General features: G+C 34.6%; 1 protein-coding gene across 2 annotated transcripts; it reads left to right on the top strand.

Moving 5' to 3' along the window:
* The first annotated feature begins 37963 nt into the window (after window positions 1-37963).
* LOC145286181 (rab-like protein 3) lies at window positions 37964-79645 on the top strand. 2 transcript variants are annotated; one of them, XR_013869118.1, is made up of 8 exons: window positions 37964-38063; window positions 43033-43124; window positions 55525-55642; window positions 56981-57083; window positions 57388-57538; window positions 58725-58796; window positions 60300-60467; window positions 77959-79645. XR_013869118.1 is itself a non-coding variant. In XM_080134970.1 (8 exons), the coding sequence occupies exons 1-8, from the start codon at window positions 38018-38020 to the stop codon at window positions 78016-78018; spliced, it is 684 nt and encodes a 227-aa protein (XP_079991096.1). In that variant the 5' UTR covers window positions 37964-38017; the 3' UTR covers window positions 78019-79645. The 2 variants fall into 2 exon arrangements, 1 of the variants encoding a protein (XP_079991096.1); XM_080134970.1 differs by having other exon boundaries at window positions 60300-60341.
* The last annotated feature ends 47855 nt before the right edge of the window (window positions 79646-127500 follow it).

The raw sequence follows: 127500 nt of genomic DNA, 5'->3' as shown, positions 1-127500 counted from the left end.
TTTTGCTTTGGTTTTGATACCCTCAAATTCGAAGCTATCTCTTTATAACCCTTCCTTTTCATAACCTATCATACTTTCATAAATCAGAGTCCATTTTCTGTAGGCTGTTTTTGAACCTCCCCCCCCCCAAAAAAAAAATGGAAAAATTGTATATTCGAAAATTGTGCGAAAATTCTTTGGGAATTATGCAATAAAATAGTATAAAAATAGTAAAGTATCATAAGTATGACAGACTAGCTAAACTTAAGCATGGCATACTGACAAAAATACTAGTTTAAATTACATCACAGAGCAAAAATGTAATTTCATGTATGACAGACCGACAAAGTGTTATTTTAAATTAAGCGTGGCGGGTGGAGGTAAATACTATTTCCAAATTATACATGACAGATATGATATTATACGCTTACATGTGACAGACCAAAATGTTGTTTCAAACGTTAACATGATTGACCAACTGACATACAGTATCTCTCATAAATGTGATGTCAGTTTTACGGCATGTCAACCCCCGACGATTGTGCAATATAGTTAACAAACAAAAAAGGATGACAAAATAACTGAGGTGTAGTCCGTGGGTTTGGTAAGGGCCATATTTTGAGGATCCTAGCATCTTTAACTAGAGCCAAGGACCACACTGATATTTTATATGAATTGGAGTATAAAAGTTGTTTTAGCGAAGGAAGAAATTGAAGGACATTTATTAAGTTGAGAACAAAGTTCTTGCGGAATTTTTAATTTTGATTTCAAATGATGTATTTTCAAATGAGTTTTCGTTATAATACCTTTACTTTATATATAATTTTAAAGCACGTTTTTTCGCTCGATTTAATCGTTTAAATTACAATCGTTTTAAAACAATTATGTTTTCTTTTTAGAACGTTGAATACAAGATGGAAAAAAAGCAAATTCGCACAATTTTCTTATTTCAATTCAAGCTAAGTCGAAAAGCTGTTGAAACAGCTCACGATATCAACGAAGCGTTTGATCCAGGAACCACTACTGAACGCACATTTCCAACCACTTGAGAGAGATTGGAAAGATAAAAAAAAACTTGATAAATTTATGCCTCACAAATTGAACCATAACCAAAAGGAACGCTGTTAAGTGTCATCTTCCCTTCTTTTATGCAACAAGAACGACCTGTTTCTCGGCCGGGTTGTGACTTGTGATGAAAAGTGGGTTCTTTACGACAACCGGCGACACTCAGCTCAGTGGCGCTAGATGCCGACGAAACTCCACGACAGTTCCTGAAGCCAGAGTTTCACCAAAAAAAGGTCATGCAAACTATTTGGTGGTTTGCGACCGGTTTCATCCATTAAATTTTTTTAATTCAGGCGAAACTATTGCAGTGGAAAAGTACTGACAACAAATGGATGAAATGCATCTGAAACTTCCACAACAACACCCAGCATTAGTTAACAGAAAAGTCCCAATTCTGCTTCACGACAATGCCCAACAGCACATTGCTAAACCGACCCTGCAGAAGTTGGACGAATTGGGCTACGAAACTCTGCCCCATCCACCATATTCTCCAGATCTTTCACCTACCGACTACTACCTTTTCAAGCATCTAGACAACTTCTTGCATGAGAAATGTTTCAAAAACTTAAGCGATCTCAAAAATGCTTTCAGTGACATCATCTCCACCAGAACACAAGATTTTTACGTTACTGGAATAAATACACTTGTTTTGCATTGGCAAAAGTGTGTTAATTCTGATAGTGCTTATTTCTGTTAATAAGTTTTTGTTTGAGCCGAGATAGGTTCATCTGAATTTAAAAGTTAAAAACCGCAAAAACTTTCTTGTCGACGTGATATATGGAGCAGGTATTCATATAAAATGGAAAATAAATGAAACTTGAAATAATAGATGAGTCACTAGATAGTAAGTGCTACGTAAAACATAAACATGGTTTTGTAGTAGTGGAATTAAGAAAAACGGAATTTGACAACAGAATATTTTTATACAAAATATAAGAATATGAAAGTTATTTTTATTTTTATAAATGTTCGTAGTACAACACTTGTTGTATTACGAGCATTTACAAAGAAGTTGAGTGAATAGTTGTTCCAAGTCATTTACAAAGAAGTTGAGTGAATAGTTGTTCCAAGTCATTTACAAAGAAGTTGAGTGAATAGTTGTTCCAAGTCATTTACAAAGAAGTTGAGTGAATAGTTGTTCCAAGTCATTTACAAAGAAGTTGAGTGAATAGTTGTTCCAAGTCATTTACAAAGAAGTTGAGTGAATAGTTGTTCCAAGTCATTTACAAAGAAGTTGAGTGAATAGTTGTTCCAAGTCATTTACAAAGAGGTTGAGTGAATAGTGGTTCCAAGTCATTTACAAAGAGGTTGAGTGAATAGTTGTTCCAAGTCATTTACAAAGAAGTTGAGTGAATAGTTGTTCCAAGTCATTTACAAAGAAGTTGAGTGAATAGTTGTTCCAAGTCATTTACAAAGAAGTTAAGTGAATAGTTGTTCCAAGTCATTTACAAAGAGGTTGAGTGAATAGTGGTTCCAAGTCATTTACAAAGAAGTTGAGTGAACAGTTGTTCCAAGTCATTTACAAAGAAGTTGTGTGAATAATTGTTCCAAATCATTTACAAAGAAGTTGAGTGAATAGTTGTTCCAAGTCAATATGTTCATGGAGTAAATATGCGTATGTAAGTATTTGGCAGCGTGGCATTGTGTATGTGTTTGTTTTCTTTGTTTTTATTAATGCCTGTATAGATGTGCGTAAGTTGAAGCTGGCATGTGAGTCACTGGGTGTTTCGTCTTGCCAAAGTGCATGGGGTGGCTTGTAGAGATCACGTTTTGAGGTCTTCCGTGCAAGTGCTGCTGATAATTTTATTTTTAGCTTTATGGGAGCTTCCAATTTCGTACAGGTTTAATACTTTCATATGGACATGTTACTTGTGTGTGTTCTGGAAAGATTTTCATCGGTTGAAAAAAAAAACCTTTAAGTTCACGCATTTATGTTAAAACTTCCTCGCTTTTTGGAGTGAGGGGGAAAATGAATTCAAACGAAGCAAAGAAGGAAGAATGTAAGCAATTATATCCAATTGCTTTTTAGTGTTCATAGAAATCACTTGACGATTAAATCGCCGCATAAAAAAGAACAAAAATTAACTGCAACAAAAATTTACTTTTCTGCATATCTAGATAATTTTCACGTGTGTTCACTGATTGTAAGATTTATTATCTATGCATTTGTTATTGTTGTTTAAAATTAGCAGAAGGAAGGGAGAAGAAGAAAGGATAAAAACAGATAAAACAAACAAAAATCTTACCGTGTGTGTGTCGGGCGAGGTTGGGCGAAAGAGAGAGAGAAATCAAGATGGCGCCCATAGTTTTAAAAGGTGTGCTCTGGTAGAAGTCGCACAAAATCACACGAAATCACGCAGGAGACATGTATAAAAGGAGTTGACAGGTTACGTCGGGGCGAGACAGACAGACGATGGTTGGTGACAGTGGTGATCTCGAACCCGGCGGTTGTTGGCTTGCAAAGATGAATTCTTTTTCTTTTCTTTTTTATTTCTTTAATTTTGTTGTTCTAAACCAGGAACACTTCAGTTATCGTCACTTTTACTTAGCCAAACAAGTGTTTGGTTACTTGGTTTTGAAGTTAGGTTGAACCCCTGTCAAAGCAGTAAAGGGTACCTCAAGAACATCCTCCCCATATATGGTAACACTACTCCATGGCTGCCAATTTTGATCAGGTTTGGTTGCAAATTTTAGGCCTCCTTAAGATGGACCTAGTGCTGCATGTGTCTTGATAGTCTTGCTTTCTGTTGCTTGCTGTACGCTCTTATCGTTTGTTTGTGGCCCGATCAATCAACAATATTGTTTTTAACGTTTATGTTTCTGAACTTTTTAGAGGAGGATTGATAATTCGTAGTACTTGGATTATTCGGACTTCAGTGGCATTACTCCACAGATGTAGTATGCTATTATTCTATTAACCAATGATTTATTATCTATGCCTTTAATAGCGTCACTTTTACTTAGTCGACTCTTATATAGCCATATCAACCCTTTATGGCATTACAACCAACGACATGTTATATAGCCATCAATGCCGTGTGTTTACGCGTTTGTGTAAAATTGTGCAATTGTCATAGTTATATTTATATAATCGTCTATTTATAAACCCATCAATGTTCGTGTCTTGGAAAGAGTGACGCATCAATTTTTGTTACAGTTTTATTTCTATTTCATGAAACAGTGGTGATCAAAGTTGCTATGTCAAGTTCTTGCTCTTCTTTACATCATCAATTCATAAACATCCCTTAGCTCCGCAGACGTAAATGTGCCGATCTAATCGTCAAGCTAACAACTCTGTGTGTAAAAGTTAACCTCTCTCTCTCTCTCTCTCTCTCTCTCTCTCTCTCTCTCTCTCTCTCTCTCTCTATCTATCTATCTATCTATCTCTCTCTCTCTCTCTATCTCTCTCTCTCTCTATCTCTCTCGATCGGTCAGTTAACTTAAATTGCTCTTCTGAAACATCAATTGTGTCATCTTTGACGTTTGCAAATGAGACCAATGTTATTGTTTATTGTTTTAAATTTCTCTTGTCATATATTTATCCTTTTGTTTCCAAAGCTCGTTTACTAATATTTCTTTTTGCTTAGCATATTTAATCTAGCTAACATACTCGATTTTCCAATACCGCAGGGCCCCAATCTGTTCCATGACAACCGTACGCTCTCTAACCTATTGGAAATGTTACAATTAAGGAATACATGATTATACACGGTGCTAGAAAATGCGTTCTATTAAATCAACCATTGAGCTTGGGTCAGTATTTTAATCTATGAATAATGATTTTGCAAAGCGAATTAAATAAAAAATTAAAAGACAAAATCCAGTTTGTACTCGAGCATAGAAGAGAGATTTTCAGTTGAACGATAAACGTTACCCCAAGAGGATTGAAATCAGTGGATGGAATGGACAAAAGATTACTTAAGAGGAATTAATTATCCAAGAGAATGGCTCAGCAAGTATTTGTTTAAATTGGACTTGAAGACGACTATGTTCTAGTTGGTTGTGAAGCAGATTTGTGGTATCTTGTTCCATCGTTGAGATGTTCTAGGATAAAAACTTTGCTGGTGGAAGTTCTGTTTGGTTTTTGGTCAATAGAGAGATGGGTGTATATATATATATATATATATATATATATATAGAGAGAGAGAGAGAGAGAGAGAGAGAGAGAGAGAGAGAGACAGAGTGAGAGAGACAGACAGACAGACAGACAGAGACAGAGACACAGAGAGACAGAGACAGAGAGAGAGAGACAGAGAGAGAGAGAGAGACAGACAGACAGACAGATAGAGAGAGAAAGGAAAGTTATTTGTTATGATTGTAGCTAGATGAGTTCTGGCTGTGAATGTCTTACCGGGAAGAGATCATGAATTGGAGCTCAGTTGTATCCTCATAATTAATAATACCATAAAATCTATTTTGTAATAAGCCGATAATACGTCTTACAAAATGTTGAAATTAAAACTGATTTTTAATATCTACGTTTTAAAGCGAATCAACAGATAGATGATACTGGGATTGCTAAGTTGATTATATACGATGAATAAGATGTTAATTTTATTTATGTTTTGTTGCTAGCTTTCAATTGATAATAAGTCATGTAATAAATGAATTAAAACGTTTTTAAAACCAGGATGTGATGAAAACGAGAATGGGGCTGGGTTGATGGATGGCCATTGCTGCATAACTGAAGTAATGGAAGTTGATATTTATTCTCTCCGACCTACCACAGATTCTATTTAATAATACAACCCCATCACTTTCCAACATCACCTCTTCTGAATTCCACTAACTATTTTTTTTTTTTTTATCCCCGAAGTCTGGTCCTCTTGTCCCTCTGTCTCCCCACCCCCCATCCTCTGTATGTTTTTGTTTTTTCTCTTATCTAAGAAGTATCAGGAAGGCGAATATTTTGCCAGGATTTCATCGAGTCAAATTTATTCTGCGACAGTGAGTAATGATCACATGTGCAATCATTATTGTGGTAATAGCACACACATATGCACACACATACATGCACACACACATACACATACATATGCACACACACATACACATGCATATACACGCGTGTACGCAAATATGCTGACGATTTTCGCTCTCACTCTTCTTCGTTTCCAGGCATTTGTGCATTTTAGGTTTAAAGGATATTTTTTGTCCTAAATTTTAAGAATTCCAAGAGGAGACAATTCAAGGAGTTCTCAAAATGCATAACTTTTAATGGTTGTTTCGATTTATGACAAAAGTTCGAGAAATTTCGTTTTGTCAGTCTTACATTTTAATATAATGACTACCTTCATAAATTTTAGAATTTTCTTTTTTATATACTGTTACTTGAAATGTTCGCTTTAAAAAAGTAGTACATTTTATATATAAAAAAAAGGTCGTTTTTTTGAAGTCATACATTTTCACATGAATATGAAAAAAAAAGAATGCCTGTTGTAATTTACTTGAAAATTCTAATTGGTCCACCAACTTTATCGGATTTGGACCTTAGAATTCACCCTTTTCCATTCGTCTGTTCGTTCCAAAAATTCTCAATAACTACTCATTGCATTTTTCTGAAATTGTGCATGAAGTTACAACTTGGCAAGGGAGGAAATGTAACATTCTTGTATTTTGATAAAATTTTGGTTGTGTTCCCAAGGGGTCACAACGGACCAAAATGTACGTCCAAGGATGGAATGCTGTTGCCACATCTGGACAGGAGCTGCTAGAAAGGACTTATCCTGCCTTGATAGGGTTCAAAATAGACTCCGTGGCCTCGTGGGAGATGTCCTTTTCTCTTTGCTGCAATCTCTATCTCACAAGAGATGTTGCGAGTTTGTCTCTGCTTTATCATTATTTTCATGGAAAATGTTGGACTGAGCTTCAATCTATGCCCTTCTTGCCAAACTTTTACAAGAAACACTCGTCTAGCTGAAAACACTATCAATAATTCCCCCCATTCTTTAACTGTGCCTAAACATAGATTCCATGATCAAAGATTCTTTCTTAGAACTACACGCCTGTGGAATTGTCTTCCATTTTCCTGATTTCCAGCTGTCTATAATATGGTTGTCTTCAAGTCCAACGTAAACAAGTTTTTGATGAGCCATTATACTTAAGTTAACAAATTTACCGAACTTCCATTACTATTGATTACTATATTGTCCTTTTGACTACTGTACACTCTTTAACCTTTATCCTTGAGTGGCCTATCAGCTTTGATAAGTGGTGATGCCTATGTAAAAAAAAAAAAAGAAAAAAAAGATGGCCAAAAATAGCACTTTTCGGGACATAAAATAATTTCTGACAATTAGATTTTGCTGAAAATTACCCAAAAGTAAGACCATATGGATATACATTTGGAAACATAATATTTGACCCTGGGAAAATTCAGGTTGCATCCGCAAGGGGTTAAAAGGGGTCAAATGGCCAAAAATAGCCCTTTTCGGAACATAGAATATTTTCCAACCATTAGATTTTACTGAAAGCAAGATCAAATGGATCTACATCTGGAAACATAATAATTTATCCTGGGAAAATTTTGGTTTCGTCCCCAGGGGGTCAAAAGGGGTAAAAATTGTGATTTTTAGCTCAAAATTGACAAAAATAGCACTTTTCAGAACATAGAATCTTTTCCGCCCATTAGATTTTACTAAAAATTACCCAAAAGCAAGACCACATAGATATACATCTGGAAACATAATATTTTACGATAGGAAAATTCTGATTGCGAACCCAGGGGGTCAAAAGTGGTAAAAATCGCCAAAAATAGCACTTTTTGATACATAGAATATTTCCGACCATTAGCTGTAATGTGCATCCAGAAGACAAGCGCCCGCGTGTTTGTGTGTTGTGTGGGTGCATAAGAGAGACGGACGAAAAGGAAAGACTTACCTCGGGGCCGGCTCGGCGTCGCCGACCGAAAATAGAAAAAGAAAGATCAAGATGGCGGCTGCCGTCTTTTGTAAAGGATGATATCTCGCAAAGTCACATGAATTCTCGCAATATGCAAATTTAGCCGGCCTGCAACGGCCATAAAAGCGGGTGATTGAAAGACGTTGGGAGAGCGATGATTGACTTGGTCGGGAATCGTGTTGCTGTTGCTTCTCGTGCCGTGTGGGTGTGAGCTAATCTTACCGTTGTTGGGACCGTTCTGAGTTACCGATTGTTGGGTCCGTTCTGAGTAACCGTTCGTGTCCATCTAGGTACCTTGCTAGTTGGATTCCGTGCAGAACCGGTGTTTACTGGTTGTTGAATTGCTTTACGTTGCTGCAACATTACACATCTACAGAGGGTGCAGTAATTTTAAAGGACTTTCCTTACACATTTTCTACATTAGCTTTTGCTGAAAACTACCCAAAAGCAAGACCACATGGATATTCATCTGGAAAAGTAATATTTGACCCTGGAAAAACTCTGGTTTCGTCCTTAGGGTGTAAAAAGGAGTAGAAAAATGTGGATTTTATGAAATCAAAATGAAACATTCTGGTTTATTTGTTTCTGTCTTAGATAAAAATTAAGTTATTTCCCTTTGATTGTTAAGTTTTTTTTTGTTTTTTTTTAATATTGTCCCTATTTACTTGCCTCCCCATAGGAGCAAAGTTAGACACAAGGTCGGTTATTAATGTGGGGAAAATCTAGCTCCCAAAGAGGGGCACTCTGGATAGGAACAAAAATAAAAATTGCCTCAATCTAGAAGGATATTAATTTCTACGTTGAATTTGAATGAAAATTGTTTTGTTTTTTTTGGCACTTATGCATTATACGGACGGCGCCATTGCTAGGGGCGATAACTTCAATTTCTTCTTGGAATAGTTACAAAACATCCCTCTCCCATGTAATATAATATGTTTCTAAATAATAACGTTAAAAAAGAGCATCACGCTTAAACTTTACATTTACCGAAAAAAATATCATTGAATTGTTTTCTTCCCTAAATTTAATAAAACATAATTTCTTCTCGGTTAAATAACACACAAAATAAATTTTAAAAAAGATTAAATAATACCAGTATACGTGTAAACCAAAAGTTATTGTATAAAAATGTATGAAAATATAATTGTAAGAACATTTATTGAAAAATACATTTTTGGAATCAAAGCAACATTACTTGGTCTTTTGGCTAGGAGCAAAGTGTAGTATCAGTTTTGATACTACACATCCTCTTTTCTGTCCTCAGTCAGTGGAGGAGAAATCCTTCTAGACTGAGGCAACTTTAATATTTGTTCCTTTCCCTACATTAAAAACCGACCTCGTGTCTAACTCTGTCCTCGCGAGGAGGCAAGTAAATAGGAACATTGGATTTTTTTTTTCAAACAAAATAGAATTTTAATTAAAAATTAAAGCAACATTGGATTTTTTTTTCAAACAATTTAATGGAAACTCATCGTAAGAAAATAGAATTTTAATTAAAAATTAAAGCAACATTGGATTTTTTTTTCAAACAATTTAATGGAAACTCATCGTAAGAAAATAGAATTTTAATTAAAAATTAAAGCAACATTGGATTTTTTTTTCAAACAATTTAATGGAAACTCATCGTAAGAAAATAGAATTTTAATTAAAAATCTTTCTTTATAATTCAACACTAGCAGAAATTTTGGGTGTACCTTATTTAAAAAGATTACAAGCATATTTTGCCTAATTTGAACCAAAGTCACCTCAGGTTACGGTATGTAATAATAAAAAAAAAACAATATGTTTAGCTTTGTGACCTATTTGGGTAAAAAAAATTAATAACAAAACATTTAATAATAGTTATAATAGATTAAAATACGCACAAAGAGTTTTAAATTTTGACGTGATGTGTAGAAATAACAGGACACATGAATGAACTGAGGTCAAAGCTCTCTCTGTCTTTCTCCCTATCTCTCTCTCTCTCTCTCTCTCTCTCTCTCTCTCTCTCTATCTATCTATCTATCTATCTATCTATCTATCTGCAGGATTGCCAACCCTATATCGAGCAAAAGGGAATAAAGTGGGTGACACCGCTATCAGTGAACAGAACGTAAACAGAACATTTTTACAATTAAACAAATGAATAAGGTAAGATTTTGTAATAGAAACAAATTAGAGTTTGAAATAAAAATAATTTCACTGACGTGCACGAGTGAGCCCCCACCCCATAACAAAGGGAAAAAAATCCGGAAAAAAATTAAAATTAAAGGTTTAATAAAATTTCAAGATGCGTTTTTAATGGTTAAAAATGCTGGTGAGAGGGGGGGACAATTTAATTGTTTTGTTTTTTTTTCCTGGAACATAGAATTTTCAAATTTTCAAAAAGTAACGCACCGCCGCAGGCGCCGCAGTCCGCACCGGCACCGACATTTACCAATTAGAACACCATTTAACATTTTTCGGTGCGTTACTTACGGAAAAACGGTTAACTAAACTACAGAAGCAAGCACCTATTAAGCCACATAAGTTCTATAATTGAATCCCCCTCCCGCAAAAAAAAAAAGAACGAAAAACATAAAGATGTTTGGTGCTTATGTTTTTGTAAACCGCATTAAAAACTACGTGAGACAAAAAAAAAAAAAGGAAAAAAAGGTCCCCCAATTTGTTGTACTTTTCTTTACTTGAAAGTCATTAAAAAATGTCAGTCCGTAATATTTTGATTGATATGCCATGTGAGAAAGCAATTTGCTAGGTGAAGCAAGCCGTCATTTATGCTGCATTGTTGCACTGCTGCAGTGACGTGCATGCGCGTAGCGTAAACGGAAGCTGCAAAATGGTGGAAAGTAGTTCGTGGGTTCATGGGTTAATATCATGCAAACGGTAAATTTGCCCCTAGTTTGACTATCAGATTCGTTGTCAGCGACCTCAATTATCTATAAAAAAAAAAAAAAATTAGAGTGGTTGGTGTTCTGGATATTTACCAAAAAGTAATTTATTTCAAATTACTTTTATTATTCATTTGTTTACCTGGAAGAACGTGGTATATACGAATTAGGTTTAGGCCTTCAAAATAACGCTCTCTCTCTCTCTCTCTCTCTCTCTCTCTCTCTCTCTCTCTCTCTCTCTCTCTCTCTCGCTCTCTCTCTCTGTGCACGTGTTTTTGTGTGTGCGTTTATGTATAACTAAGTGTCTTGGTGTGCCAAATAAGGAGGAAAAAACAACGCCTCTGGTTCAGTGGTTCAGTGGTTCTGGTTCACGTTGTAAGGATGTTTATTTCAAACTCTTAACTTATATTATTCATTTGTTTACTTGCACTAACTTTCTATACACGTTCGGACCTTCGAAATAACAGTCTCTGTCTTTCTCTCTATATCTATCAATGCGTATCTCTCTCTCTCTCTCTCTCTCTCTCTCTCTCTCTCTCTCTCTCTCTCTCTCTCTGTGGATGTGTGCGTGCGTGCGTGTGTTTGTGTGCATGTGTGTTTAACTAAGTGTGCTGGTGTGCCGAAGAATGGAGAAAAAACAATGGATCTGTTTCACGTAGTAAGGATTGCAAGCTGAGTAGTGTGCGAACATGTTAGTAGAAAAAGTAATGTGTGTTCGTTTATTTACGAGTAGTCGTATTCCGGAATTAGGGATTTGTTTACTCTCAGCCAATGAGATTCGCCGGATGTCTTTAAGGGAGAAATTATTATTTTTCTAGCGGGGGGGGGGGAAGGTAGAGGTGTGTGTATGAGTTCGCAAGGCAGTTATGTATTCAGACTGTATGGTATATGTGTAGTGTGAATAATATTTCCCAGTGTTGTGTGGGGTTGGTGGGAGTCCTTTTTTTAATGAGGGAAATTACGAACTACTTCCTCTATAGATCTTGACGATAGTGATGATGGCGCTCTTAGGATGGATCATAACATTTTGATATAACGAATAAATATGCATGAAACGGCGTTCTGCAGTTACATAAGATGGTGGATAATAGTTTAGACATATTTAATTTGTATGTGACATCTATTTTTGCAAACCGATGCTAATGTGGTACAGAGGGGAATTTCTGCAATCAAATTATATATATATATATATATATATATATATATATATATATATACGAGCAAACAGTTAATAAGACATGTTAAAAAACACTTTGAAATGAGTTAACAACATATTTAATCTGAAAAGGAAACACTAGATAAGTGGACAGTCCTTAATCTGCAGAGTTTCGAAGAAATACTTTCCTTCTCATCAGAGGGTAGGAATTAGCAAAATGCGGGATCGGATTTTGCATGCAAAAGTATTTGATGAAACAACAAGTAAGTCAAAGATCTTACTTGAAAACAAAAACGTGAAGCAGAGGGAATATGGTGAAGAAAAAGGTGATTACACATGAATGAATAGTCTGGTGGAAGATAAATAATCCAGTGATGGTAAAATCCAAATATATAACTTCAAAAAAGTTAATTGAATTTCCATTTGCACAAGTAAAATCCAAGGAAATCCCGTAATTGGAAGAAGATGGTCCATAATAATCCAAAGGCAGAAATTGATGGAAAAATTCACAAAAATGTGTACAAGGAAAAAAAGGAAAAAATTCCAATACTATTAATAAAAGAAAAATAAGATATGCTTTTCACTCTACTGCCGAGATATAAATTTATTTTATATATATATATATATATATATATATATATATATATATATATATATATATATATATATATATATGAGATTATTATTATTGATATAGCAGTGCCAGCCGATGTGAATGTGAAAGGAAAAGAAAAGGAGAAGGTAAAAAAATGTTAAGACTTGAAAAGGGAGATTAAGAGATTGTGGAATAAAGAAAGCAGAAGTTGTAACTGTTGTGATGGGAGCCCTGAGAAGTGTGACAAAAGGATTTGACAAGTGGACTGAGAAAATTGGGATCTATTGCAATGTTGGAGTACTTTAAAAACTGCCTTGTTGAGAACCACTAAAATCTTACAGAAAGTACTGGAGGTCTGAGAAAAGAAGATACTGATAGCCTATGGTCATTTGTTATTTGTTATATCAGCATAAATTCAGCAATGACAATAGTCAGGCACAAAATGTGACAACTGAAATAATGATAATAGTAATAATTTTGTATGGCACTGATCAATGCCAATACCACCATATTTATTGGGGAGGGGCATAGTTAATTTACAATTTTGTGGTTTCAGTTTTCTTGGTTCTATTTGGTTTATACAAACTAGTAACTTTTCACCTCCCTACAAACCTATTGAAACGTTCTTGTTTTACTTCTGTTGCAGTTTCCATATGGCCGGTTAGCATTTGTAGGTCATGTGGGTTAGTTTCTGCATTCCAGGATTTTCCTTAAGATTTCAGCTGTTTTCAGTATTACTGTCTGTTGAATAGTCTCAGTCATCCCCTTGATTCCAATGGAAAGACCATGGAAGGAAGTCACTAACCAGACCTCGACTAGATTAGTGCGGAGAGGACTGAGACCTTAGGGAGGCTTCTTGCTGCCAAAATTCTAGTGAAGACTAATGGTTGTTGCAAACGGGACGTCAATGGCAAGCGGCTGTTGCAATAACACAAATTCATTTGCAAAGGTTATCAAAAGAGGTGATGATACTGGAAACCTGGGTAGACTTGTCACCTAGACTTCAAGGAACGCCACTGGTTGTTGTCAGCGAGTAATCTCTTATTATAACCTGTGTGAGAACTCCAAGTGAGTACAAATAACGATGGATATTCATTCAGCTGCACATTTAGCAATGAAAATGCTATTTCAAAATTGAGCGTGACATATCAACGAAGATTCTTTAAAAAAACAAAAAAAAAAAAACAAAGAAAATGCTATTATTTCAAACTCAGTCCTGACAAACCAATCATAATCCTATTATTTTAAACTCAGTTGTGACAGATCAACAAAAATGCTATTATTTCATATTCATCCTGACATACCAATGAAAACGTTATTATTTCAACTTATGCCTAAAAAACAAAAGGAAATGCTTTTCTTTCGAACATAAACATGACAGACCAACCAAAATACTAATAATTCAAAATCAAATGTGACAGACCAACGAAAATGCTACTATTTCAAACTTATTTTTGACAGACCAACGAATATCCTACATCAAAATGTAGTGTGACAGATGCACGAAAATGCTACCATTCAAACGAAATAAGCCTATCTTCAAGGTGCACATTACACGTCCACCATATCATTCTCATGCAATTTCTTTCCATGCAACGCATCTATTTTCAATCTTTCCTTTTCTTCCTTCCTTTTTACGTTCTAAAAAGTGTTACAATTGAGATCATATTTGTCACAACTTCTACGAGAAAAGTAAGATGTATGCAGATGAACAGAGACATGCTTCTACCTTTTCCTCGCCCTTCTTTTTCTTCATCTCTCTCCCTTGGAGCTCGAGGCGACAGATAATCGGATGTAGATTTACTTTCTTTGCCCACTTAAATCAAAAGGTGCAACCAGGGAATGGATACCGTGAAACAATAAGCGAAAAATATACAAGTGGTCATCTGATAGATTATCCTGATTCTCGAGCCAAAAAGATTTTGTCTCGAGAAAGATATTTCTTCTTTTTTTTTTTTTTTTTACATAGGTATCACCAATTATCAAGGCCAAGAGGTCACTCGAGGATATGGGTTAAAGAGCGTACAGTAGAAATTGGACAATATAGTAATCGTTAAAAATGGAAATTCGGTAAATTTGTTAACTTATATGGAACGGTTAATCAAAAACTTGTTTACGTTAGACTTCAAGGCAACCACATTGTAGTCAGCTGGAAAGCAGGGAAACGCAAGATAATTCCACAGGCGTGCAGTTCTAAGAAAGAAGCTTTGCTAATGGAATCTACGTTTAGGTTTAGGCACAGATAAAGGGTGGGGGGAAACATACTACACTTTAATTTCTTATACGTAATTTGCACACTGAGATCTTGTTAGAATAGTATTTCCAAAAACATGTAGCTTCCCAATTAAGGAGCTTATAATTCGTCCCTATCTACTAACCATAAATGGAGTAAACATTCCCCATTGCAAGGTAATTTCCAGACCCGCACATATAAATAATAAAGAACAGTACTCAATGATGCATCATCCCTGTTGGTACTAAAGTAATTCAATTCTATAACCTTAGTTACACAGCCCTGCTCTTCTCATCTCCCTTTTTTTTTATTTTTTTTTTATTACATTTTCACCCTACACAAGGCACATTGCCACTTTAGTGTAGGGGACTACTATCAGGGGCAGCAATTACTGGGGCACTATGTTGGGATTTGGGCAGCAAGATGTCGGTTCACGTTGCACTTGAACTTCTGCATGTCAGTACAGTTAGGGAAGCAGGAACCTGGAATGGAATTCCAGAGTCTAGCGGTTCTGGGGAAGAAACTACTTGAGTAGAAAGATCTTTTACATCTAGGGATCTCTACTGTGTGGGGGTGGGATTTAGCTGCCTGTCGGGTTTGTCGAGGGTGTTCTTTTTTTTTTTTTTTTATTACATTTTCACCACAAACAAGGCACATTGCCACTTTGGTGTAGGGGGCTACTATCAGGGGAAACATCTACTGGGGTACTACGTAGGGATTAGGGCAGCGAGATGTTGGTTCACGTTGCACTTGAACTTATGCATGTCAGTACAGTTGGGGAAGCAGTGACCTGGAATGGAATTCCAAAGTCTAGCAGTTCTGGGGAAGAAACTACTGGAGTAGAAAGATCTTTTACATCTAGGGATCTCTACAGTGTGGGGGTGGGATTTTGCAGCTTGTCGGGTCTGTCGAGGGTGTTCACGTCGTGGGGGCACAAGTGCTTGCAGTTCTTCAGAGCATTCACCATTATAATACTTGTAGAACAGGCAGAGGGATGCACGTTTCGACGATGGGACAGAGGCTGAAGTTTAGATGCCAGTTCAGGGCCTATCAGATTGGCGACTCTCTATTGAACCCTGTCAAGGAGCGAGAGACTAGTAGCCGATGCACCGGCCCAAATATGACAGCAATACTCCATACATGGGCGAATAGTGGCCTTATAGAGGTACAGGATACTTTCGGGTGTTAGAAGTTTTCTAGCACGGTAGAGAGAGCCCACCTTCCTTGCAGCGGCCCTGGCAATGCCCTCGATGTAATTGTTCCAACTCATGTTTCCTGTGAACGTTAGGCCAAGGAGCTTGAGAGACGTACTCTCAGATAAAGACTCGTTGGCCATTGCTATAGGTGGTAGAGAAGGTTTCTTGTAATTATTGAATGAAACCAGTTTTGTCTTGGTGGCATTGAACGTTACCATCGATTTTTGTCCCCATTCCACTACTGATTGGAGGTCATCCTCTAGTGTTTCTGCCATTACTTTAGATATATGTTCATTTGTTTTCCTGTCGTGCCTGCTATAGAGTGTGGTGTCATCAGCATATATACCCATCTCAGAGGCAATTTTGTCGGGGAGGTCATTTATGAATATCAGGAACAGCAGAGGTCCAAGGATAGATCCCTGGGGCACTCCCGCATTTATATCATATTGTTTAGATGTACGACCGTCGAGGACAACCTGGATTTTTCTCTTATCTAAGAAGGATTTAATTATGTTAAGTATTCTACCAGTGATACCGTAAGATCTAATCTTCCTGAGGATACCCTCATGCCATACCCTGTCAAAAGCCTTAGATATATCTAGAGCTACCGCTCTGCCCTCTCCCGCTTTGTCCAGTGAATGGTATATGCGTTCAGAGATTACAGTGAGGATGTCTGCCGTGGAACGGGCTTGTCTAAATCCATATTGATGGTCGGTCAGAAGTTTAGCATCTGTAAGGTGCTGGACTAGAGCATGATTAATTAAGGTCTCAAATATTTTGGCAAAAAGTGGGAGGAGGCTAATAGGGCGATAATTTAATGGGTCAGTTCTTTCGCCAGAATTCTTGAATACTGGTACTACAGAAGCAGTTTTCCAACAGCTCGGAAAGCAAGATTCATTAAGGCATTTGTTGTAGAGTTTGGAGAGAACTGGAGCTACTTCGGCTGAGCACTTTTTTAATAGCACAGCTGGGATGAGGTCGGGTCCACATGCTTTGGAAGTGTCAAGGTTTTTTATGATAGCATGCACCTGAGCAGGGGTGATTTTCAGATCGTCTAGCGTGGCGTCTGTTCGCATAGGAAATTGAGGTAGGGGGTGGTTTAGAGGGTCCAGTGTGGAGTTTGAGGCAAACCGACTGGCAAGCATGTTAGCCTTCTCGGTTGCTGAACAAAGAACCTCGTGATTGTTGGTTAGTGGGGGAATTGTTGATTGCCCATTATTTACTACACTGTTGTAGATTTTCCAGAAGTCACGAGTTCCTAGTTTTTGTGCTTCGATGCGTTTTTTAGTGGTTTCCGTAAATTCCCTCTTAGCTGTCGCTATTTCTTTCTTAACGTTACTTCTAGCTTCTATGTACTTCTGTCTGTTTGAACTGGACTTATGTCGGTTAAACCTGTGGAATGCATGCTGCCTTTGAGCAATGGCAGTTGCGCAAGTCGAAGTAAACCATTGGGGAGAGTGGGGCTTGCTATAGAATTTCCGCATGGGAACATGCGCTTCGATTGCAGTTTTGAACCATTCAGTGGTCTCGGTTGCACACTGTTCAGCAGGAAGAGAAAAAATATTTCCCCATGGGGCGTCTCTGATAAGATCTCTGATAGCTTCCCAGTCAGCCTTTTTATAATATCTCGTTGTTTTGAGCACTGGCTCTTCAGTTTTGGCTCTAGAGTTTAGGGCGATTTCAACCATTATCACCGCATGATCAGCGTTCTCAAGTGGGCTGTCGGCTTTCGTTACACAATCATCAGGAACTGTGGTCAAAAACAGATCTAATAGTGATGCGTGTTGTTCTTCCTGATCAGGGAAGCGGGTTGGAAAAGTAACAATTTGCGATAGGGAGTGAGATACAGAGAAGCTATGAGTTGCGCTGCCTGCTGCATCTGTGTAAGTAGAGAATCCAAGCCAGTTTTTGTGATGGACATTAAAGTCGCCAAATACATGAACTTGGGCGCTAGTGTCGAAGGAGAGTGCTGTGTCTATGCTGTCAGATACTTTGTTTAATATGGTGCAGTCTTGGGTCGAGGGAGAGCGGTAGAGGAAGTAAAAGTAGCTAATGTTGTGTTGCATGATTAGTCTAAAGCACATAAAGGCTTGATCATCCGTTTCTAGGTTTGTTTCTCTAGTCAAGGGAAGGGTATTACGAATGTAAACTCCAAGTCCGTGCATATGTCTGTCAGAGTCCTTACGGCAGAGTGGGAGATATCCAGGCATGTTAAAGTAGTTAGAGTGTCTACGTCGTGGGGGCACAAGTGTCTGCAGTTCGTCAGAGCATTCACCATTAAAATACTTGTAGAACAGGCAGAGGGATGCAACGTTTCGCCAATGGGACAGAGGCTGAAGCTTAGATGCCAGTTCAGGGCCTATCAGATTGGCAACTCTTTTTTGAACCTTGTCTAGGAACGAGAGACTAGTAGCAGATGCACCAGTCCAAATGTGACAACAATACTCCATACATGGGCGAATGGTGGCCTTATAGAGGTACAGGATACTTTCAGGTGTCAGTAGTTTTCTAGCACGGTAGAGAGAGCCTACCTTTTTCGCAGCGGCCCTGGCAATGTTTTCAATATAATTGTTCCAACTCATGTTTCCTGTGAACGTTAGGCCAAGCAGTTTGAAAGATGTACTCTCAGACAGGGAGTCACTGGCCATTGCTATTGGTGGCAGAGAAGGTTTCTTGTAATTATTGAAGGAAACCAGTTTAGTCTTGGCAGCATTGAATGTGACCATCCATTTATGTCCCCATTCCACTACAGATTGGAGGTCATCCTCTAGTGTTTTTGCCATTTCTTTAGATATGTGTTCATTTGTTTTCCTGTCATGCCTGTTATAGAGTGTGATATCATCAGCATATATACCCATCTTAGAGGCAGTTTTGTCGGGGAGGTCATTAATAAATATTAGGAACAATAGAGGTCCAAGGATAGACCCCTGAGGCACTCCCGCATTTATATCACACTGTTTAGATGTACGACCGTCGAGGACAATCTGGATTTTTCTCTTATCTAAGAAGGGTTTAATTATGTTAAGTATTCTACCAGTGATACCGTATGATTTAATTTTCCTGAGGAGACCCTTGTGCCATACCCTGTCAAAAGCTTAATGTTAATTAGCAGTGTAGGGGCTAAAATTGGTTTTCTTTTTATGATAATTGTAGTTATGTTATCTACACTGATTATTATTATAATTAATAGTATTATAATTAATAGTATGACTATTCGTATACTTTTTTATATCTAAATCTATACATTTGTATATATGAGTGTGCATGTAGATATATATGGATGTGTATGTATGGATATATTGTGTATGTGCGTGTGTACTTGTGTGTATAGGTATGTGTACAGATATATATGTCTGTATGCGTGCATGTATATGTACATGTGCATATATATGTACATATGTATATATGTATGTATGTGTGTATATGAATACATGTGTAGAAAACCTTTTCCCAGTTAAATATTATAATTGTATTTGATATTACCGATCTTTAGACACTTTTCAGTTAGGTATTATTATTTTTTTTATTTAACAGTGAAGTATTACCGTTGGGATTCTAAAATAAAACTTTCTATTAATACGCTTGGTCTTGGTTTTACAATTCACTCATAAACATTAGTATGTTCTAAACCTTTATTTCAATTCTCCCTTTTAAGGGACACTATCAATGCGTATAAAATTAACAAGAATGGCACCTTATGGAATAAAATATATATGATTTGTGTTGACTGGACTAATTCGATTTAAACTGACAAAGGAAATTAAGATGAAACTAGTATATATATATATATATATATATATGTGTGTGTGTGTGTGTATGTATGTATGTATATATTTGTGTCAGGTCATGTCATGTGCTACTGGTACCATGTAACCCAGTACTACCTGCCTCATGGTCGGGTCACCGGCGACTAAACTGGTTCCCCCACCAGACTTGTTTGGTAAGGATGGCGGCTAGTCTCCCTGAAGGATTAAAAACAAGACCTTCCAAAGGGCGAATGAACTCTTTTTCTGGGTCAACGGCCAACTAGCACCGTCTATATTTGTGTGTGTGTATATGTGTATTGGGGTGGAGAGGGCTCCCGTAAGCCGTGGTGAAGGCAGCCTTTCTAGGAGAAGCAAATCTCTGATTTAAAAAACCATAAAGCGGAAGACCATTACCCGCATTAAGCTAGTCTGCAGTTTAATTTGTTGCTGGCTATCTTGCTCTTGCTTGTTGCTGGATCTCAACATTTTGAACCGAGAGAGAGACTTAGCTGTCGTACAAAGCTAAGACTCTGTAACATCATATTTGTATAGATACTCCCTCAGGCATTTGGGCTCATAGATTTTAAATGTCTGAGGGAGTGGCACTCGTCTGACAAGACGTTGCAATCATCATGTGTGTGTATATATATACATAAACGCATGTGTTCACCCCACTTCTAACCTTTCACCATTACCTCCTCTCCTTACAACTAACACCTCACCCCACTAATAATAATATAGTCTTCTAATGATGAGGCTTCCACCAGACTTTAAAATATTTTCGCTGGACCCATAAGGAAATTTATACAAGAACATGCCCGACCCGGATATCTACTCAGCTATGCAGATTACCCAATATACAACTTGGATCTTATTACCCAACTGCTTTAAAGAACGTCCCCCATGGATTTTACCACGCAATCTGGATCTACAATTTTCATATCCTTTTCTTCAAATCCTCTTGCTACATAACTTCTGATTAATTAATTATTTTCACTTTGACTTTCCATGTCTCACTGACTTTAGCAAATAGGGTACATACCTTTATAAATATTTGCTAATATTTTTTCTCCTCTGATGAGATGGTAGACATCGAAACTCTATAGGTTAAGGAGATTAAATTTCTAAAGTATTCTTTGTCATGCTTAGAATAATAAAAATCTTTGATATGAAACTCAAACACTTCATTTCAATAAGGGTTTTTTGAAATTCATTGAATCACTACAATTAATTTATTTGCTCTATCTTGCATATCGAGAAATTCTTATTTAGATGGGATAATACTTATAGAATATTACTGCCAGTAATATTTTGTAAATCTTATAATCACAGGTTTCCATACCAACTGATTGTTAAATAAAATTATTCTGAAGTATATATATACAGGGTGACCCCCAAAAAACAAAAGCTAAATGGAGGCCATCTAGAACACATATGCTGTAGGACGGAGAAAAAAGGTCAAAGACCCTAGTGTTTTGATGTGATGCTTTGAATATAATAGTTATGACCAAAGTTTCATTTCATTCGGACAAAACACTAAGAAACGGGGCCTAATTAGAGTTGGGCCCGTTTTTTTTTTTTTTTTTTTTTTTTTTTTTGGTCACCCTGTGTCTACTACCACAAACACAAATATTTATTACAGCTGTTTATCAGCATTGATATCGAGTTATCCCAAAAATAAATAAAGGCACCTCTCTCTCTCTCTCTCTCTCTCTCTCTCTCTCTCTCTCTCTCTCTCTCTCTCTCTCTCTCTCTCTCTCTCTCTCTCTCTCTATCTATCTATCTTTCGCTCTATTTCCACATATTAGTCGAAGAACAGTTTCCTTTTCATAACACCCATCGCATTATATCCTCTCACCTCTCCATAACATGTCTGTCTTCTCTCGCCTTCTTTCTTAATGTCCCTTTTCATGAAATAAATGTTTCTTCGCGTTTTATACATCTTTCTTAAGGCTTCCGTCACTGTGCATGGTGTTTCAAGTTTTTAATGAATTCCCACCAATAGCATTCAGAAATGTTACTTGCGATACCAACAGTACTTTCAGCGGTCAGACTTTGGAAAGCGTGCGCTAGGCAGACAAAATAAACTCGAATTAATTCTACATAAACAACACATTTTTTTTAGGATGATTTATTAACTAGGTAAAAAAATATGAAACAAAATTAAAAAAATAAAAGGAATTAGAAAAAATTAAAAAAATAAATTCTGTGTGGGCGAGAGGAGAAAAGAGAAGAGAAAGGGGAGAAGAAATAAGTCTATGAGGAGTCAAAAAAAAAAAAAGAGAGAAAAAGAGAAAATTAGCTACGAGTACAATTCCTAAAAATTGAAAGCAGAAAATACACACTGTTTTCACACATGCATGATAAGGTTAAAAAACAAGTGGAGAAGAATATATTAACGTACCTAATGACTGCATAGCGGGGGGGGGGCTTGCTGAAGTGGAAAGAAAGGACAGTCTTCTCGGCTCAAATTCAGCAGTAAGAAGCAACTGGGCAGAGGCTACAATGAGGTGACATGACGATGTGAAGTCTCGAGCAAGAAGTCTAAAATGCTACTAAAGGCAAAATAAGATGCTCTTTTTTAAGAACATAAAAATTTGTACAAACTTGTTTGTTTGCAGTCTGTAGAGTTCCGTGTAGACAAAAAGAATGAAGAAAAATTTTTTAAACATGAAGGCCTTTTACCTTTATATGCTTAGGATATTGTCACATAACATGCAAATGAGATGCTTCCGGTTAGATATAAAAAGCCTGATTTTTCAGAGACAGGGTTGATTTTGGATTTTTGGATGTCAGAGTAGCAAGTGTTTTCAACAGTGCGTCATATTCTAGAGTTGAGTGCTGAGATTTGGAGTTGAGTTTTTGATAGCAGAGCGTCGAGATTGGAGTTGAGTATTGACAGCAGAGTGTCGAGATTTGGAGTAGCAAGTTTTTGACAACAGTGTGTCAAATTTAACATTTTTTTAGCCACAAGCTATTTCGGCTCGAAAAAAATCATGGAGTCAGGACAACTGAGATTGAAAAAGGATGTGATACTGCCTTTTAGTGGAGAAGGTGATTTTGCTGCATGGATCAAAAAAGTACAATTAGTAGCTAAGCTAAAAAAAGTGCAAGATCTTGCGAGTTTTATTCCCCTCTTTCTCCATGAAGATGTGCTGCCGCTCTACCTTGAGATGAGCAAAAAAGACCAATTAGATGTGAAACAGATAGAAATGAGACTAGTGACAGCATTTGCCGAAAGACCTTTTGAAGCATATTGTTACAAATATGTGAAAAAATATATAATTTGAGACAATAATTACTTTTAATATTATAAAAAAAAAACAAAGGTCGAGAGAGAAAATTCTTTATATTGTCGTCTGCTCTCAGTGAATTTGTAAACATCCAGAAAAAGAAAAAGAGAGAGAGAGAGAACATACAAAAATACAGCGAGGGGACGCCTATAAACTGTAAAGAAAGAGAGAGGGGGAGAGAGAAGATATGAAACTAGAGAGAGGGAAAGCTGCAGGCATCCGCCTCGCGTGTTATTGAGCGAGTGACACGAGAGAGATGCAGGTACATACAGTGAGAGAGGGGGCGCCAAAGAGAGAGAGAAAGGTATACCATTAGAGAGAGGGAAAGGAGCGGCGCAGGGTGGCGAGACAGTTATGATATAGCAGCCGAGGAGGAGGGTCAGGGAAGCGACATTGTTGGCGATGGTGACGACGTTTGTGGTGCTGACGACGGCGAAGAAATGAACGATATATTTTGACGACAAAAAAAACAAAAAAAAGGCGATAATGAGGAATGACGATGTATCCAATGGACGAAGGAATGAAATTGTTTCAAAAGAAAGGAATGCGACAGAAATATTTAAAACCCGGCGCTTAGTGAGTCGATTGTTTATTTTTCTCTCTCTATATCTCTCTCTCATATATGAAAGCAACTACAAAACAAAAACACAAAAAGGATATCCTTCCATTTTGGAGTTAAAAGCAGACGACAGGGTGTGGACTGTTTATTTCTTTTGCGCGGAAATTCTCTCTCGAATCTATTTCAAGTTTGTTTGTTCATCCAGTTACACATTCTCTTTTACTTTCGTTACAATATATTTTTATATATGTAAATAAAATTGTGTTAATTTTTCCATTGGCCTCGGTATTGTTACTTGGATGTGTTTTTCCTGTCTTGTGTTTATAAATGTCTTTCGAGAAAATGGATATATCCCTCCCGTACCTAAAACCCGGGAAAACTGATTTCTTTTAAATAATTTTTTTTATATTTTGTGTTACGACTTTTACCCCTAGACATTCCGGGTCGTAACATAAATGGGTCTCTCGTCCGGGAATATCCTTCTCCAAAGACACTAGACAGTGGACACATTTAAAGTAACAAGAGGTGTTTAAAAAAAAAAAAAGATGGCACTGGTTCAAGCATTCCTAGAGTCACCGTCATTTGAAGAACTGTGCAAGATGAAAAAAGATGACATATTATCGATAGCGAGAGAGTATGAGTTAGACTACAGACCGGGTATGCGGAAAGCCAAACTAATTGAGATAGTGACGGAACATTTGGTCGATAATGACCTAGTGGACGAGTCCGTGTTGCGGATTTTGAGAGAGAGCAGACCTGAACCCCGTCAGGAAAGAAGGGAAGAATTCAACATCCCCAGAAATATCCGGCTCGTGCCGACGTTCCATGAAGAAAATGTGGACGGGTATTTCCTACATTTTGAGAAGATAGCTTTGAGCGCTAAATGGCCCAGGGATGCATGGCCGATGCTGCTACAGACAGCGCTGAAAGGAAAATCACAGGAAGTATATACCTCCCTATCTTTAGCAGATTGCATCGACTACGACCGCCTGAAACGTGCCATCCTCCATAATTACGAGTTAGTGCCTGAGGCATATCGGCAATGATTTCGGTCATGCCAAAAGGAAGAAGACCATACGTATGTCGAATTCTTCCGTCAGAAAGAAACTCATTTCAATAGGTGGACCTCGGCTAAAGATGCCACCTTTGATTACGAAAAACTCCGTCAAATGATCTTGATGGAGGAGTTGAAGAGCTGCCTCCCTAGTGAACTAAAATTATTCCTGGACGAGAGGCGGATTGACACAACATACAAAATGGCGATCCTTGCCGACGAGTACGCCCTGACGCATGCATGCGAGGAAAATAAACCCCTAAAATTATCCAAGACCCGCTCGAACTCCCGGAAAACAAGTAGCGTTACCCACAGCTTAGGGCATAGTCCAGACAGTAAGATATATCGACCCCCTGACATCAGAAACAGATCCCCAAACAACTCGATCCGACCACCCACCTATCAAATGACAAAGACACATAGGCCTGTAACGTGCTATTATTGCAGGAAGGTTGGACATATTGCAATGAACTGCCCTGCAAGGGAAAATGTGAACTCGATGAAAAGACCACTTGGTAAACCGCAAGGCTTTATTACCACCTACCAACCCCCTGCAGAGAACGACGGCGATAAAATCAGGGAGGAGTTCCAACCATTTGTGTCGGATGGTCTGATATATCCGATAACTGACCACACGAATTGGCGGAAAGTAAAAATCCTTCGCGACACTGGAGCAACCCAATCGCTGTTTTTAAAACAGAGTATGCCATGCGAGTCACAGACGGCGACAGGAGAATCCGTCATAATTCGCGGGATTGGGGGAAGGTATATTAATGTACCGATCCACCGAATCTCTCTTGATTCGAATATAGTACGTGGTCTGGTGGAAGTAGGCGTAGTCGATAGCCTACCCATGAAGGGTATCTCGATGTTACTTGGGAATGATCTAGCCGGCGAAAGAGTTGTTCCCCACCCGAGAGTGATGGTGGAGCCAAACACTTCAGAAAACACTGAGATGATAGAGGAACAACACCCCGGCATCTTCCCAGCGTGTGCAGTAACCCGTGCCCAGTCCGCAAAAAGAACAGCAGAGGAAAGGTTAGAGGCAAAAGATCAGTCCAGGGAAGATGAGGAAATCGACCTATCGAAATCATTCATGAATCTTGACGGGAAGCTCAACTCGCCACCCACAGATCCAAATAATACCCATACCAACGAAACCTCCCTACAAGTTCCCGCTTCGTGGCAACTGATCATACAAGAACAGTGGAAGGATGATGGGGTTTCCCCCCTCTTCGAAGAAGCACTGCCCAAAGAAGAACTGGAAAAAATACCCTCTGGATATTTTATAAAAAATGGTGTACTGATGAGGAAATGGAGGCCCCCGCAATCCCCAGCTCACGAAGACTGGGCGGTGATATACCAACTAGTGTTACCAAAGGCACGTAGGGCCGAAGTGTTGGAAATAGCACACGAAGCCCCTTGGGAGGCCACTTAGGTGTCCGTAAAACCTATGATAGGATCACCAAACACTTTTACTGGCCTGGAGTCTGCAAAGATGTATCTAACTTTTGCCAAACTTGCCACACCTGCCAGATGGCAGGCAAGCCGAATCAGAAGATACCAATCGCCCCCCTACATCCTATACCCGCTTTTGAAGAACCATTTTGCCACATTTTAATCGACTGCGTGGGTCCACTTCCTAAGACCAAACGAGGAAATCAGTATATATTCACTATCCTCTGCGCATCTACCAGATTTCCAGAAGCAGTCCCGCTCAGGAACATATCTGCTGAGAAAATCACAAGGGCTCTTCTCAACTTCTTCTCCATGGTCGGACTACCGAGGGTAATACAGTCTGATCAAGGATCGAATTTCATGTCCAGGATGTTTCGACAGTCTATGAGTGTACTGGGCATACAAACCGTAAAGTCAAGCGCATACCATCCCCAGTCTCAAGGTGCCCTAGAGAGATTTCACTCTACACTGAAAACCATGATCCGGACCTATTGCCTTAGTCACCAGAAAGATTGGGATGAGGGTATTCTCTTTTTGATGTTTGCAGCGCGAGACGCCACACAGGAGTCTCTAGGATTCAGCCCGTTCGAACTAATATTTGGCCACTCAGTACGTGGACCCTTAGCATTGTTAAAAGAAAAATGGCTGCAGGAAGGAGTCACCTGTGAACCCATACTGGAGTATGTGTCAAGGTTCAGAAACCGACTATATGAAACCAGCTGACTGGCACGTGAAAGATTACGAACAGCTCAAGCCAGAATGAAACAACATTATGACCGAAATACTACCCCCAGGACTTTCAAAGTCGGAGACAATGTGCTTGTTTTGTTACCATTATCTGGTCATCCACTTAAGGCTCGGTTCCACGGCCCCTACACCATTGCTCGGAAGGTCAGTGAACTAAACTATATAATAAATACTCCTGATCGTAGAAAGGCGACACAGATGTGCCATATCAATATGCTCAAACCGTATTTTGAAAGGGATAAAATAAACCTTATTGTAGTCACAACTCCGTCCGCTTCCATAAAAGGACCCGAGGAGGACAGTGAAAGGATCCCGGGGAAAGACAACCACCCTCCGAGGCTATCAAACTCAGAGATATTAGCCAATCTTACACCCATACTATCTCATTTAACAAATAGCGAAAGAAACGATATGACCGTCCTCATTCGGAGCTATAGCGATCTCTTTCCCGACGTTCCTAAACAAACAAACATCGTGCAACATGATGTGGAAATCGAAAAGGTCACCCCCATTAAGCAACACCCATATCGTGTAAGCCCACATAAAGCAGAAATAATTAGACAAGAAGTCAGATACATGCTCGAGCATGGCATCATTGAACCTAGCCAGAGCAGCTGGTCATCTCCTTGTGTGTTAGTTGGAAAACCAGACGGATCCGTTCGCTTTTGCACAGATTACCGCAAAGTGAACGCTATCACAAAGTCAGACTCTCACCCCATACCCAGGATGGATGACTGCATCGACAAAATTGGCAAGGCCACATACATTTCTAAGCTAGACCTACTCAAAGGATATTGGTGTGTACCCTTGACTGAGCGTGCTAAAGAGATATCGGCTTTCGTTACACGCCATGGTTTGTACCAATACAGAGTCATGCCCTTCGGGATGAAGAACTCCCAAGCCACCTTTCAGAGAATGATGAATTCATGTTTGCGAGATCTATCCGGTGTTGAAATCTATATCGACGACATCGTCGTATATAATGAGAGCTGGGCTGAACACATAACGTCCTTGAGAGCCGTATTGGATAGACTTCGGCAGGCAAACCTCACGGTTCATTTAGCTAAAAGCGACTTTGGCAAGGCTGAAGTTATATACCTAGGACATACAGTCGGCTACGGGAAGGTATCCCAGGTTGAGGCAAAAATTCAAGGCATCGTGGATTACCCTGCCCCTGCTAATTTGAAGAGTCTGAGGCGATTCCTTGGCATGGCCAGATATTACAGGAAATTCTGTCGAAACTTTTCTGACATAGCATTACCACTCACCCAGATGCTGTCCAAGAAGGTGAAATTCTCCTGGACCCCAACTTGTCAAAAAGCATTTGAGCAAATCAAATCTTTACTATGTTCTCAACCTGTTTTGAAAGCCCCTGACTTCTCACAGCCATTCCGTTTAGCCATCGATGCCAGTGATTCTGGTCTTGGTTCCGTATTACTCCAGACAGATTCAGCCGGTATTGAACATCCAGTTAGCTACTTTTCCAGGAAGTTTAATGTGTATCAAAGGGGATATTCGACTGTTGAAAAGGAGACGTTAGCCCTCGTCCTCAGCTTAAGGCATTTCGACGTGTATGTTTCTTCCTCGTGTACGCAAATACTCGTTTATACTGACCACAACCCCCTTACTTTCTTATACAAGATGAAGAATCAAAATCGACGATTATTAAACTGGAGTTTGATTCTACAAGAATATAACTTGAAAATCCAGCATATCAGAGGAGTGAACAACGTTTGTGCTGATGCTTTATCCCGTGTATAATATGGATAACCTAGAACACTTCTTGTTTCTTTTAGAAGATCGTAAGATAATTCCAAGAGACTTCAATATCACACGAAAACGTGTGGGACTGGACAAAATAAGTATGAAAAAAAAAAAAAAAAATCTTTGGAAAAGATTTTCTTTTTTTAATATGGGGGGGGGTTAAAAATATGTGAAAAAATATATAATTTGAGACAATAATTACTTTTAATATTATAAAAAAAAAAAAGGTCAAGAGAGAAAATTCTGTTTTATCGCGCTTTATATTGTCGTCTGCTCTCAGTGAATTTGTAAACATCCAGAAAAGAAAAAGAGAGAGAGAGAGAACATACGAAAATACAGTGAGGGGACGCCTATAAACTGTAAAGAAAGAGAGAGGGGGAGAGAGAAGATATGAAACTAGAGAGAGGGAAAGCTGCAGGCATCCGCCTCGCGTGTTATTGAGGGAGTGACGCGAGAGAGATGCAGGTACATACAGTGAGAGAGGGGGCGCCAAAGAGAGAGAGAAAGGTATACCATTAGAGAGAGAGAAAGGTATACCATTAGAGAGAGGGAAAGGAGCGGCGCAGGGTGGCGAGACAGTTACGATATAGCAGCCGAGGAGGAGGGTCAGGGAAGCGACATTGTTGGCGATGGTGATGGCGTTTGTGGTGCTGACGATGGCGAAGAAATGAACGATATATTTTGACAACAAAGAAAACGAAAAAAAGGCGATAATGAGGAATGACGATGTATCCAATGGAAGAAGGAATGAAATTGTTTCAAAAGAAAGGAATGCGACAGAAATATTTAAAACCCGGCGCTGAGTGAGTCGATTGTTTATTTTTCTCTCTCTATATCTCTCTCTCATATATGAAAGCAACTACAAAACAAAAACACAAAAAGGATATCCTTCCATTTTGGAGTTAAAAGCAGACGACAGGGTGTGGACTGTTTATTTCTTTTGCGTGGAAATTCTCTCTCGAATCTATTTCAAGTTTGTTTGTTCATCCAGTTACACATTCTCTTTTACTTTCGTTACAATATATTTTTATATATGTAAATAAAATTGTGTTAATTTTTCCATTGGCCTCGGTATTGTTACTTGGATGTGTTTTTCCTGTCTTGTGTTTATAAATGTCTTTCGAGAAAATAGATATATCCCTCCCGTACCTAAAAACCTGGAAAAACTAATTTCTTTTAAATAATTTTTTTTTATATTTTGTGTTACGACTTTTACCCCTAGACATTCCGGGTCGTAACAATATGAAAGGCTAAAGCAATTCAAGTGGACAGGAGAGTCAGTTGATGTTTACACCAATACAATCAAAAGATTAGCTGGACTAGTAGGATACTAGGGATAGGGCTGCATCATACAGCTAAACTTGCTTTCATTACAAGATTTTCAGACGATGTATCTGTAGCACTACAACAATTACCTCACATAGAGAGAATGAACATTAGTAAGCTAATACCAACTGCACGGCTTTTGGTCAGCAAAAGAATTTAAGAGACTTGAACAGTGATAGTGAGTGCACAAAGCAATACTCAAAGAAATAAGGAATCAACAAGCATTCAGTGTTTCAGATGTCGAGGACCGCATTTTATAAAAAAGATTGTAAGGATTTACTTAGAGTAAGGTGATACAACTGTAGAAAATTTGACCACATTGCAAGATATTGTTTCAGAGTCAAGGAAACAGGCAAGGGAAGCTTCTGCACTAGTAGCTACTCCAGCAACAGAATAAAGGTGCAGTACTGGCATCTTTCAATAATAGATGTGGTGGTCAACTATATGACAATGACTACACTTGTCGATACTGAGTGCACCACTACTTTAATCGTCTAGACTTTTGAGTGGATGCAGTAGGTGTGGCATCATGAAAGCAGTTGATGGAAGGACCATAAAATGTAAAGGATCCCAGAAAGTAAAAACAAATGGAGAAGAATATATATATTACATGGAGTAAAAGTGGAGGCGATATTAATGACGGTATTGACGTCATAATTGGAACGGATGCAATCAATGAGATAGGTGTAACTATAAACAACACTGAACTAAAATTTGGAGATATACATTATACCGTATCTGCCCATCAGCCAGATGTTTATGAAATTGAGGATAAAGACTTTGAGCCAAATTTCGATGCAGAGAAATGGACAGTAAAATGGAAATAGAAGGGAGAGCCTTTAGTGTTACAGAATAGTGTGACATATTATAAGAATTCACTGGAAAGTGAGAAAACCTCAGAGTTTGAGAAAGAGGTGAAAAGGTGGATAGCAATGTATTCTTTTATCATGGAAGGGAGATGGAAAAGGTGTGGTACCATTGATGGTAATGTTCCAGGCCACAAAAGGGAAAGTCAAGCCAGTGAATTGGACCGTTTTGTGGCGTGTCATACACGGAGCAATATAATAGATGTGTGTTGATGAAAAGATAAGACGGTTGGAGGGAGCAACTGTGATTGTGGACCTTAAGTCTGCCTACTTGCAGCTGCAAGTAGAAGAGGAACTATGGCAGTACCAGCTGGTCTGCTATAAAGGGAAAACTTATTGCTTAACATGACTTGGATTTGGACTGAATGTTGCGCCAAAAATTATGGCTGCTGTTTTAAGAACGATGTTGAAGAAAGGAAGCAAAATTAAAAAAGTGAAATGAAAAGAAAGATGGGAGAGCTCATATGCAGACGAGGCAATGAGACCCCAGAGATAGGAGGAGAAATTAGTAGACGGGAGTTATTTTCTATCTGTGGCAAATTGTTGGGGCATTATCCAGTAGCATGTGGTTATGTTAAAAGAAGAGCAAGTGGAGTAGACTGGGAGGGCAGAGTTGATGGCAAAACTGTCAAAGTAATACAAGAAATTCTGAATAATAAATAAATAAGTAATAAATAAATAAATAAATAATATATAAATAAATAATAAATAAATAATAAATAATAGATAAATAATAAATAAATAATAAATAAATAAATAATGAATAAATTATAAATAAATAATAAATAATAAATAAATAATATATAAATAATAAATAAATGAATAATAAATAAATAATAAATAAATAAATAATAAATAAATGATATATAAATAATAAATAAATGAATAATAAATAATAAATAAATAAATAAATAAATAATAAATAAATAAATAATAAATAAATAATAAATAAATAAATAATAAATAAATAAATAATAAATGCATAATGAATAAATAAATAATAAATAAATAATACATAAATAAATAATGAATAAATAAATAATAAATAAATAATAAATAAATAAATAATAAATAAATAAATAATAAATAAATAAATAATAAATAAATAATAAATAATAGGTAAATGATAAATAAATAATAAATAAATAAATAAATAATAAATAATAAATAAATAATAAATAATAGATAAATAATAAATAAATAATAAATAAATAAATAATGAATAAATTATAAATAAATAATAAATAAATAATAAATAAATAATAAATAAATGAATAATAAATAAATAATAAATAATAAATAAATAATAAATAAATAATATATAAATAATAAATAAATGAATAATAAATAAATAATAAATAATAAATAAATAATAAATAAATAATATATAAATAATAAATAAATAATATATAAATAATAAATAAATGAATAATAAATAAATAATAAATTATAAATAAATAATAAATAAATAATATATAAATAATAAATAAATGAATAATAAATAAATAATAAATAATAAATAAATAATAAATAAATAATATATAAATAATAAATAAATGAATAATAAATAAATAAATAATGAATTAATTATAAATAAATAATAAATAATAAATAAATAATAAATAAATAATATATAAATAATAAATAAATGAATAATAAATAAATAATAAATAAATAATAAATAAATGAATAATAAATAAATAATAAATAATAAATAAATAATAAATAAATAATATATAAATAATAAATAAATAATAAATAAATAAATAATGAATAAATAAATAATGAATAAATAAATAATAAATAAATAATAAATAAATAATAAATAAATAAATAATAAATAAATAAATAAATAAATAATAAATAAATAATAAATAAATAAATAAATAATAAATTAATAATAAATAAATAAAAGTAAATAAATAATGAATAAATAAATAAATAAATAAATAGCTGATGTAGAAAAAATGATCCTCTTACTGGAACTTAGCGCATATCTGAAACAGAAATAGGAGTGGTGTAGTGTGATGCAAGCAATATTGCAACCAGCGTGGTCATGGAAATTGGCAATTTGGTGGTGGAAGATGCAGCGTGGTTGAGAAAAAAAATGACTATAATCATATTAACATGGCCGAATTAGACACTGTTGTAAAAGGCATCAATTTAGCTATGAAGTGGGGGTTGACAAAAATCGGAATAAGAACCGATTCAGCCATGGTACTAAATTGGGTGAACTCTGCAGTGGAAGAAAGTGGAAGAATACAAACAAAGGGTGCTGGAGAAATGATTGTAAAGCGAAGATTAGAGATGCTTGGAGAGTTAGTATCTGAATTTGAATTGCAAATAAAGGCAGTTTTTGTGCCTTTAGAGAGAAACAAAGCAGATGCCTTAACACAAATAAAAAAACAGGTATTAGTTTGAGAATGTATGAGTATGCATTAGTATGAGGAAGAAGCTGCCTAGGAATTAATGAACTAGGTGGCATGCATTAAATGACGGTGGAAAGAACATTATATTTGGTACAGAAAGTTAATTTTTATATAAATGGGAAGAAGTTCAGAAAATGGTTAAGAATTGTGTTTGATACCAATCGATTGATCCTGCCCCAAATATACATAACCCTGGGGAAATTGGGACTTCTAAGAATTGGGAAAGATTAGCTATAGATATAACACACTATTGTGGAGGAGCATACTTGTCAATGATTGATTGTGGACCTGGTAAACTGGCAATATGGAGGGAGTTACATGCAGAATCAGCATCTGCAGTTGCAGAGGAATTGGAAAAGGTGATGCTTCAATGAGATGCAGTAAAGAAGGTGATAAAGGACAATGGCATTGTTTTTTTGTTCAGAAGTTTTCCAGACGATGTTATGAAATGGAAAATAAAAAGTTATTACAGGGCAGCCTATAGGCCCAGAGGAAATGGAATAGTGGAGCGATACCATTGGATGATAATAGCGATAGCTGAAAGAGGAAGGATATCACCTGAAGATGCCACATTCTAGTACAACATGACTCCCAAGGTCGGACAGAGAGAGAACACAGTGCAACATAGATCAATTTTTAATTATGAATGGAATCACTCAAGAGATACATCCTCAGAAAGCAATGAGCAAGAACCCTCAAGAATCCAAATAGGAGAAGACGTCTGGATGAAACCACCAAATGCACAATGTACAATGCAATGGGAAAGAGGAGTGATTACGGGGTTGCAATCCCCTAACAACTTGAGTGTAGATAGAATGCTATGGTGTATTTTAGATTTATGGCGCATAGTCCATGTAAACGGTGGAGATGTAAATGCTGGGCCAGAGGGCAATGAAGGCGGACTAGTGGTAATGCACAGACTACAGAGAGATCATACTCAGCCAATCTGGCCACAGGATTATGCAATATAAAATGATCTCCAATGATCGAGAGAAGGGGGGGGGTCCCAAAGGAGGGGGGGGTCCCAATACAATTACCGATTCCGATTCTTTTAAAACCTCTAAATATTTAGTTATAGAGTTGTTGAGTTTTACTTTTTATTTTAGTATAACTTTAAAAGCGCATGCAATATATGCATATATATTCACAAATGTATAACAGTACACTTGTGGGGAGTGATCTATGGATTTTAGTTTCACTGGTATTAAAAAGTAAGATATTTATTATTAATACCAACAGTGGAAAATTATGTTTTAAACAAACAAAAATAAGGGCAAAGTATTGTCTTTTGTATCGGAAAATGGGCACAATTTTTTTAAATTCTGATGCCAATTCCAATATCCTTAACAGTTCCGATATTTCCGATTTCCATTAATTGTCCCAACATTAAACGCTACTAGCTGTAGTAAAGAAAAACATCAGATGTCTGCAGTGTTCTGCTTCCATTTCAAGGCCTAAAACATAGAAGCAAAACTGTAAGAATTCCTCTGCTCAGGGCCTTATTTCATACTTATATCAACATACCCACAACACCAAATAAACGGTTTGAAGAATAGGAATATAAAACGATCTTTTGTAAGCTGGAATGATGATTTTCAAATAACCAATGCCCTTTTTGGTTAATCCAATGAAATGAGCCAGGATAGTCATACCAGGATGTTCATAAATTTCCTGCAACTTCAATTTCTTGCTAAATATGCTCCACTGTACACATAAGAGTGTATCAGGTAGGATGTTTTTTTAGGAGGGGGGTGATATATGATGTCATACATTCTAATTCCATTCCTCATCTGTCGATCTTGCTGGTTTTATTTTTCCTTTGAATCGAATCAGAGGAGGGACCCTTCTCTAATTCGATCCGGACTCGACTCTGGACTCCGTCTCTCTCTGTTTAACTCATCTTCGACTCTAGCTCCTATATTGAGAATTCATTTCAGCCACGATGTCATACATGTGTCCAAAAACGTGATCGACCCACATGGCCTGAACATGCGTGGTTCGCACATGTTTCCAAACCATTTCTGCAGGCAAAGAATACTTACTATACTAACTATTTTTCGACCTAACTTATTTTTCAATATGTTTTTAATTTGCTATTGTTCGTTATTTCCTAGATGACCTTATTTTAATTTAGTTTTCATAAAAAGAATTGAACAATCAAAATTCCTTTTACTACAACATATCTAAACTATTTTATGTGAACTGAACAATGCTAAATTCCATTTCTGACCCTATTTCTGAACCTTGCTTACAAGGTTCGAATCTCGGTCTATCCTAATCTCATTTTTACTTATCTAATGCTTTTCTTACTTACAAGAAAAGAGCTCTTTTCTTGTAGCATAATTTCACATTGAATTCTTATTTTAGGAGTTTGAAATGATTTTTATTGGTTTAAAAATATTTTGAGTTTATGCATTCCTGTGAAAACCGATGTGATAGTAAAGGTGTGGAGAGAGCAAATCTTAACAAAGTGGAGAAAGAAATAGAGTAGCAATTAAAGTCATTTGCTTTTTAGCATTTATTTGAATTGCATCTCCAATGTAAAAATTTGATGACAAAAGAAGTGAAAAGAAAAGAAGAAAGAGTAAGCCGAACAAACAAAGAAAATGGGTAGCTTATTATGCCCATCTCGTCTTGCACATTAATTATATATCTCCCCAAAGGAGCCCAGTGAAAGGTTATGTCCCCATCTGCGGTCAAGCAAAAAATAGTGAGTATATTTACCTCTCCACTCCCATCGTAGTAAGGTTAGACATGATATCAATATATAATGTGGAATCCAATTTGGATGGGTGCAAACTTTGGTCATGGTTTAAACCATTTGTATGTATCCCCCTGAAGAAGCCCCTCAGGCGATTGGCTATAAACAAATCACTCCTCCAGAAAGAAGATGTAATTCCTGGGAGGATAGTCTTCTAATACCTAACAAAACCATACTTTACTCTGACATAATCCTGAGTTATTTACCATCTTCTCATTGCATCAAGGTTAAACATGAAATCAGTTTAAAATCGGAGAAAGGAGTTAATTCAGCTCACATCGAAGAGGTACTGGAAGTTTATACAACTAACTATGATCGGATCCATCAGCATTCTCAGTAGGGACACTCAACAATAAATCAAAACGTGGAGGAAGTAATGCCTACAAAGATGACCATCTAATAGGAAACCAAGCTATGCCTCATCTTTGAAGGATCCCATCCCTAAGCAAGCCGTACAGTAGTGGCAGGTTTTATTTCGGTGTCTTTATTCATTTACCTTCCCACAAGGGCAGAGTTAGATACAAGTTTGGTTTATAATGTAGGAGAAATTCAGTTCTCCTAAAAGGAGAGTTATTGATTGGGGGGGGGGGATTGCCTCAGTTCAGAAAGATTTCTCTTTATTTTTTATTTAACTTCAGTTTGCTCTTAAAAATCAAGCCCCCCCCCCCACACCTGTGGTTAACATTTGAACTCTGTATGAAATACATAGATATCCAAGTTTTCAATCAGGATTCTCTATCTCTTAAATTTTGAGTTAATAAAGTAGTGACGAACACCAATTTTCATTTTTCTAATTGGCCATTTATCTATGTTATAGTTTATCTTTATTGTGATCTCTTCGTTTTATCAGGTTCCAGAACTAGACTTCATCTGGTCTGGTGGAGTATCCAGCTAAGTGTTGTGACTTGAGGTAACATTACTAGAAAAAGAGACAATATTGCTCGTATGAACCAGTTTATAGACGTGCTAAGGGGATCTTATTTGAGCTTTGAATACTATGTTATTTTGAAGATTTAATCAGGTTTTACTTGTGATGTGAAGTATGCTTATGGCATTGTCTTGGCAAAACCCTGTACTGAGAGACTGAAGACACTCGAGAATGGTTTCTAGCAAGCATTCGAATTCTTCACAAAGTAAGAATTCAAAATTCTCCCCAGTAGGCATTCAAATTCTCCCTTAAGTAGGCAGTCAAATTCTCCTGAAAGTAAGCATTCAAGTTCTCTCCAAGGTAGGTATTTAAATTTTTCCCTAAATAGGTATTAAAATTCTTATCCAAATATTAATTTAAATTCTCTCAAAACAGACATTAAAATTTTCCCAAAATAGTCATTCAAATTCTCCCAAAGTAAGACATTCAAATTCTCCCCAAATTGGCATTCAAATTTTCCCTGAAATAAGCATTCAAATTCTCTCCAAAATAAGCATTCAAATTATCCTCAAAGTATGCATTTAAATTTTCCTCAAGGTAAGCATTCAAAATCTCTTCTTTTTTCATAATTTTCTTATCATTTTTTTTTTTTGTACTTGAGGGTTAGCATTCTGTAGGATGCCAGACATATCTCATCGAGAGATCTTTTAAAAAAAATTGTAACCGTCCTTTTAAGTGCAATTTTTATTATATCTCTCTCGCACTTAGTTCATCGGGTATATTGCTATGTATTTTTTTATTTTTATGAGTCTGGTTGTACCTATAATTACTGGAAATCTTCATAAGATTCCAGTTTCTTTTCATGCCGTGCATAAGACCTCGATATCTCGTTATATTTTCCCTCTTGGCTCTGATTAAGCCAGCATCATTAGGAACACTAAAATTCTACTAGGATTGTTTGTTTGTCCTTCTTGTCCCATATCACTATGTCAGGATTAATAGCTTCGTTTCCTAAGTATGTAACTGTCAGAGGTTGTGTCATGTAAAGTGTGACAATATTGGATGAATCTAAGGGGGATAACTCTATAACAAAGTGTAACTCTTTAGTTCTTAAGAGTTGTGTTGTTTTTTTAATTTTTTTTTTAGAATAAAATAATGGCAGCAATATATAAAGTACGAATCCTTGTACTTGGAGACTCAGGTAAATTTATTGAATGCGTTTTTCCCCCTGTTTTATTTAATGCAAAAGCTAAATTACCGGAAGCTTTATTTCCCCTCTTTTGAGTGCCGATATTTCGGAAAGAATTAAACTAAATAACTAACATCAAAGAGTAAAAACATGTTCATATAAAAATGTATCTTGTGTAAATAGAGGCGTGTCTTTCGTTTTTCATTTACTACCATTTAGTTCATTTAGTTTCTTTCTCTGTTATAATTTTATTTTTAAAAGTAAATTCTAGAATAGGTTTTGATACTTATACAGAGTACAGACCGCGCAGCGGCGCAGCTTAGGTAAACCGGCGGAAAGTGCCGAACAAAAACTTCGTGTTTTTCTTTATTATTATTATTATGATTATTATTATTATTTTATTTTATTTTTACTGAAAACAATGGTCAGTGTTAATTAAAAAGAAAAATATATAATTATAATTGAAAACAGCCATCGTATGGTAATTTCAATGAAAAAGTACTTGTGCAGTTTACGGATCCTGCCGAAATAATGTAATAGAGGAATGAGAGGGCTTTTTAACTATTCTGTAGGTACTTCCAACGCGCGCCAGCGCGCCACAGTTTTACCCCCCCCTCCTATGTAACACGATGTCACTAATTTAATTTGATATTATCATACTAACTTTTTTTTTTACCATTTAAAAGAAGCTTCAAATAAACTGCTAATATTTTGAAAAATATTTTTACAGCACACAAAAATAATGAAAACGCGAGACAAAAATCGTGTTTACATTATCGACGCTTTAAAACAACGTTCCTATGTAGTGACGTTTTGTATTTTGTGTTTGTATAATAATACCCGTTTTTTAAGCCGTTCAGTTCACACACCCATGTTTTAAAAATCTAGCAAAAATACAATGATAGTCATATTTTCCTGAAATTTTCGATATTTATTCATTATCAAATAAACTTACATAATAAAAGTAGGTTTCGCTAAATATATTAGAAGAAATATATTGCTTTTAGGTGTTCACCCCCCCCCCCATATTTCATGTTACGAAAACTTAAAAAATAAATGTAGATCGATAAAAATTAACATTTTTTAATGCTGGAAAGATCAAATAATTAGAAAATAGTTATTTATATATATATATATATATATATATATATATATATATATATATATATATATATATATATATATATATATATATGAAAAAATGATGGAATTTTATGTATATATATATATATATATATATATATATATATAATTCCATCATTTTTTCACTTACCTTAAGGTTGTAAATAAAAATGGCCATAAAATCAATATTATTATGTTTTAAAAAATAAAATAATTATTTGAATTACAACAAAAAAAAACAGAATTCTAAAAAATAATTATTTTTTAAAAAGCTTTAAATGATATTAAATTCAATTATTACGCGATATGAAGTCAAACAGCTTTTTTTATGTAATAGGTTTCCAATAATAATACAAATATATTCATATAATAGAATGTATGACTCTTGAGATAATAAAAATCACAAAAGCAAAATCGACTAAAAAAATTCGTTTGGATTTGATTATTTAAAATGACAATCGGTGATATTCAAATTTTGCGCCGTTTTTCCAAAAAAGTATGGACGCCTGTAAGCACAGCATCTTTAGATACATGTATCAACAGAACAGGTTAAAATTAATTTAATCGTCTGTGTAGTTCGTTATTAAAAGCCTATTTGTTTTATAAAAGGTAAGTCATATTGCTTTTTATCCATTTTTTTATTGTACATTTTATTTCTTCATAAATTTCTGCATAAATGATCTTCCATAGAAATTGACCCAAACACACGAAATGATGACGTCACAACTTATTGTGTATAATAATGACGTTCTACACAACGGGTTGGATGTACCTACTATTCTGTTTTGACTTTCCAGCGGTTTATGTAACCTGTTCGGAATATGCCGACGATAACGCAGTCTGTATTCTGCATAAGTATCTATGTCCACATAAAAAAATAAGTTCTCTAATTTGTAAGTTAAATATTTGACTGATTTTTGTGCACAACAACGTGGTTTTGATCTCTGGTAAAATCCTTAAATTATCGACTGGCCGCCAGCGATTAAGACATCGGATTAATGTTCGATTTTCAAGAGTTGCAAAAGTAAATAAGAATTTTATTTCTGGACAATTTAAGGCTAATGATCAAAAATATGATTTTGAACTAACTAGTTACCCCAACACGCACCCATACATGTGAAAACAAGCATGACAACCAGTGGAAACAATATGGAAATACATTTGGATAGTAAAGGTATTTATCTCATGAAAACTACGTACCTGCAAAAATTTTCAATGTGATATGTGTTCAAAACAAGCCCGAGTAGCCCTAAAAGTCAACTTTTTTAAGTTAAGTCTTTGGTTGAGACTCTAGCGCACATTGACCAATGTCAGTATCAAATGACTGTTCAGTGACTGCCAAGCCATTTTCAGTCTGTTCTGTAAAGCATAATCAGAAACATTCGAGTCGATATGGATCCCCTTCCAATAGAGTACTTAAATTGTTAAGTGATTTTTGGTTTTCTGTTTCTTGAGTGTGTCGTTGCTTTTCAAGTGTTGTAACTCATTACCGAAATTTACTGAGCCAATATTGTCTGCCATGGAACCCGATCTGTACAAACACCTTTCTTTTTTTTTACAATGTTGCATTTGCAAGTTACTTTTTTTTCTCTTTATTCATTAATATTCTCGCATTCAATTTCCCAGTGTATTGTTAAAAACGAGACTGCAAGCACAAACTAAATGTCAACACTGGTATATTTATTGATTGTGGAAATTTTCATTTATTTTTTGTGTGTGTATGTTTTGTGAACAAAATAATTGTCATAGAAAAAAAAAAAAATGAAATATCTTGATATTTAATGGTTTCAGGCTTAATGGTTCTTGTCCCAAATTACTCCAATATTAAAAAAACAACAATAAAGAAAAATCAGCGCTTGTGCGGGTTAATGTGCACTGGTTGCCCAACCTCCAAAGGGTGTTTATTCTGAAAGCCGTTCTTAACATGGGGAGGTTGGGAGTGTTTATTCCAAAAGGCATTTTCTTATTTTCAACATCCTTGTAATCAGCTTCATAATGGACTTTCACCCTTGTGTGTTTTGGTTATTTTGGAGGGTTTTTTTTATCTATTTTTTATTGTTTTATTTTTGGAGAACTCTTTTCTGAACAGGGGAAGTCAATTCAAGAAGACTCCATCCGAAAATGTTAAAGTTTCGTGTAACTTTTAGTTAAAAAAAAACAAAACCAAATGCATTGAAGTCATCATCATATTGTATATATCCGAGATTCTATTGTTGGCATTGGTTTCCTCGATATTTTTCTAGCTAGAATTCTTTCTAGAAAGACATCAAGGATTATAGGAGGGGCCACGTGAAGGTTGCAAAACATTCTAATTGAAAGTGATTTTTATGAAACGAACTAGGTGTCCCAACACACAGGTCATCAGTCCGTATCTTTAATGACTAGACCATCGTCATATCCTATACAATAACACAAAATATAGCATTATCTAAACATAGGCAAGTGCCAAAAAAGCTGTATAATGGACATACTCATGACAGAACGAAGACATCATATTCCAAAAATTACATAAATTGATCAAATAGTTTTAAAAGTAGTTTATAAAGGAAATAATTTTTAAGTGATTAATAAGAATTCGTAGGCATTACATGAATTTTGCAAGTTGTTGAGTTATCTCTCTTTGACTTTGTTTTCAAAGTGGTAGGCAAGACAATCTTTCTGGTTAGTCATGAAATTTAATTTTCTTTAAAAATAAAATTACTTGGTCAATTTATGTGACTTTTGGAATATGACGTTTTTGTTTTGTCATGGGCATGTATATCATGCATATTTTTCTTTGTTTTTGGTACTTGTATAGTTTAATTAAGACATTAAAAAATGAAAATATCGAAAAAGTTTATATTGTACATATCCGTTATGGAATGAATTTCTCCGAAAAAAAATTTCACTTAATTTCAACAAATATTTATTTATTTTTTTTTTTTTTTTTTTTTACAGCAAAAAAACGATTTTTAGGAAGAAAAGCTAGTATTAAAGATGGGGAGGGAGTGTTGGAGTTTTAAACTGAGTTATCTCCACATGGTGTGTTCTAAAAATTCAAATATGGCTACCTTCAACATGGGGGCATAAAAACGTGTTTTCCGCTGTAAAAAAAAACTACTTGATCAAATTCAGTGAAATTTTTTTTCAGAGATCTTCAGTCCAAAACGGATACATACAATATAACCTTTTTTTTTTGATATTTTAATTTTTTAATAGCTTGATTAAACTGTATAAGTACCTTGTTTTTTTAATATAGGAGAAATTTTGAACAGAAACTTAGTTGCTTTAATGCGAGATAAATTCCAAACCTCAAAAAGGGAAACACTGCAAACTCAATGTATTTATACTTTGGACTAAACATTACTATTGGCAACATAAATAATTTCTAAAGGAAATGTATGAAGGACATTCCAAAAGTAAAGCCTCCTATTTTTATTCCGTCCATACATTTGCTTGCTCTCAAAACAGAGAAAGAAAAGAAAAAAGGGTCGGAATTTTTCTTAACTCTCAGTGTTGTACTTAAGAGACTTTTTCTTTTCCACCACTCATTCGCTTCTTCCCCAATCAGCTGTCATATTTTTCTTTTCGTTCTCTTCCCAACTAACAGCAACCTCATGTACACAAAATAAATGTCACTCACATGGTACAAAATAAACGTCTTTTTATACTGTCACTTTAAACCACGATAGTGCCTAAATTTGCATTTATTTTATTTTTCATATCATTTCTTGTATCTTAACGGGTACTGAGTTCGAATGCCAGCACTTATCCACGAAAGGCATACGCCATCCGTCGGTGCCTACCGCTGTATCTCTCCACACCGTCATTACAATTTTCCTATTTCCGTTTTAATAATAAATGTTATTAATTCCTTTAGGTGTTGGAAAGACATCTCTTGTTCAGCTTCTGTGCCATGATGAAGCCACCAACAACCCAGCCTACACAATTGGATGTTCCGTTGAAGTAACTGTGAGTAATATCATTCAAACGTTGTCGTTGATTTTCCGTTAAAAATGCTTACAAAAATGTAATTTATGATTTGATTCTTATATAACCACAGCTTTATCTTAACACTAGAGAATATAGAAAATGCACCTTGGATTTATGTTTGGCAACCTCATAACTCTCACTTCCCTAACTTAGTCCTTTACTCCTCATATTCTTGTTTTTTTTTTTCTTATTTTTTACAAATGAGTCCCAACTTATCAAGGCCCTGAGGCCACTCGAAGATACTTTGTACTCTGTCAAGGCAGGATAAGCTGCTTCTAGCAGATCCTGCCCAGATGTAGCAACGATACTCTATCCCTGGACGTACTTGGCTTTTATATAGATAAAGAATTGCATCAGCAATGAGATATCTACTGAATCAATAGAAGAATCCCACCATTCTTCCAGCGAACGTGGCAACAGATTCAATGTATGTGTTCCATTTCAGGTCAGGAGTAAAGGTCAAGCCCAGAAGCTTGTCAAAACATGAAGCTTCTCCAAGACGAGAGCCCTCCATTTCAATTGATGTCAGATGGGGATGGGGATCAGAGCATTGATAATGTAAAGATAGAAGCTTGGTTTTAGATGCATTAAAAGTAACCAGCCACCTCTTCCCCCATTGTATCATGAACTCAAGATCCGAGGAGAGAGAATCAGAGAGAACTTGGTTATTTATAGCCTTTGATGTGTTACCATAGATGGTAGTGTCATCAGCATAGATGTCAACAAATGATCTAAGTATGTGTTTTGGGAGATCATTGATGTAGATCAGGAAGAGAGTTGGGCCCAGGATGGACCCCTAAGGGACTCCAGTATTGTGAGTTTCTGATTTCTGCCCATCAACCACTACTCTTATGAGCCTATCAGAGAGAAATTATTTAATAATTGAGAAGACATTTCCAGCTATACTGTAGCTGGAAATCTTGTGAAGTAGGCCTTTATGCCATAACCTATCAAAGGCATTTGATATGTCAAGAGCAATTGCTCTAGAAAGGAAGCCTTTGTTGAGAGATTCACTAATCCTATGAGATAAAACCGTTAGCACATCTGCTGTAGATCTAGCAGAACGGAAACCATATTGCATGTCACTAAGGAGGTTATTTCTGCTGAGGTGGTTGACTACTTCCTTATTTAATATGGACTCTAGTAACTTATTCATGACACACAGGAGACTTATTGGTCTGTACTGAGGGAGATGATCTATCACCTGAATTCTTAAATACAGGGCATACTGGAGGTTTTCCTGGGTGTTTGAAAGCAATTCTCCTTAAGACAACGCTTAAACAGTTTTGTAAGTATTGGAGCAAGTTCTGGTTGAAGCTTTTTCAACACTATAATTGGAATGCCGTCAGGGTCAGTTGCTTTACTGGAATCAAGGTTCTTGATTAACTTGGTGACATCATGCACAGATATTTGTATGTGGCATAGCGTGTTGTCTGTTCTATGAGCAATGTTCTGACAAAGGAGGAAGAATTGCTGTTTTCTGGGTCAGAATCTATTTATTGACTATTATAATTTCATTTATTGAACATTTGAATATTTTATTCAAATATTTATTAAATATTTTTTTCGTGTATAAAAGTTATCCATGGACACGTGTTTCTGGGTATCGTCTTCAGCATGGCTAAACTTTTGACAAGGATTTAATAAATATTTGAATAAAATATTCCAATGTTTAATAAATAAAATTAAAAATAATAACAAAAAATATGTCCCAAATAAAAGAGGCAACATAAATATAAAACCAAGGGCAGGTAATCCCCTCAAACGCTCTGGCAAGATAGCAATTAAATACCACAGAATCGCAAATAAAAATAAAAAATAAATCAACAATAGATATTATCATTGGCTAGTTTTTTTTTTGGGGGGGGGGGGGTTAAAAAAAAATTTTTACCTCAAAGTGGTATTTTTTCTTTTATTTAGCCCCTTACATCAATTGGCTTCATGTCTTGTCTGGAGTGATTTCCATAAAAAAAAAACACATTTGAACCAACTGTAATTTAAGCACCCACAATTATCCTAACAGCTGAAAGGAATGGGGTTTAGCATGATTTTTTTTTTCCTTGTTATTGTTATTTTCTTCAGCAATGAACAAATGCAGTTTTTTTATTCATCCCCCTTTGCCTTCTTCGTGTAGACTCAAGTAATCTGTCATGCCTCAATGTAGTTGTATGTATGCACAGCAAGCCTTTCTTATATGAACTGTCCTGTTCTTCAAACCGCTTGCTTTTATGTAACCCAAAACCATCAAACTTGCATACAAACTTTGAAGATAAAATCAATTGTATGTCGCCATTTTGGATTTCCTATTGTTAAGTAACTGGACTTTACAAAACACACAGATACGTGGCCATTTCTGAAGCGAATCACTTTTGCATTCACTATAATTTTTTTCTACAGTTATAATAAGTCATTACTTATCAAGGCCAAAAGCTATCTGAAGATAAGGATTAAAGAAATATATGGATTGTCAGTTGTAATGATGAAAAATATTATGAGAGGGTTTAAACTGATGGATGGAATGATGAAAATTGGATTAAGGACTGTTTCTGACAAGTATTTGTTGATATTGAGAGTGAAGACAACCATGTTGTAGTTTGCAGTGATGACAAATGCTTGAAAAGAAACTATGTTCATGGAAATTGTGTTTGATTTGAAAGTAGAAAATAAAATCTTATATTGCTGTGGTAGGAAGACAAATTTTTGCCGTGAATCACTTATAAGAAGGAACCAAAGAGTGGAACTCAATTGAACACCTACAGAAATAAGAATAGAGCAGGGAAAGAATACCAATATCTCGTTAGTGAGATAGAGGCTGCAATAAACAGAAGTGACTATCCCCACTAGATTTCAAAGTCAATTTTATACTCTGTCAAAGTAATAAAGAAGCATTACTTCCATCTTTAGGCATATTTAACTCCCCATTTGTCAAATATGTTGCCACACTACTGCTTCTCTGCAGACTACAACATAGTATTCTTTAAATTCAATGTCAACAAAATCTTGTCAACTCCCCTCCCCCATAAGTTGTCAAATTTAATTCCATTCATCAGTTTAAATCCTCTGATAATGTTCTCTATCGATCAACAGGCTATCTATACATCTCATTCTTTCTTATCCTCGAGTGGCTTTAAATCGGGTTTCTTCATCACTTGAAAATTCAGATGATAGTTTAATGATATCTTAAAGGGTGAGCATACCCTTATGAATTTTTGTTATTTTGGGTATTTGTTTTTCTATGAATGCAACATACTTGGTGATACTGGATCTTGGTCTCTTAATTTTTAATCCTGCATCGAGAGTCATTCGTATAGAATTTCAATGTAATTCATTCCATTTTTTAAATGCTTGTTTTATTATTTATTATGTAGTAGCAGTACTTCCTATGAGAACATATCTGACTCTTAAATAGACTGAATGCGACTCAAACCAAATCTATTAAGTGAGTTGCATCTCAGAAAATAGGGGTATATTTTGGGCCAGATAGAGGATTTACAAAATTGAAAATTGGACTAGTCCCAAAATGCATAAGTTCTGGTAGACTATGGGAATTTCCATCTTTTACAGAAATCCAAAATCTATATGAAAAATTTCCTTCGATTTATTTCTGAGATTAATTCATATCTACTCAAATTTTTTTTTTATTTGAGCGGAGTAGTAAATAGTGGCCATGGATTCTCTTTAGGCATTCAATGGCTACACCCAGATTAAGCTCTCCTTTGGTGAGGAGGCAGGAAAATGCCTGCTCTCAATAAAGCTATATTTAAATACTACTATAATACTTAGTTTTGTTCATGAATAGACACCCACTATATGATACCATGCGCCAGTTTAAAAACAATTTTAATTTGTACATCTTAATTTATAATTCATGGCTTGTGGTAAAGAAATATATCAGATTGGACTGCATAATCAGAAAGAGTACACAATTATACATAAGAGTACCAAGTTTCATGAGAATAGCTTGAGAAATAAATAAATGGTGGCGAAATTACCGAATTTCTTGAAATGTTGAGGTCCATAATTTAACCCACTTTTTCTAAAGAAAAATGTCCATGGAAAAGAAAAATTTTAGCACTTAAAATTCTTATAACTTTTGAACTACTGATGGTATTTACATAATTCAAACGGTTTTAAGCATCTTTTACATAGGTCTTTTTATGCAAGTTGATAACAATTATCTAAAAAGAAAAAATCTAGTCAAATCTAATGCATCTCTGTACCATAAGCCATGAATTATAAATTCAGATGTACAAATTTAAATTTTTTTAAAACTGGCGCATACAGTGGGTGTCTATTTATGAACAAAGCTAAGTATTATAGTGGTATAGCTTTATTGTGAATAGGCATTTTCCTGCCTCCTCACCAAAGGAGAGCTTAATCTTGGGTGTAGCCATTGAATGCCTAAAGAGCATTCATGGCCGGTATTTACTACTCCCTTCAAAGAAAAAAAATGGAGTAGATATGAATTAATCTCAGAAATATATCAAAGAAAAATTTTCATATAGATTTTGGATTTCTGTAAAAGATGGAAATTCCCATAGTTGACCAGAATTTATGCATTTTGGGACCAGTCCAATTGTTAATTTTGTTAATTCTCTCTATCTGGTACAAAATATACCCCTATTTTCTGCGATGCAACCCTAAATCGTACTTTACATGAATCCTTGATGTAACTTTCATAGTGCCAGGATACCAGGAATCCTGATAAGCAACAACTATATATTCACCAGTTGATGGTATTTTTTGTCATTTCTATTCTGTTGTTTTACTGAAAATTCAATTATTTAAACAAAGAAATAAAACGGTAATTTTTTTTACCTTGTTTCTACTTTAACATTTAAAATTACTTGTATAGGTTTTAAGGTATGCTGAAAACGAATATCGCATTTAAATTTCTGCAAATAAATAAGGATATTAAGCAATGTCATTTCTTATGTTATCGCTGGTGGCCATCTTGATACGCGCAAATGCGCATACCAAGATGGCCACCAGCAACAACGTAAGAAATGACATTACTTAATATCCGGAAAGCTACTTATTTGCAGAAAATTTAAATGCGATATTCGTTTGTAGTATACTCAAAAACCTATAAAGAAAAATGTTAAGGTGGAAACAAGGTAAAAATTTACAAAATGCATCACAATGAAATTCTTTATCGAACCACCCAATTATTCGTATTATTATTATTATTATTTAGATATCCTCAGTTAAAAAAAAAAACTGGTTTGTTTTACAGATTCGAAAAAATAGTCTTGACAATGAATTAAGAATAAATTCAAGTTTCACAATATCTTTTTTTATTTAATTGTTAAGTAAAAGTACAGAATAGTTAACAAAAAACACCCTTCCTTCCCCATGTTAAGAATAGGTTTCTAAATAATAACGTTATTATTTCAGCATGGTAGCATAAGTGCATAAGTACCTTTTATTTGTTATGCTTTTTTGTTTTTTTGATCACTAAAAAACACAGTTCTACCTCAAGTACAAATAAGTAGTTAAACGCATGTACTTAGTACATTGTGTTGTTTTTTTTTTTTTTTTTTTTTTTACAAAGGCATCACCACATTATCAAGGCCCAGAGGCCACTCAAGGATAAGGGTTAAAGAGTGTACAGTAGAAATTGGTCAATATAGTAATCATTAGTAATGAAAATTTGGTAAATTTAATAACTTATATGGAACGGCTCATCAAGAACTTATTTACTTTAGACTTGAACACAACCATATTGTAGTCAGCCGGAAAGCAGGAAAACGGAACACAATTCCACAGGCGTGCAGTTCTAAGAAAGAAGCTTTGTTCATGGAATCTACGTTTAGGTTTAGGCACAGATAAAGAGTGGGGGAAATTATTGATAGTGTTTACAGCTAGACGAGTGTTTCTTGTGAAAGTTTGGTGAGGGGGGTACCATAGATTGAAGCTCAGTTGAACACTTTCCATGAAAATAACGATACATCAGAGACAAACTCGCAACATCTCTTCTGTGAGATAGAGGTTGCAAGGAAGTGAAAAGGACATCTCCTACGAGGCTACGAAGTCTATTTTGAATTATATCAAGGCAGGACAAGTCCTTTCTAGCAGCTCCTGCCCAGATGTGGCAACAGTATTCTATCCTTGGACGTACCTGGCTCTTATATAGATAGAGAATAGCATCAGCAGTGAGATATCTACTGGATCGATAGAAAGATCCCACCATTTTTCCAGCGGCCTTGGCAACAGATTTGATATACGTGTTCCATTTAAGATCAGGAGTAATGGTCAAGCCCAGAAGCTTGTCAAAACTTGAGGCCTCCTGAAGACGAGAGCCATTCATTTCAATTGAAGACAAATGTGAATTAGAATGTTGATGATGTAAAGAGAGAAGCTTGGTTTTAGATGCATTAAAAGTAACCAGCCACTCCTTTCCCCATTGTACTACGTGCTCAAGATCAGAGGAGAGAGAATTGGAGAGAACTTGGTCGTTTACTGTCTTAGATGTGGTACCATAAATGGTAGTGTCGTCAGCATAAATGTCAACAAATGATGTAAGGATATGATTTGGAAGATCATTAATGTAGATCAGGAAAAGAGTTGGGCCCAGGATGGATCCCTGAGGGACACCGGCATTAATACTGTGAGCTTCTGATTTTTTGCCCCTCAACTACTACTCTTATGAACCTATCAGAAAGAAATGATTTAATAATTGAGAAGACTTTTCCAGCTATACCATAGCTAGCGATCTTATGAAGTAAACCTTTATGCCATACCCTATCAAAGGCTTTAGATATGTCAAGAGCAATTGCCCTAGAAAGATTGCCACCGTCGAGAGATTTGCTAATCCTATGCGATATAACTGTAAGGACATCTGCTGTAGATCTAGCAGAACGGAAACCATATTGAGTGTCACTAAGAAGGTTATTTTTGTTGAGATGTTTGATTACTTCTGTATTTAACACAGATTCTAGCAACTTACTCATGACGCACAGGAGACTTATTGGCCTGTACTGAGAGGGGGATGAGCGATCACCTGAATTCTTAAATACAGGGCATACTGATGAGATTTTCCAGGGAGATGGGAAACTATTCTCCTTAAGACAACGTTTAAACAGTTTTGTAAGTATGGGCGCTAATTCAGGTTGAAGTTTTTTGAGTACTATAATTGGAATACCATCAGGGCCAGTTGCTTTACTCGAATCAAGGTTTTTGATTAGCTTCGCAACATCACGTACAGATATACGTATATCACATAGCGTGTTTTCTGATACAGGAGGAAATATTGGGGGTTGGCGGTCTTGGTCGCAAAGGGTAGAATTAGCTTCAAAGTTCTTGACAAAGAGTTTGGCTTTGTCTGATGCTGACGAGATTACCTCAGGTCCGTTGATAATAGTTGGGATGGAGCGCACGCTTCTGTTCAGGATTCTGTTTGCTATTTGCCAAAACTGGTGGGAACCAAGCCGCTGCTCAGCTACTTTGGACTTAACAGATTGAGCATACAACACTCTTGCGTTCCTTATTACTTTCTTACAATGGTTGCTGGCAGTCCTGAAAACGGCTTTAGTTTCCATACATCTATTACGTTTGAAGCAGTGGAAAAAGTGATTTCTGTGCGCAATGGCAGCAGCACATTCTGGAGAGAACCATGGCTGGCTGTTAGGTTTTTGCTGAAACTTTTTAGAGGGTATGAAATGGTCAATACCTACAATTAACCATTCAGTTAGGTCTAATACTATAGAGGACACATCCTTTTTAAACATGGAATGCAGAGGTAGATCAGATATAAATGTACGGAAGCTATCCCAGTCAGCCTTAGTGTATCGATATACTGTACGATGAAGAGGTACGTCTGGGGACTTATTACATTTCATTTTTATCTTAATTGATACAACAGAGTGGTCGGAAGATCCAAGAGGCGACAGAACAGAAACTGAACATAGTTCAGGGCAAGTTGTGAGAAAAAGGTCTAGTAGGCTCGCATACTGGCCGTCATTATCGGGCACACGGGTAGGTTCCTGAACAATCTGAGTGAGGTCATAGGCAATGGAGAAATCATGACAGAACCTCCCCTCATCATCGGTCTTGTTTGAGTGAGTCAACCATTCGACGTTGTGAACATTGAAGTCTCCACATATGTGAATGTTAGCTGAAGGATAAGTAGAAAGGACTTGGTCAATTTTCTCAGATATGCTTTGAAAGATAGTAACTCCGCTGTTGTGGGGGCGATAGAGAGTAAATATAAATGCAGTAGTGTGAGCTAAAGCAACCCGGAAGCACATATAGGGTAAGTTAGGATCTTCCCTGGAGATGTCCCTCCCACATGGAAAGCTATCTTTAATATAGGCACATATTCCATGCCCATGGCGATCTTGGGGGTCAGATTTAGAAGTTAAGTTAGAGTATCCTGAAATTGCAAACTCATCTAGGGAAATAGCCTGTCCAATGCCAGTTTCACTTAAAAATAAAAGGTCTGGTTTAGTCTCCTGTAATTGGGTTTCAACCTCTGGAAGGTTAGAACGAAGACCCCTGATGTTGGAGAAGGAGACATGGGGTCTACGTTGGAAGTTGGAGAACCGGGTTTAATCGTGTATTTTTTCTTGAAACTTGTCATGATGAAATTTTGGAATTTGTGGACTAGGTCGACAGATTTACTTAGAGCAGGACAGAGAGGGGAAATTAAGAGAGAAAAAGAAACGAAGAATTTTTTTTTTTTTATTTGTAGCTAATGATAAGGTAAAGCCGTAACAATTACCCACTAGTATGGCATCGAGAGGCCCCACCAGAAGCTACTGCATGGTCCAGAATCCATTCACCAAATGGCAATACAGCAGCCCCAGTACTTTGCACCTGCTGATAGGACAGTCTCCTTAGTGGTTAATCCAAGGTTCGGGTCCCTGACTATCAGGCGGATAACGTCAGCCCAGACAAAACGTTTACCTCCAGCACCCTTACTAGTGACATGGCTACAAGGATAGACATAGAAACAGAAAATTTCCGCCATCTCAGCCAACTGTTCACAAAAATACTGCCAACCTAGAAAACAGCTTTTTCTTCTCCCTTTGTCCGAAAAATCACTCATTTAAAAAATGAGGACTGAGGGACAAATAAGAAGAAGCGAGAGTAACAGGAGCTGCCGATAACGCATCCACAATGCGTTTTCTACTCTCCATTAAAAAAAAAAAAAAAAAAAAAAAACTATTAAGTATTGTACTTAATAAAAGTCCAACGGACGTGTTTAAGGGAAAGTATGGTGATAGATTCCCCTCACACGAACTATAAATGAGTATAATTCGTAATTTTTGCTATCAACTCGGTAGATAAATAAACATGTACGAGGAAAAAAAAAAAAAAAAAAAAGCTAGCATTTAATAAAACAGAAATACACAAATTAAATACTGAAATAAAATGGAGTTGTTAATATTTTAAATCTAAAATAAAAAGTATGATTGAAATCACTTATCTCAACAAAAACAATTCCGTCTCCAAATTGCAAACTGTATTGAAAGAAATTCAGTTAGTAGCGTTCAAAACATTTTTTTTTTAAATTAGCCGTTAAAAGAAAATCGTGATTTTATTCTGAACTTAAGCTAGTAACGTTTTAAGAAGCTTACGATATAAAAGAAAAGGCTGATGGGGGGGGGGTTCTTCCGAAAGTAAGTTGGTGCCGTTATAAGTAATTTCGAGATAAGATGGAAGCCGGTATTGGACTAGAAAAAAGCTAGCATTTAATAAAACAGAAATACACAAATTAAATACTGAAATAAAATGGAGTTGTTAATATTTTAAATCTAAAATAAAAAGTATGATTGAAATCACTTATCTCAACAAAAACAATTCAGTCTCCAAATTGCAAACTGTATTGAAAGAAATTCAGTTAGTAGCGTTCAAAACATTTTTTTTTTTAAATTAGCCGTTAAAAGAAAATCGTGATTTTATTCTGAACTTAAGCTAGTAACGTTTTAAGAAGCTTACGATATAAAAGAAAAGGCTGATAGGGGGGGGGGGGTCTTCCGAAAGTAAGTTGGTGCCGTTATAAGTAATTTCGAGATAAGATGGAAGCCGGTATTGGACTAGAAAAAAGCTAGCATTTAATAAAACAGAAATACACAAATTAAATACTGAAATAAAATGGAGTTGTTAATATTTTAAATCTAAAATAAAAAGTATGATTGAAATCACTTATCTCAACAAAAACAATTCAGTCTCCAAATTGCAAACTGTATTGAAAGAAATTCAGTTAGTAGCGTTCAAAACATTTTTTTTTTTAAATTAGCCGTTAAAAGAAAATCGTGATTTTATTCTGAACTTAAGCTAGTAACGTTTTAAGAAGCTTACGATATAAAAGAAAAGGCTGATAGGGGGGGGGGGTCTTCCGAAAGTAAGTTGGTGCCGTTATAAGTAATTTCGAGATAAGATGGAAGCCGGTATTGGACTAGAAAAAAGCTAGCATTTAATAAAACAGAAATACACAAATTAAATACTGAAATAAAATGGAGTTGTTAATATTTTAAATCTAAAATAAAAAGTATGATTGAAATCACTTATCTCAACAAAAACAATTCCGTCTCCAAATTGCAAACTGTATTGAAAGAAATTTTTTAACGCTTTTAGTACATGTGTACTGAAAGTGTTAAAAACAACAAAATAGTATTGTTTGGAAATCAAATTTGAAAAACTTGAAAATAATTTTTTTAAATTGATGAACTCAGAATAAAAAATGACTAGTCTAGTAAGACGAAAGCAGAAACGGTTTTCTATTTTTAAGAGAATGCTTTAGTCAGCTCAGCGCATGATGCGCTTAGCGACCGTTTTTCTGTAAGCGAATTTGATTTCTATAAAAGATAACATTTGAAATAAAATTCCGCGCAATTAATAATTATCAAATATTTACATATTATACATGAAAATAATTCTGAAACTATTATTTATATGAAAATGGATGATATATGCAGATTTATCTTATCAATTTTGAAATATTCTTCGTCAACTTTGCTCGTTCGTAACTTTGCTTCCTATCGTTGTAAAAATCAAAATCAAACACCAGTAGAGATGGACTTCTTTGTTTATATAGCTTGTAAAATTTCAGCCATATCCAATCAAATTTAACCCCGTGCATGTGTCTCCAAACGTAACGTATAAAAATGAAAACATTGAAAAAAAGTGTTTCTCTTTTTGTCGTCATTTTTTTTACCAATTTTTCATTTTTAACTTGTAGCATAAAAACATTGAACGCATAAAAGAAAAATAAATTAACATCATTGGAATGCTTATTTTATTCTCTTTCCATCAACATAATTCCTTTAAAAACTGACCAACAAATAAAAAAGATATGACTTGTTGAAGCACATTAGGTATGTAATATTGCCGATGTCCACGAAAATACAGCATATGCTTGTAATGCTACTTATAGAGGTACAAGACACTTTCAGGTACTAGTAGTTTTCTAGCATGGTAGAGAGAGCTTACCTTTATCGCATTGGTCTTAGCAATGTTCTCAATGTAGTTGTTTCAACTGCTGTTCCCTGTGAACGTTAGGCCAAGGATTTTAAAAGAAGTACTTTCAGGTAATGTGTCTTTGGCCATTGCTATTGGTGGTAGAGAAAGTTTCTCGTAATTATTGAAGGAAACAAGCTTAGTCTTGGCAGCATTGAATGCGACCATCCATTTGTGACCAGTTATGTTTTCGATTCCATATGACCATGTTTTCTCATTTGGCCAACCTTCAGCTGTGTGTATTACAGACACATAGTATTACTTAGATGTTCTGGAAGTCTTATTTGTGCTTTCAGTATTCGGTGGCCATTGTCTATTGCATGCATGGTTCTTATGCAAAAATCCTGCTCTATTCGATCCAATTTTATTTTTTATTTAATGTTTTTTTTTTACATTCTGTTTTTAATTAATAAAAAAATGGTGGTGGGTCCTAATAGATACCATCAAAGAACTATAGAAGCATTTTTGCTAGATTCGAAATTGTGTTCAGTTATACACTAAAATTTTATATTTTTATAGAATTTGCTTCGGACAAAATGTGAAGCCACCTGATGTAAGGGGCTAAAATAAAAAAAAAAAACAAACATATTACTTCAAGATCAAAAATTAGCCAACAATAAATGCTTGTTACAAATTCTGACCCAGAAAACAGCAATTCTTTCCCCTTTATCAGAAATATCGTTCATCAAATGTGAGGACTAAAGGACAAAACAAGGGAAGTGCGAGTTACGAAGATGTGGAAAGTAAACCCATGGTCCACTTTCTACTCTCCTGAAAAGGCATGAACCAGCTATTTTCCTCCTTTTATGATTAAAATAATGACTTTGTGTTCATCGAAATAGTATACAATTACTCATAATTAAACTAAACAAAATGCGGTACAAAAAATGATGTTAGTAAATTTTTATTTTTTCAGTTACACGAATACAAAGCTGGAACACCTGAAGAGCGGACATATTTTGTGGAATTATGGGATATTGGAGGGGCTATTCAACACAAGAACAGCCGATATATTTTTTACAATCCAGTTCATGGTAAGTCATTTAACCTTGGAAGAAAGACAAGTTTTTTTTGTTTTATTGTTCAGAGTGGCAAGAAATGTTATCTGTTGAGCTTTGCATAAATTAGGGACAAGCGAGTGATTGGTATAAAAGTTGTTCAATCAATATACAGAAATGCTCAAACACATGTTAGAATCAACAGCACATTTAATGTTAAAGTGGGAATACATCGGATATCTTCTGAGTCTGTTGGTTTTTCATTTGTTTCTGCGAAACATTGACCAGGGATGCTTGTGTTATGTTGATTAATCAGACAATTATTCTCATCTTGGGTGTTATTAGCACAACGTTTCGGTCGCTGCAACCTGCGACCTTCTTCGGGTGTTGATGCTTCTTTTTCTCTACTAAGGAAAAGAGGGTTGGCTCAGCATTACAAGAATTCGAACAACCTTACGGAGATGCTATCCCTCTGTGTAAACACCACACATTTCATGATAGGAACCGATATATACCAACGAGAAGAAGGCCTAGCTATGGGATCACCACTATTGCCAGTGCTAGTCAACATATATATGGAACACTTCAAGGAACTGGCAATAAGATCAGCCCCACAAAATACCCACGATGTGGTTACAATGACACTTTCATACTTTGGCCCCACCAGGAGCATGTCCAAGTACTACTGGAACTTGTGAACTCAATTCATCCATCCATTCAGTTCATTATGGAAAAGGAACATGATAACAAACTATCCTTCCTAAATGTATTGATAACCTGCACTGATCAGAGCTTCGTGATATTCGTATACTGAAAGCCAACCTTTACAGGAAGATACCTTAACTTTAACTCACACCACCCACGGGCTGTGAAGAAAGGTATAGTCCAATGCCTACAACATCGGGCGAGGACAATATGTAATAGTAACACTACATATCAGGAAGAGATAGCCAGTTTAAGAACAATCCTTTATCAAAGCAACTACCCAAAGAGCATGACATCAGCTCCAGAAAATCCAGATCAAACACCAAGAGACACCACGGTCTGCTCGCCATACTTGAAGGGCCTGTCTAAAAAAATTTTTTAAATATGCAGTCGATACGATATTAGGACAGTGTTTAAGAACAACTCAACACTCCAAAATACCTGATGCATGTAAAACTCCCAACTGAAAAACTCATGACAAAAAACTGTGTTTATGAAATTTCATGTAAATGTGGGAAACTTTACAAAGCAATTTAGTACTCATCAAATTGCAAGTTTTCCTCGCTTTCAGAAAACCCATGTTTCACATCAACCGTTTTCGATCTAGTAATATTGTTGCGTATCTGTATTTTACATATATAACACGATATTTCATATTTTATCTTTTAGGCATAATTCTTGTCCATGATTTAACCAACAGAAAGTCTCACCAAAATCTACGGAAATGGTTGGCTGAAGTTTTACATAAAGGGCTAAACAAAGATGCGAGTGAGTAAGTATTGTTTTTTTATTATTATTATTCATTCGCTTGGAAACGAGTAAATAATGCTTTCTTCTAAATAAGCCACATATAGTCTTCCTAACAATCATGTTATATCCTAACACATATTTCTCAATAGAATTTTCTATTCTTTGGTTAATTTTAACCTGATTTAGAAAAATTTCAATTTGAACCATAGACACCTGCATCCAAATATTACGATAGATTCAACTGATCCTATAAGTAATTTGATGTGGTTATTAAAATATAATTTCAATTTAATTTTATTTACATTTTTTTTTTTTTATACATGCAGATATGAGTTTGATCCTGAGAGTTTTGTCGGTAGCCAAATTCCTATTTTGGTTATTGGCACCAAAGTTGACCTGGCTCAGAGTCTGCGAGAAAACGTCCTCTCTCGACGTTCGACTGTAGCTGAGGAATGTGGAGCTGGTGAACTCAATTTGGTAAGAACAGAAAGAGAAATTTTTCTTTGAAACACTCACCTAAAGCCAGCATTTTAATGTGTCTTTGTATGTATGTGTATATGTAAGAAAAATAGATGATGTAAATAAAATTGAGTAAATTACAATATATGTATTGACCCATTAGATTCAAACAAGGACTTATAATAAATATTATTATAATATATATTATAATTTTATGCTTGAATTTGATGGATCAATAAATATTGTAATTTATTCAATTTTATTTTCATCACATATTTTTTCTTTAATTGCTCTATCTAGTATATTGAGCTTTTGATAGGTTCAAATTTTAAGATATATATATTTATCTTTGTAATTTTATATATATATAATTATTTTTTAAATACTTACAGACACTAGTGTTTCATCCATCATCATCATCAGTGCAAAGAATTACGAGTGTAGCCGGTCGGGAGATTTGAACCCGGCCACGTAGCCATCTCTGACTCCATTAGCAAGGAACAAACGGCACAGCCAACATTAACCACAAGAAATACAATTAAAATTAACATTTATATAAAGCGTAAACGTCTGGACAGCGAGAATGATCTTTTATGATTATAATGTCATGATCTGCACATGTGAGCTTAAGTGACCAACTTTCATTTCAATTGGAGTGCTCAACAGTAGGAACCAAGTTCTTAAAAGGGGCTGACATAATAATATATACAATATATAATATATATATATATATATATATATATATATATATATATATATATATTAGCGATGGAACGATTTCAATATTTTTCCCAATTACGATACAATTGCTCATTCCATACTAAATTCCTGATTCCGATACAATTACTGATTCTGATTCTTAATAAATCTCTAAATAGTCAACTATCTAGTTGTATTTTTTTCTACAATTTTCATAAAAACACACATGTTAAAGTGCAGATATTTTCCTAAACGTAAAGATACACTTATGGGGGACGATCTATCAATTTTAGCTTCACTCTTGGTTTAAAATCAATAAACATTTATTATTTTATCATTATTACCAGCAATGGAAGATTTTACTTTAAACAAAACAAAATAAAATAAAAAAGACAATTTAAAAGAAAACGGTACAAATTTTTCCGATATGGTACCCTCAAATATTCTGATTTTTTGTTCAATTCCTGATTCCGATTGTCCCAACACTATCTTCTTTTTTTTTCAGGATTGCAAACAGAAAAAATCTTTGGCTCCTGGCAGCACAAATGCTGTTAAAGTTGCCAAGTTCTTTGATAAGGTATGAAGACTTATTTATCTTTTCGGCCCAAAACAACAAAACTGAAGATAATCTCACTTCATTCGTTTAATCAGAGTAGACAAACAACAAAATAATTTTAGATTAGTGACCCACCACCACCACCACCACCTTCCCTGATTTCATTTAAACTTTGAATTTTCAATTTGTTTTATTTGAATAATTACACTATAACTTTGTTATCATTCATAGATGCATTTAATATTAATTAGATAAAAGTTTTCAATTGCTATTATTATTATATAAATGTATTTACTACTTTTGTTAATATTAGTAATCTACCAAATTTGTAATTATATATTTTTTTGGTTTATGAAGTTCAAAAGATTGACAACCGTGTGTCTAGTATATAAGTGCAATAAATATCTCTTTCTTCCTCGTTTCTGTCATTTTTTTTTCTTCCCCCTCTTCCTCTCTTTTCTTATCTTCTTTTTTCCTTTCCCTGTTCTTCCTCTCTCTCTATCTTTCATTCCTCTCTCTTTTTCTTTTCTTCTCCCTCTCCCCTTCCTATCTCTCTCTCTCCTCCCTCTCCCAATTTTTTCTTCTGTCTCTCTTTTCTCCTTCTATTTTCTCTCCACTTTTTCTCTTTCTCTTATCTTTCTCTTTCTCAAATGATTCTTACCAAGAAACCTTTTAACAATTATTGTTCATCATCTATAACATCATCCATTTTCAAGTAAATACATTTCTTGCTTCATAATAGTCATAAAGTGTGAAAAAGAGTAAAATTCACAGTTTTATAAATATAGTAGAAGATGCACCCGGCGTTGCCCAGTATTAAATGTAACGTTCAATTCCTTTTGAAAAAGTGAAGTAAAAAACAGAAAGAAGTTGAGAGATGCGCATGTGAGTATCATGTTTTTTTTTTTTCTAAAAAGTTCACTTCTTGTAAAAAAAAAAAAATACTCAAGCTGAGATCGAAACCAATACCTAAAGACAGCAAGTCAAGACGATAATCATTAGGCCGGCTTGACGCAATCTTTAAAAAGTGTTTTCAAACCTGCTTATTCTTAACATAAGTAATCTGTCATGTGAACGATTCATGCATGCACATTCGTGAAACAGCAAACAAATAAAAATCCGACAACCCCCATCCACGCACCAATTTTCCAATTTTGACCCCTTAGCAGCCCTTTTATCCGGATGAAAACAGATTAAAGTTTTCTACTTGTCTGAATACCCTATATACAAAATTCTGTAGATCAAAAATTTGTTGAGTATATAGGTTGAGAATTGTCCTCACACACACATTCTCATTTTTATAGATATATAGGTCAATAGTATACAGATAGATGTATAGACATGTCGGTTATACCTACTATCTGTATATGCATATGTTACACCCCCTCCCTCTCTCTCTCTCTCTCTCTCTCTCTCTCTCTCTCTCTCTCTTACCAAAGATGTCTGACTGAAATTTAAAATGAACTTCCTTATTTCTAAATCATTTTTATTTTTGTTTTGTTCTTTGCTATTTCTCTTTTCTAGGTGATTGAACGCCGCGTCTACAGCCAAGACTATGGTGGGCAGGTCAGTTGTAGCTGAAAATCTCTCGTATGGGTTATGGCTAATTGACTAACCTTGACGATGAGTTGCAGTAGAATTTTTGCCGCATAACTTCCTTCCTCGGCTTTTCATCTGCTGCTGCTGCTGCATGTAAGCACTCTTAACCAAGAACGTACGCTTTCGTTTTGTTGTAGTGTGTCTTTAATCGGCTGTCTTTTTACGTTGACTCCTCCGTGAAATTATTGGTTACTCTTAAGACTTTATTTAAAATAAGGCAATGTCAAAAGAAAGCTCAAGTCTGTCTATGATGGCTATACATAAAATGCTTCAATTTTTCGTTGACAACGACTTGTTAAAATAAACAAAATTAAAGAGAGTTCAGAAATTTTCTAGGTGAAGGAGTTGTTTTGTCTGTTAGAAGAAATTGAATAAACGTTTGTTTCAGCTGGCATTAGGAGTGGTAGTGTGTATGCGTTGTTGCTGTGTTTAGTAGTTTATGCATGTTACTTGTATCTGCCGAGATCCTTCAGCTGAATTTGAGATACATTTGTGAAAGAGCTCTAAACTGAATTTTGGATGTACTCAAGTATTTCAAATATGAAAGAAAAACCAGAAAAAAAGGAAGAAAACTGTGTGTTTGGGTTTTTATATTATGCGCACAATTTAGAGGTAAACATTTTTGTGCCTCTGATTGACTGAAAGAAGCTGCTGATTGGGGCATTGTTCAATCAATAGAAAACAACATTCACTACTGCTGCTATTTCCCTTAAACCTTGCTTTTTTTTGTGCTGAAAAAAAAAATCCAAGTAATACTTAGTGGATACTGTTTCAGCTTATTGAATCCGTTGAAATCTGATTAGATCTTTCCTTCTCCCCTAGTTGATAGTAAAATAGAAAGGCATGTTTATTTAATTATATAAATAAATGGGAGATGAGGAATGATTAGCATAATGGATACCAGCATGGACTATGGAATCATTTATGCCAAGTTTAAATCCTATTATGCACTAAAATCTTTGGCACAAAGATATGAATCCATAACTCCTCCTAACTGTAGGTAAAAAATAGCAACTTGTGTTCAATTAAGTGCACCCAACAAATAGATTTATAAGTTTTATTTGAGCATTAAGTAACTGACAAAGGATTGATATGCCATAAAACAGACCCCTACCCTCCCACCTGCCAATGTTTCAATCAAGATTGTATACAGTGTTAATTTATGGATTGTGCAATGAAATTGCTAGTAGCTAGAGAGGAGATAACCAGTTTATATGAAAGAAGTGCAAGACAATGTAGATGGTTGAGAACACTGCTACAAAGTATATCCGAATGACAAAGCTATTGAGGTTGTCAAGAAGCTTTGTTATCTTGGTGATACCATTGGAGCACAGGATGGAGCAGGTGCTAGTGTGATTGCAGTAAGTTCAGGGAGCTTCTGCCTTTAGTAACCTGCAGCATTACCATTGTCACCAAGAAGAAGCATGTGTCCAAAATGTGGTGACATATGGAAATGAAAACTGGCATGTAAGAGTTGAGGATATGCATTGCATGAAGAGAAAGGGTATGATGGCTGTGTAATGCAAGTCTTAAAACCAGGCTTAGTTCTGATAACCTTAGAGGAAGATTAAATTTGGATAGTATAGTGAACTGCGTACAGAACAGGAGACTTTGATGATATGGTCGCATTAAAAGAATGGATGAGAGTTCTTGCGTTAGATGTGGACCAGTTGAGATAGTAAGTCCAGTTCACAAGGAAAGGCCAAGGAAAACATGGGAAGAGGTGGTGAAAATGGAGTTCAAAGAAAGAGGAATAAATAAAGACCTGGCCAGAAATAGGTTATTATATATCATTTTTTATTTGAATTCTTTGAGACGAGTAATTTGTGTATTTATTTATTTATTTGCCGACTGTTATCCTTATCTTCATAGTTGTTGTTTCACCATATTTCAGCCAACTCATCCTCTGGCCTTCTTCAGGTGATTAACTATGACAAGATAGGAATGCTGTGTCTCGTAACTGTATCCCCAGTGCTTACTGCCTTCTATAGTTGTTGTCTTACGATGTATTTGGCCAATTAAACCTCTGGCTTGCTTTGGTGAAAATTGTCTGAAGATAGCGGTTTTAATCCTACTCAAAGCAAGCCAAAAACATGGTGAGACAACAACAACTGTGGAAGGCAGTAATTATTGGGAATGTAGTTATGAGACTTGGCATTCCCATCCCGTCATGGTTAATCACCTGAAGAAGGCCAGAGGATGTGTTGGCTGAAACATGGTGAAACAACAACTATGAAGAAGGGGATGCAAATAAATGGTTAGTTTGGAATTTAATTTTTTAACATCGGCCAGTGTATAAAACGGACACTAAGCAAAATCTGATGATAGACTATAAAGGGTATATATATTGCAGGGATGGAAGAAAGTCCAAAACTGCAAAAATAATACAGAGTGATGTCTTAACAAAATTGCCAACAATAGAATCATTAATAACATTCACAATTATTTCTGTAATTCAATCATGATTCATCCAAATAAACTTCATTCATTGCCTGACTTATTCACTAAATTTTAGTTATGAATATTCAGTGATATGCACGGGGACACTTTGATGATTGTCTCATCAATAGGGGATAGGAGCCTGAATGGACTTCACACATACTGAACCTTATTCTACTACCACCCCCAGGATTATCTCCAATCATCAAAAACAATGTCCAAACTATTCTTGAACATAAGCGGGTCATTGGAGCAGAAATCGGAACGGTGCCAAAAGATGAATGTGTTGGAGTTATTGACAATTTTGCATGTCGTATCCAGATGTGTTTATCATTGAACAAACGTAAAACAAAGACTTCATATTATTTGGATTGTTTGACTACCACTCTTATCTTGAATGTTATTTTCACAATGTTTCGGTTGATGCAATCTACGGTCTTCTTTAGGTGTATCTTGTTGAATTCAGAAATCTTTCTGTAAAACTTGAGAATCTGAATGGAATTTTGAATGGAACCCTTTATTTAATCCATGTACTTTATCCACTACTCCAGTTTTAAGTTACACTCTTCTGGAGGTTGAAGGTTCAATCCTCAGTGTGGGCAGGACTCAAAATACAATTGTGAATTACTTCAGGACATCTACCTAGTCATGGCTGACAGCAAGAACATGTTACCATTGTGGATTAAATAAAGGGTTCTGTTTAAAAGTCTGTATAAATTTCTGAGTTTGAAAGAAAAATTGACAAATTCGACAAAATAGATTCAAAGAAGGTTACATCGACCAAAATATTGTGAAAATAACACTCCAGATGAGAATGGTTAGTTCGAATTACCAGTCCTCATCTCAGAAAGTCAGAAATATAAAAACAAAGACTGTTGAACATTCAAGATTGAGACTTGGTGGACAGATCAGTCATAGACTGAACTTTATTTGTTGGATTGTAGTATTTTCTTAAGGATTTCAGGGATAGCATTTCTTTCTGTTGTCACCAATCATGTGAATATATAGCAGGAATTAGGACTCATCTGGACAGCAAAATTCTTTTTAATAAACCATTTTGTGCTGCTATTTCGACTAATACTTTGGCTAATTAATTCCTTTCAAACTAGCTGTGCTTACCACTAATCCTTGAGAATGTATAGTGACCATTTTTGTGACCTTTTTCCTAACTACTTAAAAAGTTTAAATTCTGTTATTTTTTTTTTCTTTTATTAAAATAATTAACAAGACCTGATGTCACTTGAGATTGAATGAGGACTACTACTTTTTCCATTTTCATTATGTTTAAAACACCATATTACTTTTTGTAATCCCCTCTGCCCCCGCTTTTTTGTTCCATAATATAGCCGAAAGAAACTGAAAATTTGGAACACTCTGAAATAGTGCCTTAGACATGTGATTTTAATTTTATTAAAATCAGATATTTTAATTTTTAAGCGAGTTCTGAAAAATGTTCAGCATTAAATAACAAATGAATATTATTTTATAGTATTTGTTTTATATAAAATAAAATTATAGTTTCATTAGTTAAATTATTTTACCATTTTTATTTTAGGGATGAAATTAATTTTCAATGGAAGCGTTCTTATAGATTGTTTTAATGAAGAATAAGGACCTTCCTATTGTCAGAATCTTCCAGGACATTTACGTAAAACACTGAAACGCGCCAAAATACATCATGTAAAAAAAAGAAAAAAACATTTATTTGCTATCATTGGCTTATTATATGAAAAAATTTAAATATTTATCTCGATTTGAGCAAAAAAAATTAATATTTTCCTGGTAACCATTTGTTATTCAAAATTCATAAACTTTTGTAACAAAAAAATAGAATGTTTTCATTTTTTTTTTCAATTTGAATCATCTTCGTAATAACAAATAATATATTTTTCATTGAAAAAATTGACCAGCATTTGCCCCCAAAAAAACCCCAACAAAATGGCAAACATTTTGTTTGGCACTTTCCTACATTTTACGTAAATTTCCCAGAAAATTCCATTGATAGGATGGTAGTACTTATTCTATACAAGTACGATAAGAAAACATTCAATCCAGGTGTATAAATAAATTGTTGATAATATAATTAGTGATAGATTGCTGTCCTGTTGCAGAAATGGTTTGGACTATTCTCAAAGTCTAAGCAAATTTTCTTTGTTTTTAAACTTTTAATGAGGCTTAACGATACAAAATTAAAACTTTCCTTAATCCATAACTTCAGTAGTGTAAGCTCTATTTTTACACAATTTGCCCCGCGCATTTAACATCTTCGATAGATTTTTTTCAAAATTAGATGTTTCATTCAATTTTCTAACATGATTGACATGGAGTTGCATTTAAACATTTTATTTTTATTGTTATACTTAAATCGTTTTTTATTTTTTAATTAAAAAGTGGTTCAAAAAGATGCAACCATTTGCAATAAAATAGCATTTATTATTGAAAGTAAACATTACAATTTTTTATTCTTGTTAAGATAGAGCTGACAGGTTAGATTTTTAAACATGTCATTGTAACCAAAAATAATATTGCTTAATTATCATGTCGAAAATAGTAATATATCCAAATATTACGAAATGTTATTGAGTAGAAAAACTGCTGTTGTTTTTTTAGTAAAAACTGCTGTTGTTTTTTTAGTTTTTTGCTATAAGTTACAGTTCGTCATCATTCAACGGTAGCCAACATTTTAGCCTTTGAGTTATGTCCCTTGTGTTTGAAATTTTACTATGTTAAAACATCTAAGAAAAAAAAATGCAATTTTCCCTCATTTTTCATAAAAATTACTTTCAACTATAAATAACTTTCTACTCGATGAATTTTCATAATATTTGAATATATTACTAACTATTATTTAGTAAGTAATATTATTTCTGCTTACAAGGACATATTTAAAAATCAATCTGTCGACTATCTTAATAAGCACCCAATTTTTTAATAACCTTGGTGATTGTCCAGAATTTCCCTTCTTTTAAAAACAAAAATACAGAAAAATTTGTACAATCTACATACCTGTGATGGAATGAAAGTGTCATATTCCAAAAATCATGCAAATTGATCAAGTATTTTTTTTTTTTCTAACTAAACAAATCAAATGTTATGAGGAAGCAAGGATGGAGTATCTCGTTTTGTCATCTTAAATAAACAAAGGAAAATAATTCAAATCAAACTTCTGAGATTGTTTTTCTTCATTTTCAGATTTGTAATGTCTATGATTTCCCATTAATAACTAAAAATTGTAAAAAATGATTTTCCATTTGAATAAAAAATGCTTGATTAATTGATGTGATTTTTGGAATATGATCTTATTGTTTCATGATGGATATGTACATCATAAAGATTTTTCTGTATTTTCGTTTTTTAATATTGGGAGAATTCTGGACTAATATTGGCTTCTCTTACAGACATATGTGGCATAACTTTTCTCCAGTATACCACCATTTTGTAAGCACAGCTCAAGAGTTTATAATGGACTTGATCTAAGCTCATTGGTACTAAATCACTGTAAATATTTGCATATTTAACTTTGTAATAACCTTCCAAACGTTTTCTCACAGTTAAAATCTTATGGTCGACCACTGCTACTGTCAATATAATTCTGCAAACTTCTCATATTCCTGAATTTATCCAGATGCTTTATTGTTAATCTGGTTGAAGCATTTCTTCCTGAAAAGTATTTCCAGTGGTATAGCAGAGGTGGAGGGCGGCACATGCCAGGGAGCAACATTTTGAGAGTGTAAAAAAATTTAAATAATAAAAAGCTTACAAGAAATCTGAAATTTTATACCAAAATGAGTTTTTATGGTCGTAATATGTTTTTTGCTTTATGCGTGTAATACTGTTTTTAAATGGATTTTAGATCCTTGATTGTATATCCATGAAAATAAATATTTTGAGGGCTTTCTGGAATTTTGAAAGTTAACGGATTCAGCGGCCAGGGAGGGGGAGGGCAAGTCTTACGTCTGCCCCCAGGTGGCAAAGATAGATGCTACACCAATGCAAACTTTTGAAAGTATAGTTGTTTAGTAACCAATTTCATCGCAAAATAAATTTTGTCTCTCAGAATTTATCTAGGGGATGCTTTATTATGAATCTGATTGAAACATTTTTTCCTGAAAAGTCCTTCTGAAAGTATAGTTAAATAAAGGTAATCAATTTCATCATGAAATAGACCTGTACAATCTTGATCCTCTGCCATGTATGTTACCCGTTCCATTTGACCTGGAAAACAGAAGCCTGTGTTCAGGAATAATGACGTAAATAAAATGGATGCATCTTTTTGGACTATCTTGCATAGTAACACAAACAAAATTGTTTTAATTGCTTGCTTTAAAAATATTTGTTGCATGTTTTTTTTTTGTTTGTTTATTTGTTGCCATAAATGTTGTTGCTGTGATTTTTTTTTTAGTTAACTTGTTTCATTGAAATGTTCCTGTTGATCAGCAGAATTTCATGTTTTTTTTTTTTTTGTTTTTTCAAAAGTAGATTTATGGAAGGAGTCAATATGTAATATATTCTGTTTATAATAGAACAAACACACAAAAATAGGGATGTTTTTTTTTTTTTTACATGGGGATAACCACTTATCAAGGCTGGAAGCCACTTGGGGATAGGGATTATTTTATGCACAATAATCAATGGGATAATATTGTAGTAATAAATGGTATTGGAGATTTGATAAAGTGTCTTACTTAAGGGGGCGATTAATCAGGAATTTGTTTATGTTGGACTTGAAGACATCCAAGTTGTAGCCAGGTGGGAAACAGGCAAACAGAAGAGAATTCCACAGGCGTGCACTTCTCAGAAAAAAGCTATGTTCATGGAATCTACGTTTTGATTTAGGCACAGATAAAGAGTGGGGGAAATTACTGACAGTGGTTTTAGCTAGACGGGTGTTTATCATGAAGGATTGGCGGGGGGGGGACCAGAGATTGGAGCTCGGACGAGCACCTTGCAACGTCTCTTCTGTGGGAGAGAGGTTGCAGAGAAGAGAAGAGAGCATCCCCCACTAAACCACGAAGTCTATTTTGCACTCTGTCAAGGCAGGATAGGCTTTTTTTTTAAGCTTCAGCCCAGATGTAGCAGCAGTACTCCATTTTTGGACATACTTGGCTTTTATAGAGATAGAGAATTGCATCAGTAGTGAGATATCTTCTGGAGCAGTAGAAGAATCCCACCATTTTCCCAGCGGCCCGGGCAACAGACTTGATATATGTGTTCCATTTAAGATCAGGAGTAAAGGTCAAACCCAGGAGCTTGTCAAAACATGAAGCCTCTCCAAGACGAGAGCCATCCATTTCAATTGATAATAGATGAGGAACAGAGCGTTGATGATGTAAAGTTAGGAGCTTGGTTTTAGATACATTAAAAGTAACCAGCCATATCTTCCCCCACTGAACCACGCTCTCAAGATCCGAGGAGAGGGAATCAGAGAGAGCTTTGTCATTTACGGCCTTTGATGTGTTGCCGTAGATGGTCATGTCATCAGCATAGATGTCAACGAATGATTTAAGTATGTGTTTTGGGAGATCATTGATGTAGATCAGGAAGAGAGTTGGGCCCAAGATGGACCCCTGGGGGACTCCAGCATTAATACTGATTGCTGCCCATCAACCACTACTCTTATGAACCTATCAGAGAGAAATGGTTTAATTATTGAGAAAACATTTCCTATTATACCGTAGCTGGAAATCTTGTGAAGTAGGCCCTTATGCCAAACCTTATCAAAGGCCTTTGATATGTCAAGAGCAATTGCCCAAGAAAGAAAGCCTTTTTCAAGAGATTCACTAATCATATGGGATATAACTGTTAGTACATCAGCTGTAGATCTAGCAGAACGGAAACCATATTGCATGTCACTAAGGAGGTTATTTCTGCTGAGGTGGTTGACTACTTCTTAATTTAATATGGATTCCAGTAACTTATTCATAACACACAAGAGACTTATTGGTCTGTATTGAGAGGGAGATGACTTATCACTTGAGTTCTTAAATTAGATGTTAAGTTAGAGTATCCCTTTATTTTGAACTCATCTAGAGTTCATCAGTTTCGCTTAGAAAGAGTAAGTCCGGTTTCGTCTCCTGTAATTGGGTTTCAACCTCTGGAAGGTTGGAACGTAGACCCTGATGTTGGAGAAGGAGACATGGTAGTAGGGGTCTATGTTGGAGGATGGGGTTCTAGGTTTATACATGTTTTTGTTTTTTTTAGATATTTCATGTTGAGTTTTTGGGGTTTGTGGAACAGGTCGACAGACTTGGTTAGAGTAGGACAGAGAGGGAAAGTAAGAGAGAAAGAGAGGAAAAATTTTTTTTTTTTTTTGTAGCATATGATAAGGTAAAGTCGTAACAATTACCCACTAGTATGGCATTGAGAGGCCCCACCAGAAACTACTGCATGGTCTAGAATCCATTCACCAAATGGCAATACAGCAGCCCCAGTACTTTGCACTTGCTGATAGGACAGCCTCCTTAGTGATTAACCAAGTTTCGGGTCCCTGACTATCAGGCGGTTAACGTCAGCCCAGATGAAACGTTTACCTCCAGCACCCTTACTAGTGACTTGGTCACAAAGATAGACATAGAAACAGAAAAATTTCTGACATCTCAGGCTACTGTTCACGAAGTATTACCGACCTGGAAAGCAGTTTTTTCTTCACCCTTTGTCAGAAAAATCACTCATTTCATTGGAAATGAGGACTGAGGGACAAAAAAGGAGAAGCGAGAGTTACTGGAGCTGCCGATAACATAATCACAGTGTATTATCTACTCTACATTTGAAAAGAAAAAAAAATGTAAGGACTTATTAATATCTACTTAATATAAGTCCGTTACTCCGTTCCCAATTTAGGAGAATATTTGAAAATAATCTTCCCCCCCCCCATAATGTGTGAATTTTATTTATTTATTTATTTATTTTTTTTTTTGGCTTTATCTAACCTCGATAGAGAATGATTTGAGCATTCAAGCTTTACCTTTATAAGATACCGTAATGGAACTTTCAATTTGTGAGGTCGGGGTTTTTTTTGGGGGGGGGGTGTATTAATTTAGTTTGGAAGAACCCATTTAAAAGCGGGTTAAGAGTAGAAAAATTTGGCTTAGGTACTAAGTTTAGACTGGTTAAGAAATAATGCATACTGCTGAGAAAAAGCATTTTTCAGTGTTTAGTTAATAGTGCAGATATAATTTGGAGAAAAAACCAGCAGAAAAAAGAGCAAAAGAAAGATAAGTGCAGTTGAAATGTTCAAAAATTTAATCAAACCTGGAAAAAAAAAAAATGAATAGAAAATAATGTCTGCAATACATAAGTTTTTGCGATATCAAGACAGGTGGATTTCAAAATTATAGATAGAAAATGGCATAACTTAGCTTTTGGAAGAGTTTGATCGTGCGGTCTCGAGTTCATATCAAGGAAGAGGGAAGAACTAGTGGTCCTAACTGGTTTGTGCCGGGTACTTACAGGGAAGTGTTGGGGGTAGGGAGTGGCATCTTGGGTGCTGTATTTTTATTTATTTATTTACTTAAATGCAATAGGGAAACAAAAATTTAAAAACTAAGTATCTGAAAATAAAATTCTGACACAGATAATTTTAGAATTACTGAATTTAACCCAAAATGTTTAAGTGGAATTCAATCATCACAACGAATAAAGTTAGAAAGAAATTGTAAAAAATAAAAAAAATAAAGATTTTAGCCCAGAATTCTCCTTAAACTGTGTCCATCGCTTTATTGCAGATTACAAAATAATCAATATTTCAGTAAATATAAGTTATAAAAAGCTGAAAATTACACCATCCAAGGACTGTATTAAGGTGAGATAAATCCTAAAATTTCATCAAAATTCATGTTATATTTAAAAAATTATGTTATTTTTTTAATATTCAAGGAATTTTCACCGTCCATCGCTTTATTGCAAGTCTTCTAAGATAATGTTTTAGCTCAATAAAACAATACCAAAGCATCATAAATTTATATTGAACACATTTTCTGGGGAAAATTAACAAAAACAAAGGCACATCCCGAGGGCTAAGTGACAAACAAACGAATTATTTGTCCACATATCCCCCATGTTTTGAAATTACATTAAACAACCTTTTGTCCACCGAGGAGGTCAATTGTTTGATCTGAGATGGAGTAATGGTTCTGGCAACGTCGACTATTTTGTTCCAAAGGGCATCCTTCGAAGAAAACTGCTCTCCTCCCTCATAAACTCCTCGTTTCAATACTGACCATAGGTGTTCGATGGGGTTAAGGTCCGGAGAACACGGTGGCCAGGACATGAGGGTTTCTCCAACAAAGCCCTGAGATCCAAGGAAGGATGTAGTTGCTCTAGCAGCATGAGATATGGCATTGTCATGCATAAAAATAATCTTAAAACGACGTGACAAGGGAAGATCATCTAGCCATGGTAACAAATTCTCATTTAGAAAGGCAGTGTAGGCATTGCTGGTGAGCTTGACACCTTCTGGCACTCGAAATGGTCCACATAGCTTATCCCTAATAATTCCCGCCCAAAACATTATGCCTCCACCTCCCTGTTGATGACGAAATCTCTAAGGCATTGGAGTTCCATTTGGATTCCAAACTTTGGCCCATCCGTCCGGTCCATCAAGGGTAGCACGAGCCTCATCTGTAAACAGAACATTTTGGCAATCCATTTTCATATATTTTTGTGCCCAAGCCAATCGTTTTTCTTTGTGGGTTTGGCTCAATGGAGGCCTTGGAATAGGATTGATGTTCCTTGCCATTTCATTCAGTACATTGCATCGGGCTTGTCTGGACCTTGGTATGACTCCAGCCCTAGCAAAAATTGTTGCACTGGTGCTGTTTGGGTTGCGCACAATCTCTCTACAAATTTTTCGAAGATCCCGATCAGAAAGGTTCCTCCTTGTGCCCTTATCTTTCCTGGACTTGATGTTGGGGTTCTTGACGAATGTAGCTAAAGTTCGGGGATCCCTTTTTAGTTCTGTGGCTAAATTTATGATCGAGAGTCCTTCTGCTAGTCCTGCAATAATCCTCTGCTTCTCGGTAGCTGTTAAACGTCCTTTTTTTTTTTTGCATTTTATGAGACCTGCAATAAAGCGATGGACGGTGAAAATTCCTTGAATATTAAAAAAATAACATAACTTTTTAAATATAACATGAATTTTGATGAAATTTTAGGATTTATCTCACCTTAATACAGTCCTTGGATGGTGTAATTTTCAGCTTTTTATAACTTATATTTACTGAAATATTGATTATTTAGTAATCTGCAATAAAGCGATGGACACAGTTTATATTAAAAACCAAAAATAAATAAAAATCTGTATGATGTACATGCCTATGTTGAAACAAAAATATCATATTCCAAAAATCATGTAAATTGATCAAGTAGTATTATTTTTAAATAAAAAAAAAATTGAGTAACCTAGGAGTCTATCGTGCCATTTTGAAAAAAATTTCAACAAACAAATGGAGATAACTCAATGATAATTTAAACTTGCAGGATTTTATTGCAATACCTGTGAATTTCCATTAACCTCTTAAAAATGATTTTCTGATAAGTCTTAATTCTTAATAATATATAAGTATGTTTATTTAGTCCTTTAATGTCTGTGTATGTGATAGCATTAGTTAGAACACATTCTTTTCAATCCTGTTGCGATATAGTTTTTTATGTTAATTCGCATGTCCTATTAGATCAAGAACTTTTCTTTAGACTTTACAGAAATATTTTTAAAAATAATCAAAAACGTATTGCTTTTTTTTATTTTCAGTCACATCTTTGGAAAAAAGTAAATAACCAGAAATAAGAGAAAAATAATAAAACTAGAAATTACAACATGAAATATCTCCAGAAAAAAAACACGAATAAACCTAGAACCCCATCCTCCAACATTTGGACAGGATCTGCTAAAAACAGCCTATCCTGCCTTGACAGAGTACAAAATAGACTTCTTAGCTTAGTGGGGGGGGGGGTCCTTTTCTCTTCCCTGCAACCTCTCTCCCAAAAAAGACGTTGCGAGCCTGTCTTTGTTTTATCGTTATTTCCATGGCAGGTGCTCGTTTGAGCTCCAATCTCTGGTCCCCCTTGCCAATCTTTCACGAAAAACACCTGTCTAGCTTAAACCACTGTCAATAATTTTCCCCACTCTTTATCTGTTCCTAAATCAAAACGTAGATTCCATGAACAAAGCTTCTTTCTTAGAAGTGCACCCCTGTGGAACTCTCTGCCGTTTGCCTGTTTCCCACCTGACTACAACTTGGATGTCTTCAAGTCTAACATAAACAAGTTCCTGATAAACCACCCCCTTAAGTAAGCTCTTTGTCAAATCTCCATTACTAACGATTACTATGATATTGTCCCATTGATTACTGTACACGCAATAACCCTTATCCCCAAGTGGCTTCTGGGCCTTGATAAGTGGTGACTACCATGTAAAAAAAAAAAAAAAATTAGATTCAACCACAGTTTTCACAGCTATAGGAATAAATCAAGCTTAAATAAAATAAAGATATTTGTCAAAATCTTAAAATTATAACAAAAATATTACGTTATATGAATCATCATTTTTGTTCATTTATTTAAACACAAAAGTCTCCTAATCTGAACGCTGTGGGTTCGATTCCTGTACAAGTAGTATATTTTTATTTTTTCACCAATCAAACCTAAAATTTAAATTTAATATTTTATAGATTAAGTCAAGGCCAAAAGTAAAAGTATTTTGTAAAGAGTTATATAATTTCTTCAAATCTTAGACATCTTCCATTATATTTTTTAATATTTAAACAAGCCAGCCCACAAAATGTATGCATCAATGTCACAGGTCATAAACGGAAAGGGAGATAATCTAATGTAAGATTAAAGTTTTTATCTCCCTTTGTTGATATTGTCTAATCAACTAAAATTAAACGTTATTGGTATTTGTCAAAAATTAACGCTATATTAAAAACAAAACTATTTAAAAATCTGTATGATGTGCAGACCGGAAAAGAAAACCAATCTGTTTTACCCACCTTCCTCTCTTCAACTCCCCGCCTGTTTGTGTTTATCAACTTTAAATTTCACATAAACATTCTGATAAATTTTAATGTAAGTTTGTATTTTTTTAGCATGTAATTTTTTCAATAATTATAAATTGCTTTCTTAACTAATTGCAATTCTGTATTAATATTAATAATTAATGATGCTAACTTTTTTTTTAATGAATAAATTGTCAGTAGTATAATTAATGAATTTAATTAACTTTTATGCATTCTTAAGTGGAGGGAGGAGGTCTGCGACTCCAAAAAAAAAAAGTCGCTTGGTATGCTGGAATAATGTTAAATAAAGAAATAAATTATGTCTAATTTGTTCTTCCATACATATTTGAATTTTGCCGCCATAATTTTTTGGGCACAATAAACAAGTCTTGTTCCTACCAGTGTCACATTTTTGGATAATTATTACTATTTTTTAGCAAAAATTAAGTACATTTATTGTATTAATTATCTTAAGACTTTAACTTAATACGTAACTTGAAAATAATTCCAAAAAACTTATATTTTTCTTACCAGAAAAATGTAAACACAATCTTTGTCATAATGAATTTTTGAATGAAATGTAGGGATTTTTAAGTTTGAGGTAAAATTATTCCATGTATGTTTTATTTCACACATTTTTTTTTTTTCTTGGAGAAATTTACTTTAAACTATATTCTTTCAAACACAATAAAAAAGTAATCAAAAATTAAAAAAATTATGATGATTAGCCGGCATTCAAAACCATGTCCCTTACTGAATCAGCCATTAAATTGCCTGTACCTAATTTTCTTTGTTTCATAAAACAAAATTAAACAAAGGATATTTCAATGAAGAATGTATAAAAAAAATGTTTCAACATTTAAATAAATTATTTTTATTGATATTTTCATGATTTATGGTAATTTTTTTTAATAATTCGAATTCGTTTGAATTAAATTAATTTTATTACTTAACCTCATAATACAAACTTTTTTTTTTTACTTTTCTTTCAAGTTAAACATAAACATTAGTATATTTGAAATTATTTTTTTCCTTAAAAAAAATATCAGCAATATATCTCCACATGGGTAACACCAGGTGAATATTATTAGTTTTAAGTAAATAATATATTGATCTCTCTATATATAAAGTTGAATTTTAGAATACATATTCTAGGCAACATGGTAAGTAATATGGGCACATTATTTTATTTTTGTAAATGCTAATATTTAACGGATTTAGAGAGAGAGAGAGAGAGAGAGAGGCTTTATGAAATTTGGAACATATATATATATATATTAATTATTAATTAATAGAGATTATTTAATGCAAAAATGAGCACAAATTTAACCATATTCAACCAACAATTTGCATAAAGCTTTAATTCTAAATCAATGGGCTAGAACTTGTGCCCATTTTTAAAAGTCTAGTGTGTGTGTGTGTGTGTGTATATATATATATATATATATATATATATATATATATATATATATGAGGAGTGTTTCAAAAGTAATGCCTCCTATTTTTTATTCCGTCTGAATGGATCATAGGGGATTGCAAAAAGTTTCATCTCTCTATTACAGAGATTGACGGTGTAAGACTCTAAGAAAGCAACCCCTATCGTGGAGGTGCATTAGAAGCAGAAAGCACCATTTTAATTCCAGGCAAAAGTGCATTGCGAATGGTGGTGATTATGTAGAAAAATAAATTCTGGAGCACAAAAGGTTGCTCATTTTAATGGTATCACTTCCATGCTCATTTTAATGGTATCACTTCCATGCTCATTTTAATGGTATCACTTCCATACTCATTTTAATAGTATCACTTCCATGCTCATTTTAATGGTATCACTTCCATGCTCATTTCAATGGTATCACTTCCATGCCCGTTTTAATGGTATCACTTCCATGCCCGTTTTAATGGTATCACTTCCATGGTCGTTTTAATGGTATCACTTCCATGGTCGTTTTAATGGTATCACTTCCATGGTCGTTTTAACGGTATCACTTCCATGCTCATTTTAACGGTATCACTTCCATGCTCATTTTAACGGTATCACTTCCATGCTCATTTTAATGGTTTCACTTCCATGGTCATTTTAATGGTATCACTTCCATACTCATTTTAATGGTATTACTTCCATACTCTTCAACTTTTTGAGTTAAAGAAAAATGGGAGGTTTTACTTTTAGAACAACTCTCGTATATATATTTATAATTAATATTTACTTTAGTAATATTTGCAAACAACTTACTGTGATAAAAATATATTTATGACAATATTGCCAGCATGAATTTCATGAGATTAAAACGTCCACATTTAATAAAGAGGTCTTACCTCAAAATATATTATGAAAATCAGTTACACATATTAGATCACTTTTGTACAAGTTGTGATTATATAAAGTAAAATTTACTAAAAAAAACAAACTTTCTCTCAATGTAGATATATTTCAACCTGCCCTAACTCGTTTATGGTGGAACGATAAAATTGTCACCTTAAAGAAAACAACACTACTCATTTATTTTAAAACTGTTATTGAAAAAATCAATTCTAGTAATATGATTTTATAGTAGAGCTGACATCTATTCAATGTAGCCGCCTTCAGCCTCGATACGAGTCCAGAACTGAGAGCATGCCTTTTCTACAAGTGCCGGCAGGAGCTTGGCAAATACTCGGCAGATGGTGGCGATCAGGCTGGCTTTGGTGTTGTTGTAGGTCATGTTAGTGATATTCTTGACGTCTGACCAAACAAAGTAGTCCAGCAGGTTTAGGTCAAGGAGGAGGAGGGGGCCAGTAAGAGAAGGGTACAAAGTTGTAGCACTCCTTCTGAAGCCCAGCCTGGGTTTCTTTTAACTTGTGGGCCGGCGCCGAGTCCTGCTACCACACCTAGGGTTTGCCAGCAGCACCTGATTGCACCAGGAGATCACCACACTCTTCAGCACATCAAGCAGACATCGAAGATGTGAGGTGGCATGATGTGGCCCTCACTTGAAACTACACCAAAGGCTATAACCAAGCTTTGTTTTCATCACCCTAGGCATGTCTCTGTTATTTGTGGCAATCTAGCGATGCATTTTTAGGGTATTGGCAATGGTACTGTTGTCATAACTTAGATCGGTAGAGAGCATGAGTTGTACAGTGACACATCTTTGATCTCACTTGTTGAACATTGTGTCACTTTCAGATGTGATAGCAGACTCCTATTGCTCTTGGGAGTTGTACACAACTGGCCAACTAGTATATGGTCCGCAACAAAAAAAGAAAACCGGTTTTCATCAAACAGAAATGGAATCATGTCGTCTTTTCTAGAGCGACAATTTTATCGTTCTGCCCTACTTATGACATGTTTGCATTTTATTCCCTTAGTAATGAAATAAACATTTTTTTTAGCTTATTTGCCATAAATATATTTTTATAATGCAAAGAAGTAGATAGATATGCACATAGGATAGATAAAAATATTTTAAAATTTATATCGTTATTAAAATTTAGTAAAATTTTACTTAACAAAAGTTATTTGATTTTAATATAGGGCTTTGTATGCAATTCTATCTGCACACAAAGAGATATTGTGTAGATTGTTAAATGTTTACTTTTCTGTCATAAATTTTAGAATTTGAACTTGAATTTGAAAAAAAAAAAAAAGAACCGAATCTAATAGTTCTGTGCGAATTGTTTCATTTCTTAACTTGAAATGCATTATTTAGTTTATTCAGACAACTGTTCTCTTTCCTACAACGTTTCAGCTGATGTAACCTCCAACTTTTTTCATGTGTATCTTGTTGAACTAAGGAACCTTTCTATCACATTCGGAAATCTTTCTGGAATTTCGAACAGAACCCTATATTTAATGCAAGGGGATAGAATGCTCTCATTTCACTAGCTATGACCATATAGAAGTCTTAAATAATTCACATTTGTATCATCTAGAAATTAATTTAACTTAGTGCTTTATTTGTTACGTCATGGGTCCTTGCAGAAATTCCTGAATTTGACAAGATGCACCTGAAGAAGGTCAGAGTTTACATCAGCCGAAATGTTGTGAGAATGAGATGAATCCAACAATAGTCAAGATGAGAACAGTAGTCCAAATAAAAAAAAATATGAATCCTCATCTAAAAAATTATGACGGACCTAATCTGAAATGTCTTGTTTTCTTCTTTTTTTAGGCTCACTCTCCGACTCTTCAAAGCCAAATGCGTTACACGAAAAACTCTCACTGTGACTGATACTCTCTCTGGTTCCTTTTTTAAAATGCTTCTTTTTTTTTTTTTTTTTTTTTTTTTGTGAGGAATTTTCATGCATTATTGGAAGCCAGTTCTTCAGCAGATAAAATTGTCAGTTTCACTTCTCCAGTCTGGCAAAATGAAGAACCGCCAAGAATATACTGTGGGCATTAATCAGTTTTGGGGAATGTTTGTCTTTGATTCAAATTCTTTGCTTTCCATATTCTTTTATTTTTTTCAATGCTTCTTGACATTCACCGAAATTTTGAAAAATAACTTTTCAAGTTTGTAACTGCAGACACGTTCTTTGTATTAAATTTGAGTGAAAAAAAAAAAAATGGTATAGAGTTTAATACAATATGAGAACCATTAATTATAGAGAGTAGATGAGAATAATACCATTACATATATATCTATATTAAATGAGTTCAAATGTATTGAACTAAAAAAACAATATTTTTGCAAACGTATACAATACACATGTAGAAGTATCATAAAATATACATAATTAGATAAGTTCAATTGTATTCAACAACAACAAAAAACAATATTTTATTAAGTGTTCAATAGGCATGTAGAACTATTATAAATGAAATTATATAAACATTAGAAAACAACTATGCAGATTAATCAACATTTCAATAATGTTAATTGTCTTAAGGTTTTTTTTTATGTTTATATAATTTCACTTGTAAATAGCTCTACATGTGCATTGAGCAGTTTTACAAAAATATTATTTTTTTTAGTTCAATACATTAAAATTTATTCAATTAAATTATATATAACAGTGAGTTATAATCCCATGACCGAAAATACAAAATTTGTCCACAATCGTGACTTTGTTTATTTTTTTAAATTATTTTTTAAAGTTTTTATTTTAACATTATTTTACTTATAAGCGAATGCCTATATTTTATTTTGTAAATGTTTTGTTGTACTGATGGGAGATGGTATCCATTATTCCATCAGAAGAGGAAAATAGATATTACACATTCGAACAAACAGACAAAACAAAAACGCTGGAGTAAATTCAAAGTAAGGAAGACAGAAATCTGGAAAACTTGAAAAAACTTACTAGAAGGTGATATCCATAGAAAAGACTTCCCTTTCCTAAGATATTGATTAAATAAAAGATTGTGTTAAGTGGACATCTTTAGTTTTGTGTAAGTCACTTATGAAAAAAATATAGGCATTCACCTCTAAAATAATTTAAAAATGAAAATGTTTTCAAATAATTAAGAAAAAAAAATAAACGAAAGCCATAATTGACAACTGAATATGTTTTTGCTCATGGATTTGTAACTCGCCACTGTGGTGGGTACAGGCAGATATTATTTAAATAAAATTGTAAAACCACTTATTTGTTTTCACTTAAACTCAAACTTGGAAGAATATTTTTCTTATATTTAGCTGTGATATGTAAAGAAGCCCTTTCATTTTTTCCTTCTTTGAACCCTGCTGGGCAGGCAAACCAAGGATTTCATCCAGGTCATCTCTTCCATTGTCTCGCATCTTTCTTCTATTTTAAAGAAGGGAAGGGGGGTGGGTTGTCATCTGCATTTTTGTACATAATTTGGGAAACTTTTGTTATCTGTTGGGACCAAATAAATTATTCTTAATAAAAAAAGAATCTGTTTGATTTTTGTTTTAATTTTTCATTTATTTTTATTTTTTGCTGTTTTATTAATTCTACTAGCAAAAATATACTCTCTGAAGTTGCATATTTTTACTTGACCAAAGAACAGATACTACACTACCTTCTGCAAGAAGGAGGTAATGCTTGGGAAAATGGTATGATGAACAAACATATTCCTCTCTGACCTCTCTCAAAGGCGGAGTAGTGTCGTGGAGGAAGGATATGACAGATAAACATACTACACTAACCCCTACCCCAAGAGGAAGAAGTATTGCCTGTGAAGATAGTGTGACAAACAAACATATACTACACAGCCGCCCCCCCACACACACACCAAAAAAAATAGTAGTAGTGCCTGGAAGGATGATATTACGAAGAAATATATACTACACTGCCCCAGTTCACATACACTCAAAAGGAGGAGGTAATGCCTGGGAAATTGATAATAGAAGAGATGCTACATTAACTCCATCCTCCTCCAAAAAGGAGGAGATAATCCTTGTGAAGATTGTATCATGACAATAGAACAGATACTACACCACTACCTAATCTCTGAATTAAGCATTGAAAGATAGTAATTGTATAGTTACGGTTTCAGACAGACAGATATCGAATTAAAAGATTTGTTTATCAAAGAGTAGACAAATTTCAACAGCTACCCCCACTAGAAGGCAAGATTTTTACATTACTGGCATAAATAAACTTGTTTTGCGTTGGCAAAAGTGTGTTGATTATGATGGTGCTTATTTTGATCAGTAAATTTTTGTTTGAGCCGAGATATGTTCATTTGAATTTAAAAGGTAAAAACCGCAATAACTTTCTTGTCAACCTCATAGTTTAACAATTAAGTGAAATTTCTTCTTAAGATCCCTTAACCTTCAGCTCATTCAAGACATTTTCTAGAATCATGTAATTGATTTTGATCAAAACTGGAATTAGCTTTCTAGACATGGTTTAGTATCATTATATATTGATTTTAATCTTTGTGAGGAGATATAAATTAGTGCAAAACTGTTCTGAGATGGATGTTTTTCTAGTGTGTGTATGTATATATATATATATATATATATATATATATATATATATATATATACATATATATGTTTTTGGTCCCCCGACAAAAGGAGGGTGGATCTGTAAATTCACCCTTGTTTGTTTGTCTGTCCACACTTTTCTTAATAACTACACCTTGGAATTTTTTAAAATTTTGCACAAACATTAAACGTGATATGAGTAAAAAAGTAGCAGAACGGATTTTCTGGGAAAACTCCGGTTGCCCCCCCCCCTCCTAATGGTGCATTTTGAGTTAAAATGGCTAAAATTGACTCTTGTGCTTATTAAAAAAAATTGATGCCTTGGATTTTTATAAAACTTTCTGAAAAGTTGTAAGTTAAAAAAAATATTATTTTTTAGTTCAATGCATTAAAATTTATTCAATTAAATTATATATAACAGTGAGTTATATTCCCATGACCGAAAATACAAAATTTGTCCACAATCGTGACTTTGTTTATTTTTTAAAATTATTTTTTAAAGTTTTTATTTTAACATTATTTTACTTATAAGCGAATGCCTATATTTTATTTTGTAAATGTTTTGTTGTACTGATGGGAGATGGTATCCATTATTCCATCAGCAGAGGAAAATAGATATTATTACACATTCGAACAAACAGACAAAACAAAAGCGCTGGAGTAAATTCAAAGTAAGGAAGACAGAAATCCGGAAAACTTGAAAAAACTTACTAAAAGGTGATATCCATAGAAAAGACTTCCCTTTCCTAAGATATATTTGATAAAATAAAAGATTGTGTTAAGTGGACATCTTTAGTTTCGTGTCAGTCACTTATGAAACTTGTTAATTTTGTTTGTTTATACTTCGCGATAACTCTTGGGTGTGTCTAAGGAGCTATTTTAGGGTTAATAAAAACACTCCATTTTTGGGACTATTTTACCATATTTGTCTAAAAGATTTTGTGTATGTTTAGCAGTTTTGCATGGTGCTGAACTCAAATTTAAATATGTTAAGGCCTTGAAGATTTTTGGGGGTTATTGGGGAGGGGGGTTGATGGACTTAGTCCTTTTTTTTTCTCTTTTGCATAGTGCAGAACGCCAATTTACATATATTAAGGCCTAAAAACTGCACTGTTTGTTCATTTTCACCAGGATTTGACATCCCCTGGGGACTTTTGGGCTGGGGGGGGGCAATGCTGAACTTAGTCATTTTTATTTTATGCCTCGTTCACTGTGCACTTATGGGGGACCAATCCTTTATCCGCAGAGTTTCGAAGAAATACTTTCCTTCTCATCAGAGGGTAGAATTTAGCAAAATGCGGGATCGGATTTTGCTTGCAAAAGTATTAAATGAAACTACAAGTAAGTAATAGATTTTACTTGATAACAAAAAAGTGAAGCAGAGGGAATAGGGGAATAAAAAAAATGATTTCACGTGAATCGATAATCTGGTGAAGGGTAAAATTTCCAATGACGGTAAAATCCAAAGATGCAGAATCCAAGAAAATTAGTTAAATTTCCATTCGCAGAAGTAAAATCCAAGGGAACCACGTAATTGGAAGATGATCCAAAGTAATCTTTTCTTTAATTCAATCTTGCCTCGACAGTCGAGCTGTATATTTGTTCCATTTTTTTTTTACACCCATTTTATCTTTCTTTTAATAATATATTGGAATTCTTTCCCATTTCCTTGTGAATTATTCCACGGATTTCTGCCTTTTAGTAGCATGGCCCTCCTGCAATCTTTTGGGAATTCCTTGAATTAGACTGCAGCAATATTCTGGGGAAAGGGCATCCCACTTTTCTTTAATTTTTGTCCAAAGTTCTTCCAAATTTGAAATTTTATCATTGCGTAGTTGTTGCTTGATGTAATGCCATACGTTTTCGAAAGGATTGAAGTCTGGAGATTGTGCAGGTCAATCCAAACACGGAATATCATGCTCTTCCAGGAACCTCTTGACATTGCCAGCTGTGTGAATGGGAGCATTATCCTGCATGAAGATGCGATTGTCATCCAAATTCCAACCAAAGTAGGGTAGAAAATGCTCAGTCAAGATATTAATGTACTTGGTCGAATTAATTCGGCCTTGCAAGTGAACTATAGGCCCTGGACCATTGGTACTAATAATGCCCCACACAAAAACTGAACCTCCACCACCTTGCAGCCTTGAAACTTTGCACCTAGGATTAAATTCTTCATCTTTCCTCCGACAGACATACTGCCTACCATCACTGCCTAGCCTATTGAACTTGCTTTCATCACTAAAAAGAACTTTTGACCAATATGAAGAGTCATGATCTTCATTGCATCTGACGAAGTCCAGACAGCGATTTCTGTTCTTTACAGAAATCATTGGCTTGCGCCTTGCAACATATCCTGCAAGTTAAATTACTTTAATCAGTTCTTGACAGTAGAAAGAGAGCACTTTTTAACAAGATTACACTGCCGTTGGATTTGGGGAGCCGTTTCAAATCTGTTTCTTAGGCTGCGGATCTTGATAGCATTGTCTTCCCTGTTAGAAGTAACTCAGGTATGACCAGTTTTAGGGGCATCACAAACGCTGCCGGTGTTTTGGTGCTTTTGCACAACCTTTCGTACCATTTTCTCATCACATTTCAATCTGCAGCTGATTTCTCGATTGGATAAACCAGAAAGGTGGAGATTAATGAGCTCCTGATGATCACTAAGAGAAATTTGTGGCATATGGACTAAATGTTAGGTTGTATAACCTGGAACAACAACAATTACGATTAGAGATTCTTTTTTGCCTGTTGGTGGATATTTTAAACTGATTTGGGGGCGATAATTTAAACTGGTTTTCAAGTGAATTTGTTGCTACGGACTTTCTTTTTGCCTCCTCAATTTGCAGTTTTTGAAAAAATTACAAGTGCAGACTTTCTTTTTGCCGGCACTGTATGTATATATATATATATATATATATATATATATATATATATATATATATATATATATATATATATAATGAAATACTGAAATGTCTTAGGATTACACATTAATGTCAAACAATAAATTTTGTAATTCTACGTAATTTCATTCAGAATTTCCATTTATATATATATATATATATATATATATATATATATATATATACACACACACACAATAAAAATGTTTTTTAAGTTGCCAGATCTATTTAAGCTCAATGAAGATAGATTGCACTTTCAGAGCATATATATCATTTGTAAACAATTCAAATACCACAAGTAAAAAAAAAAAAAAAACAGCGCCGGTTTTCAGAAATGCTGAAAAGGAATATCAGTTAAATTTGTTTTGATATGAAGAAATTACTATGTGGCCAGAAGGTAGGTGCTCATTTTACGTTAAATTTATATAGGAAAGTGATCCCCCACTTTTTGAAAAAAAATTCTTGATATCATGAAAACTACTAATCTGCCCCAAATTTAAATGTGATATTCGTTTTCAGCACCACCGAAAACCTTAAAAATGTTTTTTAAGGAGTTGGAAAGAAACTTGACATTAACCGATTTTTTTGTTTGAGAAAAGGTAAGGTTTTTTTTGTAAAGTTTTTTTTCAAGAAAAATGAAAAAAAAAAAATCTTTGTTTTTTGGGATGTTATTTTCATTTTTTTATTTTTATTTTTATTTTTTTCTCAAGGAAAAACCTGAAAGCTAGAAAAATTGAAGCAAAACTGGGTGGGATAGATTTTTTTTTCTTTTTTTTCATATTAAAACAGATATTGTTGTTGTTTCCTCAGACCGTTGTTTTATTAATGGTGTGTGTGTGTAAATCGTATTCCACATTCGCGCTGGAGGTCTTTTTGTGTTGCTTGCTCAAACGCCCACAATGGCAATCGTAGGCCTAAACTTGGCAAAAAAAAAAAAAAGGTACCAGTCCGGATGATGTAAAGGTTCGGCATGTGGTAGCCTGACACCTCCAGGCAGACCCATGATGCGCAAGTTTTCGTCCGTGCCAGTAATTTTTTTTCTTGACAAAAGTCGAGGACTCCAGTTGGTGTTTCCAGCTGCTCACTTAAGGCTGTAAAATTCATGACTTTTTGGGGTTTTCTTCTGACGTTAAAGTATGAAATGGTTTGCTTTTTTTTTTTTACTAATTTATTTTCTTTTCTTCTTCTTCCAAATTGTTATCTGCTGCTTTGAATTTTCAATGCGTTGCGTTGAAAACTATCACGCTACATTGTCATTGGTTCAGCTTTATGTTTCGTCAGACGGCTTAATTTTTTCGGCAATGCTCGTCTTACTCTGGCTGTTGACGTCATGTTCCGGAGAAAGCCGGGCGTGCGTTGAGTTACGTCTGGATCACTCTCTTTTTTATTTGTTATTGTTGAGTTATCCGTTTTTTTTTCACTGTATTCAGTAGTTTCGCATCGATATAATTCATCGTTCTGTTTATAATTGTTAATTTTTGATAAAAAAAAATTACAGCCATTGAACTATAAGTGGTTTGTTTGCCATACTTATAGGTAAATGTGCACTGATCAGATAGCATAATACTTAAAGTTAAATTCAAATTTTTATATATCTTTTAATTTAAACGCAAAAAAAAAACAATTGGGACGCTGAAAACGTACACAGTAAAACAATACGTTGTAAAATGCTCTTATGGCTGTCAACAGGTTAATGTAGATTTATTTGTAAGAAAGTTGCGTTAAAATAACTTAAACGTAATACGGAAATGAACAATGTAAAAATAATGCAGAAAGTATTAACAATTTTTTATTTGGATAATTTAAACACACAAAAAAAACAAAAACAATTGGGACGCTGAAAATGTACACAGTAAAACAATACGTTGTCAATGGGTTAAAGTTGATTTATTTGTAAGAAAATTGTGACAGTATAGTTGTAATACAGAATAGTTGCAAAACATCCCCACCCTTCCCATGTTAAATAATAATTTCTAAATAATATCGTTAATATTTTAGTGCGCAGGTCAAATTCTGCAAAAGTAGCGATTTATGTTTATTTGTTTACGCTGTTATGGGTTTAGGTTTAAGTACGCATATGCAACCGGAAGTCGTAAACCGGATGTTGGGTTACAATATCTGTTGCAAGGTCATTTGAGTTTTATAATTATATAGATTTAATATAAAATATAATTTTTTTTACCATATATGATATCACATACATCGCTATGGTATAATTATTACCATAAATCGGTATTTTTTTAGTTTACCGACCCCTCGGCATTCACCTTTGAATCATCAACTTTTATAAGTTTTGGCGGACGCTGAGAACGAATATTGCATTTATTTCTTGCGCAAACTAGTAGTTATTCATATTTGAAGACATTTAGTATCTAACATAATCACTACAGTTTGGCAAGCAAGAAAAAAAAAAAAAGAGCCAAAAGAAAGAGTTGGGGGCATTGTTGTAATTGTACTATCTAGAAATGTTTCCTGTGAAGGTGTGTTTTGCAATGAGCATAAATAAAAGTCAAGGTCAGATGTTTAAAACCATTAGCGTCGACCTGACATCAGACTGCTTCAGTCACAGTATGTTCTACGTCTCCATCAGCCGGACAGGAAGTTCAGAAGAACTCTACATTCTGGCTCCAAATCAAAGAAGCAGAAATGTAGTTTACCACGAGGCTCTTCAATGAAAAGTTCTACAAAAGGATATGATGAAAAACTGATATGATCTGATTGTAGTATGTTTTCAGTATTCAATGTGTTAGATAAGATTTAAGTATCGAGTTGAAATTTACTTCCCTCTTATGACATCCACTTACTGGAAAGGTGCCAACAAATTGTATACCTAAGTGTGCAGAAAAGTCCCGTGCAATGCGCAGGTATCTTTGCTAGTGTATATATATTTGATATATGGTATGTCTTAAACATGTTTTGTTGAAATATGTATATATATTGAGTTTTGATCCTGGCTTGAGGCAGTTGCCTATCTAGCCACACTGATGAGCTGTGAAACAGCGAAACACTATTGTATGTGAATGACTATATATATATCTATATATCTATAAAAACAGAGATGTGTGTGCCACAGACGATTTCTGATTGGTTAATCCAATAATCACATTTCCTAAAAAACTATGGTTCCTACGCTCTTACCTTTACCATAAAATATTATGGCTTTATTTATTGTCCATCTTGGAAGGGTTTAATTTTTTCATAACTTGTTATTTACAAATTAAAAAAATACGAAACTTACACAATCTAGCAATCCAACCTACGACATCACGGCCGCCATTCTGGTGCTAGCCGCAGACACGTACACACAACACGAAAACAATGTTTTGAAAATCTAGCAAAATTAATTTTCCTGAAATTTTTCAATATTTAAAAATAAAATATGCCGGCTGATAAAATTCTAAAACTTTTTTTTTAAGCTAGAAAGATAAAATTTAAAAATACTTATTTTTATATAAAACGCGCGTTCACTCGTGGTCTTTTCATTTCGGGTTTGTATTACTGTACACATAGATTCGAAAAAGTTGTCAAAAAACAAATATATAACAAATAAATGTTATTAAAGGCAAGATAAGTTACTTTTCTACCAAACTGGATATATTTTTCGTGTTTTTATTCAATGTAACATATTTATTCAGCTCGAAAAACGGGTTTGTATTACTGTACACATAGATTCGAAAAAGTTGATAAGATACGAAACAATATGCATAATATAAACACAGCACGAAAACACGCGCACACACGCACAAACACTCACGTCCACTACCGTCCTTGGCTACGTCACGTTGTTATGGCAACACGATAAACACACAGTAAATTTGATTTTCCTCATTTCTACGCAAATATTACGCAAATATAAATCATATAGAATATCTGTATGAATATAATTACACGTAATAGTTAAATAAAGATGATCATCGTATAAGAGAACCGAAAAAAAAACTAATAGGGAATTAATTAAAAACGATAAAAAATATGCACATTAGCTAGATCTTTTGTAGATGAATGCAATTCCACGACTCATAAATAACAAAGTTGTATTTTCTTTTTAAATAAATATAAAAAAGGGGTGTTGATAAGACTATCAATACACACAAAAAAATATAGATTTATTTTTGGGTAAAGTTCCCCCGGGTTTTCCTTTCACTTCAGTAAATAATGGTCTTTTGTTATATATATGGCGTACTATTATCCTTATATATATGATGTTTATGTTTATATATATATATAAGTGATAGTGTCTGTGTGTGTCTGTGCGTCTGTGTGCATTTCCCTACACTAAAACTCTGTCAATTTTAAGCCTACAGATTCGAAATTTGATATATAAGGTACTGAGATTTGGGAAAATCGATGTGATAGGTTTTCGACAGAAATTTGGCGATTAAGTGGTCAATATTCAACAATTTGACCTTTGAGAACTCTACCAAACTCCTCCTACAATTTAGGGTCTAAACACGTGATATTTTATATATAGATTCCTTGGACATGGATCTAATTTATTAACTTTACTTGATCCCTAAACAATAAATGTTAAGAGGTTATAATAGGGGTCAAAGTTTAAAAAATTGACCTTTTTTTTTTCCTCAGCATACACTTCAAAACACCTGGGCAACGCCGGGCACCGATTGCTAGTATATATATATATGTATAATGTCATTAGTTAGCATTCTAAAAAACAAAAGTAGTTAATTCATATGAATAATCTTATTTCTATTTATTTACTTTTTATTTATAAATGACTAAATTTTACACGTGTTTCATTGCGTAGCGGAAGACCACTAAAGAACTACTCAGAGACGAATGGATGTTCCTAAAAAAACTGCTAGAAAGTTTATTATATGGAACGAAAAAAAATAATTTGGAGAAGAGAAAAGATATATAAGAAAATGGAGATAAAGATTGCAAAAACAGAATTGAAAAAAAAAACACATATTGTAATGTTTATAGACATCCATCCCAAAATAACTTACATTGGAATATTAGATTTTAGAAAGATCGAAACATCTTTTCAAGATTTAATATTCTGAATTTAAATTTAAAACAAAAAACATAACTAAATAACGAAACCATGAAATTACATATATACAAATTATTTATATAAATTATTACAATATTTGTTACTATAATGGGGTATGATCTCACACAGTCGGGAGATTCTATTTATAAACGATGCTGCTAGGAACTGACGAATCAGATTAATTCACGTCTTGTTACCAACCAATCAGAAACCAGAATTGTTTCATAAATATTAAACCTTTCTGTAGCAATTTCGTATATGTTTTTTCTGTATCAACACGGGAAGAATCTTTTGCTCTGCGGATTCTAACTCGAGAATTGTCTACTGCAAACCAGTCACCTCTCCGGACTTGTGTAGAACAACGAACCATCGGAAACTGTTCTGTCTACTGCAAACCAGTCACCTCTCCGGACTTGTGTAGAACAACGAACCATAAGAAACTGTTCTGAAACTAAACATGGTTTTCACTTCGAGATAAATACTGTGTTACATATTTTATAGATGTACCATGGTTTCATTGCAGTAGATCTGGACTTTTAAAGGCTTTTGAAAATCCAAATAAATCACCAGCGACTCATGAAATGAAAAACAAATCAAAAAGTCATTATATCTTGATTTTAATCTTTATAAGGAGACATAAAATTCTTGGATTTGTTTTTCATTTCGTGAGTTGCTGATGATTGGCTTGGATTTTTAAAAGCCTTTTAAGAGACAAATCCACTGCAATGAAAACATCGTAAGTCTCTGAAATATGTAACATAGTTTTTATATAAATCATTTGTATTTTTGCTCTTACATTTGCGATTGAGCACTTTATTGATATCTTTTCAACACATCCTTACGCCTTATATATATATATATATATATATATATATATATATATATATATATATATATATATATATATATATATATATATATATATAGGACAAAAAGAGTATGAAATGAAGACACAAAACTATATATTGGTAGATATAGAATGGATCATTTATTTAATAATGGAATACAGGCAAAATTTGGGAGATAGAAGTGACTCTTTATGCCAGGGTATTTCGAAGCCTAATGCTTCTCATCAGAAGACAGAAGAGTAAAGAAGGTGCTAGATAGCATGGATATATATATATATATATATATAGTTTTTAAAATATTTCTATGAAGACGGGTGTGGTACCATTAAACTTTTGTGTTGTAGAATTTATTTTTCTACACACACTTCCATTATTATGGATTATGATTATTTATCTTTCACCAGACTATCCAATCACGTGTAATCACCTTTTTCTTCACCATATTCCCTCTGTTTCACTTTTTTGTTATCAAGTAAGATCTTTGACTTACTTGCTGTTTCATCAAATACTTTTGTATACAAAATCCGATCCCGCATTTTGCTAATTCCTACCCTCTGATGAGAAGGAAAGTATTTCTTCGAAACTCCGCGAATTAAGGACTATCCACTTATCACGTGTTTCCTTTTCAGATTAAATATGTTTTTAACTCTTTTTCAAAGTGTTTTTTAACATGTTTTATTAACTGTTTGCTCCTATATATATATATAATTTAGTCACTTGGATTCTCCAATTGTGACAGAGATAACTTTGAATCTGCCTAATCAATATTTTATTCTGACAAGCGATTGCTTTCTTTTTATCCTTTCATTATAAATAAACTATTCAATTTCGGCTAGTAACACTATGGATGATTGGAGAGATTTTCATTTACAACCTAAACAGCTCCAACCAATTACGAGATAAATAAAAAATGAATTTCTACTTTGCTCCAGCTGTTCCTAATTTTAGCTTTTAAAATTCTTTAGTCAGAATCAGGTCATTTAAAATTATGAAATTTCAAAACGACTGATTAAAGAATCTAACAAATCAATTATAGAGAAAAATAAAAGAGAGACAGGCAGCCAGACTTTTTTCATTCTCTTCATAGCGTATAGAAAAATTATTTAAAAAATCATTTTCATTTACTGAAAAGATACATATGCAAAAGGCAAGGGAGACAAATATGTTTTTTTTTCAGTTTCCTGCAAACGTGTTTTAATTAAACTTAACTTCTTGTTCAGAATTCAACTTAATTAAACAGAAATTCAGAGAAAGCTTTATGATGTACTAACCTCGCCATGTAAAGAAAATGTCATATTCCAAAGTTAGCATAAATTGATGAAGTAGTTGTTTTTTTTTTTTTACTAAGAAACTTCAATTGTATGAGAAAGCGAGGAGGGTGCTTCTCAGTCCGCCATATTTAATAAATAAAGAAAGACAACTGAATTTGAACTACTAAGACAGAAAACCGATCAAAACCAACTTTATAATGCCTACAGATTACTATTAATCACTATTGATCGTTAAAAAATGATTTTCTATATAAAAACTTACTTAATCAATTTACATTATTTTAGGAATATGACATTTTCGTTCTGTGATGGGTACTTACATCATAAAAATTTTCTGTATTCTAAAAAATTAGGCTGAATTCTGAACAGCAACCAACTTTTCATTGATTAATTTTAACATGGATTCGTCTAGTTCATATAAAAATAAATAAAATAAAACAAAGCCCTTTCCAACAAACTGGTATATTGTTTTCTATGGCATTGTATAAAATATATTGTTTGATTATTATAAATATTTGAATTTATTAAAATTTACAAATATTAGAGTTCAAATATTAGAGTTTTTATTAATCTCTATAGGATAAAAAATATTATATAACAAAATTTAAATGCATTTTTAAAACTCTGATTTAAAAATAAGTAATTGAATTATTAAGTATATTTAGATGTATTTTTCTTGTGATCCTTTTTTCTGGATGATATGTTTCCACCCAGACAACGCCGGTTTAAATTTCAGATTTAAAACGTCTCTAAAATATTTAGTAAAAAGACTAAATCAAGAAAATGTAGAGTACAAAGAAACCAGAATAAACAGAAAAATTTTCCTTTATTATTTATTTCATTTATTTATTTATTTATTTATTAATTTTAGCAATTACAAAATAAAAAAAGTAATAGTTCGAAGTTGGGAGCAAGAGTTTTTTTGGATCACTCACGTTTTCTTGAGCAAAGTCTGAATGGGCCTAAACGTAATATATCTGAATATACGTTATATGTATGTATGTACAAATGTATATATATACACTTGTGCCCGATGTTATTCATACCCCTCGGATCTTTGAGATTTTTATAAGAATATTGCTCAAACCAGAATGGTAGACAATATTAAAGGGATTTCAAACAATAAATCAAGCATAAACATTTAATTTAAACTCAACAAATAAATAAATTTTGCCAGTTTGAAACATTATACAAAGAAAAACAATAATGGCACTAGTTCAAAATTATTCATACCTCTCTTACTAATAGTCAATAGCATGCCCTTTATTCTTAATAACTGTTTGTAACCGTTTTGGATATTTATCAACAAGGTTTTTACAAGCATCAACACTGATTTTGACCATTCTTCAATGCAGTAGTTCTCCAAATCCCTAAAATTTCTAGGTTTCCGCTTTTTAACCTCAGTTTTCAATATGCGCCTGAGGTTTTCGATAGGGTTCAGGTCGGGATTCTGGCTAGGCCATTCCAAAACATTAATTTGATTATCCTCAAACCATTTCTTGACTATTATCGCAGTATGTTTTGGATCATTATCCTGTTGAAGGACCCAGTTTGGTCCTAAATGGAGCTTATCCGCATCCTGTCTAATGTTTTTCTGGAGTATCTCCAAATATTGCTCCTTCTTCATGGGTCCATCTATCTTGACCAAACTACCTTGACTACTAGCCGAAAAGGAGCCCCAAAACATTAGGCTACCACCACCATGTTTCACCGTGGGTATGGTGTTCTTTGGGTTGTAAGCTTCTCCTTTCTTCCTCCAAACGTAAGAAGATTCCATATGGCCAAACAATTCAATTTTTGTTTCGTCAGTCCACAAAATACAAGAGAAAACGGACTCTGGAGAATTCACATGGGTCCTAGCAAACTTTAGACGTGCTGCAAGGTGTTTTCCGGTGTGCAATGGAGTCCTTCTTGGTCTTCTCCCTTTCAGACCATTTTCATGCAGAGTCCTTATCAATGTTTGCCTTGATATTTTTATGCCAGAAGACTCCAGATTTTCTAAAATGTCCTTAGTAGTGGTGGTTGGATTTGCATTAACACTTCTTACAATATTCCTGGTGGCTCTAGCAGACAGTTTCCTTTTCCTTCCTCTACCAATCAAGTTGTTTGTTGTGTGGTGGCTCTAGAATTTTTTGATGATGCTCTGTACTGTTGCTGTAGGGACCTCAAATTTCTTAGAAATTTACGTGTAACCTAAACTATCCTCATGTGAATTCACAATTTTAGTCCTAAGATCATTACTAAGCTCTTTTTTCTTCCCCATTCTAATAATTTTTATTCTTTTATTGGTTTTCAGTTGATATCATTTTAATTTCTGAAAAATGCAAAAAACGAAATGAAATTAATCAAAGGTTGTATAAAAGCATTTAAAATAAGAATCAAACAGGAAACAAACAGTCAGAAACTCGATTAATACTGAAAAAATAAGGGGGTATGATTATTTTTGAACATTGCAGATTTTATAAATAGCTGTATATTTCTTTTATTACAAGTATCCCGAGATTTTAAAATGACGAAAATGATCAGAACAGGTTTATTAAGAATATGTATCAATATGGACGTAAACAATAAATTCTTACAAAGTTACACCTAATAAACTCAGTTTTCAAGGGGGGGTATGAATAATATCGGGCACAAGTGTATATATATATATATATATATATATATATATATATATCCAAAGGGCGAATGAACCCTTTTTCGGGGTCAACGGCCAACTAGCATCATGTGTGTTTGTGCGTATGTGTGTGTGTGTTGGGGTGGAAAGGGTTCTCGTAAGCCGTGGTGAAGGCAACCTTTCTAGGAGAAGCAAATCTCTGATTTAAAAAACCATAAAGCAGGAGACCAGTACCCGCATTAAGCTGGTCTGCAGTTTAACTTGTTGCTGGCTATCTTGCTCTTGCTTGTTGCTGGATCTCAACATTTTAAACCGAGAGAGAGACTTAGCTGTCATACAAAGCTGAGACTCTGTAACATCATCTATGTATAGATACTTCCTCAGCCATTTGTCTATAAAAATGGTCCTGTGGCGATGGAAGTCATTTTTAGGCTCATGGACTTTAAGTGTCTGAGGAAGTGGCACTTGTCTGACAAGACGTTGCAATCATTATATATATATATATATATATATATATATATATATGTGTGTGTGTGTGTGTGTGTGTGCATGTGTGCGTGTGTGTGCATGTACAAGGAGTGTTCCAAAAGTGATGCCTCCTATTTTCTTCCACCCGAATGGATCAGAAGGAATTGTAAACTGCATTGTTATGATGACTGAACGTTAAGTACTTGGACTGTTTAGTCGCAAATGTATATGATCAATCATTTGGATTTTGAATTTCGGCAGAAATACACTCTACTGCTTTGATGAGTTTTTTTTTTTATTACATTTTCACCCCAAACAAGGCACATTACCACTTTGGTGTAGGGGGCTACTATCAGGGGCAGCAACTACTGGGGCACTATGTTGAGATTTGGGCAGCAAGATGTCGGTTCATGTTACACTTGAACTTCTGCATGTCAGTACAGTTAGGGAAGCAGGGACCTGGAATGGAATTCCAGAGTCTAGCGGTTCTGAGGAAGAAACTACTGGAGTAGAAAGATCTTTTACATCTAGGGATCTCTACAGTGTGGGGGTGGGATTTAGCTGCCTGTCGGGTTTGTCAAGGGTATTTACGTTGTGGGGGCACAAGTGTCTGCAGTTCGTCAGAACATGCACCATTAAAATACTTGTAGAACAGGCAGAGGGATGCAACGTTTCATCGATGTGACAGAGGCTGAAGCTTAGATGTCAATTCAGGGCCCATCAGATTGGCGACTCTCTTTTGAACCTTGTCTAGGAGCGAGAGACTAGCAGCAGATGCACCAGCCCAAATGTGACAACAATACTCCATACATGGGCGAATGGTGGCCTTATAGAGGTACAGGATACTTTCAGGTGTCAGTAGTTTTCTAGCACGGTAGAGAGAACCTACCTTTTTCTCAGCAGCCCTGGCAATGTTTTCCATATAATTGTTCCAACTCATGTTTCCTGTGAACGTTAGGCCAAGGAGTTTGAAAGATGTACTCTCAGAAAGGGAGTCACTGGCCATTGCTATTGGTGGCAGAGAAGGTTTCTTGTAATTATTGAAGGAAACCAGTTTAGTCTTGGCAGCATTGAATGTGACCATCCATTTATGTCCCCATTCCACTACAGATTGGAGGTCATCCTCTAGTGTTTTTGCCATTTCTTTAGATATGCGTTCATTTGTTTTCCTGTCATGCCTGTTATAGAGTGTGGTGTCATCAGCATATATACCCATCTCAGAGGCAGTTTTGTCGGCGAGGTCATTTATGAATATTAGGAACAATAGAGGTCCAAGGATAGACCCCTGAGGCACTCCCGCATTTATATTTTTTGTTTTGTATATTATCTTCCTCTTTGTCTGTCCATTGCACTTTTATTTGGAAACTACTGGCTTACTCTAGCTGGAATTTTGCATAGATCCTTGTTATGATATGGTGTAGCTAACTAAGTATTATGGTATCCATTTAATGTACGATTCGAGATCAATAGGGATTAGTCACCTCAATATCATATTTATTCTAGAAGTTTTGTCGGAAACTACTGGTCCAATCTGGCTGAAATTTTGTACAAACATTTATTATGATAAGGTGCAGCAAACTAAGTATTATGTTATCCATTCGATACACAGTTAGAAATTAATAGGATTAGTATTTAATGCAAAAATTAATACAAATTTAAATATATTCAATCATCAATGTAGCATAAAGCACTTATTCTAAGTCAATGGACTATGACTTTTTGCAAGTTTTAATGAGCTAAAAAGTAGAGTTAAATTAATATTTTCAGAGTAAAAAGAGACTAAACTGGACTTATTTGTTTTTGTATTTTTTCTTTCAGTTTTTACTGATGATTTCATGATTAAAGATTATTTGAACATGAAATCAGAACTCCACCCTCATGATCTCCATGCATATGGAAATTGTGCCTAAATTAGAGATGGCTTCCCACGTGGTGGGGTCATCTTCAAAGAACAGCCTAAATTGCTCTAAATGTGTTTCTGTGTAATATTCACCACACTGCATATATTGTTGTCCTTTATTGTTCTCACAGTGACTATCTTTGAAACAATTAACTATATCTTTCCACCCTTCTCCATTCATGTCTGTGATGACTTTAATGTTCGCAAGACTAATTGATAAATGAAGGTTTTATCACAATTTTTTCTTTGCTTATGACCTAACACAGATTGTTGATAAACCTACTCATGTACTTGATGCTGACGGACATTTTGCGAATCTTCTTGATCTCTTTCTGACTTGGACATCTAGTGAGGAATATCCTCTTCTCTTCCTTATAACCTCTTTCTCATAGGAGACGTTGCTAGTTTTTCTTAATGTTCATAGTAGATGCTCGACTGAGCTTCAATCTATGACTCCCTCAGTACCAAAACAACAAAAACGCGTCCATCTACAACCATTGTAAATATTTTTTTCTTTCTTCATCTGTGTACCTAAAACTAAACAGAACTTCCACAAGATGTTAGAGATGCGGATGACGTTCGAGAAGACATAGGTCAAAGAGAAGGAGCACGATCACGTTTTATTCAGGAAAATACCCGAAAATAAATGTTGTTACAACAGAAAAAAGCGAGTTGAAGTTCTTTCCTATTCGTTGTCTCCTTTGCGACTGAGACTACAACGTGTTGGGTCTACGTGTGTAAACATGTAACGTTACACTCGGACTACTATTCTCATCTTAGTTGTTATTCTCATAATGCTTCAACCGATGTAACTCCAGATCTCCTTGAGGTGTATCTTGACAATGACTCTTATTGGTGAATATTGGAAAGAATGTTCTTGTTCTTTTTTGAATCCCAAACAGCAGCCCCTTACGTTCCAAGTGGCAATATGCCTTGTTTGGGGGGGGGGGATTGTTATTTTGTTTTTTGTCTTTTTAAAAGGAAAACCGGTTCAAATTTACATCGAAGGTTGTGGAAATCTGATCGGCATGGTTGAAAGTGCCTAAGGCAATCCGTCTTCTCTAAACTAACCAATCACACAGGGCATTTTTTGTTCATTTGTTTGTCCCTCCAATTCCCGATTTTGTGTTTACGTGCCTATCCAAACGTGCCTTCTACTTCCTGACTCATCGAGCAAGATAAGGTATGACTAAACCCAGGCGACACGATTAATTGGTGCCGGCAACACAATGAAAGAATCGACCGAGTTCTACTTTGAAACGTCTTACTCATTTTCCTTTGTTTGGAAAGCCGAAAATTAGACTGGATCATTACCCCCCCCCCCATTCTACAATTAATTATTTCGCATCTATCTTCTTCCTCGATATACAGGGTGTCCACAAAAAAATTGATATCATTTCTCAGGCAAATAATTTTGTCAATTTTTGCTTAAATAAACTCAATTTTTTTTCCACAAAATGCATAGAAACAGATTAAGATTTTTTTTCTTCCACCGTCTTAAAACATTCAATGTGCAAACAAACAATCAAGTAAGGTTAAGACTCGATTTAAACTCCATAGTTCGGGCCTTTCTATTTGTGTAGTGATAAAAATTCTCAAATGCACTTGTGATGTTATGCTGTAAAAAAGCGTGAACTTGGATCACAATCTTACTTCTTTAATTAGATATTTTCGATACTTATCAGACGCATTCCGATACAAAGCTTATGTAAGAACATTCCTAGACACATCAAGTACATTCGTGTGAATTAAAAAAAAAATCGGCCAAGCCGTTTCCGAGTCCACAGGGAACACACACACACACACACACACACACACACACACACACACACGGACAATGTTTCTTTTATATATACTAGCAGGCAGCCCAGCATTGAACGGTCGTAAAATACGCTTAAATATGTTATTTTGATTAATGGAGATTTCGTATTATTATATTATTTTGGATCCAATATATAGTAATGATTTAAAAAGTTAACAAAGAAAATGACTTGTGCACCAGTCACCACCACCGAGAATCAAAACCAAAACGTTTAGCTTACGATTTACTTTTTCCTTTGACGTTAATACCTGAACTTTGAAGACATGTTTGCTGCAAGGCTATAAATTAAAACATGAACCAATAACTATTACATCTCGCATGCATATTCGTAACGCCGTCGTTCGACCTTCACCTGGCAAATTCCATTTTTTTTTTTATTTTCACACTTTGGCACCGATTTTCCCCTGCTAAACCCCAAATACAAAGTTTCGCATGGGTTCGAATACCCTATATATTAAGTTTCATGTCTGTAGACCAAAACTGATAGAGGGGTTTAGTAGGCAAATATTAAAATTTATTTTCTTTTGGAGGAGGGAGGCCCTTTTTAAAACTATAATTACCTCAGTATTTTCTTTAATTTTCTATTTTTGAGTGACTATCGAGACTCCCAAGATGTGATCCTCTTATGTCGGACAGTATTTTTGTTCTAAAGTAACTCTCGACGCTACTTGTTCTTTTTTTTTTTACTGAATAAACGCTTTAAAATAAGCTAAACCCCTAAAAATTACAAAGACAGGTTGAAAACGAACACTTAGAAAAAACGATTTTATCTTTTTTAAAACAACGGTAAACAAGTACATTTTTTTTTAATTATGGAGATGTAGTCCCTTTCAAAAACGATATTTCATTCAAGAGCGGTCATAAAATGTTTTTTTTTTTCAATCGATATTTATTCAAAAATAGACCAGTTTTCCTACCAAGCAAAAATGGACGAGTTTTCCGTGGACGAGTTTCCCATGGACGAGTTTTCTATGAACGAGTTTTCCGGGCACCAATGAAGCATCTTGTTTGCACGGTGAAATCGAGAAATCGATGAACGCATCATTTCCTGTTCATTGTTTTATTTGTTGGCCGCGTATCGGGTTAAATTTCTTTGAGATACATTAAGAAAAACAAAAAACAAAACCAAACAAACTTTTTGCTATAGATATTTTAATTGTTATTTCTCACTCGCCAATTCTTACGCGACTCATCACCTGTGATCGTTCATGAAAAAAACAGGTTGATTTCCAGTTATGTCCGCTCCTTTCCGTCCTCGTTGCCATTCATTGTGCGTTTTCGCAACAGCCGTTTATCATTGGTTGCTTTCACTGGAATTTGAGCGACAATAAGCCTTGTCAGGATTCCATTATGTCCTATGCCCTTTATTCCGTAGTCCGGATTGTGCTATACCTCCTTGTCTTTTTTTTTTTCAGCCTCTCAGACCCTTAATTACCATTTTTGTGATACCAATCAATGTTAGTACCATCGCGTTTTCTTTATTATTTGTATTCACTAAGGCCATCATGAGCGATTACTCAACGATAATGGCCGGTGGTGTTCCCTGGAATCTGGGTGGTAACAAGTCTCCCCAGAATTTTCAGTACTTTCGACTTCTTTCGGTAAACTTTGCAATGACTTTGTGTTATAGCAACAGCCGGCGCAAATCAATTAATCATTTATCCTATAAACATAATTATTGTTAATAGTAATAGTTTAGATTGGCAACTTCTATGTTACGCCCAGTATAACAAGGGCGATTTATACTACTGTTAGTGTAATTCGGTCCAATGATTATACATGATTAATATTTGTACTTACTAGGAATTCTCACACAACATGTGGTGTTCCATGGACTCTGAGCGACAGAAAAGTCTCCTCAGATTTCCAGTGCTCTCGTTAACCAGTGCAAATAACTTCACATTATCGTAACAGCTTCTTACCATTGATCTCTCGCTGGCAATGGCCATTGGTATTCCCTGAGGTTTTGAGTGGCAAAAAGCCCACCCCAAATACCCAATGCTCTCTGTACTTTTCCAGTGACGGTTTGGTTAGTGCTCTCCTTCCTTGGTCCTCCCATACTCTTCATAACTCTTTGGTGTGGCGCCATCCAATATAGACCCACCATTTTTTTAAAGGGAGGGAGCATAATATTTTGTAGTTTCGGGTTTCTTGATTCCCTGTGGTCGTGTGCCTCCTGTTTTTGTTTTATTTATATCGCAGCCTCCAAGTTACTGGTTAGTGTTCACAGTTTATGTAGGTTGGTTTCCGCATTCTATGTTTTTTTCCTTAGGATTTCAGTTGTTTTCATTATTGTTATTCGTTGTATCGTCTCAACTTTCTGATTCCAATTTCTCCCAATCTGTTTTCAGTTTTTCAGAATTGTTTTTTGTGCATTTTTATTATTATTATTATTATTATTATTATTATTATTATTATTATTATTATTATTATTAGCTATACCCGGCCATGCGTTGCTGTGGCTGAGTTTGTTTGAATATGCAAATGAGATACTCCTGGTTGGAGATAAAAGAGGGTTGATTTTTTAGAGGGCAGTGCATTTTGAAGTTGGATTTCGAAGAAATAAGTTCAATTAGCAGAAGTTCGTTTGGAGTTGAGAGAAGGTGCGTGACGTATACAGAAGTTTTGGAAGTTGGAAGTTTGGACAACAGTGTCAACCTTTCCCAGGAAATTATTGGTGTAACGGGCAGAAGAAATAACACTCACGTTATTGAATTATAAATTAAATAAAAAAGGGTGTGTCCGTTAAAGTCATTCAATGCACATTATTATTATTCCTTAGGTTGACAGAGGTGAAACATGAGGGTTTAATGGTAATTGCGCATAAAGCGAAACTTTAATTTTCAAACATGGCAGGTGGTGCCCGCGTGTATGTATTGAGGTATGGAAGCACAAGATGGATACAATGCTTCCAAGTTTACGGTACATGTCACGTGACCCAAAAAACATAGTCGGAAGCAGTTTTTCGCTGAATATTTGAACACATAATTCATTTTTAGTAATTTTCTTATCAAGAAAAGGCGTTTTTGTTTTTTTGGGATGTATGTTCAACCAAACACACGGACACAAACACACGCAAGAGCAGTGAGATATATACATAATCGCACTAATCTAAATAGTAAAAACTAACAAAAAAATCCGTTTACAGGACATGTCATGTGATTAAACTAAACATAGTTGAAAGCATTTTTTCGTTGAAAATTTGAAGACGACAGTAAATGCGAAATGACAATTATGTAGATAACATTGAGATATTTGAACATACACACGAACGACTATAATTACATAAACTGTAAATGTAATTGACGGCAGGCGAAATAATGTCTGTTAGTGATGCAATGTTTTAATTATAGTATCAGTTCGTTTATACAGGCATTAATTGAATTTAGACATATGAGAATTTTCAGAGCTCAGCCAATCAGAATGGCGAACTTTGTCAATGGAGCTTTTGTTATTTATGAATAGGAAATTGGAAAGAGTATGGTAGGTCTATGTTTTCTTGGGCCAGTTACGGTCGGTGTAATAACAGAATCCGTGGAAAGTGTAGAATTCATTTTGGTGACAACTGGTAGTAGTGGTAGTACTATATATAGAGAGGGAAAATAGGGACTCCTTCCTCTAGAGATGTTGCTATTGTAATGGTGTTGCGTGTAGGATGTAATGCAGTATTTTAATATCATGACTAAATGCGTGTATAATGGAAGTCGAAAGCTACAGAACATAGTGGCTATTGGCCTAGATGTACTGAATTTACATGTGTCATTTGTTGTGGCAAATCTACGCTACATTTGGTCCAGAGAGGAATTTCTGCAGTTCATTTTATTATATATGGACATTATTAGTAGTAGTATTAGTATTAGTATTATTAGTAGTAATTTTTTAAAATTATTGTATTTTTGAAATTAAGAGAGTTGCAACAGTTGTTTCCATTGTAGAACTAATTCTAAAAGAAAGAGAGAGAAATAAATTGCTTAGTCATTTTAGAACAATGTTATGTTTCACTTCCTATGCAATGGTTCGTTTAACAAACTTATCACAAATCGTGCAATCTTCCCGGATGAGATTGAAATCAAACACCTTCGTTTTTGAGAAACGTGACTTTTTAACAAATAAAGGAAAATCAGGAAAAAAAGACTAATCATTTTTGCGGTTTAGATCAACGAGTCAAAAAATAAACTGCAGTGTATTTAACATCCGGAATAGGAAGCCAAACACTCGTTATTACGTGGGTAAACGTGATCGTTTTACCAAAACCGATGCATAATTTCTCTGTGGTGTAGTTGAATATTCAACTCTTTCCCGCTAAAGTGAAAACGTAGTTTTACTTCCATTTCAATTATTTTTGTATATTTTATATCTAACTAGCAGGACCCGTGTACCGGTGTAGCCCGGTGGATATGACTCTAAGCCAGAACAGCTACGGTGAAGTCCCATCCCCTAAAACAAAAATACCTTTGATTATCTAGTGAATTATCGCAAAGAGCTAAAACAAAAAAAAATACTAACGCAGAGAGATGGCGGCGGTTGTTAGTAGAATCCCCAAAATTGCAGGCACTAGCAGCAAAGGCCAAAATAAAAGCATTTAGTTTCTAATGCGGTGCATTGTCTTGCAGTGGCCTGGCAGTCATTGTCGGCGCTGGTGGTTACTGGCGATTAAAGTTGATTTAGGGCGGTTACTAGCTTTTACAACTGTCACTGTCGAGGCATGGCAGTGTCAGTTATTGCTATAATGAGGTGATTACTTCTGGCCACTTGCCTTAACAACTTTTTGTCACTTTTGTTAAGTTTCAGAGAATAACAACCATGGCCGACGTAGTATTCACTGAGTTGGTGTAGATATTATATCGTTACATGCGTTTTATTCATATGCATATGTGCTATATTTTATATATAACTAGTCTGGGTGCCCGGCGTTGCCGGGGTGTTTGGAGGTGTATGGTGAGTAAAAAAAAAAAGTGCTAGTAGGCAGGCAGGCTCGAAACCGTACCGTGAAGGAGGAAAAGAAAGTGAAAAAAAGTGACGCGTTAGCTGTTGCGCCCATCTCCAGACCGAGGGTGATGCAGGTTTAAATTAAGGCTAAAGAATCGAAAAAGAGGCAATGACTTTCGAAAATATCGGCGAAACAAGCGACCCTTTCCCTGAAGAAAAGTGTCCAGTTGAGAGTGAATGAATTAATGTTTTGGGCTAATTTTTCGATATTTGTTGTTTGAAATGTCGAACTTCAAAATGATACTTGTCTCGTGAAAATCCGTTGCCTCTGTCGAAAGTTTTTGCGAGACATACATACATACATACATACATACATACATACATACATACATTTAAACAGACAAGTGGGTGAGATTTATATTATAGACTAACCTAGATGCCCGGCGTTGCCCGGGTGTTTGGAGGTGCTTGTGTAGGTTGTAGCAAGCAAGCAGATTCGAACCCGTGACGCGAAGGCGGAAAAGGAAGTGGAGGTGTGTGTAAGGGTGTTGGTTGAGCAAACAAAAAAAGGGAAAATTGCGAGCGTAAAAAAAAAAAAAATGATACCGATCTCATGAAAATCCGTCGCATTGAATTTTTTTGCGATACGTACGTACATACACACATACGTACATACGTACATACATACATACATACATACATACATACATACACACATTTAAACAGACAAGTGAGATTTATATTATAGATGTTCAAGTAAAATCAAAGTGGATATAGTAGGTATTGTTTTTTGAATTGTTAGGTGCCCCCATGTTAAGACTGGGCTAATAAATAGTAACGTTTTTATTTCAGCACGGTCCGTAATTTGCCTAAGTGTCCATTTGTTAAATACTAAGATCCTGAAGGCGGTTCGGCACATTAACTAATTCTATTCCAGAAAATATTTCCCCTTAATTTGTAAAAGTAGATGTCCTCTACTGAAACTACGAACCATATTTGTTATATCGAAATATTTCTTCAAACGCACAATTCGGTTCCATTACTGAATGTGAAAACCTTCACAAGATAATGATGTCATTAATCAACCTGTAAATCGTGCCTATATAATTACCTATGTACGCAATCTGTTTTGACCAGTTTTAATGTTTCGCCATAATGTTTAGAGGAAAACTGAAAGGAGTGTTGAAGCCTTTAAAGTATCGAATCGAAAGTTATATTTCTGGAAAACCGATCTGAGAAAGAAGAAGAAGAAAAGGGAAGTAAAAGAAAAAGAAAAAGGAGAAAAGGGAGAAAATAAAGAAGAATAAGATAAATAATCAGAAGTAAAAGAAAACGTAGAAAAAGAAAAAAAGAATGAAGAAAAAAGAAGAAGAAAAGAAGATAAATAAAAAATAAAACAATAAAAAGAAAGTGGAGATGAAGAAAGAAAATGAAAAAAGAATGCAGATTTGAAGACGAAGAAGACGTAGTAAAAGAAAAAGACGCATAAAAAAGAGGACGAAAAAGAAGATCAAGAAGAAGAAGAAGAAGAAGAAGAAGAAGAAGAAGAAAACGCTGAAGAAGAAGAAGCTGAAAAAGACTGTGAAAAAGAAGAATACGCTGTAAAAGAAGAAGAAGAAGAAGAAGAAGAAGAAGAAGAAGAAGAAGAAGAAGAAGAAGAAGAATTCAAAGTCGAACATGACGAAAAAGAAATATAAATGTAGAAGATGTAGACACGGAAAAAAAATGAAGACGAAGAAGACGGTGAAAAATAAGAGGAAGAAGCAGACGAGGAAAAAGAAGAAGAAAAGGAAACGAAGGCGCTATCAAAAAAAAAAGTAAGAAATGCCAGCATAGCAAGATATACGACCGAATAATTATGGGTCATGTGGATTGTGATGCACGCGGATATAATATAAAATATAACTGGAACAATTAGGGAGAACTTGTAAAAACGATAATTTATGTATTTTATGCTGTGAGTAAACCTTTTTTTAGGTAAGGTGTCTGAAAGCGATACTGAGAAAGGCCTTGTCCGTGGTCGGAAATAGTATTCCGTAAATCGAAAAACGACTGGTTCTAATGCTAAGGTGTTTCCGAGTGACATTCCGTCATTCTGCTGAAATTAGAATTGTAAGAGAGCGTTCTGTATTATATAATAGCATTTGAACGTAATATGTATGTAACTAATACATCATTTAGTAAGAGTAATAATAAACTGGTGTCTTGTATATAAGTATTATTTTTATTAAAAGAACCGGTGATTTTGTAGAAAGACTAAAATTAAAGAGGAACATATTTGCTACTACTACACTGAGAGATTGGTGAGAGTGTGAGTCAATGAGGAGAAAATGTAAATTTTATGGAAATATGAGGAAATGCTTGTATTCTTGTACGACAACACACTGCAGTATGAGTTTGGAATGGTGAGTGCGGAAGCTTTGCATAGAGAACTTCCTCCTTGGGTTCTTATAGTGTCGGGAGTTTCGAGGGAAATATGTCATCATTTTATTTATATAGATATAGATATAGGTAGAAGAAGAAATGCATATTATATTTCTCATCGCCTCTCTGTCTGTCAGTCTGTCCGTTACACTTTTTCTCGGAAATTATTGGGCCGACCTGGCTGAAATTTTGTATGCATATTTGTTATGATAAGGCGCAGTGAACTAAGCATTACGGTATTCGTTCGATTCATAGTTAGGGATTAATAAGGATTGTTATTTATGTTTCTTTTTAATCATAAGCTAAAAATGGCTCTTTCGAATCTATTCTTTATCATTTCATTTTCAATCTTGCAGGTTTCTACGTGGCCTTATCATCCAGGTTGTAGCTGTTATGAAGCATCCCTATTTCGTGCTGTTCTTGCGTGAAGACGCGAGAAATCTTATGACATGAAGTAGGGGAGGTAATTTTTACAGAAAAGGAGTTGGTTCCCTTTCGTCATGTTATATCGTCCTAACATCTTTCCTTTTAAGTGTTGTCGCTTGTACAACTTTAGATGTAGATTCATCTGCAAGTGTTGTGTTGGTACGAACTGATTTTCGAATGTTTGGTTTCTGTATTTCGGCTTCTGTGTTCTGAGAAGTTTCCGGAGTTAGCCATGGCAAGTCAAATGTGTCCAACAAGATGTTCAACAGAATGGCAGGGTCTTATTGAATTCCTACTGGAAGATGTGATGGTCTCTGTTGGTTAGAATGGCGAACCCAAATGAAATCTTGTGTTTTCAATCAATATTTATTCAATAATGGCCCACTTTTCCTACCTAGCAAAAAATAGACGAATTTTCCATAGACGAATCTTCCGCGAACGAATTTTCCATGGACGAATTTTCGTTGACGAATCTTCCATGGACGAATATTCTCGGTACCAGCAGGGGATATCTAATGCATTATTTAGTCCTGTGGAATAATCAGCACAGATGCATACTTTGCCATTTGCTTTCCTGACTACAACAAAAGAGCCGCGCAAAACGAAAGTAGGGTATTTAGACATCTCAATATTCTGAACAGTAATATGCAAGGCAGAAATGAAAACATTCTTACAGCAGCATATAAGTTACTTTTAAGAAAATAGCTGTTATATGGAAGAAAAGAATGAAGGTAGATGATTTGGATATATTTCTATTGTTAACCTGCGTTAACAAACTGATGTTCATTATTAGTAAGTATTTGTTTAGAAAATAAAATTGAAGAATATTTTCCCTTAATCAGCATTGAAGAATTTGATTGGATTCGTAATCAACCTTTCCAATTTTGAGTTATGTGAAGAAGAAGAATTAAGAAGCTTTTCCAGTGACTGTGGTCTCAAACTGAAATAAGCACAACTGCCATTGGATGCTTTTTGGATTTCTTTTATGGAAGAGTATCCAACTCTAATTAAAAAGGCCATAAAAAACTTATTACTTCGTGAACTGCGATTTTCTTACCTAAACAATATTAAAAAATAAAAACTGTGAAAAACTTTACAATATAGTAGAGTTAATAGTGTCTCTTTCACATTCGTCCACATATTGCCGCAGTAGTTAAGAAGATCCAGGCACAATTGTCCCACTGACATTCACTATTATTATCCTATACAAATAATGGGCAATCAACAATTCCCACACTATCCAGCAATCATGGAGGTTGCTTGCACGGCAACCGAGAAGGCTAATGTGCTTGCCAGTCGGTTTGTTTCAAACTTCACATTCGACCCAGAAAACCACTCCTTCCTTGACTTTCCTTTGTGGACAGACGCCATACTAGAAGATCTGAAAATCACCCCTTCTCAGGTGCATGATATCATAACAAATCTAGACACTTCAAAAGCATGTGGACCCGATCTCATACCGGCTGTTCTGAACTGTCATCTAGTCTTCAACCTCTGTCCCATCGACAAAATGTTGCATCCCTCTGCCTGTTCTACAAGTATTTTAATAGTGGATGCTCCGACGAACTACAATCTCTTGTACCCATCGACAAACCCCACCCTACACAGTATAGATCCCTAGATTTAAGAAAGCTTTCTACTCTCTTAGTTTCTTCCCCAGAACTTCTAGATTTTGGAACGCCCTTCCGGGTTCCTGCTTTCCCAACTGTACTGACATGCACAAGTTCAAGTGTAATTGGAACAGACATCTTGCTGCTCAACTCCTTACATAGCAACCCTGCAACTTATGGCCCCGATAGTAACCCCCTACACCAAAGTGGCACTGTGCCTTGTTTGGAGTAAAAATGGAATTTAAAAAATACCAGATATTGAATACAGAATATGTTGATTTTATGTGAATATAAGAATTCTTATATAATCTTCTTTATTTTTTGTATTAGTTTATTGCAAAAAGGTTTTGAGTAGAAATTTTTTTGTAATAGATGTGCTACGAAAATTTAAAAAATTCAATAGTGTGTGTCGCCATGTAAAAAAAAGGGGGGGTTGTGAAAATCTGTTCTTGAAGAATACGAGTAAAATTAATTCCCCGAATAAAAATAGTTTGCACCACTTTTCTGTCCTATTACGAGGATTACAATAAATATGTAATTATACTGAACCTTATGTCTAGAATTCTTTTACCCTTTTGATTCTAGAAAATGTCTAAACTTTAAGGCTTAAGATTAATTGTATTAAGGACGAAATTGAAATTCTTGGGTATCTTGCTTAATTTAAATAGATAGTTCCAATTGCTTAATTTGTATCTAATGACCATGGATCAAATTTGATAGAAATCTGGAATATTTGAATCTTCTACCCTACCCTAAAAAAACTTTATAATACCCCAAAGAAACTAAAATTTGAGGAATATTTATTGATCGGTGTCTAATACATATTGTTAAAGTTTCGTAAAATCGCAGGTATTTTTTATTATTTTTTTTTTTTTTTAAGTTTCCGGTCCCTTTTTACCCTTGTTTACATAAAAGTAAATTAAACTAAATATAACCTAAATTACCCACCATTACGCCTGTTCCACAATTTATAATGATCGGGTAATTATTTTAGGGATAATTATTGTATCTAGAAATATATAAACATATTCACATACACATCTTTATGTAAATAGATGTTGTCTATATATATATATATATATATATATATATATATATATATATATATATATATATATATATATATATATATATACAGTGATGATCATATTTATTGGCACGGTAAAATAAAAGTTAAATTTTGTCTAATAAATTCTAAAAAAGGGATTAAATTAAAGAAAATAACAAAGTATATTATGTATTTTTAACTGGCCTTTCCGATGCAGCAATCGGATTTTAGAAAAAATAAATAACAAAGGAACAACAAACATAATTGCAAAAAACCCTTGTTCAAAATTATTGGCACGATTTATTTAATAATCAATTGTATAGCCTTTGGCCTTGATTACCTTCCTCAGTCGCTTTTCATAGTTTACAACCAAGTTGTTGCACTCTTCAGTAGTAATTTTAGCCCACTCTTCCTGACAATAATCCTCCAATTGAATAAGATTCTTAGGCTTCCTTTGCATTACCCTCAATTTTAATGTTCTCCATAAATTTTCAATTGGATTTAGGTCTGGGCTTTGTGATGGCCACTCCAAAACATTAATATGATTGTCCTCAAGCCATTTCTTAGTCAGTTTAGCCGAATGCTTTGGGTCATTATCTTGCATGAACCACCAACGACGACCAAGTGAGAGCTCTTTAGCAGAGTCTTTCAGGTTTTCATCCAATATTTTAACATAATCTTCCTTTTTTATGCTACCTGTGACCTTAACAAGTCGCCCTGGTCCAGAGGCAGCAAAGGATCCCCAAAACATCAAACTGCCTCCACCGTGCTTCACTGTGGGTATGGTGTTCTTAGGCAGGAAAGCTTCGCCAGATTTTCTGTAAATATAAGACACTTTATTATGGCCAAATAACTCTATTTTCCTTTCGTCAGTCCATAGAACACGTTTCCAGAATGCAACATCTTTATCAATATGACGTTTTGCAAAGGCTAGCCTTGCTTTCAGGTGCATAGGCTTCAATAAGGGAGTCTTTCTCGGACGACATGCTTTTAAACCAGCTCTCTTCAAAACTCTACCAACTGTATGTCGAGATACATTCACTCCAGAGGTGCTCTGTTCATCAACAATCTCCCCAACAGAGATCCTTGGGTTTTGTTTTACTTGTCGAACAATTTTCCGTTCATCTCTTGGGGAAAGAATCCTTTTTCTCCCTCTACCCTCTAAACTCATAACGTGGCCTTGCGATTTGAACTTGTTTATTATGGCTCTAACAGTGGATTTGGGAAGGTTTAGCTTCTTTGAAATCTTATCATAGCCCTCCCCATTGGTATGGCATGCTACAACAAGCTTCCTGACGTCTTCGCTGTGTTCCTTAGTTTTAACCATGGCGATTGAAAATTATAATTTAGTCACTTATAATAGTTTAAATAAATCGCTATCTAAAAATTATCTGAAAAAAATTATTCACTGAATTAGCGTTAAACAAGCATAATATGGCTATAAAAAAGTTCAGAAAGCACGTAAACCGGAAATTGATTGATATTATACTGATACTAAAAGAAAAACAAAGCCGTGCCAATAATTTTGAACAAGGGTTTTTTGCAATTATGTTTGTTGTTCCTTTGCTATTTATTTTTTCTAAAATCCGATTGCTGCATCGGAAAGGCCAGTTAAAAATACATAATATACTTTGTTATTTTCTTTAATTTAATCCCTTTTTTAGAATTTATTAGACAAAATTTAACTTTTATTTTACCGTGCCAATAAATATGATCATCACTGTATATATATATATATATATATATATATATATATATATATATATATATATATATATATATATGTGTGTGTGTGTGTGTGTGTGTGTGTGTGTGTGTGTGTGTGTGTGTGTGTGTGGAGAGAGAGAAAGAGAGATAAAGATAAAAGGTATTTGACTAGAAGTATTTTCACTTTCGCGATAAAATTAGATACTGGAGTTTATATGCCTACTATTTGGCTATCTCATTAAGCACGTATCTAGGATTAACGAAAGGTCTCGATCTTAAAGAGGGTCCTATTTCTACTCTATCGTTAATCTCTCTTTGAATAATGGAGGAGCCTCCATGAATATTTTCAGCATGAAAGCGTCTTCTTGTATGACGTCTGCCGTGACGTAATTCTGAAGAAACAGACATTGACAAATATTGATAAGTGACTGGCTTATAATTACCCGAGGAGGAAAAGAAAAGTCCCCAAACATGGGCATTTCGTGGGACTATCTATTTAAATTACACCGGACGAAAAGGACCGTGTTTATTGTAAGTGTCACATTAAATAACAGGTTTCGTGTAAAAATTACACCGTACAACAAGTCCGCCATTACGATGACTAAGCTGAGTAGATATGAAATGGATTACGTCATGCGCGATTAATGTCGAATTGATTTACAAAATAAGACTAGCACAAGTACCCAGCGTTCTCTGTATGGTCAATTCGGTAACATTAATAATGCCATAAGGAAAAAGGTACGGTAAGAAACAACACAGATAAAATTGATACATGAAAAAAAAAAATGGCGCAAGTGAAGAAATAGGAACAAATAACACAATGCAAGAATATAGAACAGTGATTCACGGCTTTTTTTCTCAAGTGACACAAATCATTCACCTCAAGTTATGATCGTAACCCTGTAAGTTTCTCCTGGCTTAAAGGAGTGTATTTGGGCGATAGTAACGCCTGTGAAAAGTGCAAAGAACAGTGTCATCAATTAATGTGCATGTAATTAAATTAATAAATGAAAAAGGCGAATAAAAATACGAATGTTATGAATGGGTCACCAGTTAGTAAGTGCTAACTAAAAAAAATGAGTTTTATAAATGCAAAAAGTGAGAAAAGCGAAATTTCATGACAAAACATTTTTCAATGATTAAAATATCCATTTACATCGTTTTAAAAGGCGTTTTTAAATTCGCGTCGGTTGACTATTTTGACATAGATGTGTTACTTTGGGGGAGAGGTGAAACGAGTTTCATCGGTTGAAAATACTTTGCGTTAACGTGTTCCCGTGAAAACTTACTTGCTTTTGGAAGTGACGAGGAGAGTGCTTCTAAACGAAACGGAGAAAGAAAATGAGGAGCAATCAGTCATTTGCTTTTTAGCGTTTATTTGAATACAGCAATATAAGAACTCGTATACAATTAAAAATAGTGTAATTGTGGCAACTGAATCGCTAAGTGAGTCAAATGAACGCTAAAAAGCAAATGACTCTGATTGTTCCTCACTTTCTTTCTCCGTTTCGTTTAGAGTTATTCCCCTAGTCACTTTCAAGAGCAAGTACGTTTTCACGGGAACACGTTAACTCAAAGTATTTTCAATCAATGAAACTCGTTTCAAACCCTCAGTCGCCAGAACTACACTACTTTTAATTGTATACGAGTTCTTATATATTGATAGTTGTTGTCTGTATAAGTAAGGGGCAAAGATTATTAATAGAACCAAGAGTGAATTTAGACAAATTTAAGGCTAGAGTAAGGGTTTTTATTTTTTTTACACCTAATTGTGGATATAATTTTTTTTTAATTTGATGTATTGTATCCTAGATTTTGATTAACTCACTGTGAGATTTTCGTTTATATTTTTCCATATGCCATGTTACTTTTTTTTTGCAAGGTCACCACTTATCAAGCCCGGAAGCCACTCAGGGATAAGGGTTATTGCATGTACAGTACGTTGTACGTTAGTGTTGACATTTCATAAAGTGTCTACTTAAGAGGTCGGTTCATCAGGAATTTGTTTATGTTGGATTTGAAGACATCCAAGTTGTAGTCAGGTGGGAAACAGGCAGACGGAACAGAGTTCCACTGGCGTGCTGTTCTAAGAAAGAAGCTGTGTTCACGGAATCTACGTTTTGATTTAGGCACAGATAGAGAGTGGGGAAAATTTTTGACCGTGGCTTCAGCTAGACGGGTGTTTTTCGTAAAAGATTGGCGATGGGGGGACCAGAGATTGGAGCTCAGACGAGCACTTGCGATGGAAATAACGGTAAAACAAAGACAGGCTCGCAACGTCTCTTCTGTGGGAGAGAGGTTGCAGGGAAGAGAAAAGGGCATCCCCCACTACCTGTGCTGTTTTATCGTGACGTTTTTACCTGTGCCATTATTAACTAAATTTTATCGTGACGTTTTTACCTGTGCCATTATTAACTAAATTCGACAATCCCCATCTTATCAATACGCGTTAGAATAAATTTCTGGTTCTTTTATAAGACATGGGCGCTTAACAGACTTAATGCTTTTCCTTCATTCAGAGAGCACAAATGTCTAATATCTTAATGTTGTTGTAATTTTCTAAGTGTTAACAAATTCCGGCTTATGTTAAGAAACAAATAATGTTAATTAATTAAAAATCACTAGCATACAAAAAAAAATTATTTTCTTTCTAATTAAGGGAGGATGCTATTGAATTAATCCTTGTCTCTGAACAAATATGCCACCAGCTCAGCACGAATCCTTTCTTATTGTATAACTGAATTGTAACTTGATTTTTATCTAAATCCGAGTACAAAGTTGACTTCACAATCAAGTGGGTGTATTTCTTCTTGCCCCCTCAGTCTCTTTTACACAAAAGAAATGTTCCTAGTTTGTCCCTACTGTATCGTTATGTTCATGGTAAGTGGTCGACTGGACTCCAATCCTAAAATCCCCCGTAAAACATTCACAGCAAGGACTTATCAACTACAAGAATCGCTAAGAACGTTTCGTTCTTACTCTCTCTTTACCAAAACACTAAATGGAACTTCCACAATCAAAGTTTTTTTCTTAAAACATTTCATTTGTGGAACAATATACCACGGATCTTTTTGCCAGCTGATTGGAGCATGGTCGTGTTTAAGGCTAATGCAAACAAATACTAATTGAGCCGTCCTCTTGGATAATTAATTCTTTTCCTGATGTCGTGTTTATCTAAAAACGGAGCGTTCTTTTCTCAATTTGAAAACTAATGACCATGTACAATTCACTACATCCGAATCATGACACTGGCCGATTCTACATGAAAATGAAAAACGGGGAAAGACAATTAGTAGGTATAGAAGACTGCGTGAATGACCCCAAAAGAAATATAAGAAATATATAAACTAAAACACAGAAAGACTAATCATTTCAGCAAGAGTTACAATCAAACTGAACAATACAGCGAACAAAGAAACGGTAAATAAGACAAGAAAAGAAAAGAGGGAAGATAAACAGTTACACGGACGATTCAGAAGAATGAAAAGAGAAGAGACTCACAAAAAACTTGGACATGGTTACGGAAAGGACATCTAAACAGAGAAATAGAATCACTACTGACAACCACAAACAGCAAGACAATTAGAACGAATTATATAAAAGATATACTAGACAAAACTTGGGAAAACAGTAAATACAAACTCTGTGGACAAAGAGATGAAATGGTTAATAAGTCTGCTGACTTCTTCCAGAAATTTCCCAACCTCAACAGAAGTGTCAATACACAACATAAATGTAAATTCAGAACCCCAACTTCGTAGACCTCCACTAACAGATCTTAATCTCCAACATCAAGAATCTAGTTTTCAACTTTACAAAGGTTGAAATCTAATTACGGGAGACCAAATCCGACTTATGGTTACTGGTGCGAAACTAGTAATGACCCGTCTGTTTTTGTAGATGCTTTCATGAATAAAGGTTTCTCGAACATGACATCCAAACCTGATAACCAAGATGGTCATGGCCATGGAATATGTATCTACATTAGAGACCGCTTTCGATGTGGTAGGGACATCTCCAAATAAGATCCTAAATTGCCTTATGTGTGTTCCGAGTAGCACTTAGAACATATTTGTCCACTATCTTCACCACAGTGATACAGTTACTCTTTGAAAGTAGCTCTGAGAAAATTGACCTCTGTTCATCCTTCAGTCAACATCCACTTCTGTGAAGATTTTAATGTTGAAAATGTTGAATGGTTAATCCACTCAAACAAGACGGATGATGAAATGAGGTTTTGTCACAGTTTCTCCTAATTTTATGTTCTAACACAGATTGTTGAGAAATCCGCTCCAACACCTGATGCAGACCGACAATTCGAAAGTCTTCATCTTTTTTCTGATAACTTGCCCTAAACTGTGCTCATCAACCGTTCTTTTACTGCTGGGATCTTCCAATCACTCAGTTGTCTCAATTAAGATTTTTTTTTTTAAATTGCAACAAGACCTCTGATTTCCCTCTTCATCAGATCGTGTTTTGATAATCGATGGTTGACTGAAACAGCCCCAGATCGTTCATATACATATCCCTGCATTCCATGCTTAAAAACAATAAGTCCACCTTGACTGATTGGTTAACCATTGATAAAGAGAGCTTTATACCCTTTAAGATATGCCAACAGAAACTAAACAACCAGTCGTGGTACGCCCCAGAATATTCCGCTGCGATTACGTACAGAAACCACTATTTCAATTGCTTTCAACGAAATAGATGTTCTGAAAGTAAAGCTGCCTTTAAAATTGCCAGCAACCACTAAAAAAGGTCATAGAAAACGCAAAAAAGTCATATAGCCAATCTGTTAAATTAAAGGTAGCTGGGCAGAAGCTTGTTTATCTGAGTTTGGGCAAATAACAATGTTGAACATATCTCTATTTCAACCATTATCAATGGACGTCATTTCATCAGCATCCGATAACGCCAACGTTTTTGCAAAGAACGTTACATCAAATTCCACTCATTACGACCTACATGGTCACCTACCTTCAGAATGGGCCCTTAAAACTAAAAAATACTCTGACTAACATGTATATATTTCCCTAAAATTTTGCCAAACGTATTACGACTAACTAGCCCTGACAATATTCTATTTATTGTGCTTAAAAAATCTGCAACCGGAACTAGTTCCGATTCTTACAAACTTTGCTAAAAGGAGAAATGTTTCCCAACACATTAGAAAACTTCGCTAGTCTGCTCACTATTAAAGAATACTAGAAATCGATCTTTTGCATCTCAGTACAGACCAATCAGTCTCCTGTGCTTGGTAAGTTGCTTGAATCCGTGATTAATCGAGAAGTTGTCAACTACCTCAGCAAAAACAACCTACATATTGACAAGCAATATGGTTTTGGTCCCGGGAGGTTAATAGCTAATGCGCTGGCTGTAATGTCGCACAGGATCAGTGAATTTATTGAAGGGAACTTCGTTTCTAGAACAATAGTTTTGACATATTGTTAGATAATAACAAAGTTAAAAATGTTACTTATTTATCTTACGATCTATATATCTGTCTATCCATATGTTTAGGTAATTATTATCTAACTGGCGAAGAAAACACAGAGAGTTGAAGTGTCATTGTTTTGACAGACATATCAAGCTCGGTGGCCGGAAGTGGCTTGTCTGTCTTTTTTTTTCTTTTTTTTTACACAGGTATCACCACATTATCAATGCCAAGAGGCCACTCGAGAATAAGGGTTAAAGAGTGTACAGTAGAAATTGGACAATATAGTAATCATTAGTAATGGAAATTCGGTAAATTTGTTAACTTATATGGAACGGCTCATCAAGAACTTGTTTACGTTAGACTTGAAGACAACCATATTGTAGTCAGCCGGAAAGCAGGAAAACGGAAGACAATTCCACAGGCGTACAGTTCTAAGAAAGAAGCTTTGTTTCATGGAATCTACGTTTAGATTTAAAGAGTGGGGGAATTATTGATAGTGTTTTCAGCTAGACAAGTGTTTCTTGTGAAAGTTAGGCGAGGGGGGGACCATAGATTGAAGCTCAGTCGAAAACTTCCCATGAAAATAACGATACATCAGAGAAAAACTCGCAACATCTCTTCTGTGAGATAGAGGTTGCAGGGAAGAGAAAAGGACATCTCCTACGAGGCTACGAAGTCTATTTTGAACTCTATCAAGACAGGACAAGTCCTTTCTAGCAGCTCCTGCCCAGATGTGTTAACAGTATTCCATCCTTGGACGTACCTGGCTCTTATATAGATAGAGAATAGCATCAGCAGTGAGATATCTACTGGATCGATAGAAAGATCCCACCATTTTTCCAGCGGCCTTGGCAACAGATTTGATGTACGTGTTCCATTTAAGATCAGAAGTAACGGTCAATCCTAGAAGCTTGTCAAAACTTGAGACCTCCTGAAGACGAGAGCCATTCATTTCAATTGATGCCAGATGTGGATCAGAATGTTGATGATGTAAAGAGAGAAGCTTGGTTTTAGATGCATTAAAAGTAACCAGCCACTCCTTTGCCCATTGTACCACATGCTCAAGATCAGAGGAGAGAGAATCGGAGAGAACTTGGTTGTTTACTGTCTTAGATGTGCTATCATCTTTCCAGTTTTTTGGTAAGCTAGGTAAGCTTGGTTGAGTTGGATTTCGGACGCTCTAGAGAGCGAAGGGGGTAAACAAGCCCCTCCCCCCGAGAGGGAGGTGACGTGTCTCAAAATGGAGACTAGGAGAAACCCAGATGCCAGAGATATTCACTTTCTATTCTTCTGCAAAATACACACACGTCGAGTTTATACACCTTCGACATGACGATACAAAATATATCCTATTTAAGATTAAGATGATTAAAACTCATAATCCCCTTTTTGATGCCGTAACCCCACAATATATAACAATATCAATTGTCATAAAGGTCTACTTCACAAGATTGTTAGCTATAGAATATCTGGAGATGTCTCCTCAATCATCAAATACTTTATTCTTGATAGGTCCAGAAAAGCAATTGATGATGGGCAGAAGTCCAAGGCTCATAGAATCTGCCTAATCCTCTTCATAATCTTCATCCTAAACCACATTCTAAGATTATTCGTCGACGTTTTTGCAGATGACACAATAAACTAGAAGGATTTTCTATGTGAAGACAGATCCATTTGTTCAAGCAGAGGGGATGAGTGGGCCACTGCTGTCTAAAGCCGGAGGGAACATTTTGGTTGTGATCTCCACGCAGCAGACTGTGTTTACCACCAGTCATGTGGTATCAACTTCCGTACAATGCGAAATACCCCAAGACAATTCACGTCAGTTGAATCCACCAAACGACGAAAAAGTGGAAGACCAAAAGACGGCAATCAGGATGAAGCATTCCAGGGTGTTTGCGGGTTCCTAGAGGAAAACAGCGAAGAACAGCAAACGATATCAAACCTTGTCACTAAAATAGGAGAATACTTGCGTGGTAGTAAATCCACGGCCTACGGAAATCAATACTCAAAGAAAACCTAAGTCAATATGTGAACTTTATATTCTTGACTGAAGGCCGTAGTGGCGTCAAAAACATTGTGACGTTTAGGAAAAAAAAATATTTATAGTTAGGTAAAGTATTTTTTTTTTTAAAGGAGTGTCATCAAGTTACATTTTATTATCTTGAATAAAATGGTAGCAAAGAAAACATATGAATTTAGATTTAAACCAATTGTGTTTATATCTACTTATAGATAAAAATGTTTATATCTACTTATAGATAAAAATGTTTATATCTACTTATAGATAAAAATGCACTTTGTGCGAGTTTGTTCTCTATGTACTTTATGTGTCTGAGAGTATTCTTAGATAGGTTGGGTATCGAAATTTGATAAGTTTATCACCGCATAAGCAGAAGGGTCTGCCGTATAAATCAACACTAGGTTCTTTGATAGGACAGGGGCACGTTCAAAATGAATGTTTCTGTTTGGAACGCAATCTAACCATGATACTTGACTTTTGCCATGTAAACTTTAATTTAGGGCATTATATATAAAAATAATTTTATAAAATTAACAATAGGTTCTTAACAGTGCAATTTAGACTACAATGTATTGTGGACTAAGTCTCTGCGGGGATATGTGAGTCCCCAACTAAAACAAGCAATCAATCGATTTGATTGAAATATGGGCGATTTCACCAATTTTGATGACAGTATTAAAAATGTAGAACTTTCGTTGATGCTCGTTCAATATCGGGTAACGTCGCGTCTCTCTGCTAGTTATAATATATAACGATATTCAGATCTTAATCTGTGATTCGCCAGGATAAATGGTCCCACAGTGTCAGTATGATGTAATCGTTGGTTCTGGCCTACTCGTCGATTCGGTATCTAAATAAGAACAGACACTTTTATGGAATATGCATACTAGTGACGAAAGAGCTATGTTAATCTAAAAGTATATTTCCAATTAAGATCAAGCGAGAAACGAGCTTTACAAATGTTTACTGATGATAGCGAAGATCTTGACCATAAATAAGACAGAGTCTATTTGCGCTGACAAACGTTTATTGTCCACTGACGACGATCAAGATATACAAAAGACAGAAACGCAACAGTTAACGAAGAGCCGTAAATATGGTAATCTTGTATTATCAGGTGTGACTGGAATGTGATTAACTGGATAGACCGAGACGGCTTGAGTTATTCGCTACTTATGGTCATGGTTGATATTATTGTAATTAAAAAATATTTGTGGTCGTGCAATTAACAGAACAATTTGATTTCTCGTCCTTAAAGTAACGGGATTGTTGTTGAAAATCGGTTGCCACGGTAGCAAGGATAATTCGTCTTAACGTGATGGAGCCGAGTCCGCTCTGTGTAATCTCCCGCTGACTGGCTTCTGATGAGCGATACTGAGCGCGAATATCTCCAGTGACAGAATCCTGATATGTTGTCCGTTATTTGGTTCAGCTAATTAAAAGTAGCGTGCGGAAGTACCTATAGAGATCCGGTTTCCTAAGCAATAGAAAAAAAAACAAACAAAAAAAACTATCTGTTGACTACAGAAAACCGTGTTTCTACCAGCAAGATAAAAATCCGGCAAATCTATACTGTGTTTATTAGGTACGTGCAAAATGAATGCCGATGCTCAAAATGTATAAATATTTTGACCTCTCCCTTTACTTAAAAATTCACCAACATCAAAAAAATTAATTGATTTTAATGAAATGTTCAGTATTTATCAAGTAATGATCACGAAATATAATGAACATATTATTTTTACTTAAATCTTCGGGGAAATGTATTATTTTGTTTAAACAAAAAATACCTTTACTAAAGTTATGGTTTTCAATAGTAAAAAAAAAGATATGAATTTATTTTTGCTTTTTTCATGTAAATAAAACATCGTAAATTATATTAAAAAAAAATACAGGAACATTAGGAAAAAAGCCCCTAAAGTCCGTATTAATGAATTCGATGTAACTCGAAGAAAGTTTAATTTCTCGAACTACCGATGTTAACATTGAATTAAGCATTGTTTATATAATATTTTCACGCAAAAATGTATAATTCCAAAAAAATATTTCTACTTTGGTTTTTGAATTACAGGTTTCACATAATTTTTATATGTACGATTCTAATGTTCCTTGTTTGCATGAATGTGAAACTTTCGGTGTAACATAATTTTTATATAATCTTGAAAAATAAAACTTTTTTATTTTAATTTAAAAGCAGGAACATAGAAAAATAATTAAATGCAAAAATTGTGAAAATTAGACAAACTTTCACGATAGGAATGTATGGATGCACATTTGGGTGAAAAAGAAAAACAGCACCCCCTACCCCCTTTTAACTACTTGACGTCATTTTCAGGCAGCCTTTTGACTGTTTTAGATGTTGAGCTTCCGTATAATCTATGTGACGAGGAATTTGTTTTCCCTCGGTTGAACGAAGCGAAAATCTCTCGCTTTTTGAAGCTAATTAAGCTATTTTTTTTTTTGTACAAAAAAGGTGTCTTTTTTTTTTTTTTTTTTAAATTTTATTCAATATCTTAGGACTTTACTAATTATCTTTGAAATAAACCCAGAAAACAAATATTTATCTTTCAAAGGATTTTTGCAATGACTTCAAAGTTTAGCCGAATTAGTTAGCTCGCCGTGAAAACATTTTTAATAACTTTTTTTTCACGTATACAAATATTTTTTCCTCCTTTTGGAAATTAACTTTGGTTTTTAATTTTTTTAAATACAATCAAAAATATTTTAAATACAATCAAAAAGTAGTCGGGAGCCCACAAAAAATTATGATAAATCGGCTTTTAAAACTATGTCCCCCTATTTTTATTCCACCAATTTTTGCCCGTACCTAGTATTTATATAATAGTTCTCAATAATAAACAAATAATTCATTTATGATAAAAATTATATTCATGAAAACAGTATGGTTACACACCAAGGCAAATGTTTCAGTCGCAGCTTTAAAAAAAAAAGCAACAACCTCCTCAGGTCGAAAAAATTTATGTCCGTTTTTGTTTAAATTTTCATGCTGAAAAAGGGAAAGAATCTAAATAACAAACTGTAAAGGTCACTTGACTAGATTTAAAAAAATATCATTTATGAATCTACCATTGAAACGTTCTCATGTTCAAACTAAGGCTTAGATTAAATAGCTGGAGACATTCAAGTATATGAAACGCTAAATCTAAAGTAAGCTAACTTGGTAGGATATCATGTAAGAAAACGGGGAGAATATATCTTTGTTTAATAAAATCAAACACACAAAAACATACATATGTCTTTCACAATACATATGCGGACATTTAGCATAAACACGGGGATACACGTTTCATGAGTCACACAATAATCACACACCCAATACAATAGAATGTATTATGTAGAAGGAAATGTATACTTGTAGGTAGGATAGAAATTCTAGAATGATAGATTAGATTAAAATAATAAAATGTTATCTAGTTTAAATGGGAGTTTTGCAGATTAGAGAGTTGTATGAAGATTATTAAACATGTGTGACTTATTATTATTAATGTTATTATTATTATTATTATTTTATTATTATTATTTTATTATTATTATTATTTTATTATTATTATTTTATTATTTTTATTATTTTAATATTATTATTAATATTATTTTATTATAATTATTATTATTTTTTATTATTATTATTATTTTATTATTATTATTATGATTTTATTATTATTATTTTATTATTATTATTATTTTATTATCATTATTATTATTATTATTTTATTATTATTATTATTATTTTATTATTATTATTATTTTATTATTATTATTATTATTATTATTAATATTATTTTATTATTATTATTATTATTATTATTTTATTATTATTTTATTATTTTTATTATTATTTTATTATTATTATTATTATGATTTTATTATTATTATTTTATTATTATTATTATTTTATTATCATTATTATTATTATTATGTTATTATTATTATTATTTTATTATTATTATTATTATTTTATTATTATTATTATTATGATTTTATTATTATTATTTTATTATTATTATTATTTTATTATCATTATTATTATTATTATGTTATTATTATTATTATTATTATTATTTTATTATTATTATTATTTTATTATTATTATTATTTCATTATTATTATTAATATTATTTTATTATTATTATTATTATTATTATTTTATTATTATTATTATTATTATTATTTTATTATTATTATTATTTTATTATTATTATTATTATTATTTTATTATTATTATTATTTTATTATTATTTTATTATTATTTTATTATTTTTATTATTATTTTATTATTATTATTGTTGTTGTTGTTATCATTATTATTATTATTATTTTATTATTATTATTATTTTATTATTATTTTATTATTATTTTATTATTATATTATTATTGTTTTATTATTATTATTATTTTATTATTATTATTTTATTATTTTTATTATTATTATTATTATTATTATTATTGTTTTATTATTATTATTATTATTATTTTATTATTATTATTTTATTATTATTATTATTATTATTATTTTATTATTTTTATTATTATTTTATTATTATTATTATTGTTGTTGTTGTTATCATTATTATTATTATTATTTTATTATTATTATTATTATTATTTTATTATTATTTTATTATTATATTATTATTGTTTTATTATTATTATTATTTTATTATTATTATTTTATTATTTTTATTATTATTATTATTATTATTGTTTTATTATTATTATTATTATTTTATTATTATTATTATTTTATTATTATTATTTTATTATTATTATTATTTTATTATTATTTTATTATTATTTTATTATTTTTATTATTATTTTATTATTATTGTTGTTGTTGTTGTTATCATTATTATTATTATTGTTATTATTATTATTGTTGTTGTTGTTGTTGCCGTTATTATCATTATTATTATTATTGTTCTTTTTATTATTATTGCTATTATTATTATCATTATCATTATTATTATTATTATTATTATTATTATTATTGGTATTATCATTTTATTATTATTATTGTTGTTATTATCATCATTATTATTATTGTTATTATTATTGTTATTATTATTGTTATTATTGTTATTATTATTATTATTGTTGCTGTTATTATCATTATTATTATTGTTATTACAATTATTTTTATCATAATTATTGGTGTTGTTATTATCATTATTATTAGTGGTGGTGGTGATAGTAGTGGTGGTACGTTTTTATCATTACAGTAGCTGTAATGGTAGGTGTTGTTTTTTGCTGTCATTGCTATTGTTGTTTTTGCTGTTAATATTATTGCTACCGATATTAGTGTTGCCATTATCATTGTAGATTTTATTTCTATTGTTGTTGGTGGTGGTAATGGGAATAGTGGTGGTGATGGGGGAAAAAGGTCGGGAGTGGATCTTTGACCTTGGTGGGGAACCCTCCTAGAGATAATGTCTCGATAAAACTATCAGTGGTGGTGTAACCTTAAATTCACTAACCCCATTTATTGGAGAATGTCAAATCAAAATATTGAAAATAACGACGTGAATGAGGCTAGAACATCGTGATTGTCTCACGTCAGGTAGGTGTCCCACTGGTCAACAGGGTGGGTCCTGTCGTCATCATACAACTGTTCAAAATTCTGAGGATGTGGCTGGATATAGGGGGGGGGAGAATTGCCAAATTGCCAGAGAGTGTCCCAAGACACGAAGAGAGTTGGAACAGGAAATGTAAAAAAAAAACGTGGACGGATGAGGAAAGAAGAGTACTGTGGGAATGCTTTGTAAGAAGTGGAAGTACCAAATCTGGTGGATATATCCGAAAAGTGAAGGAAGAATGGGAATCGAGAGGAGGAGGAGCTAGAAGTGTCGCGAGTTTGGTATCCCAGTTAAAACAAATTAAAAATAACAACCTACTTTCAGTGATTGCAAGAGAAGAGATTGAATGGATGGTTAGGAATGAAATGAATAACGAAAGTAAAATTTATGAAACTAGCTCTGATGAAAGAACTGAGAGAGTGGAAGTGCAGAAGGGAAATGTAAGCGATGATGGGAGGCGGACAACTGAGGAGGTATGGAATCCTATGGTTAGGGGAAGTAATGAGAAAGAGTTTGAAGGATCTAAGGCAGGTGAGATCATTGACTCTGAAACAATGAAGCCAATGAAAGGAGCAGATGTATGGAGAAGTGGTGATGAAGTTCGAACTTTGACTTCTGTAGAAAAAGAAGTACTTCAGAAGTTAAGAGAGGTTCTTCTTAGTGACGATATCATAGAGATTCCAAGTATGAAGAGTAGTGATAGGCGGAAGGTGAAAAACGAGGTAAAAATAATTCAAGGAGTAATTCACAACATCATAAGAAAGAACATATCCATTACAGAACTTAACAAGCTTCTGTATGCAGCATCATACGTTATTGCAAATCGTCTTGGCTTATTACAGAAGAAAAAGAGAGAAATGAAGGATAGAAGGCAACACTGCCAGAGGCGGCTTGAAGAAAGTATTAAACGGTGGTGGAATGATATTGGTAGAATCGAAGAAATAAGAAAAGGAGTTAAACTAGGACAGAAAGCCAAGGACGAGCTTGAAAGGAGGTATAGATTGCTGAAAAAAGGAACGATGAACGTTCTAACAATGTTGAAAGAGAAGGTCCACACTGGTGGTATGAAAATTCGGAACTTTGTTGGAAAAAGTGTTGCATTTCGGCAGAACAACCTTTTCCAGAACAATCAGTCTCAGCTGCATAAAGAATTAAATGGTAGTAAACAGGCGGGAAATAACAACACTCCAAATGCAAAAGAAGCAAGGAAGTTCTGGAGTGGGATTTGCTCTGTCGAAGGGCGATATAATGAGAAGGCTAGCTGGTTGGAAGAGGTCAGAGAAAGGCTATCAGAAATGCAGCAGATGAAGAACGTTGAAATAACCATCGATGATGTTAAGGCTGGCATACGAAGGATGACAAACTGGAAGGCACCTGGTCCAGATGGAGTGATGGGCTTCTGGTTTAAACAGTTTCCGTGCCTTTATCCACTTATAGCTGCTGCTCTGCAAAGGGTTGTAGAGTCGGGAGATGTCCCTAATTGGCTTGTGAAGGGACGAACAACACTGATTAGGAAAGATCCTGCAAAAGGAACAGATGCCAATAACTATAGACCAATTACATGTCTGCAATTGATGTGGAAACTGTTGACTGGAATACTTGCGGAGAAAATTTATGAACATATAGAGAATAATGGTGTTTATCCTAACGAACAAAACGGGTGCCAGAAAGGCTCGAGGGGTAGTAAAGAGAAACTACTAATTGATAAAGCAATAATGCAGGATGCGAAGAAGAAGAAGAAGAAGCTGAGAGTAGCATGGATCGATTACAGAAAGGCTTATGACATGGTTCCTCATTCACAGATACATGAAACCCTATTAATGATGAAGGTTGCTGAGAATGTGGTAGGGCTTTTGGAGACAAGTATGGCTCAATGGAAAATGGTGCAGACAGCAAACAGAGAGGTGATGGGGCAGGTTGGCATTAAATGTGGGATATTTCAAGGAGATTCGTTATCACCACTTCTTTTTGTAATGATAATGATGCCACTGAGCATCCTCTTGAAGAGAGAAAAACTGGGGTATAACTTTGGATCTGGTGACAGACGCCTCAACCATCTACTGTTTATGGATGATTTGAAAATATTCGGTAGAAATGAAAAGGAAATGGAGAGACTGGTAAAACTTGTGGGGACATACTCAGAAGATATTGGGATGGAGTTTGGGATTAGTAAATGTGCGGTGCTGGTGATGAAAAGAGGAGTAAAGGTTCATTCGAATGTAATAGTGCTTCCAAATGGAGAAATCATGAAAGAAATAGAAGATACAGGATATAAGTATTTGGGAGTGCTGGAGGGTGTAGGCATCATGAACAGAGAAATGAAGGAGAAAGTCAGGAAGGAGTATCTTAGAAGAGTGAAACTAATTGCAAAGTCGAAACTATATGGAGGAAACCTAATGAAAGCAGTAAATGCATGGGCAGTCAGTGTTTTGAGATACAGTGCAGGAATTTTAGAATAGTCTGACAAGGATTTGCATGCCATAGATATCAAAACAAGAAAAGTTTTAGCAATGTTTGGTATATTTCACATTCGAAGTAGCGTAGCAAGGCTGTATCAAAAGAGGAAAGATGGTGGGAGAGGATTGAAAAGTGTAAAAGATTGTGTTAGAACCGAGGAGATGTCGTTGAAGGAGCATGTGGTTAGAAGTGAGGAGTGGATGCTTAAGGTTGCGGCCAATGAAGTGGAGGTATGTGAGACTAAGGCTGATTATGTGAAACGTATGGATAGAGAAAGGGCAGAGGAACTGGCTAAGAAGAAAATGCATGGAAGGTTCTTCCAGGATATAGCAGAAGTGACTGATGAAAGATTATGGCAATGGCTTAGAGCTGGGTATCTGGCTAAAAGTACTGAAGCTTTTGTTTGTGCTGCACAAGAGCAGGCATTAGGAACATGATTGTTCAAAAAAGTGGTTCTAGGAGAAGAAGTTGCTGCAGAATGCCGGATTTGTGGTAAGACCTCAGAGTCAATTGCGCACCTTATAGCAGGGTGTAGTGGACTGGCCCAGAGAGAGTACCGCAAAAGACATGATCGCATGGGACTTAGGATATATTGGGAGGTGTGTAAGAGGGTTGGAGTGAAGTGTGCTGGAAAATAGTTTGAGGAGGTGCCTGATGAAGTGAGAACAAGTGAGGATGACAAGTTAGAGGTATGGTGGGACAAAAGTGTTATAACCACCAAGCAATTGGAACATAATCGTCCGGATTTGGTCGTCATTGACAAGGTCTCAAAAAACTGGCAGATTGTAGACTTCTCAGTACCCTGGGACAGGAATGTGAGAGACAAGGAGAATGAGAAGTGGAGCAATTATGCTCCATTGGCCTTGGAGATAAGGCGTATACACAGGGTTAAAACACAAATAATCCCGGTCGTAGTTGGTACACTAGGAGTAGTATCAAGTCATCTGGAAGGACAATTGAAAAAACTACAAATCCCCAATGTTTTAGGCAGCCTTTAAACCTCTGTAATTATAGGTACCACCAACATCCTTAGGAAAACCCTTGATCTTTAAAGGTCCTGGTTTGAAGCCAGGATTAAGGGAAATCCTCTGGAAATGAATCCTATCCCTTTCCAGACAGACGTTCATAAACGAAATCAGAAATATTATTATTATTGTTCTGGTTATTATTATTATTATTATTATTATTATTATTATTATTGTTGTTGTTGTTATCATTATTATTGGCTCACCTGGAGCTTTCACACGAGTCAGCAAACGATCTGATTGGAAACCTGTGGTGTTCTCTGGAAGCTGAGTGACAACAAGTCTCCCCAGACGTCCAGCTCTCTCCTCCTCCTTCGATAGCATTTGCAAATGAATTTGCATCATCGCAACAGCCGCTTACCATTGATTTCTCGCTGGCAGTGGCCATTGGTTTATACTGGAATTTGAGTGGCACTAAGCCTCCCCAAGATCCCAGTTCTCTTTGCACTTGTCCAGCGGAGGTCTGGCCAGTGCTCCCTCCTTGGTCTATCCATCCTCCTTGACCCTTCTCGGCTATTTGTTATCACTTTTTTGGGGGGGGGGGGAGAACGGTGGTGAAACAATGGAGAAATGCATGATTAAGGGGGGGGTGTAGAACTTGTAGATCTGCAGCTTCGGTGTTCTTCATTTCCTGTAATGCTTATTTGTTATATTGTCTTGTGTTATTCTCCGCATTCAAGAGTTTTCCTTAATATTTCAGCTGTTTTCATTATCGTTAGGCGTTGTATTTTTGCAGATTCCTCTGATTCCAATTTCTGACATTCTTTTTTCCAGGTTTTTTGGGATTGTTCCTAGTGCTCCTACTATTATCGGTACTATTTTGATTTTCTTCATCATTCAAATCCCTTTTAACTCTCTGGCTAGCTCTGTGTATTTGCTTTGTTTCTCTTTTTCTTTCATACTCACCCTGTGGTCAGCTGGGACAGCAAAGTCTACGATTTGACAGGATTTCTCTTTCTTGTTAATTATTACGACATCTGGTCTTCTTGCTTGGATGGGTTTGTCCGTCTGTATGTCCATGTCCCATAGAATTTTGTGGTTCTCGTTTTCGAGTGCTGCTGCGGGTTTATGCTTCTACCATTTATCTGTATGCTCAAAATGCAGTCGTTTGCACAATTCCCAGTGCACTGCCCTCCCCACTTAGTCATGCCTGTTTTTGTATTCCTTTTGGGCCAGTTTGCTGCATTCACTTACTATATGGTTTATCGTTTCGTCTCTTTGTCCACAGAGTCTGCATTTGCTGTTTTCTTGTGTTTTATCGATCCTTGCTTTGATATGGTTTGTTCTTA

Source organism: Euprymna scolopes, chromosome 10 (assembly GCF_053919585.1).
Source record: "Euprymna scolopes isolate OS-2025 chromosome 10, ASM5391958v1, whole genome shotgun sequence".
Taxonomy (NCBI): domain Eukaryota; kingdom Metazoa; phylum Mollusca; class Cephalopoda; order Sepiida; family Sepiolidae; genus Euprymna; species Euprymna scolopes.
The sequence above is the reverse complement of the archived record's forward strand: the minus strand, read 5'-3'. Positions and strand labels throughout refer to the sequence as shown.

Excerpts from the sequence above, each read along its gene's own strand:
- LOC145286181 (XM_080134970.1), top strand. The coding sequence starts at position 38,018 with ATGGCAGCAATATATAAAGTACGAATCCTTGTACTTGGAGACTCAG. Across the intron at positions 57,084-57,387 it reads CTAAACAAAGATGCGAGTGA|ATATGAGTTTGATCCTGAGA; the intron begins GTAAGTATTGTT and ends TTATACATGCAG. Across the intron at positions 57,539-58,724 it reads GAGCTGGTGAACTCAATTTG|GATTGCAAACAGAAAAAATC; the intron begins GTAAGAACAGAA and ends TTTTTTTTTCAG.